Genomic DNA, 144,179 nt, shown 5'->3' with positions numbered 1-144,179 from the left:
CTGAAGTAGAGCCCTACCTTAACAAAGAGTTAAAAAAATCAAATAATAAACCAGGAAATTGAGCATATAATGGAAAATAAATTCTTAGCATAAAAAATTACTAGAGTGACAAGGAAGATCAAAATATATGCTCAAAAGATAACAAAATCAAAGCTTGTATCTCCAAAGCCTCCAAAAAATATGAATTTGTCTCAGGCCATGTAAGAACTTAAAAAGCTTTTTGAAAATCAAAAGGTAAAGGAAAAATTGAGAAGAGAAATGAGAGTGATGCAAGAAAATCATGAAAAATACTAATGAAAATTACAGCTTAAAAAGGAGACTAGGCCAAATGGTAAAGGAAGTACAAAAAGCCAATGAGGAGAAAAATGCCTTAAAAATCAGAATTGACCAAAAGGAAAGAGGGGTACAAAAATTCACTCAAGAAAATATCTACTTTAAAAGTAGAATGGGATAATGGAAAAGAAAGTACAAAAAGCTCATTGAAGAAAGTAAGTACTTATAAGTGAAAATTGACTGAAAGTAACAGGAGACTTCGTTATCCCTTTCTTGATTTTGAATAACTTTAAAAGAGAGGGAAGGTAAAAAGAAAAATATGGAACCAATAAATTTCTAGGATAATAAGAATTTTAAAATATAGCATGTTCTAAATTAGATAGGAAAATAGTATTTATCTACACACCTGGAACTTTTGCACACAAAATGATGATATACTGGGATACAGTGACAAAATAAGTAAATATAAAAAAAAAAAAAGATTCTCAACTGATAATGATTTAATAAAAAAGAGAAATTGACTTGGTGACTACAAACAAAAACTATAGACCCAAATGGAGACAATAATTAAATGAGAAATTATGAGTGACTCAATAAAAAAATTGTAGAATTAATAAGTATAGAAAAAAATGGTAATTAAATAATATACCAAAATTTCTGGAAGTCAGAGCAATCTTCAGAAAGAAAATCCCATCCATATAATCATATTAACAAAACAGAAAAAGGTTAATAAACTGAATATGCATGTAAAAATTAGAGAATTAACAGAGAAATAAATATAAAATTTTGCATTAAAAAGAAAATATTAAAATTTAAAGGGAAAATAGAAAACCAGGAAACAAAAAAACTGCATAGATATGATAAATAAAATCCGAAATGGGTTCTTTGAAAAGACTGATGAAATTAATAAGCACTGAAGTGATTTGATTAAAAAGAAGAAAATAGAAAAACAAATTAATAAACATCAAATGAACAAAGTAAAAACAAAGCAATACCAGAAGATAGAAAAGCAATCAGAATACATTAGGCAAGTTATATATTGACAAAACTGTAAGCTCTAGAGAAAAAAAGAGGACACTTTCAAAAATGTATAATAACCAGATTACCAGAAGACCTGAGAGAGATCTTAAATATCCTGATATACCTGTAAAAAAACTAACAAAGAAAATGAAAGCCCAGCAACTTATTGGGGATACAGAAGAGAATTCTATCAAATTTTAGAAGAATAATTAGCACCATACTTTGTAAATCATTATTAAAAAAAAAAAAAAAAAAACTTGAAGGAGATTTTGACCAGACTTATTTTGTGGGCAAATATAGTTCTAATACCTAAACCAGGGAAGATAAATACAGAAAGAAAAATATATGCCAAAATCATTAATGAACATTGACTCAAAAATTATAACAAAATCCTAGCAAACACAATATAGCAATTCATCCAAGAAGTTATTCAGTATAGTTAAGTAGGATTAATATCAGGACTAAAGGATGGTTCAGCATTAGAAAAAAGATCAACAAAATTATGTTAAAAACTAAAACATATGAATCCACATGATCTCTCAAAAGATGCAGAAAAAGCCTTTGACAAAATTTGACATTCTTTCATGCTGAAAAAGTTACAAGTACAGACATAGAGAAACCTTTTTAATGTCAAAAAAAGTATCTATATCCAAAAGTCAGTGTCACATATAATAAGGATAAACTGGAAACTTTTCCAAGAAATACAGAATCAAGAATGAACACTTTCCTTACTATTATTTGATATAGTTTGGAACTAGTAGCAGTAGCAGGAAGACAAGAGAAAAAAATTAAAAGAATAATTAATTATAGGTAAAAAGGATGTGAAATTCTTTCTTTGCTGATGGTATGATTTCTTATTTGGAAAACTCCAGAAAATCAGCACAAATAACAATAAAGCCTAATAAATTTAGTAAAGTTATAGGATATAAAATAAATCCTCAAAAATTCAACAGCATTTTATATAATAATAGAGAAAGAGAAGAAACAGTAATAGAAAAGGAAATACCATTCCTGATAATTGCAGAATACACAAAATTTCTAGGGATCAACTTCATATGAAACCCTTAAAAACAATTCTGAAGAGCTGAAGAAATATGTTCATGACTAAGCCATGCCATATATATATATATATATAATATATATATATATATATATATATATATATATATATATATATATATATATACATACATATTCCAAATTAGTTTTTGCTTTTAATGCTAGAGAAATCAAATTACCAAGGTGATATTTTGGAGCTCTGTAAAATAATAGCAAAATCAATTTGGAAAAGCAAGAGAACTGAATACCAAAGGAGATCATGAAAAGAAGGAAAAACAAAGATGGAATAGAACTTTCAGAACTCAAATTATATTATAAAATATTGGTTTAAAATAGAGAATAGATCAATGGAATAAACTAGGCAAGAGAAATTCAGAAACAATAGAATTTGATAACTCTTATCAAGTATTTGATAAAGTGGAAAACATTAGGCACCTATGGGAAAAACTCCATATTTGATTAAAAAAAAACACTAGGAATATTGGGAAACAGTTTTACAAAATTTAGGCTTAAACCAATACCTCACCTCATAGACCCTAATACATTCTAAAGAGATATACCATCTTAATATTAGATCATTGTTATGAGCCAGAACTTGAAACAAGGTGATCACTCAATGGAATTGATAGAAACAATGCTTAAGTTAACACCTTTGAGAGTTCACACATTAGCTCACACATTAGTTCACATGTTTGGGAGATTTCAGGGTTCAGTATGAGATATGCAAATTCACACCTCCCATAATCCCACTCTCAGAGGAGGAGTCAACCTTTGAGTTTACACTTTTAAAAGAGCATAAAAACAGCTGAGCTCAGTTAGGAGAATTCAGTTGAAAAGATTGAGAGGGAAGTGTCAGTTGGAGATTAAGAAGCCACAAGTCGGAGTTGAGCTAGAGGCAGAAGCTGGCAGAGAAGCTGCAAGAGCTCTTGGAACCAAGGCGGGTTTCCCTTGGCAGATAGATTCCTAAAAATTTTACACAATCAGTAGTTACTTTAAATGGAATTTCTTTTTGTAACTCTAACTGTTGGGCTTTGTTAGTCAGTTTTGTTAGTGATATATAAGAATGCTGATGACTTATGTGGGTTTATTTTATATCCTGCAACTTTGCTGAAGGTGTAGATTGTTTCTAATAACTTTTTGGTAGAATCTCTGGGGTTCTCTAAGTATACCATCATATCATCAGCAAAGAGTGATAATTTGGTTTCCTCATTGCCTATTCTTATTCCTTTAATCTCTTTTTCAACTCTTATTGCCAAAGCTAGCATTTCTAATACAATATTAAATAGTAACGGTGATAGTGGGCAACCTTGTTTTACTCCTGATGTTATTGGGAATGGTTGCAGTTTGTCCCCGTTACATATAATGCTTACTGCTGGTTTTAAATAGATGCTACTGATTATTTTAAGGAAAAGTCCATTTATTCCTATACTCTCAAGAGTTTTTAATAGGAATGGATGTTGGATTTTATCAAATGCTTTTTCTGCATCTATTGAGATGATCATATGGGTTTTGTTAATTTGATTATTAACATGGCCAATTATATTGATAGTTTTCCTAATATTGAACCAGCCCTGCATTTCTGGTATAAATCCTACTTGATCATGATGTATTATCCTGGGGATGATTTTCTGTAGTCTTTTTGCTAATATCTTATTTAAGATTTTAGCATCAATATTCATTAGGGAGATTGGTCTATAATTTTCTTTCTCTATTTTCAACCTACCTGGTTTAGGTATCAGTACCATGTCTGTGTCACAAAAGGAGTTTGGTAGGACTCCTTCATTCCCTATTTTTTCAAATAGTTTATAAAGTATTGGGGCTAATTGTTCTTTGAATGTTTGGTAGAATTCATATGTAAATCCATCTGGTCCCGGGGATTTTTTTTTTTTTAGGGAGTTGATTAATAGCTTGTTCTATTTCTTTTTCTGAAATGGGACTATTTAAGCAATTTACTTCCTCCTTTGATAATCTGGGAAGCCTATATTTTTGGAGGTAGTAATCCATTTCACTTAGGTTATCAAATTTATTGGCATAAAGTTGGGCAAAGTAACCCCTTATAATTTCTTTAATTTCCTCTTCATCAGTGGTAAGTTCTCCTTTTTCATTTTTAAGACTGTCAATTTGATTTCCCTCTCTCCTTTTTCTAATCAGATTTACCAAAGGTTTATCAATTTTATTGGTTTTTTCATAAAACCAACTCTTAGTTTTATTTATTAGTTCAATAGTTTTTTTACTTTCTATATTATTAATTTCTCCTTTTAATTTTAGAATTTCAAGTTTAGTAATTGATTGGGGGTTTTTAATTTGGTCTTTTTCTAACTTTTTAAGTTCCAGGCCCAATTCATTGATCTTCTCTTTTTCTATTTTATTCAAGTAAGCTTCTAAGGATATAAAATTTCCCCTTATTACTGTTTTGGCTGCATCCCATAAATTTTGATATGATGTCTCATTGTTGTCATTATCTTGGGTGAAATTATTAATTATGTCTATAATTTGCTGTTTCACCCAATCATTCTTTAAGATGAGATTATTTAGTTTCCAATTACTTTTTGGTCTATTTACACCTAACTTTTTGTTGAATGTAGTTTTTATTGCATTGTGGTCTGAAAAGAAAGCATTTACTATTTCTGCCTTCCTGCATTTAATTTTGAGGTCTTTATGTCCTAATATATGGTCAATTTTTGTGTAGGTTCCATGAACTGCTGAGAAGAAAGTATACTCCTTTCTGTCACCATTCAGTTTTCTCCAGAGATCTATCATACCTAATTTTTCTAATATTCTATTTACCTCTTTAATTTCTTTCTTATTTGTTTTGTGATTTGATTTATCTAAATCTGAGAGTGCAAGATTGAGATCTCCCACTATTATAGTTTTGTTGTCTATTTCTTCTCGCAACTCTCTTAGCTTCTCTTTAAGGAAGTTAGATGCTATACCACTTGGTGCATATATGTTTAATACTGATATTGCTTCATTGTCTATAGTACCCTTAAGCAAGATATAGTTTCCTTCCTTATCTCTTTTAATTAGATCAATCTTTGCTTTTGCTGGATCTGAAATAAGGATGGCTACCCTTGCTTTTTTGACTTCACCTGAAGCATAATAGATTCTTCTCCAGCCTTTTACCTTTAGTCTGTATGTATCTCCCTGTTTTAAATGTGTTGCCTGTAAACAGCAGATTGTAGGGTTCTGACTTTTGATCCAGTCTGCTATCTGCCTCCTCTTTATGGGAGAGTTCATCCCATTCACATTTGCAGTTAAAATAACCAATTCTGCATTTTCTACCATCCTAATATCCCCAGATTATACTTTTCTTTTTCTTGCCCTCCTTCCCTTCTTCCCTATTGATCCCACTAATGTCGCGCAGCTCTCCCTCTTTAGTATCCCTCCCTCCTCCCTTTGAATCCCTTCCCCTTTCTTGTACCCTTCCCTTATTACTCTTTTTCCTTCTCACTTTTCCTCTCCCACTTTTTAATGAAGTGAGAGAAGAATCTGTGTAAAACAAATATGTCAATTGTTTCCTCTTTGAGCCAACTCTGATGAGAGTAGGATTCACACAATGTTCCTCCCCCTTTCTAAGTTCCCTCATATATGATAGGTTTCCTTTGCCTCATTGTCGCATGTAGTTTCCCTCTTTTTATCTCCTTTCTTCCCTTTTTCTGACGCTATCCCCTTTCCATTTCTACTTCCCTTTTTTATGTCATATTGGTAAAATCAAATTATACATATGGTTTTTATGTATATTCACAACAGAAATACAGTTCTCAAGAGTTCCTTTTACCTTTTTCTACTTCTCTTGATTCCTGTTGTTGAAGATCAAATTTTTTAAGTATGGTTTTTTCCTTAGAAACAGATGGAATTCCTCTATTTCATTAAATGTCCATCTTCTTTCGTGGAAAAAAGTACTCAGCTTAGCTGGATAGTTTATTCTTGGCTGCATTCCAAACTCTTTTGCCTTTCGGATATCTGATTCCAGGCCCTTCGATCCTTTAATGTTGAGGCAGCCAGATCTTGCGTGACCCTTATTGTTGCATCTCGGTATTTGAACTGTTTTTTCCTGGCTGCTTGTAAAATTTTTTCTTTAGTCTGGAAATTCTGAAGTTTGGCCACAATATTCCTTGGAGTCTTTATTTAGGGTCTTTTTCTGAAGGTGTTCAATGAATTCTTTCAACGCCTATTTTCCCTTCAGGTTCTATTACTTCTGGGCAGTTCTCTTTGATGATTTCCTGTAAAATAGTATCTAGGCTCTTTTTTTCATCATAATTTTTTGGTAGTCCGATGATCCTCAGGTTATCTCTCCTAGATCTATTTTCCAGATCTGTTGTTTTTCCAAGTAAATATTTGACATTTTTTTTCCAATCTTTCTTTTTTTGGTTTTGCTTGACTGATTCTTGATGTCTCAATGAATCAGTCATTTCTATTTGTTCAGTTCTAATTTTAATGAGTTATTTTCTTCGTTAGCTTTTTTTTTTTACTTCTTTTTGTATATGTCCAATTGAGTTGTTTTGCTCTATGGAATTTTTTTCCATTTCACTAATTTTTTTCTTTTTTTTAGTGAGTCATTTTCTTTTTCCAATTTGCAAACTCTGTTTTTACCTTTTCCAATTCACATTTCAGGAAGTTGTTTTCTTTTTCCATTTTATCAAAATTTTCTTTTAGTGAGTTATGTGTCTTTCCCCATTTCTCTTCTAGCTCTCTTTTAAGGTTTTTAATAGTCTCTTCTAGGAGAGCCTTTTGTATTGGAGACCAACAATCGTCTGGAGACTGTCTGCTATTAGTCTCTGCAGGGTTGAAAAGCTGTTCTCTTTCTGTGTAGAAACTATCAATCGTTCTTTTGATTTTTTTTACTCATTTTGTTAAAGCCTGTAAGGTCTGCCTTCAGAGCCAGGAGGTTACTAGCTTCCTCTGCAGAGCAGTGAAAGGTATATGGATGGAGTAGCTGCCCTGCTGACCGGCTACAAAAAGCAGTGAGGTACTGGAGTGCTCTGGGAAGGAGTCCCCCACCAGAAAGTAACTCAGGCCTGCAGGGCTGGGCTGGGAAAGTGCCTTTCAAAGAACCTCAGCTGTGTGAGATAACGACTGCCCTGGGGCTAGAGGCTGAGGAGTGAGAGTTTCATTGCCCCAAGCCAAACCCTGCCCTGGGGCTATGGGTATTAGCAGCAGACCAGTGAATGGATTTGCAGGGACAGGAAATGTCTGCCCAGGGAGCGCAGTCAGCTGGGGAGGTTCTATTGCCCCAGGCCGAGCCCCCCACACTGCCGATTAGAGGCTGCCCAGGTTGTGCCCCACTGTTGTGCAGATTAGTAACTGCCCCCGCAAAAGCCCCGAACTGCCGGATGTGGCCATAGGGTTGTGGTAAAGTCTGCCTGAGTCACTTCCGGGTTTGAGGGATTACAGCCAGATCTCGCTAGGTTCTGGTGTTTTTTAGAGGACCCTCTGTTTTAGGCTTTAACTTCTCTGCCAGTTTACTGCTTTGTAATCAAGGCAGAGCAGTTAGCCTATACCAGAGTGTTCCCTATAACTTCTCTAGCCACAGAGATCACCCCAGCCCCTGGTCTGCTCAGGACGCCAGCCTCTTGCTGCCTGTGCTAGTCTGTTCCTGGCCCCTCAGGACAAACCTTTCCTGGTGAGCTTCTGGATGGGCTGGTAAGTTGTAGTGCTTCTTATCTTCATGAATTTAAGCAGTGAAGAGTTATTTTTGAGGCTGGATTAAATAGTTGGTTATGAGGGGAATGAGAGGAGCTTAGAGAGTCGTGTGCCTGCTCCGCCATCTTGGCTCCGCCCCCAATGGTTTGATTTCTTATAAATTAGACTCAATTCTCTATATATTTTGGAAATGAGGCCTTTATCAGAACCTTTGATTGTAAAAATGTTTTCCCAGTTTATTGTTTCCCTTCTAATCTTGTCTGCATTTGTTTTGTTTGTACAAAAACTTTTCAATTTGATATAATCAAAATTTTCTATTTTGTGGTCAATAGTGATCTCTAGTTCTTCTTTGGTCAAATATTCCTCCCTCTTCCACAGGTCTGAGAGGTAAACTATCCTATGCTCTTCCAATTTATTTATAATCTCATTCTTTATGCCTAGGTCATGAACCCATTTTGACCTTATCTTGGTGTACGGTGTTATAAAATACATTTTCTACATATATTTTAAAATATTTATTAACAGCACTTTTTATGATAGTTAAGAATTAATGAATGGCTACAAAAATTGTTTTAATTTATGCAATGAAATATTTCTATGTTATAAAAAATGATGTCTGGGATGAATACAGATGAAACCAATAATGTAAGTGGAAAGTACTATTTTACACCAAAAAAAATTAAAAATAAATGTAACAAACTTATAAAAATCAAATGGGAATTGAATAAAGAGATATGTTAAGATAGTCCCCAATCTACCTCTGTCCACTGGTATTACACTTTGCATATACTTTTGTACTTTTTCAATATGTCAGTCAGTTGTGCCGACATTTTTCCTCTCTAAAAATTACTATGTCATATGATATTGGAATGGAAAAGGGAAGGATACATAAGAAATGGTAATGATGCAAGAAACAGAGAACATCTATAAAAACATATAAACATAAAATAAAATAATCTATCCCTTTAAAAAAATTACCTGATGAATGGACCATTCCTTGAAGGATTATCAAGAAAAAATTAAATATGAATTGAAGCATCTGGGGAGCCACAGTAACTCAATAAGCTATGTATTAAAGTGTGGAGGGCTTATGTTCTACATGAGTAAGGAAATCACAGCTCCTTGAAGTATGGAAGCATATGAGCCAACAGACATATTCAATTCAAGTTAGATCTATCATGTTAATGTACACTGCAATGCAGCTTGGCATTTCTGCTGTGATATATTTTAAGATAGCATCTCCTAACAACATCACTTCTTGAGTTTTTAAATTCTTAGATTCTGAGACTTTAGTGGCATCTGTTTCAGAATCAATATTGAAGAATCAAAAAATTGTTTCTGAGCAGGCATGCATACTGGACGATCAGTGTGATCTTGATATTAATAAGAATTTGATTTAGGTCCCAAGCCTTGGAAATTGTGTTTGTAAATGACAAAAATCCTTTAGACCATTGTCCAAACATATGATAATAAGTATGCATTTATCTCGTCAATAAAATATTCATCAGTCTTTATTGGCTAAGTATGGCACATATGAATTGTGTTTGATTCATACTAACTAAAAGTTTGCATTTACTTGAAGATTTGAGAACTAAAGACTAGAAAGAGAAGACTATTTACAGGAGTCTAAGATAGTCCTTACTGTTGCAGTTTTAAAAGATATTCAGATACTTTCTTTGTCCTTATTGCCTATGCAACTAGACTCCATTGAGGAAAGAAGCAGCTAGTAAAATAAATAAATATTGATGTGCACAGTCCATTCACCATTAAATAGACTATTATGTGAAAGCAATATGAGGATGTGATATATAGAGTAAGTCATGATGTTGTTTTTAATAATTAGTTCATGCTCTTCATTCATGTTTTGAGCAATCTGCTTCCATATAGAAAGAACATTGAAGGCACAAGTGCAATAATTATAATGGAATTGAGAAGGATAAAGGTAAAGAAAGAGGTGTAGGGTAAAATTATAGTTAGGTGGTACAAAGGATAGAACACTGGACCTAGTGTGGGAAAGATTTAGATTGAAATCTGATCTGAGTAAATTGCTTAACTGTCTACTTCTGTTTACTTCGCTGTAAAATAGAGATAATAGCACCTACTTCAAGGGTTGCTTTAATACTCAGAGGAAATACATTTGCAAAGCATGTGTAAACTTTTAGGCATTATATAAAAAACAGGTATTATTATAATATTGAGAGAGAGGAAGTTTTTTTTTTTCCTTTTGCAAAGTTTATTTGTGTTCTATGGTTTGATTTTTTACTATGTATGAGGTGTGGGTGTGTGTGTGTGTGTGTGTGTGTGTGTGTGTGTGAATGTCAAAACATGCAAATACGAAATTTGTTCCTGTGATCACTCCCTAGAGTTTCTCTCATTCTATTCTCTTTGATTTCCAGGATTATCCATTTTTAATCTCCTTTTTTAAGAGCAAAAAGTTCAGTTACTCTTTTGTCTATATAGAACTAAAAGTGACCTTTCTGTGTGCTTCTCCTTCCAAAATACAATTCTTGCCCCTTCCAGTTCTGTCTGCATGATTGTAAATCCAGAAAATCCCTCAGTATTCTTCCACGGCAGAGTCTATGCACAATTTAATAGCCTTTTGGGCAACTTTCTCTCCAAAATGGTTGAATCATATCACAACTCCACCAACAATGTATTAGTGTTCCAGTTGTCCCACAATCCTTTCAACAGTTATCATTATCTTTTCCTCTCATCTTAGGCAACCTAACAGTCATGAGGTGGCATCTCAAAGTTATTTTAATTTGTAGTTCTCTAATCATTAGTGATTTAGAACATTTTTTTCACATGACTATAGATGGCTTTAATTTCTTTATCTGAAAATTGTTCATGTCCTTTGGCCATTTATCAGTTGGGGAATGACTTGTATTACAAATTTGACACAGTTCTTTACATAGTTGAGACATGAGAGCTTTATCAGAAACACTGCCACCATTCTTTGTATGTTTCTTTTTCATTAATTCCCTTGATAATCTTCCAGATGACTTTTGTCATTATTTTTTCTAGTTCTACAAAATAATTTTTGGCAGTTTTATTGGCATGGCACTAAACAAGTAGGCCAATGTTAGTATAATTGTTATTTTTATTATATGAGCTTCACCTACCTATGAGCATTTGGTATTTTCCCAATCCCTTAGATCTGACTTTATTTGTGTGAGAAGTATTTTGTAAATTGTGTTCATGTAGTTCCTAGATTTGTCTTGGCAGGTAGACACCCAAATATTTCATTTTATCTACAGTTTTTTAAATAGAATTTCTCTTTTCTAAATCCTGCTGTTGAATTTTGTCAGTAATATATAGAAATGATGATGATTTCTGTGGCTTTATTTTTTATATTGCAACTTTGCTAAAGCTATTGATTGTTTCAAATATGTTTTTGGATGTTTTTCTAGGATTCTCTAAATAGATCATCATATCATCTGCAGAGAGAGATAGTTTTATCTCTTTATTGCCTATTCTAATTCCTTTAATTTTTTTTCTTATTGCTAAAGTCAACACATCTAGTACAATAATGAATTATTGGGCATTCTTGTTTCACCTCAGATATTATTGGGAATGTGTCCAGCTTTTCTCTATTATAAATATTGCTTGCTGTTGGTTTTAGATAGACACTGTTTATTATTTTAAGGAAAACTCCCTTTATCCCTATTCTCTCTAGTATTTTTAATAGGAATGGGTGCTATATTTTGTCAAAAGTTTTTTCTGCATCTGTTAAGATTATACTATTTCTGTTGGCCTTTTAATTGACATAGTTGATTATGGCAATAATTTCCCTGATATTGAATCAGTTTTGCATTCCCACTTAGTCATAATTGATAAATTATCCTGTTGATAAACTGCTGTAATCTCTTTCACTTAACATTTTTTCCATCAATATTCATTAGGGAGATTACTCTGTTATGTTCTTTTTCTGTTTCAGCTCTTTATGGTTTAGGTATTAGTGCCATATTTGTGTGATAAAAGGAATTTGGCAGGATTCATTATTTTCCTATTTTTTCAAATAGTTTACATAATACTGGAATTAATTGTTCATTAAATGTTTGGTAGAATCCACTTATAAATCCATCTGACCCTGCTGAATTTCTTTTTCTAGAATGGGAATATTTAAGTAATTTATTTCCTCTTCTCTTCATCTGGACTACTTATAATTTTGTAATTATTCATCTATTTCAATTAGATTAACAGACTTACTGCCATACATTGGGCAAAAATAGTTCCTAGTGATTTCTTTAATTTCTTTTTCATTGATCATAAGTTCATTATTTTCATTTGTGATACTGGTAAATTAATTTTTTCTTTCCTTTTTCTAATTAAATTAACCAAAGGTTTATTTTGTTGTTTTTTTTTTTTCATAAAACCTTCTCAGTGTTATTTATTAATTCAATAGTTTTCTTAGTCTCTATTTTATTAATTAATTCCTTTAAATTCCAAAATTCCTAATTTGGTATTTAATTGGGAGTTTTTAATTTGTTTTTTTTCAAACTTTTTTAGTTGCATGCCCAATTCATTGATTTCCTCTTTCTCTATTTTATTTATATAGCTATTTAGAGGTATAAATATTTCCCTAAGATCTGCTTTGTCTGAATCCCATAAGTTTTGGTACATGGTCTCATTATTGTCATTTTCTTGGATGAAATTATGAATTGTTTCTGTGATTTTTTTGTTTGATCCATTCACTCTTTGGAATTAGATTATTTAATTCCGAATTGGTTTTTAGTCTATCTTTCCCTGGCCTTTTATTGAGTATAATTTTTTATTGCGTTGTAGTCTGACAAGGAAGCATTTAATATTGCTGCCTTTCAGCATTTGATTGTGAAGGTTTTGTGCCCTAATACATAGTCAATTTTTGTGTAGGTTCTATCTATTCCTGAGAAAAAGGTATATTTCTTTCTATCCTTATTGAGTTTTCTCCAGAGGTCTATCATATCTAAATTTTCTAGGTTTCTATTAACCAGTTTCTTTCTTATTTTATGGTTAGATTTATCTAATTCTGAGAGGGGAAGATGGAGGTCCCACACTCGTATAGTTTTGTTGTCTATTTCTTCCCATAACTGGATTAATATCTTCTCTAGGAATTTATATACTCTACCATTTGGTATGTATACATTTAATACTATTACTACTTCACTGTTTATGGTATCCTTTAACAAGATGTAGTTTCCTTCTTTATCTTTTAAAATTAGATTTATTTTTACTTTTTCTTGAGATCAGAATTGCTATTTTTTTCTTTTTTATTTAAGCTGAAGCATAATCGGATGACCTACAGCCTTTTACCTTTACTCTGTATGTATCTCTCTATTTCAAATATGTTTCTTGCAAACAATATGTTGTAGGATTCTGTTTTTTAATCCGCTCTGATATTTGTTTCTGTTTTATGTTTCATAGTTATGATTATCAGCTCTGTATTTTCCTCCATCATACTTTGTTCTCTGTATATTTTTTTGTTTTCTTTTTCCACTCTTTCCTTCCTTATTAGTGCTTTGTTTTTAACACCCCACCTACTATCTGCTCTACCTTCTATCACCCTCCTGAATTCTTTTACCCCTTTCTGCCCTTCCCTTTTCTTTCTTCTTTCTCCTCATGCTTCACTTAAAATTTTTTTTATTATAGTTTTTTATTTACAAGATATATGCATAGGTAATTTTTTAGCATTGATCCCTGCAAAACCTGTTCCAACTTTTCCTCTCCTTCCTCCCACCACCTCCCCTAAATGGCACATAGACCAATACATTTTAAATATGTTAAAGTATATGTTAAACACAACAAAAGTATACATATCCATACAGTTATTTTGCTGCACAAGAAAAATCAGACTCAGAAATAAGGTAAAATTAATCTGAGAAGGAAATAAAAAATGCAAGCAGACAAAAACAGAAGGAGTGGAAATGCTATGTTGTGGTTCTTTCACTGAGTATAGCTGGTTCTTTTCATTATTGAAAAAATGGAACTGATTTGGTTCATTTCATTGTTGAAGAGATCCACGTCCATCAGAATTGATCATCATATAGTATTGTTGTTGAAGTATATAATGATCTCCTGGTCCTGCTCATTTCACTCAGCATCAGTTCATATAAGTCTCTCCAGTCCTTCCTGAAATTATCCTGCTGGTCATTTCTTACAGAAAAATAATATTCTATGATATTCATATATCACAATTTATTCAGCCATTCTCCAATTGATGAGCATCCATTCAATTTCCAGTTTCTAGCCACTACAAAAAGAGCTGCCACAAACATTTTTGCACACACAGGTCCCTTTCCCTTCTTTAAGATCTCTTTGGGATATAAACCTAGTAGTAACACTGCTGGATCAAAGGGTATGTACCATTTGATAACTTTTTGAGCATAGTTCCAAATTGCTCTCCAGAATGATTGGATGCATTCACAATTCCACCAAAAATGTAACAGTGTCCCAGTTTTCCCACATCCCTTCCAACATTCAGCATTATCTTTTCCTGTCATTCTAGCCAATCTGAGAAGTGTAGTGGTATCTCAGAATTGTCTTAATTTGCATTTCTCTGATCAGTAATGATTTGGAACATTTTTCATATGACTAGAAATAGTTTCAATTTCATCATTTGAAAATTGTTCATATCCTTTGGTTATTTATCAATTGGAGAATGGCTTGATTTCTTATAAATTAGAGTCAATTCCCTATATATTTTGGAAATGAGGTCTTTATGAGAACCTTTGACTGTAACAATGTGTTCCCAGTTTATTTTTTCCCTTCTATTTTTGGCTGCATTAGTTTTGTTTGTAAAAAAGCTTTTTAATTTGATATAATCAAAATTTTCTATTTTGTGATCAATAATGATCTCTGGTTCTTCTTTGGACACAAATTTCTTCCTATCCACAGGTCTGAGAGGTAAACTGTCCTATGTTCTTTTTTTTTTTTTAATTTTTTATTTAATAATTACATTATATTGACACTCGTTTCTGTTCAGATTTTTTTCCCCCTCCCTCCCTCCATCCCCTCCCCTAGATGGCAAGCAGTCCTTTATTTGTTGGATATGTTGCAGTATATCCTAGATACAATATATGTTTGCAGAACCGAACAGTTCTCTTGTTGCGTAGGGAGAATTGGATTCAGAAGGTATAAATAATCCGGGAAGAAAAACAAAAATGCAGATAGTTTACATTCGTTTCCCAGTGTTCTTTCTTTGGGTGTAGCTGCTTTTGTCCGTCATTTATCAATTGAAACTCAGGTCTCTTTGTCAAAGAAATCCACTTCCATCAAAATATGTCCTCATACAATATCGTTGTCGAAGTATATAATGATCTCCTGGTTCTGCTCATTTCACTTAGCATCAGTTCATGTAAGTCTCGCCAGTCCTCTCTGTATTCATCCTGCTGGTCATTTCTTACAGAACAATAATATTCCATAACATTCATATACCACAATTTACCCAGCCATTCTCCAATTGATGGGCATCCTTTCATTTTCCAGTTTCTAGCCACTACAAACAGGGCTGCTACAAACATTTTGGCACATACAGGTCCCTTTCCCTTCTTTAGTATTTCTTTGGGATATAAGCCCAATAGAAACACTGCTGGATCAAAGGGTATGCACAATTTGATAATTTTTTGGGCATAATTCCAGATTGCTCTCCAGAATGGTTGGATTCGTTCACAACTCCACCAACAATGCATTCGTGTCCCAGTTTTCCCGCATCCCCTCCAACATTCATCATTATTTTTTCCTGTCATCTTAGCCAATCTGACAGGTGTGTAGTGGTATCTCAGAGTTGTCTTAATTTGCATTTCTCTGATCAATAATGATTTGGAACACTCTTTCATATGAGTGGTAATAGTTTCAATCTCATCCTCTGAAAATTGTCTGTTCATATCCTTTGACCATTTATCAATTGGAGAATGGCTTGATTTCTTATAAATTTGAGTCAGTTCTCTATATATTTTGGAAATGAGGCCTTTATCAGAACCTTTAACTGTGAAAATGTTTTCCCAGTTTGTTGCTTCCCTTCTAATCTTGTTTGCATTAGTTTTATTTGTACAAAAGCTTTTTAATTTGATGTAATCGAAATTTTCTATTCTGTGATCAGTAATGGTCTCTAGTTCATCTTTGGTCACAAATTTCTTTCTCCTCCACAAGTCTGAGAGATAAACTATTCTATTTTCCTCTAATTTATTTATAGTCTCGTTCTTTATGCCTAGGTCATAGACCCATTTTGATCTTATCTTGGTATATGGTGTTAAGTGTGGGTCCATGCCTAATTTCTGCCATACTAATTTCCAATTATCCCAGCAGTTTTTATCAAATAATGAATTCTTTTCCCAGAAGTTAGGGGCTTTGGGTTTGTCAAACACTAGATTGCTATAATTGACTATTCTGTCTTGTGAGCCTAGCCTTTTCCACTGATCCACTAATCTATTTCTTAGCCAATACCAAATGGTTTTGGTGACTGCTGCTTTATAATATAATTTTAGATCAGGTACAGCTAGGCCACCTTCATTTGATTTTTTTTTCATTAATTCCCTTGAGATTCTCGACTTTTTATTGTTCCATATGAATTTTGTTGTTATTTTTTCTAGATCAATAAAATATTTTCTTGGAAGTCTGATTGGTATAGCACTAAATAAATAGATTAGTTTAGGGAGTATTGTCATCTTTATTATGTTCGCTCGGCCGATCCAAGAGCACTTAATATTTTTCCAATTATTTAAGTCTGACTTTATTTGTGTGGAGACTTTTTTATAATTTTGCTCATATAATTCCTGACTTTCCTTTGGTAGATAGATTCCCAAATATTTTATGGTATCAACAGTTATTCTGAATGGAATTTCTCTTTGTATCTCTTGCTGTTGGGTTTTGTTGGTGATGTATAAAAATGCTGAGGATTTATGGGGATTTATTTTGTAGCCAGCTACTTTGCTAAAATTATGAATTATTTCCAATAGCTTTTTGGTAGAATCTCTGGGGTTCTCTAGGTATACCATCATATCATCTGCAAAGAGTGATAGTTTGGTTTCCTCGTTGCCTACTCTAATTCCTTTTATATCTTTCTCGACTCTTACTGCCGAGGCTAGTGTTTCTAATACGATATTAAATAATAATGGTGATAGTGGGCAACCTTGCTTCACTCCAGATCTTACTGGGAAAGGTTCCAGTTTTTCCCCATTGCATATGATGCTTACTGATGGTTTTAAATATATGCTCCTGACTATTTTAAGGAAAAGTCCATTTATTCCTATGCTCTCAAGTGTTTTTATTAGGAATGGATGTTGGATTTTATCAAATGCTTTTTCTGCATCTATTGAGATGATCATGTGGTTTTTGTTTGTTTGGTTATTGATATAGTCAATTATGCTAATAGTTTTCCTAATATTGAACCAGCCCTGCATTCCTGGTATAAATCCTACTTGGTCATAGTGTATTATCCTGGTGACAATTTTCTGTAATCTTTTTGCTAATATTTTATTTAAGATTTTAGCATCAATATTCATTAGGGAGATTGGTCTATAATTTTCTTTCTCTGTTTTCAGCCTACCTGGTTTAGGTATCAGTACCATATCTGTGTCATAAAAGGAGTTTGGTAGGACTCCTTCAATCCCTATTTTTTCAAATAGTTTATATAACATTGGAGTTAATTGTTCTTTAAAGGTTTGGTAGAATTCACATGTAAATCCATCTGGTCCTGGGGATTTTTTCTTAGGGAGTTGATTGATAGTTTGTTCTATTTCTTTTTCTGAGATGGGACTGTTTAGGATATTTACTTCTTCCTCTGTTAGTTTGGGCAAGCTGTATTTTTGGAGGTATTTTTCTATTTCATTTAAGTTGTCGAATTTATTGGCATAAAGTTGGGCAAAGTAACTCCTAATTATTGCTCTAATTTCCTCTTCGTTAGTGGTGAGTTCTCCCTTTTCATTTTTAAGACTAACAATTTGATTTTCCTCTTTCCTTTTTTTAATCAGATTTACTAAGGGTTTGTCTATTTTGTTGGTTTTTTCATAGAACCAACTCTTAGTTTTATTAATCAATTCAATAGTTTTTTTACTTTCAATTTTATTGATCTCACCTTTTACTTTTAGAATTTCAAGTTTAGTGTTTGACTGGGGGTTTTTAATTTGTTCCTTTTCTAGCATTTTTAATTGCAAACCCAGTTCATTGACCTACTCTTTCTCTATTTTATACAAATAGGCCTCTAGAGATATGAAATTTCCCCTTATTACTGCTTTGGCTGCATCCCATACTTTTTGGTATGATGTCTCATTATTATCGTTTTCTTGGGTATAGTTATTAATTATGTCTATGATTTGCTGTTTCACCCAATCATTCTTTAGTATGAAATTATTTAGTTTCCAATTATTTTTTGGTCTACTTCCCCCTGCTTTTTTGTTGAATGTAATTTTCATTGCATCGTGGTCTGAAAAGGATGCATTTACTATTTCTGCCTTACTACATTTGAGTTTGAGGTTTTTATGTCCTAATATATGGTCAATTTTTGTATAGGTTCCATGAACTGCTGAAAAGAAAGTGTATTCCTTTCTGTCTCCATTACATTTTCTCCAGAGATCTATCATATCTAACTTTTCTAGTATTCTATTTACCTCTTTGACTTCTTTCTTATTTATTTTGTGGTTTGATTTATCTAATTCTGAGAGTGCAAGGTTAAGATCTCCCACTATTATAGTTTTACTGTCTATTTCTTCTTGCAGCTCTCTTAGTTTCTCTTTTAAGAATTTAGATGCTACCCCACTTGGTGCATATATGTTTAATATAGATAGTGCTTCATTATCCATGCTACCCTTTAGCAAGATATAGTGTCCTTCCTTATCTCTTTTAATTAGGTCAATTTTTGCTTTAGCTTGATCTGAGATCAGGATGGTTACCCCTGCTTTTTTGACTTCACCTGAAGCATAGTAGATTTTGCTCCAACCTTTTACCTTTAACCTGCATGTATCTCCCCGCTTCAGGTGTGTTTCCTGTAAACAACATATTGTAGGATTCTGGCTTTTAATCCATTCTGCTAACCGCTTCCTCTTTATGGGGGAGTTTACCCCGTTCACGTTTATGGTTAGAATGACCAATTCTGTATTACTTACCATCTTGTTAACCCCGGTTTATGCTTTCCTCCCTTCTTTCCCCTTTCCCCCCCTTCCAAGTATTAAGCTTGTGAGCACCCCTTGCTTCTCACAGCCCTCCCTTTTTAGTGTCCCTCCCCCTGCCTTAGAGTTCCTCCCCCTATCTTACCCCTTTCCCTCCCAGTTCCCGTATTCCCTTCCGCTTAGCTTATTCCTTCCCTTTCCACTTTTCCCTTCTCACTTTTCAATGAGATGGGAGAAGTTTCACCATAGATTGAATATGTCTTAAGATTTTTCACTTAAAGCCAATTCTGAAGGCAGTAAGATACCCACTATATTCATCCCCCTCCATTCTTTCTCTCAGATATGATAGGTTTCCTATGCCTCTTCATGAGATGTACTACCCCCACTTTACCCTTTTTCTGGTACAATGTCCTTTCCACATCAATTTCTAGAACAAGGTATACATGTATTCTTTATACATCTATATAGTCAAAATATAGTTCCCAAGATTAATCTTTACCTTTTTAGATTTCTCTTGAGTTCTATATTTGTAGATCAAACTTTTTGTTAAGTTCTGGTTTTTTCATCAGAAATAGATGAAATTCGCTTACTTCGTTGAATGTCCATCTTCTTCCCTGGAAAAAGATGCTCATTCTCGCTGGGTAAGTTATTTTTGGTTGCATACCAAGTTCCTTAGCCTTTCGGAATATCATATTCCAGGCCCTTCGATCTTTTAATGTGGATGCTGCCAGATCCTGGGTGATCCTTATTGTGGCTCCTTGATACTTGAATTGGGTTTTTCTAGCTGCTTGCAATATTTTTTCTTTCATCTGAGGCTTCTGGCATTTGGCCACTATATTCCTTGGTGTTTTGATTTTAGGATCCCTTTCAATGGGTGATCGATGAATCCTTTCAATGTTTATTTTTTCCTCTGTTCCTATGACTTCTGGGCAGTTCTCTTTGATAATTTCCTGGAAGACAGTGTCCAGGCTCTTTTTTTCATCATGTTTTTCTGGGAGTCCAATGATTCTCAGATTGTCTCTCCTGGATCTGTTTTCCAGGTCTGTTGTCTTCCCCAGAAGGTATTTCACATTTTTCTCCATTGTTTGATTTTTTTGGATTTGCTTGACTGATTCTTCTTGTCTCCTCGAGTCATTCAATTCCACTTGTTCAATTCTGATTTTCAGTGAAGTATTCTCTTCACTCACTTTTTTAAAATCTTTCTCTAATTGTCCAATTGAGTTCTTTTGTTCTGTGGAATTTTTTTCCATTTTGCCAATTTTGTTTTTTAGAGAGCTGTTTTCTGTTTCCAGTTCACTAATCCTATTTTTCAAGGATTTTACTTCTTTATCCACTCTCTCTTTAACTTTCTCCAGGCTCTTTTGCCAAGCCTCCCTCTCCTTTTCCCAAGCCTCCCTCTCCTTTCCCCATTTTTCTTCTAGCTCCCTTGTGAGAGCCTTTTTAATCACTTCTATGAGGTTCATCTGTGCTGAGGAACAGACGATCTCCTCCTTTGGGGATTCACCTGGGGACTGCCTGTTTTTAGTCTCCTCAGGATTTAGAGTCTGCTCTCTATCTGTGTAGAAGCTGTCAAGGGTTAAAGTCCTCTTCAGCTTCTTGCTCATTCTGTCTATTAATCAGAGACAAACTACCAAAGAAAAACAGAAAAAACTGGAGTCTTTCTTTGGGGGGGGGGGGCTGGGTGTGTTATCGAGCTTCCTCTACAGACTGCAGGGGGCAGTAGTGAGGCACTAGCAGGACTGTGCTGCGCCTGCGCTCTGAGATCCCAAAGCGTGCTGAGTCACTGAGGGGGGGGAAGGGGGGGACGGCCAGGTCCTGAGAGACTCCAGCTGTTTGGGGTTGTATTCTTCAGCCCCGGTGTTTTTAGCTTCTCTGCTGGGCTGTTGACTTGCTGCCGGAGGAAAGTATCCAAACCTGTAGCGAAGCTCTCCCCGCAGAGACGGCTACGATCACTCTCCACCCCCTCTCCAGTCTGCTCCTGTGCCCTCACTGCCGCTGCCCGCCGCCTGCGCCCGATCTAAAACCGCCCCAGCCCTCCAGTAAAGACAGACCTTTCTTGGCGGATCTCAAGGATGGCTTCTCTTGGTAACTATTTGTGGGTTTTTTTCAGTCAAGCATTGATTCAGAGGCTTGTAATGAAATGGATAGTGAGAGAAAGCGTGGAGCTTATGCAGCTGTGAGCCTCCTCTCCGCCATCTTAACCGGAAGTCCCCCGTCCTATGTTCTTCTAAGTTATTTATAATCTCATTCTTTATGCCTAGATCATGAACCTATTTTGACCTTATCTTGGTGTACAGTGGCAAGTGTGGGTCAATGCCTAGTTTCTGCCATACTAATTTCCAATTTTCCCTGCAGATTTTGTCAAACAGTGAATTCTTATCCCAAAAGCTGGGGTCTTTGGGTTTGTCAAATACTAGATTATTATAGTTATTGACTATTTTGCTCTGTAAACCTAACCTATTCCACTGATCAGCTAGTCTATTTTGAAGCCAATACCAAATGATTTTGGTGACCATTACTTTATAATATAGTTTTAGATTTGGTACAGTTAGGTCATCTTCATTTGATTTTTTTTCCCATTAGTTCCCTTGAAAACTTGACCTTTTGTTCTTCCAGATGAATTTTATTGTTATTTTTTCTAGGTCATTAAAATAGTTTTTTGGGAGTCTGATTGGTATAGCATAAAATAAATAGATTAGTTTAGGTAGTATTGTCATCTTTATGATATTCACTCAACCCATCCAAGAGCACTTAATATTTTTCCAATTGGTTAGATCTGACTTTATTTTTGTGGAAAGTGTTTTGTAGCTTTGCTCATATAGTTCCTGATTTTCCCTTGGCAGATAGATTCCCAAATATTTTATACTATTGGCAGTTACTTTAAATGGAATTTCTCTTTGTATCTCTAGCTGTTGGATTTTGTTAGTGATGTATAAGAATGCTGATGACTTATGTGATTTTATTTTGTATCCTGCAACTTTGCTAAAGGTATGGATTATTTCTAATAGCTTTTTAGTAGAATCTCTGGGGTTCTCTAAGTATACCATCATATCATCTGCAAAGAGTGATATTTTGGTTTCTTCAGTACCCATTCTAATTCCTTTAATCTCTTTCTCAACGCTTATTGCCGAAGCTAGCATTTCTAATACCCCTCATACTTCTTTATACCCAACCAAATGATCAAATTATTCCCTTTTTGACCCACCCCACTTCTTTCTTTTGATTGTAATAGGATTTTTTGCCTCTTCATTTGATTTAATATGTCTTCTTTCCTCTTCTCCCAGTATAGTCCTTTTTCCATCCCTTAATTTCTTTTTTTTTTTTATGTCATCACATCAGAAACCATTCACAAGCACACCCTCTTTTCATTTGAGGCCCCCCTCTAACTACCCCAATAACAGATACAGTTCTCAAGAGTTACAGATATCCTTTTCTCATTTAGGGATATAACAGTTTAACCTTTAAATTATATATATATATATTTCTATATCTATTTCCTTTGTTCACCTTTCTATGCTTCTCTTAAGTTCTGTGTCTGAAGATCAATTTTTTTGTTTAGTTCTGGGTTTTTTTTTAAATAGAAATGATTGAAAGTCTCTTATTTTACTGAAGATTCATCACCTCCCCTGAAAAATGATGCTCTGTCTAATCAGGTAGTTAATTCTTGGTTGTAACCCCAGGTAATTTGCCTTCAGGAATATGGTGCTCCAGGCCCTCCAATCTTTTATTATAGAAGGTGCCAGACCTGGTAATCTTGATTGTTGCTCTTTGATGCTTGACTTGTTGCAGCTTGAAGTATTTCTTTTTCTTTTTCTTTTTTCACATCTCTACTTTTACTGTTCAGCCATATCTGACCTTTCATGACCCCATGGAACATAACCTACCAGGTCCTTCTATGTTCCATTACTTCTCTCTCTCTCTTTTATTATTATAGCTTTTTATTTACAAGATATATGCATTGGTAATTTTTCAGCATTGACCCTTACAAAAACTTCTGTTCCAACTTTTCCCCTCCTTCCTCCCACCTCCTCCCCCAGACAGCAGGTAAACCAATACATGTTAAATATGTTAAAGTATTTGTTAAGTACAATATATGTATACATATCTATACAGTTATTTTGCTGCACAAGAAAAATTGGACTTAGAAATAAGGTAAAATTAACCTAAGCAGGAAATAAAAAATGCAAGCAGACAAAAGCAGATGGATTGGAAATTCTATGTTGTGGTTCATACTCAATTCCCAGAGTTCTTTCACTGGGTATAGCTGGTTCTCTTCATTATTGAACAAATGGAACTGATTTGGTTTATCTCATTGCTGAAGATGGCCAGGTCCATCAGAATTGATCATCATATAATATTTTTGTTGAAGTATATAATGATTTCCTGGTCCTGCTCATTTCACTCAACAGCTGGTCATTTCTTACAGAGCAATAATATTGAAGTATTTTTTTTCTTCAAGATTTTAGCTCTGGAGAAATGCAAGTTAAGACAGCTTTGAGGTATCACTACATACCTCTCAGATTGGCTAAAATGACAGGAAAGAACAATGATGAATGTTGAAGAGGATGTGGGAAAACTGGGACAGTAATACATTGTTAGTGGAGCTGTGAACTGATCCAACGATTCTGGAGAGCAATTTGGAACTATAACCTAAAGAGTCATCAAACTGTGCATACCCTTTGATCCAGCAGTATTTCTATGAGGCTTATATCCCAAAGAGATTTTTAAGGAGGGAAAGAGACCCACATGTGCAAAAGTGTTTGTGGCGGCCCTTTTTGTAGTGGCAAGAAACTGGAAATTGAGTGCTTTTCCATCAGTTGGAGAATGGCTGAATAAGTTATGCTATATGAATGCTATGAAATATTATTGTTCTTATACACAGCAACAGCAAGATCATATGGCAATCAATTCTGATGGAGGTGGCACTTCTCAACAATGAGATGATTTAAACCAGTTCCCATGACCTTGTAATGAAGAGAGCCATCTGTACCCAGAGTTCTGTGGGACTGAGTGTGGACCATAAGAGCATTCTCTTTCTTTTTGTTGTTGCTTGCTTGCATTTTCTTTTCTTTTCTTTTCTTTTTTTTTTTTTTTGATTTTTTTTGATTTGATTTTTCTTGTGCAGCAAGATAATTGTAAACATATATGCATATATTGTACTCAACATATATTTTTACCATGTTTAACATATATTGGATTCCTTGCTGTCTAAGGATCACGGTAGGGAGAAGGAAGGGGAAAATTGGAACATAGGTTTTGCGAGGGTTTATGCTGAAAAATTATCCATGCATATCTTTTGAAAATTAAAATGATTTAATAAAAAAAGAGATTATAGCTCTGGAGTTTTACAATAATGTTCCTTGGGGTTTCCCTTGTAAATCCCTTTTCAGAGGTGATTGTTGGAATTTTTTCAATGATTACATCCCCCTCTGTTTCTAGAATATCAGGGCAGTTTTCCTTGATGATCTCTTGAAAAATGCTAATTTGAGCCTTTTTTTTTTTTTAATTTTGGTCATGGCTTTCAGGTAGATCAATGATTGAAATTGTTTTTCCTTTGGTTCTATTTTCTAAATTGGTTGTTTTTACAATGATGTATTTTACATTTTCTTCCATTTTTTTCATTCTTACTTTACTTACATTCTTACATTACTTACAAATCATACTTTGTTTGATTGATTCTTGATGTTTTATAGTGTCATTAGTTTCCATTTGCCCCATTTTAGTTTTAACATATGATTTTTTCAGTTAGCTTTTGAACCTCTTTTTTTTTTTTTATTTGAGTAATTCTATTTTTCAAGATGTTGTTTTCTTCAGTAGATTTTTTTTTTTTTTTTGGTATTTGGCCCGTTGTATTTTCCTTTCTTTTCTTAGCTGTTGACTCTCTCTTGCATACCTCTGATTTATTTTCTCATTTTTTCTTCTACCTTTCTCATTTGCTTTTTAAGATCTTTTATGAGTACTTCCAAGAAGTCTCTCTGGGCTTAAGACCAATTCATATTACTCTTTGACATTTCTTCTGTGGACACTTTGTCCTTGTCTGAGTTTGTATTTTTGCCTTCCGGTCACCATACTAGCTTCTTTCTGTATTCAAGGTTCTTTTGTTTCTTGCTCATTTTCTTTCATTTTCTGTTTATATATCCTTTTTTTTTTTTTTAACTTTTATGGTAGAGCTTTCCTCCTGGGATAAAGAAGGTATTATTACAAGTTTTCCATTCAGCTCTCAGTCTTGGCTTTAAAACAACAATAATAACAACAACAATTTGTATTTTCAGGGGGTAACTTTCCCTGCTCTTTCCAGAAAATAGACTGGTTTCCAAGAATTTGCCTTCATAGGTAGTACTGGAGGCTGCTCCACTAGTCTACTCCACTACTGAATCAGGATCGAGGGTCTCTGTTGCTGATCTGCTATGATCATTGGCTTTCATAGATTCTGTCTGAACTAGGCTGAACACCCCTTTTTACCCTAGTGAAACTAACCTTTCTTGAAGTTTTTTTCAATCTATCTTGAGCTGAGAATGGTTTCATTCTGTCAGACTCTGTTCAGAGGCTTGTTTTCATAGGGTTTTCAAGGAAAAGTGGGAGAACTTAAACAACTTCCTGGCTTCACTCCACCATCTTGGCTCTCCCTCTATATTTGAGAAATGAGACCCTTATCAGAACTGGAAATATTGTTTTCCAGATTTCTGCTTTCCTTCTAATCTTGGTTCCTTTGGTTTTATTTGTATAAACCCTTTTTAATTTAATAAAATAAAAATTGTCCATTTTACATTTTTTTAACATTCTATTTCTTAGGCAGTATCAGATAGTTTTGATGATTATTGCTTTAAAATATAGCTTAAGATCTGTTGATGCTAAGGCACTTTGTCTTATATTTTCCTCATTAATTCTCTCAATATTTTTAATCTTTTCTTCTCCCAAATGCATTTTCTTGCTATTTTTTCTAGTTCTATGAAATAACTTTATGGTAGATTAATTTATATGACACTAAATACATAAAAGAGTTTAAGCAAAATTGTCATTTTTGTTATATTAGCTCAGCCTACCCATAGAGTGATGATAAATTAGAGTAGTTAGGAGCATACAACACAGTAGTCAATGACCAAAAGAACAAAGTTTTTCATAAAGCCAACATTCCAGCTTGTGAAATAAAGACTCGTATTTGGAAAAAAAAAAAAAAAACTTGGTAAAACTGGAAAAGAATGACACAAATTAAGTATAGATCAATGTTTCACATTCTATACCAAGATAAAGTCATAATGTGTGCATGATTTAGATATAAATGGTGACACCATAAGCAAATTAGAAGAACAAAGAATAGTCTAGCTGTCAGATCTATGGGGAAGGGAAGAGTTCATGACAAAACAAGAGACAGAGAGCCTTTCAACATGAACTAGATTATGAAAGCTGATTCAAAAAATTTTGGTGTGAACATTTACACCTTAGATACTGATAGGCTAGAAATTCATTGTTTTGTTGATTTCTAGATTTAAGAAGATAATATAAAAATATTAATAATGAAGATTAAACTTAAAAATATCTTATTCTCTAGAGAACCTTAAATATTATTATCATCCTCATTATCATCATCACTAAAAACATAAAGGTTTTACAAAGCTTTGTGCATATTATTATCCCACTTGAGCTATGCGTCTGAATAATGTTTCTTCCTGCATTATCATGTGGTCTCCAATTAGACTTAAAGACATAAAAAGAGATAGATATATGTATGTGTGATGGTTGTTTCATAAAGAATAGTGAAAGAAGTGATAGATAATGAAAGACTAAAATTAGGAAGAGAGAGGGGATGGCTTAAGAGAAAATCTGGAAAAATAATTAGGAGGAGAGTTCTCCTCTGAGAGTAAAAAAAATGAGGAAATAGGTGATGACTTTGAGGTGATTTGGAATGTAGGATTAATAAGAAAGTGACTTACAATAAATAATCTATTTTTGTTTGTTGTTTAGGGGGAGGAGATTTTTGGTGATGTTTGTTTTGGAGGCATGAGTCAGAGGGCATAGGTTAGATGGTTTCATGAAAGATTAATAAAGTTTGGAACAACTGCTGAAGGAAGTAAGAGAAGGAAACAATTAGGAAAGGAGAAAATGATTGAAATACAATATTGACATTGCAGTTGAGTTCACATAATGTAAATGTATAACGCACCCTAAGTGTATGATTACCTTACCTCGTGATTTGGCAACATAAAAGTAGAAAAGGGTAAGGTGAATAATGGGAATAATTGGGGGGGGGGTGAAAAATAGAAAGAGGTGAATATGACAAAGGAAAAAAAGAATTTGAGGCAGAAAACTCTAAAAAGTTGAATTAATTAATGGTTGGCTCTAGATTTTGAAAGGAAATGATTAAGTCCAAAGCAAGGGTGATAGCAAATGATGGAATGGAGTGAAATGATAGTGAATGACAGAGTGCCTGAAGGTTGTGGCAAAAATTGCAGAATAACAGAATAAGAAAGAAACTTAGAGGTTATATCAGTGGCCATCTAGACTAATCTATATATGGGCTTCAACTCTTGTCTCCTTTAAATTTAATTCTTGTGCAAATTAAGACATCACCCCCATGACATTATTGGCCTTCTTTGAATAGGAAGGACAAGAAACAACAATTAGAGCTGCAAAGAACCTTAAAGATCAACTAGTCCAGACATTCTTAAACTGTTTTGTATCCTTGACCCCTTTGACTGTCTGGTGAAGCCCATGTAATCCTTATAATAATAGTTTTAAATGCATAATATAAAATACATTGGATTACCAAAAAAAAAAAAACCCAATAATAATGAAATAAAATATTTTCCCCAGGTTTAGAACTCACATTCTAGTCCAACTGTGTAATTTTGCAACTGTAGGAAACTGGGACTCTAAGAGGTTCAAGAATACACAAAAAATATGAAGATCTGGGATTTTAAAGTCAAATCTAATATTATTCTTATTGTTGTAAGATATCTCAAAGGTTTTTACAATATCATGTTTCCAAAGAAAATGATGTTTGGGATCATCTTTTTTTTTAATCAATTTTTCTTTTTTTCCCCCTATTTATCCACCTTTTCCCTTTTCCCCTCTTTCTCATCACCAGATGTAATGTAACTTGCAAACTTATAAGAATAAATAACTATTCTAAGAAATCTGTCATATTTGGTTCACTGTAGGAATGCATGATTGTTATCTACGCCATTTTCTAAAATGTTGGAAAATAGAAAATATTAGTCAATGCTTTGATCTTTCCTCCTCCATCCAAATGATAAACTCTTATTTGTTCCAAAATGGGCCTATTATTTTGCTGAGACTAGTTTTGGAAGGGGAAAGTGTTTACCTGATCATGTAATGCTTTTTACTACCTTTTGACTTCCTTTGTATTTTGCTACAGTTGAAAGAAAATACAGTTTCATTTAGTCTAGCAATTCTTTTTCATTTAGAATAGTGTGCCAGAGGAATTAACCCCCCCCCTTGTACTTTTTTTTTTTTTTGCCTTTTCTTGCCCCTAGGTACACAATGATTTATTTCAGTCCTCTTTCAGGCATGCAATTTAAAGATTCAATAGATAATATACACACTTCCATGTAATTTTTACTGTTTCATGACTGGTTGCACCAGCACCTTTGTGTTGTCCTAATCTTTCATAATCACTTTTCTAGTTTTAGCTCAGCAAATCCGGTCTAATCATTATTTTCAACTGTCTTTCTTGGGAAAAGAAATTTGAATGAAAATAGTTTAAGAGATTTCTTTTATGAGCTACTATTCTCTCTAAAGAATGAAAATTACATTTTTTTCAATAAAGAGAATTTTTTTTTTAGCTTTTCAATAATGCTTGTTGAAAGTTAAAGAGGGATGATGCTCAGATTCTTTACTTTCAAATCTACTAACATGTTGCCTAGAAATCAAAATAATTGTAATAACTTTAAACAACATATTACCAGTCATGCTACAGTTAAAAGAGCACTATCTCTAGACTTAGAAGTCATGAATTAAGTTCTGTTTCTGATACTACCTGTGTGAGAATAGAAAAGAAACTTTAAACTCCCTGACTTTTAATTTCCTCATCTGGAAAATGGGCAGGAATGAACCAGATAGTCTCTGATATTTTTTCTGGCAATAGACATGTGATCCTATCATCAGATATGACATTCTAAGGCACTGTTATATCTTCTTTTTATGTGTTACAGCAGCATCTATCAAATATTCTTCTTTATATAGCAAATATTAGTTATCTTTATTACATAAATATTTTGTTATATGTTATATAATATATAATTTATGTAAATAGGATTTAAATAGCAAATATCAAATTTTTTTATTGTCTAATCACAAACATGTGTGGATTTCTGAATGCTCAGTTCTAAGGTAAGCAAAACACATAAGAGGACACCTGACTCAATTTGTCCAACAATCTCCCCGACAATCTACCTGATGATTGACCATCCAGCAATTGCTTTAAAACCTCCAGTGAGAAAGAACTCACTGCTTCCCTTTTGAATTACTATAATAACTAAGAAGATCTTCTAATTATCAATTCTCTACAGCTTCCATTCTACATTCCAAATTCTGTTCTTTGGGTTAAAATAGAACAAACAATTCTATGAGTGCATGACAGTTTTTCATCTCTTTGAAAAAAGCTTTCATTCCTAAATCCATATATGAGTCCAAATCTCTTAGTATGAGTCCAAATCTCTTTTCCTATCACATGGCTGGGAGTGTTATATTGGTTGTATAGTCAGAAGAGGGCATGTCTTTAAAACTGACCAGGTGGAGATGGTATTTCATTTTCTTCTGTCCTTTATTCATCTGCTTCAAGAGCATGAAGATCACAGTTCACCTATGGTATGGTCACTATGAACTTCTTTACTTTTGCTATTTCAAAGAGAAATGGGCCTGTTGTTTCTATTTATGTGTTCTTTGTTTTTCTCAATTTCAGATGCCAGTGATAATTGCTCTATTAATTACAAGAATTTGAGTGATTAAAACCTTGAAATCAGAATTATAAGTAGTATGGTACAGTTTGCCAGCTCAACACAGTAGCCTAGAGAAGACAAAGTGTCTGGGACTAGCCTAAGGTAATCTTTAAACCTAGAACTAGAACTTTGTGCTATGTAAGAAGTGAGCTCAGTTATGAACCTAATCTCTTCTTCAAAGACTGAGATAGCACAAAGAGAGAGAGAATTAATTCTCATATACTGGAGAATAAATGTGAATATTTATTATTACCCCTTTGAAATACTTAGTGTTTTGTAAAAGCTAATCCTGCTACCAGTGGTAAATATATTTAGGGTATAGAAAACCACCTTCTATACTTGAGGGAATATCCTGGGTGGGAGGTGGAGCCAGTGGGAGAGCACCTAGAAATCTCTCCTATAATCTTTCTTAAGGATACTAGAAAATACTGGAAACAAGGAGAAATGTAATATTCTTGATCCTCAAGCAGTAGGGGTCAAGTGAAGCAGTATTATATAAATATCTGCAGTTCTTCAAATAATCTTCTTTTATCATGGTTTCCATTTATTTCTTCATTCTATGTGGTGTTTTTCTTTTTTAATATAAGATGATGGTTCTCTCTGGGAGAGAAGGTTTCTTGAGGAGATTTTCCGGAGGCAGCCTTAGTTTCAGTTAAGAGTAAATAATCACCCAAAACAGCCAGGTTTGTTCTTCAGCCTCTGCCTCTGCTTTCTTCAGCCTCCAGCCAGCACAAAGATAGAATGAATCTCTTGTCTCCTTCACTTGGGGCTCGGTTAGCTTTCTGGTGAGTCTTTCAGACCAGCTTGGTCTCAGTGGGGGAAGTACAGGAGCCCAGCCACCATAGTGGTGTGAGATGAAAATGAATCTGGTTGTGCCTCTGAGAGAGCCCTCTCAATCTTCAGCTCAACTCTCCCCAGAGCCTCTGTCTGTTTTATATGAGAGAGAGGAATTGTGGGATATGACAGAGAGGGATCATGGGTTTTCTCCCATAGTACTCTCTGGCCCTAAGAGCTTCAAGGGAGGTGTGAATTCACAAAGTTACACAGTTAACTTTGTGAATCTCCCATACTTGTGAATTCCAGTGAGTAAAGTTGTAAACACAAGCATTGTATCAATTAGTTCTACTTAATATCTTGTTTCAGGTTCTGGCCCAAAACCCATCTTCTTGTAAGATCAGATCAATAATCTATCAACTCTAATGAGTTAGCAATTTGTAAAGATTCCAACATCTCCCCCTTTCTTTTATTTTAGAACATAAAGTGGTCATGACCTCCCTGACTTCTCAAGGAGGTGAGAACCCCCCCAAAAAAGGTGATCATGCCTTCCCTGACACCTCAGGAAGAGAGATGAAAACACCAAAGGAAATAGGAAGTCAAATCAGATTAGCAGGTTTCTGAAGGGGCTCACTTGAAACAGATACACATAAATCCATCAATATGGGAGGCATTACACATAATTTACATAAGCACATAATCAATATAACACAGGCTAGTAGTAATGTAACAAATAACATGAATCAACATGAAAATTTAAGTACTGCAATAGTCTCATCAACAATTTTTCATCTCAAGAAATCTAATGATTCTTGCAATTACATAAAAGACATAAGCACATAGCAATATAACACAAGTTAGTAGTAATGTAACAAATAACATGAATCAACCTGAGAATTTACACATGTCCTTAAGTCCTAGAAATAATCCAAAAGGAATCCATTGTCCATTAGTTCATGTGCCAGGAATCCAATAGTTCCTGTAAGCTCTGAAGTATTGCAATAGTCTCATCAACAATTTTTCATCTCAAGGAATCCAATGATTCTTGCTGGTTTTTCAAGAACTAAAACAGTCTCATCTTGTGTTAGCAAATCCAATGATTCCTGAAAATTTTAAAAGTCCTTTTAACAGTCTCATTGTCAGCCATGCTCTTTTAGTGCCAGATGCTTCTTAAATCTACTTTGTTTTGAAGTTTTTTTCTCTTTTTCTATTTCATCTAAAGAAATCCAATGATTGTTGCTGGGTTTTCAGGAACTGAAGGCTGAAGATTTTAAAATTCTTTTAACAATCTCATTGTCTGCCATCTGATTCCTTCTCCACCTGTGGAAATATAAGCAGACCCTTTTCCCCAAGCAGTTAACCTATCTAATTCCCTTCTATTTACCACTTTTGGGATTTCTCCTCATCATATAGTAATTACATCGGAGCTGTTTGCACTGGATACTGACCTGTTAGTTTAAAAGGCCTGTATTCTCCCCAACTGTAATCCTGATTGCTTTTCTGTTGGTTAATGACATCAGAGTCCTGAATTTCTAGAGTCTTTCTGGGTGTAACCTCAGCTGCTATCATGCCCCACCTATCTTTTGATTGATACCTTGGAGCTGGGCCCTGCCTCTCATTTCTCTGGGTCACTCTCCATTCAGAGGCCAGTAAAAGCCTCAGTTACATTTTGGACATGGGGTTTGGCAAGGTTTTCTCTTAACCTGTCTTCTCATTCTATCTCCATTTCTACAATGAGCTCTAAGATGTCCAATTTTTCCACACTGAAAACATCGACAAGTTTCTCTAGAATTCCCTTGCCAAGAGGGACCCTGTCTTTCCATGTTCATCATAGTTTGGGCATAATAAGCATTTGTGCCCACTGTGGCACAGCATCTTATGATCTCCTCTAAAGGAGCATCTTTGTCTAGCTCCCATATAATTCTTTTGCAAACCTCATTGGCATTTTCCTTAGCCAAATGTCTAGTCATTATTTCTGTTGCTGCATTATCTCCAATGGTTCTTATTATAGCTGTTTGCAAATGTCCCACAAAATCTACAAAGGGTTCATTGGGACCTTGCTCTATTTTTGTAAAAGCTTTATTTCCATCTTGCTGTCCAGGGAGAGAGAATTCCAAGCTTTTATTGCAGCCTTAGAAACTTGCTCATACACTGTAATGGGATAATAAATCTGTTCTGAATTTTCTCTATACTGACCTTCACCAGCTAGTTGGTCAAAAGTGATTTGTCCAATAGTTCCTGTTTGTCTATTACATTGGGCTTGAATCCTACATAATTCATGAAACTCAAAAAGCCACAACAAATTTTATCCTGGTTCTAAGCATGTCCTCGCTATGGATTTCCAATCATTCGGGGTTAAGATTTCATAAGACAAATTATCTAGTAACATCTTAACATAAGAGGATGTAGCCCCATAAAGAGTGCAACCCTTTTTCAAATCCTTAATTTTTTTCCAAATTAAAAGGAGTATATTTTCTCTCTTTTTGACCTGAAGAGTCAAGCTTTTCAATCACAGGATATGCATTTATAAAATCAGATATATCTTCTCCTTCATTTTTTGTTCTAATTAATGCCTCTTCTAATCTTGTCATATTCTGCTTTACAGGAGAAGCTGACTGTGTTTCTGTCTCTCTTCCTCCCCCTTCTTCCTCTACCCATGAAGGGTTAATTGAGGGGGGAGGGTCATGAGATGTGGAATGATCTAATTCCTCCTGCTGCCAAGTATTATACTCAGAATTGTACTTAACTCCATTCTTATCACCTAGTTTAGTTGGCACTTCTCCTTCCTGCTGTTTCTTCTTTTTCCTTATTTTAATACTTATACAATTTCCTAAAGCCAATTGTATTAAATTGTATGTATTAATTATGTCTTTGGAAATTGAGTTAAGTCCATTTGTATTATAGAATTGACGAAGATCCTCTCCTACTAATTGCCATTCATCTAGATCCAATTCCTTTTCCAGAGAGAAACAAGGACATATGTGCTTTACAATTTGTAAAAGTTCAGTGATATGCTCCAAAATTATAATCAAACCTTGGCTTTCCATAACTTTGACAATGCTCTCTAAACATTTTCCTTGAACAGAAACAGAAGGCTGTTTTCTAAACATCTGTCCCATCTTAGCTGAAATTCTACTTTAACTATTTTAACAAAATTTCTTTTTTGTACTCACCCTAATTTCTAGATTGAGGAGTCCTTTCCACTGGATCAGGATCAGAGGCTTTTCCACTTGAATCAGGATCTGAATCAGTCCCACGATCAGAGAGCCAAAATGTGGTGTTTTTCTTCATTAATATAATATAAGATGATGGTTCTCTCTGGGAGAGAAGGTTTCTCGAGGAGATTTTCTGGAGGCAGCCTTAGTTTCAGTTAAGAGTAAATAATCACCCAAAACATAGCCAGGTTTGTTCTTCAGCCTCTGCCTCTGCTTTCTTCAGCCTCCAGCCAGTATAAAGATAGAATGGATCTCTTGTCTCCTTCACTTGGGGCTGGGCTAGCTTTCTGGCGAGTCTTTCAGACCAGCTTGGTCTCAGTTGGGGAAGAGCAGGAGCCCAGCCACCACAGTGGTGTGAGATGAAAATGAATCTGGTTGTGCCTCTGAGAGAGCCCTCTCAATCTTCAGCTCAACTCTCCCCAGAGCCTCTGTCTGTTTTATATGAGAGAGAGGAATTGTGGGATATGACAGAGAGGGATCATGGGTTTTCTCCCATAGTGTTCTCTGGCCCTAAGAGCTTCAAGGGAGGTGTGAATTCATAAAGTTACACAGTTAACTTTGTGAATCTCCCATACTTGCGAATTCCAATGAGTAAAGTTGTAAACACAAGCATTGTATCAATTAGTTCTACTTAATATCTTGTTTCAGGTTCTGGCCCAAAACATCTTCTTGTAAGATCAGATCAATAATCTATCAACTCTAATGAGTTAGCAATTTGTAAAGATTCCAACAATTCTACTCTATCTCCACCTCCCCAGGTACTCTCCTCTTGACTTCTCCATCATGTCCCAAGGACTTCCAGCTCCTGAAAGATTACTTCAGCTCTTGAACTAACCTCCCATCAGCACCCTCTACTCCTGGAATCCTTTCCTGGAGGATGGACAACTCCTCCTAGGCTTGTTTCTAAGAAAGGAAACCTCAGACCTCCATTTTTTTCATTTTCGACCTCGTTGTACTCCTTTTGACTTCTCCATCATTTTCTTTTCCCTTTCCAATCTCCTTTCAGTTTCCTTATGAATGTTTTCTTCCCTATTTTTCAGGACAATGGTTGTTTTTCTTCTGCATATTTATATTTAAAACACTGAATGCAGTACCAAGATCATAGTAGGTGCTTCATAAAAGTTTATTGGTGAACTAATTCCCTTACGTTTAGCTATTCTCTTCTTAAAGAATCAATCTTATTAATATCCTTCCTAAGCATTGGCACCCTGACCCCAACACAGCACTCCTAGTATGATATGGTTAGGAGACAATAGAGTAGAACTGTTATCTATCTTGTTGTAGACACTGGATTTTAATGAATTAGCATTTAGACATGTCAGATTACAAGTAATGTGTAACATTCTGTATGGTGGATAAGATCTGGCTATGTTCACACTAAGGAAAATTATTGATAAAGTGAAAGAACAGAAAAGAGAAAGAGAAAGTAAGAATATGTATGGATTATGTATTGTGAATGTGAAGAGGGTAAAGAATACTTGATGGATATAGAAAGAAAGGAAGATTCCCCAAAGGAAGAGTTCATTTTCATGAAAAAAGGACAACTTCCAAGAATGAACTCTTAAAGCCAATTATGTGGCAGGAGTATTGGAGTGTATTCTGTAGTTGGGCTAAATTAAAACTACTGGTTTTGAATGATTTTTCAGAGAGAGAAAGTATGTTCAACTTCTGGTTCTAGCATTTAAGATTTTCATAATTTTGGCAAGTATTAATTATTCTAGGTTTCAATTTACTTACCAGTAAGCTAATCAAAGCTGCCAGATCTCTACCAGGAACCAGTTTCAGTAGGTGAGCTATGATGAATAGCCCTAATCAGATTTGGTTTTGTATCACATATCTGAGTTAGCATGTCTAAATTCCTTATAGTATCTACAAGAATTAAGAGAATACTCAGGGAAAAGTTAATAAACAAAGAACTTGAAGAATATTTGAGATAAATGTGTAGCATCTAAATCCTTAAAAGAAAATTTTGCTACTGCTTTGTATTCATTTTTAATTACTTGCCTTTACTTAAGTCTTCTATATCTGTCTTTTAAAAATCTTAGTTGGTTGATGAATTCCTCCCGAAGTTTTAGTTATCTCATTAGATTTTTCATTTTTTTTATGTGCAAATTTTTTTTTTCTTAAGAATTTCATTCATTAACTTCACATGTGCCTTCTCAGTGTATGTGGGGGGTGGGGGGTGAGGAAGGGAGGAAGGGAGAAAATCTGGAACTCAAAATTTTAAAAATAAATATTAAAAATTGGTTTACATGTAACTGGGACAAAAATATTAAATAAATTGGGGAAAATTTTTTATTCTTATTGGACTGATTCCCCCATTATTATCTTTTACTCATTCTTTCTTTAAACCTTGAGCTGCCAAAATATAGGATGTATATTTGGAGTTTCTTTCTTTTTCAATCAGTAGTTTTCTAATGGAACTACTAAATGGCCCTCAAAGTTACCATCATTTCTATTTGATCAATCAATTTTTCTGCACTGGTTCAAATAAAGTCCAAATAGCTATTTCTTTTGTTACTTTTTTTCTGAAGAATGAGTGAACTTATCATTAAGGCAAATCAAGATTCCATCAGTCACTTTACTTTGAAAAGAAATAGAAGTTTGGATAGATGAAGTTGTTTCTTGCAATGAAGTCATACTTCCACAACAAATTTATGATTTATTTATTTTCTTTAAGGGCAAGATGAGAGATAAGTGAAAGGGACTTTAGAAATCATTTAGATTAAGCTTAAGACTTTACTTATTAGTAGATTGAAACCAAGAGAAAATAATTGATTTGTCCAAGGTCACATAAGTAATAAGTAATATAACCAAGGACTGAACCAAGGTTCTCTCACTCCAAATAAACACACTTTTCACTACATTGTAATGGTCCAAGCCTAATATTTTCTCAATTCTCATTTCTAAATTGAGGACAAAAATATTTTTTGATGAAAAAACTAATGAAAAATTTAGGAGGGAACAAATAACTTCTTCCATAATAAAAAAATCAGTAGTTCCTCTATAGATTTTTTTGGAGATTCCTAAAGATTTTTAAAAATCAAGTTATTTTATGTTTCATGTTCATGTCATATCCCTCTGTCCTATATTGGTTTTCTTTTTCTGATCAAGGAAAACCAAACCTTTAAGCATTTCCCAAAGCATTCTATGACCCTATTTTTAAAGTGTGAAACTAAATTAAATTCTGTTAGGCTTTGGGTTATTTTCACTTGTCGAAGTAAGAAATGTGATCATGAATCAAAAAATGTAATGATGCATGCTCCTCCATGGAACAGAGGTATGACTCTTCTGGTTTCAGTTTTTACTAAGTTCAAAGCATTTAACTCCCACATTAACTATCTATGATGGTTTTGGATCAATGTAATCTTGATAGAAGTGTCTTGTAAAAGAGAAATGTATCTAGGGATTTCAAGTCAAGTTGCTACACAGGTAGATGATATTTTTGCTCTAGGTTTTGCTGGTTAAATGAAAATAGTTTTTCTGTTAAACCTGGTACCATTTATTTTCACATATTTGGTTTATTGTTGTCCTTTTGCAAATATTTGCGCCAGAAAATTTTTAAAAAACCAAATGGGTGTATTTTGTTGCTTTACAAGGCTAAACTATGGAAGCAAAAGAATTACAACACAAGATTATTTGACTGTCTTGTAAATCTGCCCCACCAAAAATACATTTCTTTATTTCCTTATCTAAAATACCTGAAATACACATCACACAATAGTTTCACATTTTAATGGCAAAATTTTAAAAATGATTTCCTTATAACTCTTATAATTTGGTTAAGTTCATGGAACATATTTTCATAGAGTTGCTACATCAGACTTGTAACTTTTAGTTTTGAAAACATTTGATTATCACAGACTCACCCTTTCTACAAATAACTGAAAGTTAGTAAGTATAGTTACAAAACTCAAAAAATATAGAGAGAAGAGGAAACAGATATAATACATGGTGCCCATGATTTGCCTTTTCAAATACTGATACACCAGGAGAGAGAAAAAAAAAGTTCAATTCCGAGACAGCTTTTGGTGATCCTTGATAAGATAGCAGAGTAAGGATAGCAAACCAGCTAACATCTGTCAACATTTCCCTCTAAAACAAGTTGAAAATATTCCTTCAAATCCAATTCTGGAGTGGTAGAACCAACCAAAGAACAGTGTGAAATGCTTTTCTAGCCTAAGATAAATTAACAATAGGAGAGTTCTGTGGGAAGTATAAGGCAGCAGCACCATCAATGGGCTTTGGCAAAAGTAGTGAAGCCAACAACAGAAACAATGGCAGAAACTTTCAGGACAAAAACAAATTTAGAATGAATAGCTACTTGTTTGTCCTTCATTCTTGAATGAATAATGATGACATCATCGAGATGATGCTATGACATGCAAATGAATTGGATTTGACAGAGGGAGGGCTGTGCAAAGTTACATGCCTCACTTTCCCGTGAAGAGGCATCTGGGTCTAGTATAGATCAGGATGATTGGAGATGGCTCTCAATGCGGTAAGAAAACTTGACTTTTTAAATTAAGGTCTTTAATAAGTTTCAGTGTATAGGTAGGTTAGAAAGAAATGATGCAAAGGATGACCTTTATTACATAGTTTAAAACAAAAAGAATCCATCCTCAAGGGGAAGACTCTCAGAGGTTCTGGTCAAAACAGAAACAGTTGCTGCTTTCTACATTCTCCCTGAGACAATCAGAGCCAAAAACAAATACCAAGTGGGCTTGGATTGCTATATGATCCTAAAGAAATCTAGCCCAGAGACCCAAGATACTTGAGAGGTTTTAGTGATCAAAATTTATATTCCTCTAATATCGCTAATAGATATAATTTTGATCCATATCCCCCTTTGAAAATAAAGAGTAGTGAAACATGATCAATCAAATCTATTTTTCTACTCTCCAAAAATATGAAAATTCCAGTCTCCCTGCAGATATAGAGCAGGCTAGGTCCAATATATATGAATACATACATTCATACATAGGTGTCTAAATGTGAGTGTGTCTATGTGCATATATATTTTCCTGCTTTCCAGAAAGATGGAAATCATAATGCATATGCATATATAAATGCATACATAAACATATGTTATATATGCACATATATAAGTAGATAATATGTATATGTGTACATCAATATATATCAATATTTCAATCTCTCTCTCCATATATACATATATATATGCATATATATATATATATATATATATATATATATATATATATAATAGTGTATATGAATGAATGAATGAATGAATAGGGGTCACCCCCATGGGTCTTTTGAAAAACCAAATCAGGAAAGTTGTACTTTCTCTCGTTCTTTAAAAGGCCATCATCAAATGCTCAGCTATTATATCTGTTAGTTCTTTTTTAAATTGAAGCTACCATTATTAAGAGCTAAGTGACTTGAATTCATCAAGTTGTTATTCAATTATTTCAGTTAGGTATGATTGATTGTGACCACATTTGGGGGTTTCTTGGCAAAAACATTAGAATCTTTTTGCCATTTCTTTCTCCAGCTCATTTTATAGATGAGGGAATTGAGACAAACAGGATTATGTGACCTGCACAGGTTCACACAGTTATTAAGTATCTGAGTCTGGACTTGGACTCAGGTCTTCCTGACTCCAGCCCTAGTGTCCTATGTACTGTACCACTTAGGTACCCCTGAATTCAACAGTAATCCACTAATTACTTGCTGAAAGAGATACCAAACTGAAAACTCCTAGTAGTATTATAGACAAATTACAGAGCTCCAAGGTCAAGGGGAGATATGTAGTAAGAAGGAAGAAAAAAATTGTATTACATAGATTCACAGTCTACATTAAAGTACCAGAGACTTGGAATATGATATCCCAAAAATCAAAGGAATTCAAATTGCAACCAAGAATAACCTATCTTGTTAGCATTCTTACAAGGTGCGAAGTAAGTAGAATTGAGGAAACAGTGGTTAAATCTAGTTTAGCATTGATTTAATCCTACAACAAATAATAGTGGGATATATAAGGGGGAGCTGTCAGCGTCAGAAAGAAGCCTACTAGAAGCTCTCAGAGACGGAGACAGATTCATTCCATCTTTCACCTTTGTGCTGGCTGGAGGCTGAAGCTAGCAGAGGCAAAGGACTAGTGGCAGGAGCTTTTGGAACCAAGGAGAGAGATAGCCCTCTAAGAAAGCTAACCAGGCCCCAGGAAAAAAGACAAGACTTCAAAGGAAACAATAAAGGATTTGGACTTTAACAACTGGCTGAATTGGGGGTAATTACTGAACTGAAAGGAAGGCTGCTCCCAGAAGCCCTCCAAGAAACCTGAACCCAGAGAAAATTACATTTAAGAGAAGAATATCGCATTTTTGAGCCCGAACAGGGACCAAGAACCTTCATCTGTGACCCAGAAATTAGGGTGAGTATAACAAGGAAACTTTGTTAAGGGGCTAAAATAGTATTTCAGCTGAAATGGGACAGATATTTAGAAAACGACCTTCTTTTTCAACTCAAGAAAATGTGTAGAGAGCATTGTCAGACTTATGAAAAGCCAAGGTTTGATTATAATTTGGGAGCAGATCACTGAATTAAAAAAAAAAAAAAAACTGTACAGTACACATCTCCTTGGTTCTCTATGGAAAAACAATTGAATCCAGATGAGTAGAAATTAGTAGGAGAGCAACTATGTGAATACTACAATTCCAATCCAAACTCAATTTCCAAATTTTTTATACATATAGTTTAATACAACTGGCTTTAAGAAATTATATAAGTGTTAGAATAATAAAAAAGAAGAAAGAGCAGGAGAGGGGAGATCTAAATAAACTAAGTGAAAAGGATGAAGAATCAGGTAAGAATGGAGGTAAGTACTATTCTGAGTGTGGCACTTCACAACTGAAGCATTTCCCATCCCCTGACCTACTTCCCTCAATTAGTCCTTCATGGGTGGAGGGAGAAGGAAGAGGGGGAGAGGCAGAAACACATTCAGCACCACTTATGAAGCAGCCTGTGACAAGATTACAAAAACTACTGGTTAAAGCAAAAAATGAAGGACAGGATATATTTGATTTAAAAATAAATGTATATCCTGTGATTGAAGAGCTTGACTCTTCAGGTCAGAAAAGAAGAAGATACACTCCTTTTGATTTGAAAAAAAATCAAGGATTTGAAAAAAGGTATTTTATGGGGCCACATCATCTTATGTTAAGATGTTACTAAATAATTTGGTTTATGAAATCCTAACCCCTAGTGATTGGAAATCCATATCTAGGACATGTTTAGAACCTGGGCAAAACTTGCTGTGCTTTTGGAATATCATGAATTATGTAGGATTCAAGCCCAATGAAACAGGCAAACAGGAGTTAACATACAAATCATTTTTGACCAACTAGCAGGTAAAGGTCAGTATTCAAAGGATTCAGAACCGATTAATTACCCCCTAACAGCTCATGAATAAGTTGCTACTGCTTCAACAAAAACTTGGAGTTCCCTCCCGGGGAAAGATCGGGGGGTAGCCTTCATAAAAATGGAGCAAGGTCCCAGTGAACTCTTTGCAGATTTTGTGGGACATTTGCAAATAGCTGTAACAAGAACCTTTGGAGATAATACAGCTACAGAAATAATGACCAGACATTTGGCTAAGGAAAATGCCAATGAGGTTTGCAAAAGAATTATATGGGGACTGAACAAGGGAAGACAGGGTCCTTCTTGGCAAGGAACTTCTAGAGAAACTTGTCAATGTTTTCAGTGTGGAAAAGTTGGATATTTGAGAGCCCAATGCAGATATAGAGATAGAATGAGAAGACAGAGTGAGAAAAAACCCAAAACCCCATATCCAAAATGCAACTGAGGCTTTCACTGGGTCTCTGAATGTAGATTGACCCAGAGAAATGAGAGGCAGGGCCCAGCTCCAACATATCAATCAAAAGACAGGGGGGACATGACGAGGTTACACCCAGAGAGTTTTTTGAAGATGAGGACTCTGATGTGATCAATCAGCCTAAAAGTAATTAAATGGCACAAAGAAATCACAGTTGGAGAGAATACAGGCCTTTTAACACAACAGGGCAGTGTCCAGTGCAAACAGCTCCAATGTAATTACGAGATGGTGATGAGAAATCCCAAAAATGGTAAATAGAAGGGAATTAGACAGGTTAACTGCCTGGGAGAGAGGGTTTTCTTGTGTTCCTATGAATAGAGAAGGAATCAGATGGGTGCCAATGAGCCGTATTCACCTTGCCCATCAAAGAGAAACAGAAAAAGAGAAAAATCTCAAAACAAAGGAGAAGATTTAAGAAATATCTGACACTGAAAGAGCATGGCTGACAATGAGACTGTTAAAAGAACTTGAAAATCTTCAGGAATCATTGGATTCCCTAACACAAAATGAAGTTCTTGAAAACCAGCAGGAATCATTATATTCCTTGAGATGAAAAATTGTTGATGAGACTATTGCAGTACTTCAAAGCTTGCAGGAATTATTGGATTCCTGGCACATGAACTAATGAACAATAGATTTTTTTTGGACTATTATATGGATATGTATATATTCTCATGTTGATTCATGTTATTTGTTACTTTACTACTAGCCTGTGTTATATTTGCTATGTGCTTGTGTAATTTATGTAATTATGTGAAATAACTCCCATATTGATGGATTTATGTATACCTGTTTCAAATGAGCCTCTTTAGAAACCCATTAATCTGCTTTGATTTCCCATTTCCTTTGCTGTTTTCATCTCCCTTCCTGTGAAGTCAGGGAGGGTGTGACCACCTTCTTTTTATGGTGTTTTCACTTCTTTTTTGAGCAGTCAGGGAAGGTGTGATCACCTTCTTTTTTGGGATTCTCACCTTCTTGAGAAGTCAGGGAGGCCATAACCACCTATGTTCTAAATCAAAAGAAAGTGGGAGATGTTAGAATCCTAGTATTAACTCAATGGAATTGATAAAATAGAGTTCACAAGTCTGGGAGATTCACAAGTTACACCTCCCATAATACTACTCTCGAAGGAGGAGTCATTCTTTGAGTTTACACCTCTAAAAGAACATAAAAGGAGCTGAGTCAGTGGAGTCAGTCAGAGGAGGAGATTGAAATCAGGAGTTGGAGTTGAGCTAGAGGCAGAAGCTGGAAGAGCTAAAAGACAAGCTTCAAGAGCTCTTGGAATTAAGGAGAGAGATAGGCCTCTAAGAAAACTAACCAGGCTATTTTGGAAGAGACAATAAAAGATTGGATTTTAACTCCTGGCTGTATTTGAAGTGATTATTACTAGGAACTGAAACTAAGGCTGCCTCCAGAGACCCTCCCCAAGAAACCTGCTCCCCAAGAACCATCATTTTTTAGAAAAAGAAGAGAACACCACAAAAGGTGAAAGAAGTATTTTCATTATTACCATTATTATTCAACATTGTATTAGAAATGTTGGCTTCAGCAATAAGAAAAAAAAGAAATTAAAGAAATTGGAATAGGCAATGAGGAAATAAATCTACCACTCTTTGAAGATGATATGGTGATATACTTAGAGAATACTAGAAAATCATGCAAAAACCTACTAGAAAAAATTCACAGTTTTAGCAAAGTTAGAGAATATAAAATAAACCCACACAAATCATCAACATTTCTATATATTACTGACAAAATGCATCAGCAAGAGATAGAGAAGTTTCATTTAAAATTACTATACACAAAGTGAGTTATTTGGGGGTCTACTTGCCAAGATAAACCCAAGAACTATAGGAGCACAATGACAAAACACTTCTCACACAAATGAAATTGGATTTAAACAATTGGGAATATATTTTTTTCATGCCTAGGCTGGGTTAATATAATTAAAATAACAATTCTGCCTAAATTGGATCTACTTGTTTACTGCCATACCAATCAAACTGCAAAAGTGCTATTTTATAGAACTACAATAAATAATAACAAAATTCATCTGGAAGACCAAATGGTCAAAGGATATGAACAGACAATTTTCAGATGACAACATTGAAGGCATATGTAGTTATTTTTTTTTTAGTGCTCTAAATCAGTATTAATTAGAGAAATGCAAATCAAAACAACTCTGAGGTACCACCTTACACGTCTCAGATAATTGGCTAATATGACAGAAAAGATAATGATAAATGTTGAAGGGGATGTGAGAAAACTGGGACCCTACTGCATTATTGGTAGAGTTGTGGAATGATACAACTATTCTGGAAAACAATCTGGAACTATGTCCAAAGAGCTATAATGTAGTGTTCTTGGTTGGTTTTCTGGAGGTCTATGGACTAGCCTTCATTTCAGTATAGTAATCACCACAAGAATAGCCAGGTATTAAGTCCAAAATCCAAATTCTTTATTGTCTTCTTGCCTGAGGCTGGGCGGCTTTCTGGAGAACCTTTCAGACCCACCTCGGTCTCAGTGGAGGAAGTGCAGAAGACCAGCTCTGCCACCATGGTGGTGTGAGATGGGATGAATAACTCTAGCTCTGTGGCTCTCTCCTTGGCTCCAAGAGGTTGAGCTCCCACCTCCAGTCGCCAGTCCTCTCCTAGTCTCCAACTCTGGCTGAATTTGTCCCAGCTTTATATGCTCTATACTAAGTATAAACCAATCATTATATCACTAGGAAACCATTATTTGTTGTAAGATTAAATCAATCATACTGAACCATGCTAAACCAGATAACCATTGTCTTTATCAATTCCATTGACTTAGCACTTTGTAAGGATCCTTGTTTCATGTTCAGAATTCTGGTCCATAACATCTCCCGATTTCTTTTGTTTTAGAACATAGGTAAGTGAGAACCCTGCAAAAGGGGGTGATCACACCCTCCCTGACATCTCAGAAAGGGAGTTGAAAACCAAAGGAAAATGGTGAATTAAAACATATTAGCAGGTTTCTGAAGAGTTGCACTTGAAATAGGTATACATAAATCTATCATCATGGGAAGTATTACATAACAAACAATATGAACCAACAGGAGGAATTATACATGTCCATAAGTCCTAGAAATAGTCCAAAACCAATCTATTGTCCATTATTTCATGTGTCAGATAATCCAAAGATTCCTGCAAGTTTTGAAATTCTGCAATAGTCTCATCTTTCTAAACATTTGCCCCATTTCAGATGGAATACTACTTCAACCCTTTACAAAGTTTCTTTCTTGTCTATTTTTGTACTTACCCTAATTTCTGCATCACAGATGTAGGTTCTTAATCCTATGTTCAGACACTAAAATATAATGTTCTCGGTTTGATTTTCTGGAGGTCTTTGGGGCAGCCTTCTTTTCAGTTGCTATTACCATTAGAATAGCCAGGTGTTAAAGTCCAAAAATCTTTATTGTTTCCTTACCTATTGCTCAGCTAGCTTTCTTGTGGCCTTCAGAGGGGATTTGGTTTCAGTGGAAAAAATGCAGGAGGACAGGCCAGCCATCACAAGGCTGATGAAGATGGAAATGAATCTCTCTCTCCTTGGCTCTGAGAGCTTGAGCTCCCACCTCCAGTCCACTTGTGTTCTCTAGCTCTGAATTCCACCTGGCTTATATGTTCTATCTTAAGTATAAAACAATCATTATATCACTAGGAAACCATTATTTGTTGTAAGATTAAATCAATCATTCAATATTAATCACCATGCTAAACTAGATAACCATTGTATTTATCAATTCCATTGACTTAGCACAGTGTAAGAATCCTTGTATCAAGTTCAGAGTTCTGGCCAATAACACTATAAAATTGTGTATACTCTTTGATCCAGCAGTGTGTCTGTAACCCAAGGAAATCATAAAGAGGGGAAAGGATCCAAATGTGCAAAAATGTTTGTAGCAGCTTTTTGTGGTAGCAAAGAACTGGAAAAAGAATGGATGCCCAATTAATTGGGGAATGACTGAACAAGCTGTGGTGCATGAAGGTAATGGTATATTATTCTATAAAAATGGTGAACAAGCAAATTATAAAAAGAAAATATTTACAAGAATTGATGTTGAGCAAAACAAGCAGAACCAGGAATATATTGTATAGAATAACAGCAAGAATGTGCGATGATCAGTTATAAAAGGTTGGCTTCTTCTCAGTGGTTCAGTGATCTAAAGCAATCCCAATAGATCTTGGACAGAAAATGGCATCTGCATCCAGAAAAAGATCTAAGGAAACTAAATGTAAATCAGCACAAGCTATGTTCACTTCTTTTTTCTGTTTTTTTTTTTTCTTTTCCATGGTTTTTTTCTTTTCCTTTGATCTTTCTCTCCCACCATGTTTCATAAAGTAATTTGTATTAAAAATAAATATCCTTATTATAATAAAAAAAATCTCTACTTTGATTTTTTTTAAACTTTTTCAGTTGCATGCCCAATTCACTGATCTGTTTTTTCTCTATTTTATTGATGTAAGCCTTTAGAGGTATAAAATTTTCCCTAAGTACTGTTTTTCCTGCTTGTCTCATGATTGTTGTTGGCTTTGATGGAAATATTGATGAAATATATTGTTATTATTTAGTTATTTAGTTAACTATATTGTTAATATGCTTTGTTGTTTGACTCATTCATTCTTTAGGATTAGATATGTAGTTTTCAATTACTTTTTAGTCTATCTTTTAATCACTCTATATCAAATCTAATTTTTGTTGCCTGATGATCTGGAAAACATACATCTAATATTTCTCCTATTATTCATTTGATTGTGAGAGTTTCATACCATAATACATAGTCAATTTTTTATAGCTATCAAAAAGGAAAAAAAAAGATACATTCTTTTTTATCCCCACTTAATTATCTCCAGAGATCTATCATATCTAACTTTTCTAAAATTCTATTCACCTCCTTAAGTTATTTTATGCACATATATTTAGTACTGATATAACTTCATTGCCTATGATATCTTTTAGTATCTTTTAGTAACATATAGTTTCCTTCCTTGTCTCTTTCAATTAGACCTAGTTTTGTTTTTGCTTTGTCTGAGATCAGGACTGCTACTCTTGCTTTTTCTTTTTTTAACTTTTTTTTTTACTATGCATGATCTTATAGGCCTTTGGTCATTTATCAATTGGGGAATAGTTCATTTAAAAAAAATTGACTCAGTTCCCTATATGTTTGAGAAATGAAGATTTTACTCTTTGAGGATAAGAGTAAGAAGAAATAACATACAAGATGAGAGTAAGTTTCTCTGACTTCCCCTTCCTTCCCCTTCTTCCCCTTTACTGGAATAATTGTTTTCTTAATAGACATTCTTAACAATTATGTAAAATGCCTCCAGTGGTCATGGAATAAACTCAGAGACATTTATTAAACAAACAAATAAACAAGAACTAAATGATAACATTTTTCTTGCCCTTTTTTGTTTCAAAAAAACACAAACTCCCTCCACCACATCTTTAAATCTATGAGATGTAAATCTTGAGGAGAACTTTCATTTTTATTATTCAATTATAATTCCATCCATTAGAAGAATAATTAGTTTGGAAATTATTTCAACATCCAATTGTGGTATTGGTCTTTAATTAGTTGTTAAAAAAGAAAATTTAATTCTTCATCCTACCAGTGCATCATAACAGCAACAATATTCAGAATTCTTCAGTATACATTTCATATTAGCTTTCTTGTTTCTTTTTACCAGTCCTAAAAGTCAATCCCAAGTGTGTTTAACTAATTCTTCAGGAAAAAAAAAGATTTCTGATTCTGAGATTTCACTAATGTGGGGTGTCCCTATATGAAATTCCCTCCTCTGATGCTGATTGGCAACATGCTTATAATTTAGGTTTAGAGAGTTGCTAAGATAACAAAAGCTTAAATGATTTTTTCATACCTACAAATCCAATATGTGGTCTTAAAAGCCTTATTTGGCTGGTCCCAAGTTTTCCTGAGTCCAAGGCTAGCTTACTATCCATTCTACCACCCTACCTCCTAGTACTTTCATTTGTGTATATCTATATAGAACACACACTCCACTTTACACACATACACATTTGATTCTGTGAGCCATAAGCTGTACAAGTATTCTCCCCCACTTTAATGGCAACTGAGAACCTGAGGGGTTAAATTACTTTTCTGCAGCCATAATTCTAGAAGAGTTTGCTTTTGAACCTTGACCTCCTGATTACGTGACTTTTTAATATTGCTTCTCTTGCAAATAATACATTTCTTCTTCCTGCTTCTTTGGATTACATTCTATTATTTTAGTCATTCATGATTATTCTTTATCCTATAAGCTTTATGGAGATGTAAGGATGACCTTGAGTTCTCAAAGGTTCTAATTATAATTGCCAGTTAAATACATACATACATACATATATAGTTCTCTTAATTTCTCTTTCAAGAATTTAGATGCTACACCACTTGGAGCATATATGTTTAATATTGATATTGCTTCATTATCCATGCTACTCTTTAGCAAGATATAGTGCCCTTCCTTATCTCTTTTAATTAGATCAATTTTTGCTTTAGCTTGATCTGAGATCAGGATGACTACCCCTGCTTTTTTGACTTCACCTGAAGCATAGTAGATTTTGCTCCAACCTTTTACCTTTACTCTGCATGTATCTCCCTGCTTCAGGTGTGTTTCCTGTAAACAACATATTGTAGGATTCTGGCTTTTAATCCATTCTGCTAACCACTTCCTCTTTATGGGGGAGTTTGCCCCGGTCACATTTATGGTTAAAATGACCAATTCTGTATTACTTGCCATCTTGTTAACCCCTATTTATGCTTTTCTCCCTTCTTTCCTCCTTACCCCCCTTCCCAGTATTAAGCTTGTGAGCACCACTTGCTTCTCACAGCCCTCCCTTTTTAGTATCTCTCCCCCTGCCTTAGAGTTCCTCCCCATATCTAACCCCTTTCCCTCCCAGTTTCCGTATTCCCTTCAGCTTAGATTATTCCTTCCCTTTTCACTATTCCCTTCTCACTTTTCAATGAGGTGGGAGAAGTTTCACCATAAATTGAATATGTCTAGAATTTTTCTCTTAAAGCCAATTCTGAAGGCAGTAAGATACCCACTATATTCATCCCCCTCCATTCTTTCTCTCAGATATAATAGGTTTCCTTTGCCTCTTCATGAGATGTAGTACCCCCAATTTACCCTTCTTCTGGTACAATGTCCTTTCCACATCTAGTTTCTAGAACAAGGTATACGTGTATTCTTTATACATCTTTATAACAGAAATATAGTTCCCAAGATTAATCTTTACCTTTTTAGATTTCTCTTGAGTTCTATATTTGCAGATCAAACTTTTTGTTAAATTCTGGCTTTTTCATCAAAAATAGGTGAAATTCGCTTACTTTGTTGAATGTCCATCTTCTTTCCTGGAAAAAGATGCTCATTCTAGCTGGGTAAGTTATTTTTTGTTGCATACCAAGTTCCTTAGCCTTTCAGGATATCATATTCCAGGCCCTTTGATCTTTTAATGTGGATGCTGCTAGATCCTGGGTGATCCTTATTGTGTCTCCTCGATACTTGAATTGGGTTTTTCTAGCTGCTTGCAGTATTTTTTCCTTCATCTGAGGGTTCTGGCATTTGACCACTATATTTCTTGGTGTTTTGATTTTAGGATCCCTTTCAGTAGGGGATTGATGAATTCTTTCAATGTCAATTTTACCCTCTGTTTCTATGACTTCTGCGCAGTTCTCTTTGATAATTTCCTGAAAAATAGTGTCCATTCTCTTTTTTTCATCATACTTTTCTGGGAGTCCAATGATTCTCAGATTGTCTCTCCTGGATCTGTTTTCCAGGTCTGTTGTTTTCCCTAGAAGGTATTTCACATTCTTTTCCATTGTTTGATTTTTTTGGATTTGCTTGACTGATTGTTCTTGTCTCCTTGAGTCATTCAATTCCAATTATTCAATTCTGATTTTCAGTAAAGTATTTTCTTCACTCACTTTTTTAATATTGTTTGCTAATTGTCCAATTGAATTCTTTTGTTCTATGGAATTTTTTTTTCCATTTCGCCAATTTTATTTTTTAGAGAGCTATTTTCTGTTTCCAGTTCACTAATCCTATTTTTCAAGGATTTGATTTCTTTATCCCCTCTGTCTTTAAATGAGTGCGATGATTTCTCCACACTCTCTTGCCAAGCCTCCCTCTCCTTTTCCCATTTTTCTTTTAGCTCTCTTGTGAGAGTTTTTTAAATTTCTTCTATGAGGTTCATCTGTGCTGAGGAACAGATGATCTCCTCCTTTGGGGATTCACCTGGGGACTGTCTGTTTTTAGTCTCCTCAGGGTTTAGAGTCTGCTCTCTATCCATATCGAAGCCGTCAAGGGTTAAGGTCCTTTTCAATTTTTTGATCATTTTGTCAGAGAAGAATCAAAGACAAACTAGCAAAAAGAAAAAAAGAAAAAAACCCTAAATGGAGTCTGCTTTTTTTTGGGGGGGAGGGGCTGGGTGGTGTTACTGAGCTTCCTCTACAGACTACGGGGGCAGCAGCGAGGCACTAGCAGGACTGTGCTGTGCCTCTGCTCTGAGACTCCAAGAGCATGCTGAGACACTGTGGGGAAGGGGTGGCTGAGACACTGTGGGAGAGGGGTGGCCAGGTCCTGAGAGACTCCAGCTGTTTGGGGTTGTATTCTTCACCCCCCACCCCCCCCCACCCCCCCCCCCCCCCCCCCCCCCCCCGGTGTTTTTAGCTTCTCTCCTGGGCTGCTGGCTTGCTGCCGGAGCAAAGTATCCAATCCTGTAGCAAAGCTCCCCCACAGAGACGGCTGAGATCACACCCTACCCTCTCTCCAGTCTGCTTGGCTGTGAGCTGCTTCCCATGCTCTCGCTTCCTCTGCCTGCCCTCAGCCTGTGTCTAATCTAAAACCATCCCTGCCCTTGAGCAAAAACAGACCTTTCCTGGCAAATTTCAATGATGTCTTCTCTTGGTAACTATTTGTGGGGTTTTTTTCAGTCAAGCCATTAATTCAGAGGCTTGTAATGAAATGGATTCTGAGAGAAAAACGTGGAGCTTACACAGCTGTGTGCCTCCTCTCTGCCATCTTGGCCGAAAGTCCTCTGTTTACTTTTCAAAGTTTCTTTGAGTCCTGTGATATAGATCAAATATTCTGGGTTTTTTTTTTCCTGGTCTTTTCAATAGAAACAATTGAAAGTCCCTTACTTCATTTTAGATCCATCTTTTCCCCTGAAAGATGATGTTCAGTCTTACTTCATAGTTGATTCTTGCTTGTAATCCCAGGTCCTTTATCTTCCAGATATCATATTCCAGGCTCTTTAATCCTTTGTTGTAGAAACTGCTAAATACTGGGTAATCCTGACTGTGACTTCTTGACACTTGAATTCATTTTTATTCTGGCATCCTGAAATATTTTTTCCTTCAGATTATAATTCTGGAGTTTTATAACAAGATTTCTTTGGGTTTTTCTTGTGGGATTTTTTTCTAGAGATGATCAATGAATTTTTTCAATGACTATTTTACCTTTTGGTTCTAGTAAATCAGAGCAGTTTTCCTTGATAATCTCTTGAAGAATGCTATCCATGCTTTATTTTATTTTATTTTATTTTTGGTTGTGGCCTTCAGGTAGAGCAGTAATTTTTAAATTATCTCCCTTGCATTTATTTTCCAGGTCTGCTGTTTTTCCGATGAGATATTTTACATTTTCTTCTGTTTTTCTTCATTCCTTTTATTTTGACTGATTTTTGTTGACTCATAGTTCCATTTGCCCAGTTCTATTTTTTAATAGATATTTTTCTTCAGTTAGTTTTTGTATATTTCTCTTTTTTCTCTTTCTTCCTTCTTCCTTTCCTTTCTTCCCCTCTTCTCTCTTCTCCTTTTCTCTCCTCTTTTTTCCTTTCCTCTCCTTTCCTCATCTCTCCTCTCCTCTCATCTTCTCTCCTTTCCTCTCTTCTCCTTCTGTCTCATTGTTCTTGTGAAGCTTTGAGTCTTGACTTTGATGAAAGGGACCCTTTGTGTTTATTTCTTCCTAACAGCAAGAGGTAGCCCATACTAGTCTTGTCTATTGTTATCTGATTTCTCAGGCTGGCAATTTGTCTTCTGTGCTGCAACTGGAAGCTGCCCCTGGTCAGCTCTTCTACTGAGCCAGGATTGCTGATTTGTTGTGATTAAGACTCTCTAACTGGCTTTTTCAGTCTCTGTTTGAGCTGCACTGAGCAATCCTTTCATCTCAGTAAAAATGACCTTTCTTGATATCCTTCCAATCTGTCTTGAGCTAGAAAGTTGTTTCATTCCATCTTTTTTCAAGTTATATCATTTCACACTGTGTTTTGATGCTTGGTTTCATGTGGGAGGTTTCATTTTGAGGAAAACTGGGAAAGCTTAAGCAGTTTCCTGGTTGCCCCTCCATTTTGGCTCTGCCCATGAAAGAACTTTGCTAAACCAGGAAGAAACAAGGAATAATAGAGATTAGATCTATTTCCTTTCCAGGGATGACAAAACCCCAGAGCTTAAGCCCTAATAAAGTAAAAAAAAAAAAAAAAAAAAAAAAAAAAAAAAGCTTCTGCTTAAAGAACTCCAAATCTGAGAAGTACAGTTACACTGAGTTGAGCCATGGGTTGAAAGTGATGCATCTTTCAGCTTCCTATCAAAAAGTGAGTAGATCAGTTCATCCAGCAAAGATGGATTATCCTATGAAAATTCAAATTACCAACTAATATAGCCGTCCTAGCCCAGCAAGTTTTAGCCCAGTGGTTGAGTTATTTTCCTGGCCAAACCTGGAAACATGATCTACTCAGCATCAGCCAAGCAATTAAGTGACCTACCTGCCCTTATGACCAAATAATTTGTTGAGTAAAATCTAGAAACCAGCTTAGCAGCCAAGGTACCTACATAGCCCAGGTCACTAATGGATCAAAATAATTTTTCAAGACATCTCATGCACTATGCTAGGAGAGAGAGGTGAGATGCTTTGCTTTACAAGGTGGCAGCCTGCCATTTAAGTATTAAGAGAAGGAAGAAGATATTAAGGCACAATGTCAGGAGTCACCTTTAGTACTATTTTCCCTTAAAACCTGAGGTTGTAGTTATTTTTCTGGGAACCCCAAAGTAGATGAAGTGAGACCCACCAACTCAATCACTGGTATGGGATTATATTCATGGGAATCTTTTCCTTTATCTTCCTTTCAATTCTGAATATTCTGCTCCTTGAGTTTTCTTAAACCAGGGCTTTCATATCTATTAATTCATTCTGGGTTCTCTCTAGCTCCTTTCCTTTTCTTCTCAGTTCTATTGTTGCTTATAATGCTTTTTTTCAAGTGAGTTAATAATTTTAGTTCCTCATCTCTGGTTCAGTTAGTTCCTCATCTCTGGTTCAGTTCACTTTGGATAACAATTCTCTCAAATTAAATTTTCTCTAAAAGTTCTTCCCATGATATAGTCCCTCTTCCCACATCACTAGTACCTCTAGTCTCATACAGAACTCTCATTACTCCAATAAAAATCACTTCCAACACTGCCTACTTTCACTTCTTCCCAATATGATGTACAGATCAATTCACCAGATGCATAATTAGCATGTTAAAGAAATTTTCATTTAATCCACTTATTTGTAATTATTTTTCAACTCCCCTGGTATAACCTGGCTGATTATAGGGAAATTTGCGACCACTCTTTTGGGGAAACAAGAGGATTTCATGATAATGAATCTCTTTTTACTCAAAGCAAACACTATCTGTCTTGAGCTAGTGGCTAAGTAAACTGTTGTGTTTAGTCCTTTGGTTTCATCAGTTAAATGTTACACAAGACAACTGCCACCTTCATCACTATTAGTGTTAAAGTGCAGAAATGATGAACTCATTGTAGAAGTTTTTATGCATTACCTTTTACTTTAGCTGTTAGCCATATATGTAATCCACCTTGGAATTATATTGTGATTTTATATACCAGATTCTTCAAATCTTAGAACTTAAATTATTTCTTTGTTTTCCCATTGTTTCTCCATGTGTTTTTTTCTAGTCTCAAATTTTCTTTCTGTACTACTCATGACATCTTAATTCAATTTTTGTTTCTTTTCAAACTGTTACAATTTTTCTTTGGGTATTTTAATTGCTTCTTTCATCCACAGAACTGTTGATTATGCAATGTGGATAAAATATCAAAGTTTTTGAAAATCTTATATAATATAAAAACATTGTAAAAGCCGAGTGAGGTTTATTTAGTCAGTGGGTAGTTATCATATTATTAATACTTATACATTGTACTCAGGGAAAAGTTGAATCCTTCTATTAAAGAAATCTGAATATTAGTACTTGTTCTTTCTTAGTTCTTTAATTCCTCCATTCCTTCACTAAGGAATATGAAATGTTCAGTTTAAATACATTATATTAGTTTTAAATAGTTCAAGCTTTTGGCTTCACATACTGAAAAATGTTCTGTGATAAAGGTGCTGATGCCTTATGGAAAATTTTGGGATATAGTCCCTCCAGAGACTCTTCTGCACTAACCTGTGTCATTGGGAGAGAAATGTCATTGTCATTAGCTACTATTATGGGCCTTCATATGTATGGCCTTAGTCTGACACAAACTAACAAAGATTTTGAAAACTGGATACTTATCACATAAAACACAAAATGATGATCTTGTTTGGACTCACTTTTAATATAATAGTTCTTTTCCCAACTATGTAGTCAGAATTGACTTATAACTTCTCTAATTCCTTTTTCTTCTAATTTCCATCTAACACTTTCCTTCAAGTGTACTTTTGACAGAGGGCCACTCAACGAGAGTCCAGAAGACTTTTGCCTTATATAGCACCTAAATTTTCATTATTGATATCCTTGATCCATTCTTTCTGACTACCTTGGTAGCTAGCTAGTATGGTGGATCAAGTGCTAAACATTAAAGGCAAGGAGATCTGAGTCCAATCTGGCTTCAGATACCTATTAGCTGTATGAGTTAAAGAAGTTACTTTACTTGTCTCAGTTTCTTCATCTATAAAATAGGGATAATAATAACAAATAATAATTGTAAAGAATTTAGCACAGTAGAATATAAAAAGGAATATAACTGGAATATAGTAGGTATTGTAAAAATGCTATCTATTGTTTATTATTATTGCGTTTGCTTTCAGAACCTTTGCCCATTCTTCAGCTCTCTTCATTCATTCACTCATTTATTTGTTTGTTTGTTTATTTATTTGTTTTGCTGAGGCAATTGGAGTTAAGTGACTTGCCCAGGGTCACACAGCTAGGAAGTGTTAAGTGTCTGAGATCAGATTTGAACTCAGGTCCTCCTGATTTCATGGCTCTAGCCACTGTGCCATCTATCTGCCCTCATTCTTCAACTCTTAAATATGATATGCTTTTTCAAACTTTAGCTGACCTTCTAAATCCCTAAGACACTGAGAGCAGGGTAGTTTTTCACCACTAATAATGGTTTTTTGGCTTCCCAAATTTTATGTTGCACATTTGTCTTGTTCTAACTTATTGCCATAATGCTTTTACATAAGTATTCATAATTACCTGAATTTCTTGGCCCTTATCTCTACATGTCTCTCTTAACCTTGCTATCATATACAAGTAATTTAACAACATTAATAACAGGAATAACAATAGCTAATGTTTATTTGTTACTTACTGTGTGCCAGACCCTGTGATAAGTGCTTTACAGATATTATCTCACTGGATCTTCACATCAACATTTTGAGATAACTGCCATTTTACAGATGAGGAAACTGAAGCAGAGATTAAGTAACTTTTCTAGAGTCACAAAGCTAGTAAGTATATGTGGCCATATTTGAACTTAGGTCTTCCTGATTCCATGCCTAGTGCTCTATTTCACCTAATTGATCCTTTAGTCCAGATCTCAGTGTTTGATATCATACATATGTATATTTAGATTGAATGAATACACATATGTATAGCTGAACTGAAAATAATATTTGGTCTTTTGTGATTTGCTTCCTTATTTGAAATTTACTTCAAAATTTAAAAATATGAGTTCTATGTTGATCAAAATAAATCAATCATGCAAGAAATACAATTAGTCACATACATTTCTTATTTTAATAAGGTAAAGTATATATTTTTGGTTCATTCCAATTTAGTTCCTAACATATGATTAAAATTTTTAAAAAGAAATATTTTTATTTTATATTTTTATATATTTTTAATTTTAAAGTTTCTATTACCAGTCTTATAAAAATAGGCTTCCTTAAATGAAATTAGTCTATGCAACAATGATTTTGAGAATTATCTCAGAAGTTCACAATAGAAGCAATATCCTTTTTGTACTTGTCCCCTTTTTTTACTAGTAGCTTTATTAAAGAATTTTGTATACATTTTTTGCTGCAGATTTTCAATTTCGACTTTTGCTTTCAAGATAATATCTATTGAATAAGTACAGCATATAGCAGGATTGTTAAAGTTTTCAAGACTGAACCTTGATAGACATTTAAGGAAATGCATGGTTTATTCGATTTATTTTACTATTTTTATATGATAATTAAATAAAGCTCCTAGCGAAATCCTTGTCATGTATAAGTCATGAAGTGACAGAATTCAAAATAGATTGTCTTATGCTTTTCTCAGATGGAATGTGATGAAATTTATAAATGTTCCATTATTGATCCCTTGAAGGCTAAACTTGATGAAAATGCTAGATTTGTCTACCTAAACCCATGGGAAAAAACACACTGTCTGAGTTCATTATAGAGTACTGGATTATTTACTTACTGACTATGTCATATAGAAAACATGTTAGACTCAAAAACTTACATTGAAAGGGAAAGAAAAGAACTAAGACCAATGTGTAATAATTATTGGCAAACACATTTCAAATAGTAGTGAGTTTCTTTTTACTTAGTTCTTAAAGAAAAGATTGCATGTCAAAAACCCTAGTCAGGAATGATTCCATATTATTGTTTGATAAGAAATGACCAACAGGATGATTTCAGAAAGGCCTTGGAGAGACTTACACGAACTGATGCTGAGTGAAATGAGCAGGGCCAGGAGATCATTATACTTCAACAACAATACTATATGATGATCAATTCTGATGGACCTGGCCATCTTCAGCAATAAGATGAACCAAATCAGTTCCAATGGAGCAGTAATGAACTGCGCCAGCTACACCCAGCCAAAGAACTTTGGGAGATGACTAAGAACCATTACATTGAATTCCCAGTCCCTATATTTTTGCCTGCCTGCATTTTGGATTTCTTTCACAGGCTAATTGTACAATATTTCAGAGTCAGATTCTTTTTGTACAGCAAAATAACGGTTTGATCATGTATACTTATTGTATATTTAATTTATACTTTAATATAGTTAACATCTATTGGTCATCCTGCCTTCTAGGGGAGGGGGTGGGGAGAAGAAGGGGGAAAATTGGAACAAAAGGTTTGGCAATTGTCAATGCTGTAAAATTACCCATGCATATAACTTGTAAATAAAAAGCTATTGGAATTAAAAAAAAAAAAAAAAAAGAATGATTCCAGAGATAAAATGATGAAGAATGCTATTAGTGATGTATTTTTAAATGTTTAACAAGTCCTCTGAAAAAATATGTATGACACATTTTTAAGTTTAGTCTGTACAATTAATATTCTCTCCAACACTTTCTTAAATTTAGATGATCAACAAAGCAATAAATCAAGTGTTGATCTGTAATGTTGCCTACTTTCAATGTGTAAATGCTTACACTGAAAATTTAAACAATGGAGGGGGATCCAGTCCTAGCATATCCAAGAATGGTATACACCTTCTCATAGTAAGGTGATTAATTGGATATGGAGATTAATACACATTTTTTTTTGGCAAGGCAATTGGCATAAAGTGACTTGCCCTATAGTCATAAAGCTAGGAAGTGTTAAGTGTCTGAGGTGGATTTGATATCAGGTACTCCTGACTACAGGGTTAGTGTTCTATTCACTGAACTTTGTAGTTTCCCCAAAAACACATTTTTGAACAAGATCACTGAAGAAATTTATTTTGCTTCATTATGTATTTTTGTTACAAAAAGCTTGTTTTTCTTCTCTCCCCCTTGGTCCCAGTATAATGGGAAAGTGGAGGGAGATAAAGTGAATGGTTAGTAATAGAAAGGGGGAAAAAAAAGAAAAAAACTTGGATAGCTATTTGTTGTGAATATTATATATATGGGGGAGGGGAGGTTCATGCTTGGGCAAGTTGGTATTAGGCAATCTCTTGGATCTCTTTCTCTTCAGAAATTTTTATGATTCTCTATCAAATGGTCTTCTTTTAGTGGTTATATTGGAATGAAATAAGTCCCTTTTTTCTGTTTATGCCTTTTAGAAATTTAGTATTAGAAAAATATACCATTATATAGTTGAACTAAAACTTGATTAAGTTTTTCAGATAATCTCTGCATTGAATGTATCTCTAGTTATTCATGCTTCTTTGCAGGAAAAATAACTAAAAACATCAGCAGCAAAGTTGTCTATCCTAGAGATGCTTAAATTACTTTGTAGCCTTTGCTACTATGACACAAGTGATTCATTTAAATGCTTTGAAATAAGGATGCACAATGTTAACCTCAGTGGCCTGGTAAAATTCCAATACAGGTAATTACACTTAAGTTTTATACCTACCAAATCCCTTGTAGGTGGTATGCAAATAAATTTCTTTTGTACTTTTCCCTGATTCATAGAAATAATATTATAGAAGGCTGGGGAAATGCTGTTCAATCTAATTTATCAAGTGAAATGTTTCAGATGGGTACATTAAATTTTGAAAAATTCCCACTATTGTCTTCTGATATTAATAAAGAATGCATTGTATTCTGAGGGAATTAGGTGGCACTAACAAGGAAAGGTAAAAGACGCTATGACAAAAAGACAAGAAATAAAATCTCTTGAATTTTGGTTAGTTCCTTTGGTGAAAGTGAAGAAATGTGGGAATTTGGTAGGCTCTTCTTTATGCCCTGATTTTTCTATGGACATCAATAGGTTTTTCTGCCAAACTCCTAAAGATGTAAGAACAGATTTATAAACAATAAATCATATTGCTCTGACTTTTGAGTTATATGACCAACAGGACAGAGGATAAGATACTTTCTTCAATCCCAAAATTTGTCAAATCTCTTTAAAAGAGAAATTCTGCTCAAGAGATAAAGAAAAGTTTAGTTCTCCCAATAGTCTAAGACAAGGCTTTTTAACCTTTTTCTAGTCATAACCCTTTTTGCTTGAGAAATTTTTAAATAATCCCATGTATATAGGTTTATAAAATAGCTACACAAAGCAAACATTTACTGACAATAAATCATAATTTCATGACCCCTACATTCAGTTTAAGAAGCTTTACAAAGTGACCCATAGTTTAAGATTTGATCTAAAATGTTAAGAAACCTGATGAGGGAACAATTCATTGACTAATAATATAGGACCTAATCCCTAATTCCTAAAAGGTATTTAGATGGTACTATGGACAACCCTATGAAATATTAGAAAAAGGATAATATCCTCTCCATCCTTTGGCAGGGTTGAAAAAACTTACTCATGAGCTTATGAGAGTATTCAATTAGTTCTTTGTCTCCATTTCTACTTATTTAACTCCCCCAACCCTCGCACCAGGTAAAACCTAATTATAATGGGCTGAGGCTTGAGTTGATGCACTGAGGTCCCAAGCATGTGAGGCTAAATAGTAATTGGACTATACTCTATTAATATATATGCTTGGAGAAAGAATGGCCTCTGCCCACTCTTTGTGCAAGTCCTGATGTGTTGTATAGGAAATGACAGTTTTGATAGGTGGAGGCAGGGGAGTGGAAAGGGAAGTGGAAAGAGAGACTGCTGGCTGGTTTCTTGGCACAGCTGCTCGCATTGCTATCATGACCCCCTTTCACTGCAATTCCCCCCACCTCTGCTGGCTAGCTTCCTGTCACGTCTGCCCATATTGCTATTGCAATCCCCCTTCACCTCAAAAAGAATAAAGATTGAAGATTTTTCCCTTAACCTGAATTCCTGACTCCGGCTGATTTTAAATACATGGTCATCACATTTGGTGCCCAAGCATGGGAACCAAGGATCCTACTTTCACTGAAGAAGTCTCCAATGACCAGGAACTGAGGTGAGTATAATAGACAAACAGGGAACTTATATTCATAATGACTAAACCAGTAACCTTTTTTGGCTGAAATTGGACAGATGCTAACTAAAGATTCTCCATCCCCCACGCCAACTCTCTCACCCCTACCCAGGAGTTGCGCTATACAAAGCATGCTGAAGCTGATATAGAATCAAGAACTACTTATAACTTGGGAACAGATAGCTAGACTTCTGGATACATTAAAACGCACCTCCCCTTGGTTCTTAGAAGAAGAGCAAATCTCTCCAGATAATTGGACATTAATTGGGCAACAGGTCTCCACATATTACAACGAAAATGGTCCTAATTCAATTTCCATCAAGGCATTCTATTTATACAATATAATACAGTTGGCCTTAAGAAATCATATAAGTTATAGAAGAAAGGAAAAAAAGCCCTAGGAATAGCCAAATGGGAAAGACTGAGATAAAGGAGGAAGATAATGAACAGATTAATGACCATAATCTCACAGGGCATGGAGACTTAAGTGAGGCTCAAGTCGGGGAGACTTTCCACCACAGGAGGCAGCTTCAGCCCCACCTAAGGAGCAGGTAATTGACTCTCCTCTGTCAACTCCACCCTCCGGAATGAGGGGAGGAGAGGTAGTAGGAAGGAAAGGGGGGGCAGTGACAGCACCAGCACCTCCCCCGCAGCATCCAGCCGCTCCTATGACTAGATTGCAAAAGGGACTAATTAAGGCCAAATCGGAAGGAAGAGATGTAATGGAACTCCAACATCACATTTTTCCTGTAATTCAACAGTTTAATTCTTCAGGTCAAGAAAGTAGAAAATATGTTCCTTTTAATACAGAAATCCTCAAAGACCTGAAAAAGCCTTACACTCTTTATGGAGCTACATCAGCTTATGTTAAGATGTTATTGCAGAATTTGGCTTTTGAAATCTTAACCCCTAATGACTGAAAATCTATAGCAAGGATATGCCTAGAACCTGGACAAAACTACTTGTGGCTTTCTGAATATAGTGAGCTCTGTAGGATACAAGCCCAACAAAATAGTCAAAGTGGAGTTCATGCTGCAATCATCTATGACCTACTAACAGGTGTAGGTTCCTGTGCAGACATTGCAGTACAGATTAATTATTCTAGAGCAGCATATGAGCAAATTGCTGCTAATGCTATCAAAGCATGGGCTTCTCTCCACAATGAAGACGACAAGGGTGAGGCCTTCACAAAAATAACACAAGGGCCAAATGAACTCTTTGCTGACTTTGTGGGATGTTTGCAGATAGCTATCACAAGAACAAATGGGGGAAATGCAGTGACAGACATTTTGATAAGGCAAATTGCTAAGGAAAATGCTAATGAGGTTTGCAAAAGAATTGTACTAGGACTGCACAAGGATGCTCCTTTAGAGGAGCTCATAAGATGCTATGCCACAGTGGGCACAAATGACTTTTTTTTTTAGCCAGGCTATGATGCAGACTTGCCAAGATCCCAACATGGGAAGGTAGGGTCCCTTCTGGCAAGGGACTTCCAGAGAGACTCTTCAATGCTTTCAGTGTGGTAAAGTAGGGCATCTGAAAGCTCAATATTGGTATAGAGACAGAATGAGAAAACAGGATGGGAGAACAAGCCCAATACCCCATGTCCAAAATGCAACAGAGGCTTCCTTTGGGCCTCAGAATGTAGACTGATTCAGGGAAATGGGATGAGGGGCCCAGCAAGAGGGTCCCAGGAAAAAAAACACCTGGGGCATGATGGCAGCCAATGGTGCACCCAGAGAGTGCCTACAAGTCCAGTACCCAGACATGACCAATCAGCCAGGAAGCCATATGATGGGAGAGAGGGATTACACAATCAACCAGCCAGGAAGCAACCTGATGGGAGAAAGGAATTACATTGGGGAGAATAGAGCTGTATGCAGCTGGGACAACTGAGATACCCCCTGGAGAGGTGAAATCTGTTCCTCTCCAGCCTGTGAATCCCTTGCCTCCAGGCACAGTAAGCTTGATCATTTCACCTCCTTTTTGTACGTACAAAACAGTGTCCATCCACACACTGATGTGGGAAAATGGGGAATGTGTAGATAATATCCCAGTCACTAATACAGGTAGACAATGTGTGACTTATCACCCAAGAGAAGTAGTAGCATCAGGTTTACTCATACAGAATCTTAATAAGCAATCTGGTGATAGTCACCCAAATTCTGACTCCAGACCACAAAATCCAGGAATATACTGGACAGCAGCTGTAACAGCTGACCGACCTATGCTCACGATCTATATAAATGGCCTACCTTAGAAGGATTGGTAGACACAGGTGCAGATCATACAGTCAGTAGAGGTGCCAATTGGCCCAGTCACTGGCCAATGATTAAAGCAGACATCTGCATGTCTGGAGTAGGAGGAACAATAGCAGCTGAAGTTAGTGCTGCCCCTATGAGATGGACTTTTGAAGGCAAAACAGGAGTTTTTACTCCTTTCATAATTGAAAAAAATCCCTATCAATCTGTGGGGAAGAGACGTTTTACAGCAATTAGGGTTAAAAATGAGTACTTCAGTTTTTTAAGCAGGGATGCTGTTGAAGGCCTGCCAACACTTTCACCTGTTCCTATCCAATGCAAAACTGATACACCAGTGTGGATAAAACAGTCGCCCTTAGGTAGCGATAAAATTCAGGCCTTATTAGATATAGTACAGAAGCAGCTTGAACAAGGCCACTTACAACCTTCTCTAAGTCCTTGGAATTCCCCAGTGTTCATTGTAAAAAAGGAATCTGGAAAATGGAGGATGCTCACTGATTTAAGAAAAGTGAATGACTAGATGGAAACTATAGGAGCTCTTCAGCCTGGACTTCCATCTCTTACTCATTTGCCTAGAGAATGGCTTTTTTGGGTCATAGGTATTAAGGATTGTTAACATAGAAACACTAAGGAATTACAAATTGTACATAGCTGAAGATAAAATTCAAAGACATGCTCCTTTTCAATATTTAGGATATGAAGTATACCCTAAGGTGCTTATAGTACAAAAACTGTCCTTAAGAACAGAGGAGCTAAACACCTTAAATGATTTTCAAAAATTGATAGGAGATATCCAATGGATGCAACCAGTGTTAGGCTTGACTACTTATCAGTTGCAACCATTATATGACATTTTAAGAGGAGACAGTGCTTTAAGTTCACCACACCAGCTTACAAAAGAAGCTCAAGAGGCTTTGGGAAAAGTTGAACTGGCTTTATCCAATGTGGTTGAAAGAGACACTCAAAAACCCTTGGAAATATTAGTTTTTGCCACACAAGAGGCACCCACAGCAGTCCTTCATCAAGGAGACAGTGTGATAGAGTGGATGAACCTTCTGGCACAACCAGAACAAAGCCTTACTCCTTACCCAGTGCTTGTGGCTAGAATTTTATTAAAGGCCATTACGCGAGCAATACAATTATCTGGGACAAGACCTGACAAGATATATACCTTTTAGACCAATACACAAATTAATGTGTGCTATGAGACCATCCCAGAGTGGCAAATTTTATTAGCCATGGCTCCGAATTTTACACATGGGTCTCCATTAAAAATAACCAGACTTTTACATAATTGGCAATGGATTCTTGAAGAAGAAGTTTCTAAAGTTCCTCTTAAAGGACTAACTATCTTTACAGATGCATCCAAACATAATATTTGTGCTGTATACTCTTATGACTTAACTATAAACAGAGTAGTCAGAACTCCTTTTCAGGCTATTCAGCAGAATGAATTGTATGCGATCCATTCTAGCTCTTACTTATTATCCAGGAGACATAAATATAATATCTGATTTGGCCTATTCAGTAGGTGTGGTACAAAGAATTGCCACAGCCCAAATAAAATTTGTAGCTTCTAATATATATCAGCTCTTTAAGAAACTTCAAGAGTAAGTGAGAAAGCATCCAGGTAAGATTTATATTTTGCATGTCCACTCTCATAGTGGACTTCCAGGTCCCATTTTTGATGGTAATTCAAAGGCAGATAGCCTTCTAACTATGTTGGTCAATACTCCTTTATTCCAAAAAGCCCAGGCATCTCATTATAAATATCATCAAGGTGCGCAAGTTTTACATTTACAATTTGGAATAACAAGAGAGGGAGCTAGAAGCATAGTAAAAGCCTGTGTGGCTTGCCTTCCTTTCCATGTTCCTACACTGCCTCCAGGGAAGAACCCTCGTGGTTTGAGACCCAGTGAAATCTGGCAAATGGATGTGACCCATTATAAATCTTTTGGTCGTCTGTCTTTTATCCATGTTGTGGTAGACACCTTTTCAGGATTCACTTTTGCAATACCAGCAGCAAAAGAGACAGCCTGAGTGGTCACTGAATTCCTCACGCAAGCATTTGCCATTATGGGTGTGCCACAAGCAATAAAAACGAACAATGGTCCTGCATATACCTCCAAATATTTTGTACACTTTTGTGCACAGTATAAGATTTTACACACCACTGGCATACTTTTTAATCCTCAAGGACAGGCAATAGTAGAGAGGAGAAACAGAAACATTAAGACACTGCTCCAAAAACAAAAGAAAGGGGGAGCCACAGGTAACCCTAGAGAGCTTCTAAATCTAGCCCTTTATACTATTAACGTCTTGATTTTTGACAAAGATGCACTGGCTCCGGCAGACAGGTTTTATAACCCACCGGAAGGGCAGTGTCCAGTGCGAGCAGCTCCACTATCTTTAAATAATCGCCAGGTGATGTGGAGAGACCCAGAAAGTGGTGAATGGAAGGGACCAGATAGGCTAACTGCTTGGGGGAGAGGGTTTGCTTGTATCTGTACAGGTGGAGAAGGAATCAGATGGGTGCCTACGAACTGTATTCGCCTTGTCCATTGCAGAGAGATGGAGCAGACCCTTGAAATGAAGGAGAAAACCTAAGAAATATCGGGTGGTACTGTTGTTGATTGTGCTCACCATTGAAAGAGCATGGCAGTTATGGTGTTTGTTCTATGGACATAGAAAATTGTTGGACTTCAAAACCCTCAGGAATCACTGGATTCTCTGAGACATGATAAGATTGTTGTAGGTTTTGAAAACCCTCAGGAATCATTGGATTCTTTGAGACATAAGATTGTTGTAGGACTTGAAAACCCTCAAGAATCATTGCATTCTCTGAGACATAAGATTGTTGTAGGACTTGAAAACCCTCAGGAATCATTGGATTTTCTGAGAAATGATAAGATTCTTACAGGACTTCAAAATCTGCTGGAATCATTGGATTCCCTAACATATAAAAAGACTTTTGCAGGACTTCAAAAACTTGGGGGGGGATCATTGGATTCCCAGATATGTGAAGCAATGGACAATAGATTGGTTTTGGACTATCTCTTGCCTGCTGAAGAAGGCATATGTGTGATTGCTGTTTACATACTCTCCTTCTAGGACTTCTGGCAATCTTTTACAACACCATCTTGATTTATATTGTTTGTTATACCGTTACTTGTGTGTACAATTCATGTTTGTTACACCACATCAAATCCACACTGACTGTGGGAAGGGTCATCACTAATAGCCTCTGCCTTATTCGTGTGTGTTTGTGTAATACTTGCCATGCTGATGGGTTTGTGCACAATAAGACCCTTCAGCCCAGAATCCTGCTAGCAACCCCCACTTCCCTTTGGTGCTTTTCATCTCCCTTCGTGAGATGTCAGGGAGGGCATGATCACCTCCTTTTTGGTGCTTTCACTTCCTTTTCTGAGAAGTCAGGGAGGGTGTGATCACCTCCCCTTGGGGGCTCTGACCTCCCTGAGGACTCAGGGATGGCATGACCACCTGTGTTCTAAAACAAAAGAAAGTGGGAGATGTAATGGGTTGAAGCTTGAGTTGATGCACTGAGGTCCCAAGCACATGAGGCTAAATAGTAATTGGATCATACTCTATTAATATATATACTTGGAGAAAGAATGGCCCCTGCCCACTCTTTGTGCAAGTCCTGATGTGTTGTATAGGAAATGATGATTTTGGTAGGTGGAGGCAGGGGAGTGGAAAGGGAAGCAGAAAGAGAGACTGCTGGCTGGTTTCTTGACACAGCTGCTTGCATTACTATCGCAACCCCCTTTCACCTGCAATCCCCCTTCACCTCTGTTGGCTGACTTCCTGTCACAGCTGCCCATGTTGTTATTGCAATACCCCTTCACCTCAAAAAGAATAAAGATTGAAGATTTTCCCCTTAACCTGAATTCCTGACTCCGTCTGATTTTAAATATGCAGTCATCACACCTAATGCCAGATGCTTACCCTGTTTGAAAAAGTAGTGTGTGAGAGCACATTGTGTTGCAAATATGCTTAGCCAAAGAAATGAGGGACAAAAGGAATACCAGCTTTGTTCCCTTCAGAAGTCACTGAGACTACAGTTGGTGAAATGCCCATCAGGAGAAAAAAAAATGAGGGAACTTTTGAGATCTAGCCCTCAAGAAACTGAGGGCTCAAATACTCAAAGAGAAAGAAGTCAGAATGTGAGAAATAGAGGAAAACAAGGAGAAAAAGATTGAAATGATCAAAGATCTTAGATGGAAGAAAATATAATTAAAGAATAAGAAATCTAAAGGGAATCTAATTAACAGGACAGATTGTGACCTCCAAATCATTTAGGTGAGTCCAGACATCTATAAACAAATAACTGCAAGTCAAAGGAAAGTGAATGAATACCCCTGATGAGGCAGAAGAATTTGTGGATTTCCACGAAAGCATGGAACAAAATGGATCTAGAGAGAAATAAAAATTATGAAAACAGAATTTAAAGCTTTCATATCAGTAAAAACTGAGGAAAATTTTTCAAATGGAATCAGTGTTCACAAATCCCACAAAAGACACAAAAGAAAGAATAACTGATTAGTAATGCAAACATACAGAGATGAAGACTATTTTAAAAGAATAGAAAACAAAAAGGCAATAATGTTAAGAGAAAATTTGGTCTTTATACAAGCAAAATATCTTCTTAAAGACAAATTATGTATCAATAGCTTCTGCTGGATTTGACTGAAGATTACAAATAAAAAAATAAATAAAAATTTAAAAACCTGAAAGCCATAAATCAAAACAAGAAAACTTCTTAGAACTTCTGACACAGTAAACAAAATGCCAATTGAAAACAAAACAAGCACAGTTTATGTCCAGCAGAAAAAATTAATAATGCACAATGTTCCAAAAAACATAGTAGTTAAAATAAAAAATTCCAATGATAAGCTCTGCAAATGACTAGGGAAAAATTAGCAAATAAAATAAAAGAAAGAAAATTAATATAATATAAAGTTATTCTGAACCAAGCAAAAACTACAAAAGAGAATTAAATATGTAATGTATTCTGAAGAATAAAAGAACTGAAGTTACAACCCAAGATTATGTGCTCTACAAATCTGTGTCTAACGATCAATGAAAAAAGATGAATGTTCAATGAACAGAGATATTTAAAGCATTTCTACAAAGAAAAGTAGACTGAATGAACTGTTTGCTTTACAAATATCACAGACAATTAAAGTACAAAAAAGATAAACAGTAGGTAACAATTAAAGATGATACAAGTAATGAAATAAAAGTGCAAAAGACAAGGTGAAAGCTGAAATCAAATAGAAGAAATGGAGGAACATATGATATGATACATTTTTATACATATGTATGTGTTATATAAATATGATAAAATCTCACATAATCCTATTTTTAAAAGTGCTAAACTACAGAGTGGGAGGTTACATAAAAGAACAAAAGAATATACAATGGAAATATGGAACTATTTTTTGTGTAACTTCACATGTATAATTGATATCATATTGCTTGATGCTACCCATATCATGATGCTACCCATCAAAGGATGGGTAAGAATTAGGAGGGAGAAAATTTGGGATTCAAAAATTTCTTTAAAATAAATATTGCATTAAAAATGTAATTGAGGAAAGTTTTTTTTTTTAATTTAAAAATTCTTTTGAAATTGTTATAAGTGGTGGAGAATATATAATATAGTAAGTTAAAAGCTAACATTGAAAATAAAGTAACTAAAGCTAACATTGAAAATAAAGCAACTTCCATAGAATTTCAAATAAGAAGTGGGCTAACAAGAGATTGAGTTAGGTAGCAAAAGGAGAAACCTCAATTTAATGAAGGAAGTGAATCTACTGAAAAGTGCTTCCTTTGAAGTTGGAGAGAAATTTTAAAATGGGAGACTGAAATCTTATCAGAGTATAATCTAAAAGGCTTTAGTGCTAAAGGAGATGTTAACCTCTGAGAGAGATCTATGCCTTGATGAATAGCAATTTTCCTCAGGAGAAGGGGAAGAGGAGCTCCAAGGGACAATTAAGATTCAGAAGAAAGTTTGGGAAGTAGTAGAGTATGTGATCAGAGAGGAGATTTTTGTACCAAATGAGTAGAAAAAAATTATCAGAAGGCAAGGGAAAGTATTGAACTGTACTATTAGAACATGTGAAAATTCTTACCATTGGAGTTGTGAATGAATCCAACCATTCTGGAGAGCAATCTGGAATTATGCCCAAAAAGTTATCAAACTGTGCATACCCTTTGATCCAGCAGTGTTACTTCTGGGATTATATCCCAAAAAAATACTAAAGAAAGGAAAGGGACCTATATGTGCCAAAATGTTTGTGGCAGCCCTGTTTGTAGTGACTAGAAACTGGAAATTGAATGGATGCCCATCAATTGGAGAATGGCTGAGTAAATTGTGGTATATGAACGTTATGGAATATAATATGACCAGCAGGATGAATACAGAGAGGCTTGGAGAGACTTACATGAACTGATGCTAAGTGAAATGAGCAGAACCAAGAGATCATTATATACTTCAACAACGATACTGTATGAAGATGTATTCTGATGGAAGTGGATTTCTTTGACCAAGAGACTTAACTCAGTTTCAATTGATCAATGATGGACAGAAGCAGCTATACCCAAAGAAAGAACACTGGGAAATGAATGTAAAAATAAAATTCTCACCATTATATAATATGGAATTGAAAATTTTAAGAGTGAGGCAGGAAAGAAAAAAAGAGCCTTCACAGGGAAAAGCCTGCAAGATAAAATATGTAAGGGTTGAGATTCAAATAAATATCTTAGTTTTAATTTAATGAGGAATACAAACATTTAAAAAAGGAATAAATAAATGCCAAGATTATGCTTCAAAGAATAAAAGTTCAGAATATAAACAGTAGTAAAATGAAATAAAGAACAAGGTAAAGAATAGAAAATGAAATGAAAATATAATCAACCAAACAAGTTCAAGTGAAAAAAAAGATTTTATTTAATTACTTAACTGAAAGAGGAAAAGAGGGATTAAACAACTAGAGAAGACAAAGAAATTAAAAGGATTTGATCAATTAAGCAAAACTAGGAAAGGGGGTAACAAAACAATATAGTGGGACTCGAGTGAAAGAGGAAGAAAGCTGGGGGTTGTAACATTAAGCTAAAATAAAAGAAAAGGCAAAGTATCATCTTTACAAAGTGGTAGAAGAATTCAGAAGCAAAACAAAACAGTATATAAATGGAGGAAAGCATAAACCTACCTCTGATAACTTTAAATGCTAATATCTTAAACAATCCAATAAAAAAGTCACATATTGAATAAAAAAACAAAATCCCTCCTGTTGCTTAAAAGAGACATGCTTTAAAAGCAAAGGCATACAAAGAATAAAAATAAGGCCTGGAAAAAATCATTCTGCACCATATCAATAAAAAAGCAGGAATCACAATTATATTATTGGACAAAGCATAACAAAAACAACAACAATAACATAAAAGGAGATAAAAAAGAATATTATATTATGTTAAAAGGAATCCTAGGTAAGAAACTAGAATTAATATTAAAGTTGTGTATATCAAATGCCTTCACATTTAAATTCATGCCAGAAAGATTAATTAAATTCAAAAATGCATAAAGAGTAATATAATAATTGTAGGAGACTTTATTGTTCTTTCTCAGTTTTGGTCAGATATGAATATAAACAAATAAGAAAATATAGAATCAAGTGAATTTCTGGGAGGCAGGTGAAATCTATAAATCCAAGACTTATGGTATTATCTAAATGGTATCTCAAAGAATATGTTAAAAATTGATCATGTGTTGGGACACAAATATATTTGCAAATATATATTAAAAAGCTAGAAATATTAAACACATTCTTTCTAGATCATAAATCAATAAAAATAGTAATTAGTTTAGGAAGTATAACAACTAAAGACCCAAATGGAGGTTAATAAAAGGAATTTTAAGGAATAAGTGGGTCAAAGAACAAATTATAGTAGCAATGAAAAATTATGTGGAAGAAAATAATAAATAAAAATGGAAAATAAATTTGAAAAACTTTTAACAGATGAGAGAGAGAAACAGTGTGTCTGTGTGTGTGTGTGTGTGTGTGTGTGTGTTTGAGAGAGAGAGAGAGAGAGAGAGAGAAAGAGAAAGAGAGAGAAAGGAGGGCAGAAAATTTATTTTTTAAATATTAAATGAACAAGGCAAAATCTTGATGAAAAGATACATTAGAAGCTACCATGAACAACTGCATTCAGGATTTACTCTAGGTGATAATTCATTTTTTTAAAATAATTTTTTATTGATAGAATGCATGCCAGGGTAATTTTTTACAGCACTATCCCTTGCATTCATTTCTGTTCCGATTTTACCCCTTCCTCTCCTCCCCTTCCCCGAGATGGCAAGAGTCCTTTACATGTTGAATGGGTTGCAGTATATCCTAGATACAATATATGTGTGCAGAACCAAACAGTTTTCTTGTTGCACAGGGAGAATTGGATTCAGAAGGTATAAATAACCCGGGAGGAAAAACATCAATGCAAGCAGTTTATATTCATTTCCAGTGTTCTTTCTCTGGGTGTAGCTGCTTCTGTCCATCTTTGATCAATTAAGGCTCTCTTTATCAAAGAGATCCACTTCCATCAGAATACATCCTCAAACAGTATCATTGTTGAGGTATATAATGATCTCCTGGTTCTGCTGATTTCACTCAGCATCAGTTCATATAAGTCTCGCCAGTCCTCTCTGTATTCATCCTGCTGGTCGTTCCTTACAGAACAATAATATTCCATAACGTTCATATACCACAATTTACCCAACCATTCTCCAATTGATGGACATCCTTTCATTTTTCAGCTTCTAGCCACTACAAACAGGGCTGCCACAAACATTTTGGCACATACGGGTCCCTTTCCTTTCTTTAGTATCTCTTTGGGGTATAAGCCCAGTAGAAACACTGCTGGATCAAAGGGTATGCACAGCTTGATAACTTTTTGAGCATAGTTCCAAATTGCTCTCCAGAATGGCTGGATGTGTTCACAATTCCACCAACAATGTATCAGTGTCCCTGTTTTCCCACATCGCTTCCAACATTCCCCATTATCTTTCCCTGTCATTCTAGTCAATCTGACAGGTGTGTAGTGGTATCTCAGAGTTGTCTTAATTTGCATTTCTTTGATTAATAATGATTTGGAGCATATTTTCATATGTCTATAAATAGTTTCAATTTCTTAGTCTGAGAATTGTCTGTTCATATCCTTTGACCATTTATCAATTGGAGGATGGTTTGATTTCTTATAGATTAGGGTCAGTTCTCTATATATTTTGGAAATGAGGCCTTTATCAGAACCTTTGTTTGTAAAAATGTTTTCCCAGTTTACTTTTTCCCTTCTAATCTTGTTTGCATTTGTTTTGTTTGTACAAAAACTTTTCAGTTTGATATAATCAAAATTTTCTATGTTGTGGTCAATAGTGATCTCTAGTTCTTCTTTGGTCATAAATTCCTCCCTCTTCCACAGGTCTGACAGGTAAACTATCCTATGCTCTTCCAATTTATTTATCATCTCATTCTTTATGCCTAGATCATGAACCCATTTTGACCTTATCTTGGTGTACGGTGTTAAGTGTGGGTCAATGCCTAGTTTCTGTCCTACTGATTTCCAATTTTCCCAGCAATTTTTGTCAAATGATGCATTCTTATCCCAGAAACTGGTGTCTTTGGGTTTGTCGAACACTATATTATTAAAGTTATTGGCTGTTTTGTCCTTTGAACCTAACCTATTCCATTGATCAACTAGTCTATTTCTTAGCCAATACCAGATGGTTTTAGTAACTGCTGCTTTATAATATAATTTTAGATCTGGTACAGCTAAGCCACCTTCATTTGATTTTTTTTTTCATAAATTCCCTTGAAATTCTTGACCTTTTGTTTTTCCATATGAATTTTGTTGTTATTTTTTCTAATTCATCAAAGTAGTTTTTTGGGAGTCTTATTGGTATAGCGCTAAATAAGTAGATTAATTTAGGTAGTATTGTCATCTTTATTATATTTGCTCGCCCAATCCAAGAGCATTTAATATTTTTCCAGTTGGTTAGATTAGACTTAATTTGTGTGGAAAGTGTTTTGTAGTTTTGCTCATAAAGTTTCTGATTTTCCTTTGGCAGATAGATTCCTAAATATTTTATACAATCAGTAGTTACTTTAAATGGGATTTCTTTTTGTATCTCTAACTGTTGGGTTTTGTTAGTGATATATAAGAATGCTGATGACTTATGTGGGTTTATTTTATATCCTGCAACTTTGCTGAAGGTGTAGATTGTTTCTAATAACTTTTTGGTAGAATCTCTGGGGTTTTCTAAGTATACCATCATATCATCAGCAAAGAGTAATAATTTGGTTTCCTCATTGCCTATTCTTATTCCTTTAATCTCTTTCTCAACTCTTATTGCCAAAGCTAGCATTTCTAATACAATATTAAATAGTAATAGTGAGAGTGGGCAACCTTGTTTTACTCCTGATCTTATTGGGAATGGTTGCAGTTTGTCCCCGTTACATATAATGCTTACTGCTGGTTTTAAATAGATGCTACTGATTATTTTAAGGAAAAGTCCATTTATTCCTATACTCTCAAGAGTTTTTAATAGGAATGGATGTTGGATTTTATCAAATGCTTTTTCTGCATCTATTGAGATGATCATATGGTTTTTGTTAATTTGATTATTAATATGGCCAATTATATTGACAGTTTTCCTAATATTGAACCAGCCCTGCATTCCTGGTATAAATCCTACTTGATCATGATGTATTATCCTGGGGATGATTTTCTGTAGTCTTTTTGCTAATATCTCATTTAAGATTTTAGCATCAATATTCATTAGGGAGATTGGTCTATAATTTTTTTTCTCTGTTTTCAACCTACCTGGTTTAGGTATCAGTACCATGTCTGTGTCATAAAAGGAGTTTGGTAGGACTCCTTCATTCCCTATTTTTTCAAATAGTTTATAAAGCATTGGGGCTAATTGTTCTTTGAATGTTTGGTAGAATTCACATGTAAATCCATCTGGTCCCGGGGATTTTTTTTTTAGGGAGTTGATTAATAGCTTGTTCTATTTCTTTTTCTGAAATGGGACTATTTAAGCAATTTACTTCCTCCTCTGATAATCTGGGAAGCCTATATTTTTGGAAGTAGTCATCCATTTCACTTAGGTTATCAAATTTATTGGCATAAAGTTGGGCAAAGTAATCCCTTATTATTTCTTTAATTTCCTCTTCATCAGTGGTAAGTTCTCCTTTTTCATTTTTAAGACTGCCAATTTGATTTCCCTCTCTCCTTTTTCTAATCAGATTTACCAAAGGTTTATCAATTTTATTGGTTTTTTCATAAAACCAACTCTTAGTTTTATTTATTAGTTCAATAGTTTTTTTTACTTTCTATATTATTAATTTCTCCTTTTAATTTTAGAATTTCAAGTTTAGTAACTGATTGGGGGTTTTAAATTTGGTCTTTTTCTAACTTTTTAAGTTGCAGGCCCAATTCATTGATCTTCTCTTTTTCTATTTTATTCAAATAAGCCTCTAAGGATATAAAATTTCCCCTTATTACTGCTTTGGCTGCATCCCATAAATTTTGATATGATGTCTCATTGTTGTCATTATCTTGAGTGAAATTATTAATTGTGTCTATAATTTGCTGTTTCACCCAATCATTCTTTAAGATGAGATTATTTAATTTCCAATTACTTTTTGGTCTGTTTAGACCTAACTTTTTGTTAAATGTAGTTTTTATTGCGTTGTGATCTGAAAAAAAAAGCATTTACTATTTCTGCTTTCCTGCATTTAATTTTGAGGTCTTTATGTCCTAATATATGGTCAATTTTTGTGTAGGTTCCATGAACTGCTGAGAAGAAAGTAGACTCCTTTCTGTCACCATTCAGTTTTCTCCAGAGATCTATCATACCTAATTTTTCTAATATTCTATTTACCTCTTTAATTTCTTTCTTATTTGTTTTGTGATTTGATTTATCTAAATCTGAGAGTGCAAGATTGAGATCTCCCACTATTATAGTTTTGCTGTCTATTTCTTCTCGCAACTCTCTTAGCTTCTCTTTAAGGAAGTTAGATGCTATACCACTTGGTGCATATATGTTTAATACTGATATTGCTTCATTCTCTATAGTACCCTTAAGCAAGATATAGTTTCCTTCCTTATCTCTTTTAATTAGATCAATCTTTGCTTTTGCTTGATCTGAGATGAGGATGGCTACCCCTGCTTTTTTGACTTCACCTGAAGCACAATAGATTCTGCTCCAGCCTTTTACCTTTTGTCTATATGTATCTCCCTGTTTTAAATGTGTTTCCTGTAAACAACAGATTGTAGGGTTCTGACTTTTGATCCAGTCTGCTATCCGCCTCCTCTTTATGGGAGAGTTCATCCCATTCACATTTGCGGTTAAAATAACCAATTCTGCATTTCCTGCCATCCTAATATCCCCAGATTATACTTTTCTTTTTCTTGCCCTCCTTCCCTTCTTCCCTATTGGTCCCACTAACGTCGCACAGCTCTCCCTCTTTAGTATCCCTCCCTCCTCCCTTGGAATCCCTTCCCCTTTCTTGTACCCTTCCGTTATTACTCTTTTTCCTTCTCCCTTTTCCTCTCCCACTTTTTAATGAAGTGGGAGAAGAATCTGTGTAAAACAAATATGTCAATTGTTTCCTCTTTGAGCCAACTCTGATGAGAGTAGGATTCACACAATGTTCCTCCCCCTCTCTAAGTTCCCTCATATATGATAGGTTTCCTCTGCCTCATTGTCGCATGTAGTTTCCCTCTTTTTATCTCCCTTCTTCCCTTTTTTTGGCACTATCCCCTTTGCATTTCTACTTCCCTTTTTTATATTATCTCAGTAAAATCAAATTATACATATGATTTTTATGTATATTCACAACAGAAATACAGTTCTCATGAGTTCCTTTTACCTTTTTCTACTTCTCTTGATTCCTGTTGTTGAAGATCAAATTTTTTGTTTAAGTCTGTTTTTTTTTCCTTAGAAACAGATGGAATTCCTCTATTTCATTAAATATCCATCTTCTTCCATGGAAAAAAATACTCAGCTTAGCTGGATAGTTTATTCTTGGCTGCATTCCAAGTTCTTTTGCCTTTCAGAATATCTGATTCCAGGCCCTTCGATCTTTTAATGTTGAGGCAGCCAGATCTTGCGTGACCCTTATTGTGGCATCTCGGTATTTGAACTGTTTTTTTCCTGGCTGCTTGTAAAATTTTTTCTTTAGTCTGGAAATTCTGAAGTTTGGCCACAATATTCCTTGGAGTCTTTATTTTAGGGTCTTTTTCCGAAGGTGTTCGATGAATTATTTCAACACCTATTTTCCCTTCTGGTTCTATTACTTCTGGGCAGTTCTCTTTGATGATTTCCTGTAAAACAGTATCTAGGCTCTTTTTTTCATCATAATTTTCGGGTAGTCCGATGATCCTCAGGTTATCTCTCCTAGATCTATTTTCCAGATCTGTTGTTTTTCTCAGTAAATATTTGACATTTTTTTCCAATCTTTCATTTTTTTGGTTTTGCTTGACTTATTCTTGATGTCTCAATGAATCAGTCATTTCTATTTGTTCAGTTCTAATTTTTAGTGAGTTATTTTCTTCATTAGCTTTTTTTTACTTCTTTTTGTATATGTCCAATTGAGTTGTTTTGCTCTATGGAATTTTTTTCCATTTCGCTAATTTTTTTTTTTTAGTGAGTCATTTTCTTTTTCCAATTCGCAAACTCTGTTTTTTACCTTTTCCAATTCACATTTCAGGAAGTTGTTTTCTTTTTCCACTTTATCTAATTTTTCTTTTAATGAGTTATGTGCCTTTTCTGTACTCTTTTGCATAGCTTCTCTTTCCTTTCCCCATTTTTCTTCTAGCTCTCTTTTAAGGTTTTGAATAGTCTCTTCTAGGAGAGCCTTTTGTATTGGAGACCAACAATCGTCTGGAGACTGTCTGCTATTAGTCTCTTTAGGGTTGAAAAGCTGTTCTCTTTCTGAGTAGAAACCATCAATCGTTCTTTTGATTTTTTTACTCATTTTGTTAAAGCCTGTAAGGTTTGCTTTCAGAGCCAGGAAGTTACCAGCTTCCTCTGCAGAGCAGTGAAAGGTATATGGATGGGGTAGCTGTCCTGTCGACCTGCTACAAAAAGCAGCGAGGTATTGGAGTGCTCTGGGAAAGAGTTCCCCACCAGAAAGTAACTCAGGCCTGCAGGGTTGGGCTGGGAAAGTGCCTTTCAAAGAACCTCAGCTGTGTGAGATAATGACTGCCCTGGGGCTAGACACTTAGCAGTGAGAGTTTCACTTCCCAAGCCAAACCCTGCCCTGGGGCTGTGGGTATTAGCAGCTGAGTAGTGAATGGATTTGCAGGGACAGGAAGTGTCTGCCCGGGGAAGAGCAGTCAGCTGGGGAAGTTCTATTGCCCCAGGCCGAGCCCCCCATACTGCCGATTATAGCTGCCCAGGCTGTGCCCCACTGTCGTGCAGATTAGTAACTGCCCCCCGCAAAGGCCCCGAACTGCCGGATATGGCCATAGGGCTGCAGTAAAGTCTGCCTGAGTCACTTCCAGGTTTGAGGGGTTACAGCCAGATCTCGTTAGGTTCTGGCGTTTTTTAGAGGACCCTCTGTTTTAGGCTTTAACTTCTCTGCCAGTTTACTGCTTTGTAATCAAGGTAGAGCAGTTAGCCTATAGCAGAGTGGTCCCTATAACTTCTCTAGCCACAGAGATCACCCCAGCCCCTGGTCTGCTCAGGACGCCAGCCTCTCACTGCCTGTGCTAGTCTGTTCCTGGCCCCTCAGGACAAACCTTTCCTGGTGAGCTTCTGGATGGGCTGGTAAGTTGTAGTGCTTCTTATCTTCATGAATTTAAGCAGTGAAGAGTTATTTTTGAGGCTGGATTAAATATTTGGTTATGAGGGTAGTGAGAGGAGCTTAGAGAGTCGTGTGTGCCTGCTCCGCCATCTTGGCTCCGCCCCGGAAGTCCTAGGTGATAATTCATTAAGAAAAGGTCTTAAGAGGGATGTATTTAGAAAATAAAAGTTAGAAAATAAGCCAATAAATGTTAGATAAATATTAATTGGTGATATTATATTGTTATACTCTTTTAATGCAATATTTTGACTCAATGTTAGTGATAAAAAGGTCCTATCATTTTAAACATGTAAAAACATAGGAAGATGTTTTTCAAAACTTTTGTTACGGGCAGGTTTACAATGTACAGTATTAAGTGACCATAATAATTTAGTGTTTGATAACCCAAAGATTCAGCTTTGGAAGCAATAACTCAATATTAAACAAAAATTATCTAGAAAAATGGAAAACAATTTGGCAGAAAATATGCAAACATCTCACATAGCTTACCAAAATAATGTCAAAATTGGTTCATGATTTAGATATAAAGGATCATATCATAAGAATATTAGGGAAGCATGGGAAATTTTACCTGTCAGAACTGAATCCAAAGAATGAATTTATAACCAAATAAGAGACAGAACAGATTATAGGAAGTAAAATGAATAATCATAAACAAAATTAATGCAATTAAATTAGAAGAAAAGAGACAGCTAGTTGATGTAGTAGATAGAGCCCCAGGCCTGAAGTCAGGAGGACCTGAGTTCAAATCTGGTCTTAGACACTTAGCACCTCCTGGCTTTGTGACCCTGAGCAAGTCATTTAACCCCACTTGCCTCAGGAAAAAAAATAGAAAGAAATCCAGGAAACGAGAAATTTTTATAGCAAGTGTCTCTGATAATATATAGGGAACTAAGCCAAATTTATAAAAACATGAGCAATTTCCCAATTGATAAATGGTTAGAAGATATATGTACTCTAAATAATAATGAGAAAAATGCAAATTAAAACAATTCTATGGCATCACCTCACATCTATCAGATTGGTTAATATTACAGGGAAAAAATGACAAGTGTTGAAGGCGATATAGAAAAGATGCATAGTTTTTTCATTTTATTTTTCTTGCTTTTTATTTCAAAGTGGCTAAATGGAAATATGTTTTAAATAAGTTCATATTTATAATTGATATCAAATTGCTTGCCTTCTTAATGGGTACAAATGAGCTGATGGAGGAAAGAAATTTGGATAAAATGAATGTAAAAACAAACTCAATGAAAGTATGAAGAAATAAACAAATGATATAACCCCAAAGCAGTCATCTAGCCTGTGTGACTCTGATAAGAGAAAACTCAACCCTACATATGTTTCACTTTTGTACATTTTTAATTGATAGAAAATTTTTTCTACATATACTCTATAGTCAATCAACAACCAACTTCTATTCATTGTTTCTTCTTTAGTTTTCTCTGTGAGGCCAAATAGAATCAAATATAATCCCTTTTCAAAATGATAGCCAAAAGTTGCCTTGTTGTCAGTTATCGTTTTTCCCCCTAGATCTTCTTTTTTCTAGACTAACATCTCTAGCTCCTCAACTGATTTCTACTACATGAAGTCAAAGTCTTTTACCATGCAAAGACTTCCCTCTTCTGAAATCTTTCCAGTTTATCCAGTTTTAAAATTTTTTTATACTCAGAAATGATACAGCTCTCAAAAGTAGGATTGCACATTACTAACAATCATATGCAACATTTCTAGAATTCACTAATAGCTAAAGAAATGGAAATTTAAGCAGTTTTAAGATGTTGCCTCACAAATAAAATGAGAAAAATAACAAAACTAAAATATTCAATATAAGGGTAGTATGAAAATGTGTTGAGCTTCAAACTGTTGTAACCATTCTAAAAATTTTTGGAATTATATGGAAATAGTAACATCAAGTCACTTGGAAAAGCATGTCTTGATGAAAATGTACCCTATTCAATATAGTATGCTTCACAAATGCAATAAAGAAATTAGAAATTACCTCAATGAACCCCTGCTGTGTGTCTAACCCAAGAAGATTCATCACCTTAAGGTCCTATATGCAACACAAATATGAACATATACATTCAAGTAATCAGAAAGATAAAAATAACCTGGGAAGATGTAAGTAGTCCACATTCATTTCTCAGTGTTCTTTCTCTGGGTGTAATTGATTCTTATAAACATTGATCAATTGGAACTGAATTGGATCTTCTCATTGCCGAAGATATCCACTTCCATCAGAATTGATCCTCATACAGTGTTGTTGAAGTATATAATGATCTCCTGGTTCTGCTCATTTCACTCAGCATCAGTTCATGTAAGTCTCTCCACACCTCTCTGTATTCATTCTGCTGGTCATTTCTTACAGAACAATAATATTCCATAACATTCATATACCACAATTTACCCAACCATTCTCCAATTGATGGGCATCCATTCATTTTTCAGTTTCTAGACATTACCAACAGGGCTGCCACAAAGATTTTGGCACATACAGGTCTCCTTCCCTTCTTTAGTATCTCTTTGGGGTATAAGCCCAGTGGTAGCACTGCTGGATCAAAGGGTATGCACAGTTTGATAACTTTTTGAGCATAGTTTCAAACTGCTCTCCAGAATGGCTGGATGTGTTCACAATTCCATCAACAGTGTATTATTGTCCCTGTTTTCTCATATCCCCTCCAACATTCCGCATTATCTTTCTCTGTCATTCTAGCCAATCTGACAAGTGTGTAGTGGTATCTCAGAGTTGTCTTAATTTGCATTCTCTATATATTTTAGAAATGAGGCCTTTATCAGAAATACAGACTGGAAAAATCATTTTCCCACTTTGTTGCAAAACCTTTTCAATTAATTAAGGAGCTTGCTCAAGGTAAAAGGAGAAAGAAACTTTATTATGATTGCATGAGAAAGGATGTCTCCCTCCCTACAAACAGTTGGGCAAGGAGAGATGAGGTACAGTTAACAGACAAGAGTTATGTAGGAGTCTGGGGTAACACTCTCTATAGGCTGGATCTTTGCTCTGATTATCCAGGACAAATGACCTCACATTCTAAGTAATAAATAAGGAAAAACTTTCAACCCAATCATATCTTTAGGATTACTAAATTACCTTATATGGGAATTTCAGTGCCAAGGTGGCCCAACTTAATCTCCCACAGAAAGGGTTCTACTCCTTGTAACCCACATGATTTCTGGAGAAAGAAACCAGGCCCTGGCACACAGCTAACCTTCACTCAATTTTCACAACACTGTGTCCTTCTTGTGAGACAGCTTTCACAGTTCACTTCATTCACTATTTTTAGTTCTTCCAGCAGTTTTTGTCACACAGTGAATTTTTATTTCAGAAACTGGAGTCTTTAGATTTGTCAAACAGTAGATTACTATCGTCTTTGACTACTATATCTGTGTCCCTAACCACTTTTGCTGATCCACTTTGTTTTTTAGCCAGTACTAGATAGTTATGATGCATGTCGCTTTATAATTTCATTTTAGATGTAGTACAGGTAGGCACCCATCTTTCACTTTTTTCTTTTCATTACTTCCCTGGATATTCTTGACTTTTTATTTTTCCATATGAATTTTGTTATTTTTTTCTAGACTTATAAAATAATTTTTGGTGTTTTGATTGGGATAGCCCTGGATAAATAAATTAATTTAGGTATGATTTTCAGTTGGTCCAACTATTAACAATTAATCTTTTCCCAGTTGTCTAGATCTGACTCTATTTGTGTAAAAGTGTTTTGTAATTGTGTCCCTAGAATTCCTGGATTTGTATTGGCAGGTAGACTTTCAAATATTTTATTTTGTCTACAATTGTTTTAAATGGAATTTCTCTATCTCTTATTGCTGTACTTTCTTGATAATATGGAAATGATGATTTATATGAGTTTATTTTATATCCTGCAACTTTGCTATGTAAATTATTTCCAGTAAATTTTTAATTAATTCTCTAGGATTCTCTAAGTATACCATCATATTATCTGCAAATCATCTGCAAATTAGATAGTTTTGCTTCCTTATTGCCTATTCTATTTTTTTCCATTTCTTTTTTTTTCTTTTTGCTTATTGCTAAAGCTAATATTATTCATGTAATGTAGAATAATAGTGGTGATGATGAGCATTTTTGTTTCACCCCTGATCTTTTGGGAAAGCTTCTTGCTTATCCCCATTACATAAAATGCTTTCTAATGGTTTTAGATAGATACTACTTATCATTTTAAGGAAAATTCCATTTATTCCAATATTCTCTAGTAATTTTAATAGGAATGAGTACTGTATTTTATAAAAGACTTTTTATTCATCCATGGAGATCATCATATGTTTTCTGTTAGTTTTGTTATTAATATAGTCCTTTATATTAATAGTTTTCTTAATATCGAATCAGCACTGCATTCCTGGCATATCATCTGGTCATAATGTATTATCCTGGTGATAAATTGCTGCAATTTCTCTGAAATTTTTATTTAAAATTTTTTCTCACCAACATTCATTAGAGAAGTCAATCTGTAATTTTCTTTCTCTGATTTGTCTCTTCTTGATTTTAGGTATCAGTGCAATAGTTGTGTCATAAAAAGAACGTGGCAGGATTCTTTCTTCACCTATTTTTCCAAATAGTTTATATAGTATTAGAATATTTCTTTAAATATTGGCTAGAATTTGCTTGTAAATCCATCTGGCCCTGGAATTTTTTTCTTAGGAAGCTCATTAATGGTTTATTTCATTTTCATTTTCTAAAATTGGGTTATTTGCACATTTGTTTCATCTGTTAATCAGGGCAATTTTTATTTTTATAAATATTTATCCATTTCACTTAGATTGTAAAATTTATTTGCACACAATTGGGCAAAATAACAGCTAATTATTGCTTTAATTTCCTCTTCATTGCTGGTGATTTCAGATTTTTCCTTTTTGATACTTGTGCTTTCTTCTTTCTTTTTTGTAAATCAAATTAACAAAGTTTGTCTACATATTGTGTTTTTAAATATAGAACCAGTTTAGGGGCAGCTACTTTGTGTAGTGAAGAGAGCACCAGTTCCTGAAGTCAGGAGGAGCTGAATTCAAATCCACTCATCCTTTAGGATCATATTGTTTAGTTTCCAATTAATGTTTATTGTAACATGTTTTAAGAGGTAAACCTTTAATATTTAATAATTAATGTTTTAAGAGGTAAATCCACTCATCCTTTAGGATCATATTATTTAGTTTCCAATTAATGTTTATTGTAACATGTTTTAAGAGGTAAAACCTTTAATATTTAATATTAATTAATAATATTAAAGGTAAACCTTTAATAATGTAATAAACCTTTATTTTATAGTGATGTTTTTATGCTCTGTGTTCAATTTTTATGTTGCTACCATGTGCAATGAGAAAAAAAGTATATTTCTTTCTATCCCCATTCAATTTTCTTCAGAGGTCCATCATATCTAACTTTTCTAAAATTTTATTCACCTCATTAATTTATTTCTAATTTATTTTGTGGCTATATTGTCTAGTTCTGAGAGGGGAATGTTGAGGTCCCTCAGGTTGGGTATCTATTTCTTATTATAACTCACTTAACTTCTTGGGGGTGAATGGGTTGAGAGGAAAAGGAGTCTTTCTACTTGTTTGTTGTTATGCCAGGACCTTTGAGGGGAAAGAAGAGGAAGAAAGAGAACAGCAGAGAATATGGATTTGTCCACTTGCGTATTACTATAGTAGGACTGTGGATCCTTAGTCAGTGACCTTTTTTAGGGCTTTATTTCCCATCATTTTATCTGTAACCTCTTCCCTAATTAAACCTGCCTTTTCTTAAAGAGATGGTCATTGTGAATTCTTCACATGACCAAAACCCAAGATTTAGTGCTTATCATCACCTGGTATCTACACCAACCACATTAGTTTGCAATGCTATACCTCTTATGGTTGCCACATAATTATGACTTGTGTATATAATCATTATAATTGGCAATCATTATAATTCAATCATTATAACTCTTATTCCATGGAAATTCGAGGATTATAAGCCAAAATGATATATCCTATATATTCTTACTGTAAATGCATAGTTATCTTGGAAAAGTGAGGGAAATGAGAGTTCCTTATTTGCACTTAGGAAAAAAAAAAAACTGAGATGAATTTGTCGTGTTCTCAAATTCTTTGAGATTTCAGTTGGAAATATATTCCTTTAAGGGAAAGAATGAACTCATTTTAAAAGAAAAATGTTTTTATTTATCCCACTAAAACATGTTTGCCACTGACATGATTATTGACTCCAGTCAGGTTCTGCCACAAGCCTCAGAGAGAGAACTTTTAGGAGATTCCGAGTCTCTTGGTTTTACATTATTTATTCTCTACCTAACATCTATCAGAGTTGTGATAGCCTCTGCCCTACTCATTAGTTAAATCTTTTCAGGAAAAGAAATCACTAAGATTCCCAGTCCAAATATATTTTCATTATTTTCATTCTTAACAATAATAAGAAAAGCATTAAGTCTCAATTGAGTTTGGGGCTCAACACATACTGTATCTTGCTACCTGCTTAGGAGAGCCTATAATCTGAATTTAGCAAATAATACATTAACATGACAAGACTGTGATCTCTGAGAGAGAAAGTAGATTGTTATTTGGAATGAGGTCTTGGAATGTACAGTTATGTTGCGTCCTTCCCACTGTCGGGAACAACTAATAGGAACTGTTCTCCACTCTGCAGGCCCAATGTGATTAGAAAAGCATATTCAAATCACACCATCAGTCACTTATTGGTGCATTCTCAAGTATAATAATAACTTAAATGCTATGACTATAGATCCCTATTAAGCAAATATTATGTATTTGGCTCCAACTTTTGTCCAGTGATAAGCCTTAAGCCCAAATCCTGCCCATCATGTCACTAGGTGTGTGTATCAACTCAGTAAATATTCTACTGTCACTCACTCATATTACTCATTCCTGCAGCTGCTGCAATTCTGTTGCCTGTTCAGCTATCAATTCTTGGGCTTGGATGGAGGTGGAAAGAATAGTTTGAGACCAGAAGATCCTGTCAAAACCTGGTGCTTCATGTTAATGTAATTAGTGTCATCTGGGCATCAAACCCTCCAGCAGCCTTTAGGACAAGTGATTACTAGGTTTGGGAAAGTGCGGAGGCATCAGTGTATGAACTGAAATTATTAGTGTTTCCTAGTAGCAATGTGTGAGTGAGCATGGTAACTTGTGAGTGCTCTTAAAAACATAGATTTCTATCCTGCAGCTTCTGGCACCTAAAAACACAGCCAAAAAAGCAAATGTGATTTTAAGTTGTATTAACAGAAGAAATGAGACAGGCTATGGTCTGCCCATTCAAACCACTGCTATACTACCATGTTCTACATCACAAAGTGGAAGGAAGATGACCAGGAAAAACCAGTCAAGATAACATGCATCAACTGACAAAGGAAAATTGATTGAAGAAACCAAGGATGTTCAGCAGCAAGTGGATATGTTTGGAGGAAATGGGGGGTGGTATGAGAAGGACATAGTATAGTAAATATAACTCTTGGTACTTAGAGTTAGGAAGATCTAAATACAAATCCAATCTCAAACATTTACTTGCTCTTATGAACCTGGGCTTAATGAGAATAATAATGGTAACTACTTGAGAGGATTGTTGTGAGGATGAATGAACAAACATACAGCACTTTTCAAACCTTAAAGCTATATAAATAATAGATATTATTACTTTGTTTTGTTTTGGGGGGAGGAGAGAAAGGAGAGATAATAATCTTTGAATACTTGAGGACACTTTTATCCAAGAGCTACTGAATTTGTTTATTTTACTCTAAGGGCTAGAAGTTGAAACAATGAGCTTAAATTATAAAGAATAAATTTGGGAAGACCCTCCTACCAATTAGAGCTGTGCGAAATTGAAATTAACTGTCTTGGAGGTGACATTTCTGTCCTTAGAGATCTAATGGAGCCTGAATGGGAGAGAAGGTGAAGGGAGGTGACAGTGGTAGAGAGAGATATCAAAGAAGGAATAGGTTGCACCATGTTACCTCTGATATTCTGTGATTCTATGATCAAATCTAACTCAGTTATGCTCATAATACTTTCTGTATAATTTTCTGAAGAAACTGACTGTTCTTCATTAATGATTACACCCCTGGATATAAAATGCAATAAAAATCTTTTACTAATATTTTTTTAAACCATCAGTTTAATAAGCCCTTTATCCTATTTGTAGATTGTGGGGCAAGTTGAACAAGCAATCTCATTAAATTAATCAGGAAACTTTGTTTTAACAATGTTAAAGGGCTATTTTCACAAGTTAAATGAGATAATTTTGTAAAGAAAGCAGGTCACCTTGGACACTTACTTCAGCAAAACCTCCTGCCAAACACATGTGAGAAGCAGAAAGAAGGGACCAAAAAACAAAGTAACAAACAAACCTTAGGGCTATTTTTTGAATTAAAGTTCAGAACTTTGTTATTTGGAAGCTTGTTATTAGGCTACAATTATATATTTAAAATCATTCATTGTGACTATCTCTATTTAACTTTTTGAATCTCCAAAGCATCTGTTTGTAATCTCTCCAACTTCTTTCAAAATGCTTAGGGAAGTGGTCTGTTTATTACTTTATTATTATTATTATTATTATTGATGTGAAGTCTAAACTCTTAATAAGTTCTTCTGGACTCCATTGTCTGTATCTCTAATCCATCCATCCTGTAGCCATCTTAATTAGCATATCCTTATACAAGTCTGGGGCCTGGTCTGTCCTCAAGTAGACTCCACCTAGCTCCTCCTTGATTCCTCCCTGGTCTCTCCCTAGCTCTTCCCCAGTTGCTCCCTGGTTTCTCTCCTTACTCCCCAGATTCTCCTTTCTCCTTCTCTCCCCTGAGACTTTAAAGGTTCCTGAACTCTGGAAGAATGATACATAATCATCTATGATGCTGTCTTGCTCAGTATATTTAATTGAGCCTGTGAACTATTTCACAAAATGGCAATCTTTATCCTGTGATGAATGTCTTGCATGATTGTTTCACTGTCAAATTGAACCAATATATTTTCCCATAAAATAACTTGGTATTCTTTTAATATTATACTACTTCATTATTATAGTTTGGACCCAAAAATCTATAATAGCACAATACTTGAAGGAGGCTTTATCTATGAATATTCATCACATGGTATTTCAAAGCATTCTTCTCTTTCTAATATTATTATAAGGCAACCTCAACCTACTTTGCTTTCCCCCCCACAATTTAGTGCCTAAACATTCTTTTTTTCTTATTATACATCTTCTGATAGGTCTTAAAAAAATACATTCTGATATGACATTTTTAGGTGTTGAAGACAAAAAATACTATGTATTCTTAAATCTATTCCAAGTAAAACATTCATTTATTCCTTTCCTGTAGCCATTTTCTGTGCCATCTTTTCCCTCTTCTCAGCCTCATTTTCTGACTTGATGACCAAAGCAGGTTGGTTGGTCTACACTAATTGACACCAAGTGAGTCTATTCTAAGGATCATTATTTCCTTTTCTTCAAAACACATTCTTCAGCCAACATATCAAAATGATTAATTTTGCCTTTTCCTATAAGTACGGTACACTGATACCAGATATTCTCTATATTCTGCTAGATAGTGGCCCCATTTTTCACCTGTCCTCAAAATGCTGATCCAAGACCCCATGACAATCCTGTCATTAATGAGCTTAGGCCAACTTTTTATCAGCTCCAGGGAAGGTTAACTTGCCTGAGCCCAGACACTATCAATTACTCTACTGAACAGGGATAGCAAAGCTAACTTTGGGGCTGCCAGAATGCTTAATAAGTTCTCTAATAAAAAGCCACTTAAAGGAAGAGGCCATTTCTTCTGATTAATTTTATTTAGAAAGATAGCTATCCCAGTTATAGATAAAAGAACAAGCAATTCTCACCTTTGCTTTTAACCTCCAAAAATTTGTATTCAAAATACCTCATAATTATGATCAAATTTACTGAATTTGTGGGTGTTGATGTAGGTGCTATGTGTGAGAGGGAAAGAGACAAAGAGAAACAATGACAGGGATAGAAACATAGACAGACAAAGGATATGAACAGACAATTTTCAGGTGAAGAAATTAAAGCCATTTCTAGTCATATGAAAAAATGTTCTAAATCACTATTGATTAGAGAAGTGCAAATTAAGAACTCTGAGGTTTCACATCACATCACTCAGATAGACTAAAATAACAGGAAAAGATAATGATAAATGTTGGAGGGGTTGTGGGAAAACTGGGACACTAATATATTGCTGGTGGAGTTGTAAAATGATCCTACCATTCTGGAGAGCGGTTTGGAACTATGCCCAAAAGGGCATACCCTTTGGTCCAGCAGTGTCTCCACTGAGTCTCTATACCAAAGAAATCATAAAAGAGGGAAAAGGCCAACATGTAGCAGCTCTTTCTGTAGTGGAAAGGAACTGAAAATTGAGTGAATGTCCTTCGGTTGGGGAATGGCTGAATAAATTATGGTATAAGAAGGTAATGGAATATTACTTTTCTACAAGAAATGATGAGCAGGCTGATTTAAGAAAACTCTGTAAAGACTTACACGAACTGATACTAAATGAAGTTAGCAGAACCAAGAGAACATTCTACACAGAAACAAGATTTTGTGATGATCAACTTTCATGGACTTGGCTCTTTTAACAAGGAGATGAGTCAAGGCAATTCCAATAGACTTTTGATGGAAAGTACCATTCGCATCCAGAAAGAGAACTATGGAGACTGAATGTGGATCAAAACATAGTATTTTCAGTGTGTGTGTGTGTGTGTGTGTGTGTGTGTGTGTGTGTATTGTTTATTTGTTTGAGTTATTTTTCTTTCTCAGTTTTTTTTTCACTTTTGATCTGATTTTTCTTTCACTGAATGATGAATATGGAAATATGTTTAGAGTAATTGCACATGTTTAACTTATTTTGGATTGTTTGCTGTCTTGAGGAGGGGAAAGGAGGAACAGAGGGAGAAAAAAATTGGAACACAATGTTTTGCAATGATAAATGTTGACAACTATCTTTGCATGTATACAAAGTGCTATTTACAAAAAGAAATAGACACAGCCATAGAAATATACACAGAGAAAAACAGAGGCAGAGAAAGAGGGAGGAAAGATAGAAGAAGAAACACAGGCAAAGATAGAGAGGGATGAAGGGAGAGAAGCATAGCTACAGAGACAGAGAAACACAGAAGGACACACACAGAGAGAAAGGGAATGGAAATAGAGCCAAAAGTACAGATAGAAAAAATAGCAAGGAAAGAGAGAGAGGGCTAGAGAGAGAGAGAAAAAAAAAACAGATATACCCATTTTGAAAATATACAATGAAGTTTCAGATAATTTTTACTCAATTCTTGCTATTACATTATGTATCGAGTAGATTTTGAGAAGCCATAGTACTGATTCTTTAGGATAAGAAAGAATCCCTGTTCTCATATTTATTTCTCAAAATGGAGAACTGTAACTATAGCCCATGCTTATCTGTCATGCATTTATGTCAACTGTAAAGTTCAGATTAAGTTAGAACCTTGAGAATCTAAGAATCTTGATTTCAAAGTCTTCCATCATACCACATTTGTATCCTTGCTATGGTTCTAGTAATGTTACTCAGACATTTACCAGTCAAGTTTTTAGTCTTCTCCCCAGAACTCTATTCTCTATTATCCATAAAATACTCTGACCTTTTCCAAGGTTCTTCACATAGCTTTCAACAAATTCTATGGCATGTGTTCACAGGGGAAAATTCCAAGGAATTTATGGCTTTACAATCTTCAGAATTGATACTGGAAGTAAATATCTTCTTTAGTTTTTTTATTTGTTTGTTTGTTTTACAGTATAAAACACAAATATAAATAACAAAAATAAATTAACCCCTCATCCTCAAAATGGAAAATATTCAAGAGCACAGTACTAAGCAGTAATCTTTTTTTTTTTTTTACATGATATGTACAGATGATGGAACTGCTTTTTTTGCTTGCTGATTGATGACTTCTAGGACCATGTTTACCACATCTTTAATGATCTGTGGACACTGAATATATTAAACATAACCTAAGTAATATATTTCTCTCACCCCAGATTAGGGAAAATGTATGTTATTATTCTTTATCGATTTTTTTTTGGCAGGTCAGGCAATAAGCACTTAATTAAGTGCTTGCTATTTGCTAGGCACAAACCTGGAAATACCAATAAAATAAAGTAAAAAATAGCCCCAGTGTTCAAGAATCTTTCTTTTAGCAGAGAAAGATATAAGAAAAAATAAAACTTCATTTGCTTGCTTATCCTGGTTGTGTGGCCCTGAGAAAGCCACTCAGTCAGTGCCCTGGACATCTCTTTTGAGACTATAAACGGCAGAAAAGCCATTAGCTTGGATTGGTAGAGGAAGTTTACTCACCTGAGTTTTTTTTTTTTTTTTTTTTTATAATTAAACTACTTCTTAACATTTTGATTGACAGTAGGTTGATATTAATAGTCTACATGATTTTGTACAAGATTACATATATGACAGAACATAGATCGCGACTCAGTTCTTTTGACTCCAAAGTCAATCTATACTCTTGCCATTGCATTACTTTGCCTCTTAGAAATAAGTCATATTACTTAGCTAGCAAGATAGTTTATCACCACTTTCTTTTCCTATTCCCTTCCCTCTGAATATTTCATCATCCATTTTAGAAAGACCTGGAAAGATTTACATGAACTGATGCGGAATGAAAAAAAAAAAAAAAAACAGAACAAGAAAAAACAGAAGTACACAATAAGAGCAAGAATGTGCCATGCTGAACTATGAATCTTCTCAGTGGTTCAGTGATCCAATGAAATCCCAGTAGACTTTGGACAGAAAAAGTCATCTGCATCCGGGGGAGTGGGGGAGGGGAGAGGGAAAAACTATGGAGATTGAATATAAATCAACACATGCTATGTTCACTTCTTTTTTCTTTTTTTTTTCCTCTCCCATGGTTTGTCCCTTTTGCTCTGCTTTTTCTCTCCCAATATGATTTATACAGCAATAAGTATTAAAAATAAATAAAATTTTAAAAAATAATAAAAAAATAAAACAAATAGCAAGTTTGTATATAAAAAAAATTTTATGAGCCATATTCTATCACATTTAACTCATTTTTTAACCCAGAGGAATCACATAGTCTCTTAGTTCCACAAAATCTCCTCTATTGCTTTGTGAAATTTATATTAAATGAAAAGTTAGAAATGTAATCACAATGGTCCAGAGGCCCCAGTTAGAAAAAAGTAGAAACATTTTAGGTAAATGATTGAAATAAAATTTAGTTATGAGAAATGTTTGTGTAAAAACATGAACAGAATATGTTATAGTATCTATTAATAGATAGATACCAAAGAGAGGAACTGGAAAAGGAGCACATATTTTCTTGGGAGTAAACTTATTCTTTGAAGAGGTGAGTATGAAAGAGACTTTAGACCAAGGATAGTGCTCTGAGATGGTCCTTGTGGATCTCTCTCTCTCTCTCTCTCTCTCTTTCTCTCTTTCTCTCTCTCCCCCTTTCTCTCTGTGTGTCTCTCTGTGTCTCTCTGTCTCTCGGTCTCTCTCTCTCGCTCTCTCTGTCTCTCTCTGTGTGTCTGTCTCGCTCTCCCTCTCTCCCTCCCTTTCTCTCTCTCTCTCTCTCTCTCTCTCACCCCGTCCCCTTCTCTCCTAGGCTACCTGTCAAGCCTACTTTTCCTTGTCATAGTGCCCATTACTCCAATGCATTGATTCCTATTTCATGTGATTCTTTTGGATCAGCTTTTGAAGTCCCTATTCCTCTCTCCCTCACTCTGTCTCTGTCTCTCTATTTCTGTCTCTCTTTCTTTCTTTCTCTTTTTCTCTCTCTCTATCTTTCTTTTTCCCTCACTTTCTCTTTTTTCCTCTCCTTCTCCCCTCATCCCTCATATAATTCTCTCCAGAGGAATTTAAAACTCCTATTGTAGGGGAAAAAAACCAACAAGAACTCATTTTTGACATTCAGATCTGATCCCACAATAACTTATTTTTTTCTTCCAGAACTGAGAAATAACTATAACTCCTTGGGTTTTTAGAGACATAGCCCCCTTGCCAAAAGATAGTCCATTTCTTGCTGAAATGACTGTTATGTTTCTCAAAGTATTTCTCATCACTAGGAAGAGAGGACAATGACAAAATCCAATGCTTTCATGACTTGCAAGTGGAAAGAAGTGGGGAGTTGTAACAAGCCTGATGATTTCCCAAAAGGAACCTGAGCCAGGAATATATCACAAAAGAGTAAACCTACTGGCAAATTTTTTATCACCACAAGCCAAAGCTGTCATATGGAAAGTTTTAAACCTACTTTTTAAACTATAGAACCTGCTTGTAGTCTAATGTACCAAAGACAGAGCATTGTCCACCTTCCCAGAAGAGATATAGAGATACAAACATAAAAGCAAAACCGCAGGACAGATAGACCCTATTTTAGGATTCTGGAACTGTTTAAGTTTATAGTAATAGCTAGTCCTGGGAATAGGCATTTTCTTTCTAGTGCTGATGGATCAGCTTTAGTAGGTCCATTGCCATTAAATTGCTATAAAATTTATGATCATCAGAAGTCTGTTGCAATGAGAATCATTGTGACACATAGTAATGGCATAGCCAATTTCATAGTCCGCATTGTATAAATGAGGAAACTAAGGCTGAGAGAAATGATGACTTGTTCAAAGTAACATAGCTAGTAAGCATCTGAGGTATGATTTTAAACTCAGTTCTTCCTGACTACTAGCTATTGTGCCATCTACATGCCTCTTAATAAAATGAAAAAATATGCAAGAACCCTTGAGGTGGGATATATTTCTTTAGCCTGAGCAATTCTCAGTGCATGTGTGTGTCTATTGTATTCATGCATTTGTGAATATATGCATGTGTGTGTGTGTTTGTGTGTGTGTGTGTAGAAATAGAGATTGTTGTTCCGTTATTTCAGTCTTATTCAACTCTTCATGACTCCATTTGGAATTTTTTTGGCAAAGATACCAGATTGTCTTGACATTTTCTTCCCCAACTCATTTTATAAATCAGGATAAAGAGGCAGAGTGGGGTGACTTGCCCAGATTCACACAACTAATAAGTGTCTGAGGTCAAATTTAAAATTAGGAAGATGAATGTTCCTAACTTCTATCCACCTCACCCCCTACTTTCATAGATCCAAATAGAAAAGCTCGGGGCAGGTGACAAGAAATTTATTTCTATCTTTCCAAGTTAGATTCTATACAAAGAAAATGTGCTCTGGTGTTTCTCTAATCTCCCTAGATTCCACAGAAACAGATTTACAACTATTATTTTTATCTCATTTGCACCAGAAATGGAATATTTCCTCTGTACATCTACAGCCAAATACTTGAGATAAAATGTTTCATGGAAATTATAGTGCATAGGTTACTTCAATCAAAGATACAAAAGAAAATATCATTTTATGCATTAATATGACTCCTAGTTTTAAATATCTAGAACTCAAGGTTTTGATATTGTCCTAGTACTTGTTTGTCTATTAATAGCATCTACATTTTAAGGAAAGGAAAGTAACAGTTTTCTTAGGAGGTTACATTCTTCTTTCCTTTCCTCAGAAATCACTTATATTTGGATTAAATGATGCTTACAGCATTCTTGAAATAATTCACTGGAAAAATGTAGAGCCTGAATATGAAGAAAATTCACTTGAAACCAGTCTTGCACCAATTACTTACTAGGAAGTTAGTAACCTGTGCCAACAGAGGGCAGGGTTAGAAATAATGATTCTACTTGTGAAATTCTTAGGAATAAGAGAAAATGAGGAAATTTTTTTGATGACTTATTATAGCAGGCTGGCAGTCAATAAACATTTATCAAGTGCCTACTATATGCTAAGCATTCAGGATATCAAAAAAGGCAAAAGACCATTCTTTCCCTCAAGCATCTTCCAATCTAATGGCACAAATGACTTATAAAAAGAAGATGAAGGAAAGAGGGCAACAAAAGCAAAATGAAATCCAGAAGAGGTGAGCCACACGGGAAAGAAAAGATTGCCTGGACAACCTCCTTAAATGGAGCAGGATCTTAGAGGAACCCTTTTGTCTCTATCCTCCTACCTCTTCCTTCTCCCAGTAGAGGGAAATAAGGCAGTTTGTGTTATACTGAGCCAAGATTTTCTACTGTAAGTTTTCTTTGAATTCATGACAGCAGAAGCTTCTTAAAGCCTCAAATAACAAAATGTACTTTTGCATTAACACCTGGAGTAATCAATCAATAAGCATTTATTATAGGTTTTTTTGCATTCTTTTAGCATGTACCAGACATTATGCTGGGGAAGACAATTATACACACACACACACACACACACACACACACACACAGAGGAGTATTTTAAATAAACTCATATTTGAGTAAATTAATACACATTCATATACACATATTTGTGTATGTATATTTGTATATTTGCATGTGTGATTATGAGAAAGACTAGCAAATGGGAAGCATAGAAAGAATCGCTGGTGGAGAGAATTTCCTTACTGTAGAGAAACATTCTAGGGGCAGAGATAGCAAACACATATGCACGTTAAAAAATATGGAGATATACATAGTGGGAGAGAGAAAGAAACAGAAATTAATATATCATAAGAAGGAAAAACATTAGTAACAGTGAAGATCAGGAAAGCACTCATTTATGAGGTAGTAGTTGAGTTGAATTTTAAAGGAAATTAGGAATTTTGAGAAACAAAAACTGAAGAAAAAGAGTATTTTAAGATTAGGGGATAACCTATAAAAAGACAGTGGAAAATGGAATGCCATGAGTGAATCAGAGGTCATTTTGACTGAACTACAGAAAGTTTAAAGGGAGAATAATGTATAAATCTAGAAAGCTAATTTATGTTGAGGTTTGAGTGACAAAAAAAAAAATGAATTTGTACTTTTTCCTTTAGATAATAGATTGCCATTGATTATTATTGAGTTGGGGAGTGACATGATCACATTTGTATTTTAGCAAGATCACATTGGTAGCCATATGGAAGAGGAATTGACCAGGGAGAGACTTGAGGCAGGAAGACCAATTTTGAAACTATTGCAATAATCCAGGCAAGAAGTGATTAAGTTCTGAATTAGGTGAGTGAAGATAAAAGGATGCATGCAAAAGATATCATTAAGATTTTATTGATGTAAAACTGACAATACATGGCAATTAATTGAAAATGCAGAATAAGGGAGAATGATGAGTTAAGTTCACTTCAAAATTATGTACCTGAATGATTAGAAGAATGCTGTTACCTTCAAACGAATGTGCATTTTGGAATATATAGGTGTGTATATATGTATATATGTATACATGCATATGTGTAGATAGCTTGAGCTAAAAGTAAGTTTATTTAATTCAACTTGCTAATAGTTTTTTTTATTGCCTATTTGGACAAACTATAAGTGTTTTGAGGTGTGTATGTGTGTATGTGTATTGTGTAACATTAACTAAACCAAGAAATGCATATTATGTTAAGAAACATAGAATCTGCTCTTTTAAATATATGGTGAAGAAGCTTTAACTTTTGTATATACTGTAATTAAAATGGCTTTATTGAAATCAGGATAGACCTGGGACAGGAATTGAACAGGAGAGAAAAGTAGAGTTGAACATCTTTGGGCAATTGTCCAGAGTTTTAACTAAGTCACACTTTCCTGAATAAAGTATTTTAACAATATTCTTCTAGTAATGCTATAAAGCAGCAAGCTATGGGATAACAGTTTACAAAAAAAAAAAAAAAAGTAAAGTTATATGAAACTCAAAGGGCAATGGAAAGAACTACATTGTAAGTATGAATAAAATATAACACATCATCAGAATTCCAGAAAAGATGTAGTGTAAAGGATATCATTATAGAAATATGATTGGAGAAGAATATGGGCTAGGTATATATCCAGAGTCAAAGATGGATTTTATTGAGAAGAATGAGTAAATATATATCAGTTATTACTGATGTCCTCTCAATGACCATCTTTTGATAATACTTTTATTTTTAAAAATCATTTATCTTCTCTTTCATATAGCTTGAAATTTAAAATTCTTCAGCAAACAAAGGATAGAAACAGTTATAAAAGATTAAAATAGATAATTCTTATATGAAATTGAAAGGATTTTGTACAAAGGAAATATAAAAAATGTAATAAAGGAAACTTTCAAAATTGTGAAAAGAAAATCCTTTCATCAAATACCTTTGATAAGATCTTACTATCATAGATATTTATAGAACTGAAAATATGTAAGAGCATTTAGGGGACTGAAAATACATTAGAGCAATAGCCATTTCCTAGGGGACAAAAGGTCAAATAATATGAAGGGAGAAATAGCTACCAAAAAAATTGCAAACTACTAACAATCATGTGAAAAAATTGCTTCAAATCACTAGGAATAAGAAAAATGAATAACCTGTGGATTTATCTAACACCCCCAAAATTAGCAAATATGAAAAAAGATTTTTTAAAATAGTGCTAAAGGATTTGGAGACAGATAGGCACAAATATATTGTTACTAGAGCTGTTAATTGGTCTAACCATTCCTGAAAACATAATTTGAGATTAGAGTATGATAGTGACTAAAGTGTTCAGAGATCCACATGACCTTTAAAATAAATAAATAAATAAAAGATAAAAAGAAAAGTTCCATATACACCAAAATGTTGTAGTAGGAAAAATAATGGAAACAAAATATAAAGATTATCAATTGGGAATTGGCTCAATAGAATGTATTACATAATGGTCATAGAATATAATTGCATCAAACTAAATATTTAATATAAAGACTCCAGAGTAGCATGGAAAAACTTTTATGAAATGATGTAAAGTAAAATAATCAGAATATAGAAAAAAAAAGATACACAATGATCACAAAATAATGTAATTAGAGGAAAACAATAGCATACAAAAACTAAACATTGTGCAACTATAGTGAGTAAACATTACTAGAAAAAGAGATGAGAAAATGTATCTGCCTCTTTTCTTTGAAGAATTTGTAGACTATGGATGTGAAAGATTGCATATATTAGGGGGGGAGGTTGTTTCTTTGACTGAAAAAAAATTGTTTTAGAAATGTTGTTAAATTAGTTCCATTTTTATATGTTATCTTTCTACCAATACCAATTGTTCTGGTAATAATGTACTGTAATTGCCACAAATTTCAAATTCATCCTTTCCTCTTTACTTCTCTTTCTTGTTTTAATATTATTGTTTTGTGTATTCGAAATCACCATTTCCTTTGGCTGCCGTAGTTCTTCCTCTGGTAAAGGGATTGAGTATTTTCTGCTTAAGGTAAATTCTGAATTCTTTGGTTTCGTTATTTTGCTTTATATCAGTTAAATTTTTGGAGCTAGCAAATAGCATTTGTCATTATCTTTTCATTTATCCATTTCTATTAATGTCTTATTTAAAAATAGGTTCAGAGTTAAATGGGACTATATGGCATTTTCCTTAGTTTCATGGGTTGTAATAGACATTTCATCCATCATCAGCTGATAATCACCCATCAACTGATAATATACCTCCATATATAGATGCTGATCTGACAATGAAAACTTCCAGTCATGGCAAAATCTTTGGAAATCCAGATTCACCTTTCCAAAACTTTGAATAAAGTGATAATGATAATAATAATAATAGACAAAAAAGAACAAGAACTTTTTTTCCTTAATATGGAAATATGTTTTACATGATAACACATGTATAAACTAGATGAAACTGCTTACCTTTGGAGGAGGGGAGGGTAAGGAGGAAGAGAGGGAAGAAGAAAATTTTGGAACTCAAAATCTTGTAAAAATGAATGTTAAGAATTTTTTTAACCAACTGGAAAAATATTAAATGCTCTTGGATTGGGCGAGCAAATATAATAAAGATGACAATACTACCTAAATTAATCTATTTATTTAGCGCTATACCAATCAGACTCCCAAAAAACTACTTTGATGAACTAGAAAAAATAACAACAAAGTTAATATGGAAAAACAAAAGGTCAAGAATTTCAAGGGAATTAATGAAAAAAAAAATCAAATGAAGGTGGCCTAGCTGTACCAGATCTAAAATTATATTATAAAGCAGCAGTTACTAAAAACATCTGGTATTGGCTAAGAAATAGACTAGTTGATCAATGGAATAGGTTAGGTTCAAAGGACAAAACAGCCAATAACTTTAATAATATAGAGTTTGACAAACCCAAAGACCCCAGTTTCTGGGATAAGAATGCATTATTTGACAAAAATTGCTGGGAAAGTTGGAAATTAGTATGGCAGAAACTAGGCAGTGACCCACACTTAACACCGTACACCAAGATGAGGTCAAAATGGGTTCATGACCTAGGCATAAAGAATGAGATTATAAATAAATTGGAAGAACATAGGATAGTTTACCTCTCAGACCTGTGGAAGAGGGAGGAATTTATGACCAAAGAAGAACTAGAGATCACTATTGACCACAAAATAGAAAATTTTGATTATATCAAATTGAAAAGTTTTTGTACAAACAAAACAAATGCAGACAAAATTAGAAGGGAAACAATAAACTGGGAAAACATTTTTACAATCAAAGGTTCTGATAAAGGCCTCATTTCCAAAATATATAGAGAATTGACTCTAATTTATAAGAAATCAAGCCATTCTCCAATTGATAAATGGTCAAAGGATATGAACAGACAATTCTCAGACGACGAAATTGAAACTATTTATAGACATATGAAAATATGCTCCAAATCATTATTAATCAGAGAAATGCAAATTAAGACAACTCTGAGATACCACTACATACCTGTCAGATTGGCTAGAGTGATAGGGAAAGATAGTGTGGAATGTTGGAGGGGATGTGGGAAAACAGGAACACTGATACATTGTTGGTGGTGTTGGTGAACACATCCAGCCATTCTGGAGAGCAATTTGGAACTATGCTCAAAAAGTTATCAAACTGTGCATACCCTTTGATCCAGCAGTGTTTCTACTGGGCTTATACCTCAAAGAGATACTAAAGAAGGGAAAGGGACCTGTATGTGCCAAAATGTTTGTGGCAGCCCTGTTTGTAGTGACTAGAAGCTGGAAAATGAATGGATGCCCATCAATTGGAGAATAGTTGAGTAAATTGTGGTATATGATCATTATGGTTCTGTAAGGAATGACCAGCAGGATGAATACTGAGAGGACTGGTGAGACTTGCATGAACTGATGCTAAGTGAAATGAGCAGAACCAGAAGATCATTATATACTTCAACAACGATACTGTTTGAGGATGTATTCTGATGGAAGTGGTTCTCTTCGGTAAAGAGAGTTAATTCAGTTTCAATTGATCAAAGATGGACAGAAGCAGCTACACCCAAAAAAAGAACCCTGGGAAATGAATATAAACTGCTTGCATTTTTTTTTTTCCGGGTTATTTATACTTTTTGAATTCAATTCTCCCTGTGCAACAAGAAAACTGTTCGGTTCTGCACATATATATTGTATCTAGGATATACTGTAACCTATTCAACATGTAAAGGACTGCTTGCCATCTGGGGGAGGGGGTGGAGGGAGAGGGGAAAAATTGGAACAGAAGTAAATGCAAGGGATAATGATGTAAAAAATTACCCTGGCATGAGTTCTATCAATAAAAAGTTATTTAAAAAAAAAAGAATTTTTTTGTCATGTATCTGGGGGAAAATAAAATATTATTTGATAAAAGAACAAGAATGACCATAAAAAAATGAAAGATTTTCAAGGTGCTTTTCAAATACTATCTCAGTTTCTCTTCATAACAATACTAGAAGGTATCTTCTATAATTGTCTTTTTACAGACAAGAAAAGAGGCTAAAGGAGATTAAATAGCTTGCTTAGAGTTACAAAACAGTGGCTGTCTGAAGCTGGATTTGATCTCAGGTATTTATGATCAGATTCAGCACACAGACACTATCCCCATCTAAGTAGAGGTGAAAGTTTAACTTATTTACTTAATGACAATAGTATCAGCATTTGTTTTAATGCAGATTTAGTTCTGAGAATTATTTTAACTCTGGATACTTTGATGTTAACAGAATTTTCAAAATTCAGGATAGTCATTATTTAAACAAAGACTTGATATATACTTACTGGCTCCATTGTAGAAGGCATTCTTGTTCAGGTATAGGTTGACCTTGTTTAGATCTATCAGTCACACATATTTATTCTTTGCATAATAAAGGATGTAAGTTTATCAATTGATAGCCTAAATACTACAAATTACTTTAATAAATGTAATAATAATAATACTTTGTAATAATAAATGTAATTAATAAATTATCTACATTAATGATCTTTACATTTAAATGTTATTTTAACACAAAGACCTTATATATTCTAAAGATGCATTCATAGATCAAAGGGAAAAGATTAACACCCCTTCTCTTTTTCCTTTGCAATGCTTACAATGCAGTATATCAGTGCTGCTTTCATACATGTGAAACAGAAATATTTTTTTACTAAAATGATCTAAGTTTAAATCCCAGCTCTGCTACTTACTATTTGTGTGAGCTTGAGGAAGCTATTTCATTTTATCATGTCTTGGATTTGTAATAAGTTCTAAATACTGTGATTATATTATGGATTCCATAGAAACATATGTTTGCATGCACACATACATACAAACAGGAAAATATTTTTGGAACAAGATGATTTCAAATAGACTTGTAATGTCTTCCAAGAAATGGAAAGCAACACACCAAACTTCAACTTCTATTTATTAGCTTATTGCCTTCATTCTACTTATGTCCATGCAGCATTGTAGACACTTAATTCTCCAAGGAGTGAGAATGACAATAAAGAGAAAGAAGGAAGGTAGGGCCAAGATAACAGAGTACTAGGAAAAGTACAGCAAACTGTCTCCTTTTCCAACTCTGAGAAAAAATAATATCATATACATAACATTACAATAACATAACATCTCAATAAATCTGAGAAAAAAATAACAAAGTCTTTTTTTTCCAATCCAAGTTGCCATAGGGAAACACACAAGAATATCTGTGAACTCTAGGGAGAGGTTCAGACTAATAGTGCACAAGAGAGCATTCTAGCACAAAGAAAGAATATACACCAGGATGAAAAGACTAGCTTCCAGATCTTGCATAGTGGTCCTTAAATTTATATTAATTGCAGGAACAGGTGACAACTGGCAGTTCTGTCACTCACTATCTAATTCTAGTCACAAATACAGAGCAGACAGAGGAAGGGATCTGTACCTCGTTATGATATTCCAGTGTGAAAAGCTGCAGTAGGTTCTAGGTTGTGTACTAAACAAGTACTAAGTTCAAAAGCAAGCATAAACTGTGTGGCTTAGATGCCAAGAGCATATCAGAGTCTCGATTCCAGCTTCCAGACAGAGCTGAAGCCTTTAGAGGAATAAACAGAACAAAAATCTTGGACCAAAGGAAATCATGTAATTGCTGTAGTGAACCAGCAGAACTTTCCAAATGGTTGATAATGTCCAAGGCCAGCAGCAGTGGGAAAAAGTAGAGAGAAAACCTAAAAGGACATTATCTAGTCCCAAATTCAAGTAAAGAATTTGTAGAGCTAACACAAGGGGCCAAAAATCAGATTTTATGATTGTGGAATCACTTTGAGAGCACTGAAAGTTTACAGGCCCCTAACCTGAGCTGTCCTTGAGATCCTGGAATAACAAAATTCTTATTACCCCCAAAAAAGTAGCATTAGGACCAAGATACATATTTCCTCCAGAAATACATAGAACTTTACCCTAACAGAAAATCTGATGTTAGGAAATACACTGGAAGAACAAGCAAACAAACATATCCCACCAAAAAAAAGCTATTATAGTGACAAGGACATTCTAAATTCTTGCCCAGAGGAAGAGAATGACTGTAGAAAATTCATAACAAAGCCTCAAATAAAAACACAACTTGTATATAAATCCAATCAGATTTCTTGGAAGAGATAAAACATAACTTTTATTAAAAAGAGTTAAAATATTTATATAAATTTATATAAAGAGGAAAAATAGAAAGTAAATGAGAGCTATGGAAAAAAGAATAGGAAAAAAGAATTAATAAATGTAAGAATATGAGGTATAAAACCATGCCTGAGCAACATACTCTCCAAAAATTATGACTAAAAAAATATATAAAGTAATGACTCTGTGGCATAATAAGATATATTTCTGTCAATCAAAAGGCAAGAAAAATATAAAATATAGCAAAAAAAAATTAACTGACCTATAAAACAGATTCAGGAGAGAAAATTTAAAAACAAATGAATCACAAAAAGTCATGACCAAAACAAAAAAAAAAAAAGAGCACTCAAGAATATTATATTCAAAACCAGGGGTTTTATTTATTTTTATGGGTTTGTTAAGGTTAAGACAGAAATAAATTTTTATCTAGGCAACAGAGAAGAGGCTCAGATATAGAAAAAGATTAAAGATAAAAACAAGGGAAGATTATGGTGGGAGATATCTTGCAGAGAAACTGATAGAATATAGAAACAAGGATGTATATACAGAGATTAACTTTGGTTAAAAAAAAAAGGGGGGGGGGTCACGTCTTTAACTGAGACCAAAGTAAATTAAGTTTCTGGGGAAGTTTACAAATAATGTGAATTGAAAAGGAGATGAGGAGGGTATTTGTGAGTGGCCTCAATTTTTTTTCCATTAAAATGAGAGACAACCTTCAACTGAAAGAGTAGAAGTAAGAAAATATTATAGAAGGCTTGAAAAGAGATACAATTTGAAAGTTATTGTAGGGAGTGGAATAGTTAATCAGTTAGGAAAGAATAGAATGTTCTGATGCAGTGAAAGCACAGCTGAAATGGCAAATTAATCAGTATAGTTTCATTATTTTTGTCTACCGCTGTTTAACAACAAATAAGTAGGAACAAAATTTTAAAAAAATTGTAGAGATAATCTAGGGTTGAGATTTAGAAAGGCATGATAAAAAATAGTACAAAGGATGAAGAGATTTGAAACTCAAAAATAGCATTGAATTGGTTCTCCAAAAAGTCAAGAGGTTTAAGGGAGGAGGATATAGCCAGTGAGGGGGAAATAACCTGAGAGGGACCTAAGAGGTTTGCTAATAAAAACTAAGGAGAACAAAGACGAGTGTCTGAAGCCATAAAACACAGAGAAAAATGAAATTAAAAATATATATATATTATCAGGACAAATTCAGAGTTCATCAAAATAAAAGCGCAACACTTAAAAGTGGTGACAAAATTAAGGGTATAGTGATTTCTTGTGTGTGTAGAGTAAGTGGGGTAAGCATTTTGGAGATAATATGAGTCAGGCAGATCTGGAGTGGGACATTGAAAGCATAGAATTGAGAGTAATATTTGTGAGAGCTGGTGAATTGGTGATTGGAAATGAAGTTTATACATTAGCAAAAATCACTGGAATATGATAGGCAAAATGAGATGGGAATTTGCTAATCATTTGGGAATGAGTCCAGACAGAATATCAATTATCAGAGAAAAAAACTATTGAACGAGACAGGAGGCTTAACTGTACAGGTTCTTCTTGTTCAACTGGTGGCAGATGGTTGTGAATCTTTTGAGGTCCCATAAGGCCTGCCACTGAGTGATAAGGAGGAAGAGGTGATATGGTAGCCTGATTAGAAGGCCAAGGTACTTGTTAAGGTACAAGACCTAGAAAAAATCTTGGGGGACAGAAGATGGAATAGCATTTTTCCTTTGTATATGATAGAACATAGTACTGATGTAAGAGATGAGTAGTGAACTACTGGGTACTCCAATCCAGAGCAGATCCTTATGGGAAGCATATAGGTATAGTTTACCTAGGTTTTTGTAGTGAGCATGAATGCACTCTTTTGGAACTGACAGTCATGAGAGGTGAGATTTAATAGAGTGACAGTTTTGTCTTTTATCTTTTTATCTACCCCCACCCCTCCCCAGAACACACATTACCACACCAGAGCTTATTTCCTCTGGTTCTTCTTGGGCTTATAACAATAGGGTCATATAAAAGATTAATATTCTGAAAAGCAACAAGCAATTTTAAAGTTATATATTACTATTCATAATAAAAATGACCTTTAAAATCTTTTCCCCAGGTTATTTAACTCATAGGGAAATAGAAACAAGAATTTGCAATAAAACTTTAAACCCACAAGGTAGAGGCTATGTTTGCCCCAATTCTGGATACTGCCTCTTGGCCAGTAATGCTAAATAAATGTCAAATTAGCATTGAAACCTTGCCTAGAAGAAAGCTATTTAAAAAGAAAAAATAGATATTTTGACCACTCCTAGAAAGGCTCATGAATTAGATGAAATATAAGAATAAGAAAAAGAAATACATCGGAGAATATGTCCCTCCCTGCTCTAGAACTAACCTTTCCATGTTTCTTATGTGACTTAGAACATGAATATAGGAATTCCTCATCATTTGGCATTCCATTTCATCTAAGTTCTATTAGTGAACAATGATACAACCCTTCAAGGTATTTGAATCTACACCATTTAAAGTTATAATTATGAAAAATCTGCCAACTGTTTGTAATCCAATCAAAATATATTTTGCACACTTGAACTCCATTTCTAACTCTGATTCTGTTTCTAACCCTAATTCCACCTCCAAACCTAAACTCTTAACATCAAATATGGAAATAGGGTGTGTCAACCAGAGAAGAATATTTCATGGGGACCCAGGGTAAGGGAAAAAATACAGAAAGTTCATATTTATATGCCTTTAAAATTGACCAAGAAACTTTCCTTACAATCATATACCATATTAGACAAATACATATTTGAAATTTAAATATAACCCCTGTGGTTTATATTGCTAAAGGAAAGTAGCTTCTATGTTCATTTTTCAAACCTTTTCCTAGGTTTTACTCTGATAACACTAGAATTTTATTCATGTCTAAGATCCCTTGTCCAAGCACTCAGACTGATGAAACATTGAAAATAACTGACTTAATTTAACTCAACCCCAAAACATACAAAAACATTTGTGCCCATGAGTGATGATCAACAGAAACAGATTCTACTGCTCCATGATAGCTGTAGTAGACATTACTAACAAGGGCAAAACTTGTGTCTAATATGTACATTAAAAAGTACTACTAATTCATATAATATATTTGGAGAATAAAAGCACTGATTTTTTTTTTTTTACCCTCTAGAAAAATATAGTAAGAGCATAAATTGTATTTTAATAGTTCCTGGTCATTTCACCAGATATGCACAAACTTACCTTACCAGAATCTAGAAAGCATCCATAATTGATCAAAAAGTGTGAGAAAGTATTTTTTAATGTGTGGATTGTCTGCAATAATCCAGTCTGACCAAGAGGAAATGTTGGGGGCAAATTACTCAAGAAATTATAGTTTTGGCAATAAATTTACAACTATTGCTACCATCTAAAAGAAGCCTAAAATACCAAACATCTCATCATTATGCCATTAAACGTGTTGGGAACTTTAGAACAAAAACAATTATTTTAGTGGAGTTAACTGGTGCCTAGTAGGTTCTACACATCCAAATCCATATAAATGAAGAACCAGACACATCATATTTACTACCTTTAGACTTATACTTTGAAATATCTAAAGACAGAGATTATCTATATCTATCTATATCTATCTATCTATAGATAGATAGATATAGATAGATAGATATTTTTTCCCAAATAGTTTATCTCTCAGCTGTTAAAAAAGATACCAAACAACTACAATTTTAGTTTTGAAGAGCTCTGACAAAAATGATTACTATGATACTTAAACATAAATGAAATAAACTCAAGTCTCATCTTGTCATCAGCAATGAGTAAGAAATAACCTTCTACACATAGATCACAAATCTACTAAACCTATGACATCTATTCATGGGCATAGAAAGAAATATAAAACCTATAAATTGAAACCATTCCTACATGCCTTACACCCTTAGATGGGTGATTAAACTTGTTGCATGTCTTACAAGTTGGGGATGATATATGTAGGAGCTATGATCCCATTCTCACTGGACATTCCTTTTAAATATCTCCATTTTGAGCTTAACGATCTTCAACAAACACAAACATTTAAATATACACTATCATTGTATTGTATTGTATTGTATTGTATTGTAATACAATAAATATCATATTTAAAATCATGAACTTCTTTTTATATAATAATAACTTTATTTTTCAAAATACATACAAAGCTAATTTTCAACATTCACCTTTGCAAAGCCTTGTGTTCCAATTTTTTCCCTTCCTTCCTCCAACTCATGTCTCCCTGAGACAAGTAATCCAGCATGTGCAATTCTTCTAAACATATTTCCACATTTATTATGCTACACAAGAAAAATCAAGCAAAAAATGAGAGAGAAAAAATAAGCAAGGAAAAAAAACAACAAAGGTGAAAATACTGTGTTGTGATCCACATTCAGTCTCTATATTCCTTTGTCTGCAGATGAGTCTCTCCATTATAAGTCTATTATAATTGCCCTGAATCACCTTCTTGTTGAAAAGAGCCAACTTCATTGCAATTGATCATCACATGATCTTCTTGTTGCTGTGTAAAATATTCTCTTGGTTCTATTCACTTCACTTGGCATCAGTTCATGTTAGTCACTCCAGGACTTTCTGAAATCAGACTGATCATCATTTATTGTAGAACAATAATATTCCATTATATTCATATACCATAATTTATTTAACTATTCCCCAACTAATGACCATTCACTCAGTTTCCAGTTCCCTGACACTACAAAAAGGGCTATTACAAACATTTTTGTATATGCAGGTTCTTTTCCTTTTTTTATGATCTTTTCAGGATAGACCCAGTAGGGACACTGCTATATCAAAGGGTATATACAGTTTGATAGCTCTTTAGACACAGTTCCAAATTGCTCTCTAGAATGGTTGGTTCAGTTCATAACTCCACTAAAAATGTATCAGTGTCCCAGTTTTCCCATATCCCCTTCAACATTTATCATTATCTTTTTTCTTTAATCTTAAACAATCTGAGATGTGTGAAGTGATACCTTAATGTTTTATTTTTTTTCTTGTGCAGCATGATAAATGTGGAAATATGTTTAGAAGAATTGAATATGTTTAACATATTAAAATTTTATGTTGTTTTAATTTGTATTTAATCAACAGTGATTTTGAAAATATTATCATATGACTAAAAATGGCTTTAATTTCTTCATTTGATAATTGCCTTTTGATTATTTATCTATTGGGTAAGTATATATTTTATTCTACAACTTTAACCTATCACCTTAATGCCAAGAATCAAGAAGCATTAGTATTATTAGTATTCTGATGTCATGGTTGGTCATTGGATTTATCAGAATTCTGAAGTCTTTCATTGTTTTCCTTTACATTATTGTGTCCTTCAGATTAACCTTCTGATTCTGCTCATTTCACCATGTGGTCATTTCTATGAGGTCGTTGCTACTTATATTCTATTCCTCTTTGCTTCCACATATACACACAACCAGATAGAGATTTTGAAAAATAGATGACTGCAATATATAATAATAGCTGTTTTACATCACACTTTAACAACCAGAGACTAGATTTCAGAGGTGCCCAAAGCAAATCCTCAAGCTAGAAACTAGCACTGATGCTGAAGTTATAACTAGAAAAACGCCATTAGATTTCATTGAGATGAGGGAAGCTGGTCTTTATCTTCTATTTGTTCTATTTTTGATAGATGGTGGTAGAAACTAGACAGAGAAATTAGATTGATACCACAGATGGCTTTAAATCACAATTATTTCCTTCACTTATCAGTCTAATATTTAGAATATAAAGAAAAAATAGAAAAATCAACTAAAGAAGCATAAATTAGCCATTAATGGGAATTTAGAATCATTAGTACAGTTATCCTTGGTCCATTTTTTTCAGATGATAATAACTAAGCTCCAATACTTTACATATAGATGTAGTTAATGAAACAATAATATAAAAAATAGTCAATCATTTTATATTAGTTTTATATTTTATATTTATATTTTGTATTATATATTACATATTATTTATTGTATTATTTTATATATTTATGAATATTTTATTTTTATATTATTTGTAATAGAAAAACCTCTTATCGTTAATAACTAGATTCAAGTAATAGAATTTAAGTAAATTTAGTAAGATTTTAGTAAGAAATTAAGTAAATAAGAATTTTTTTAAAAATTTAAGTATGATGATACATGTACCCAAATATATCTGGACTACTTTCCATTCCACATTTATATATGAATTTTTCTATCCCCCTACCTTTGCTTAAGTCATTTCCTATTCCTGAACTGGATTCCTTCTTTAACCCTCCATCTCTATGTAAGCTCTTTCTTCTCTTAAAGGCAAACTCACATTCTACCTACTTCATGATGTCTTCCCTGATCCTGATTCTATTCTTTATTCAATATATTCTCTATTCCAAATTTCTCACATTTTCTCTGCACTTTTGTATCTCTCATAGTCTCCCTTAAATCATAATCATTTATGTCTTTCTCCATGTAAATACTTTGAGAACAAGACCTTTGTCCTATTCCAGTTGTATCCCCAAAACCTAACACTGTGCCTTGTACATAGCAGTTGTTGAATTAAATTAGCTGAAACTGGCTCTTGTAGCTGTCTTGATTTCAGTGTTACCAATGAATTCTCCAAAGCAAAACAAACCATTGAAAAGACAATTTAACTGTCACACAACGTAGGAGGGAAAGCCCTTAATGGCTTTGGTGAAAGATTCATGGGTGCAGCTGCAGGGAGAATTGAGGCCTAACATATTATTCCAGTATCTGAAAACAGAATTACATCCATCAGTAGCCCTGAAAGTGGAGGTTAATTAAGGTAGGACAATTTTGGAATTATTCATTTTTCATTCTATTGGAGTTTTTTTTTCCAAACTTAGCATTTTGGCATTCAGTTAAACAATTCATTAGTGTGTAATAGCTAGGGGTTGTGACCCTGAGTAAGTCATTTAACCTTATAATTTCCACAGCAATTCTTGAAAACCATATGTTGCAGAAAAGGTACTCATCTGCATTAGCAAAAGAAGTTTCTCACTGGGAAAGTTTCCTTTTGCCAATGAAATTTTAGCTCCTTTTTGAAAAGTTAATGTATTTGCTTCAATATCTCAAAGGATAATAAAGGTCTCCCTCCTCAATGTCATTCATTCAAGCTTTATCATAGGAAAATGGAAGTATGTTATGCTATATATTGATTAAATGAGGTTTTGTGTAAATGCTTGGTAATTGGAATGTTAGTTCATTATGTTTCACTGAGAATGGACTACCTGCTGGAAGAGGTGAAACCCCATACTTTCTTTGCTTGAGATGACTTTCCCAATTTTCCCCTGTTTGTAGTACCTTCACTCCAGCACTTATCTCCAATTTATATTATTTGTAGCTTGTGAGTACATAATTGTTTTCATGGTGTCTTCTCATTAGACTGTGAGCTGCTGGAAAGAAGCAGCTGTCTTCTGTCTTTCTTTGTATCCCCAGAAATCAGCATAGTTCCTTGAACATGGTGCTTTATAAATGCTTTTTAACAATTAATTCCAAGTAAGTGAGACAAATAATTATTAATTATCAATTAGCACTATTATAGGAATACAGTTCCCCTCCCCTCCATCTACTTCCTTCTTTAAAAACTAGATCAAGGCTAACTTTGAAAGACAGGACTGATGAGATTATATTAACATTCTCAATCTTGCCAAGACCCACCCATCTAGGAGAATTTACTGCTGATTAAAGTGTAAAGAAAATCTAATCTAGGATAATTCTGACCAATTGTTCAACTATATAAGTGGTCTGAGTGGAAATAACTCTTTTTTTTCAAGGTCAGAATCATGGTCTCAGCTTCTCATTATAATATTCATTCTCATATTAATTGTTAACCAATTAGAATTTAATTCTGTCAGAAATACCCATTCTTTCAAGAGTATAAAAACACTGAATGTTCTCCAGAGAGCCTCTTTGCTTATGAGAGAAGATACAGGTATTATCTGTTAGCCATTTATTAATTAAATAAATTGATTATTAATTACCCAGGAACGTTTTTCAAATTTTTGTTTTTATCATAAGGAAGTTAAAAGTAAAGAGAAATATCTTATACTATGTAGATTAAAGAAATATAAACAAAAAGCATTTTGGAATCATTTTCTGAGTGGTCTTAAATTAAAAAGCAATGTCGCTTTAGAAGCCTCTAATGCAAAATTGAAAGACGACTTTGTGGTCTACCAGATATCTAAACTTTGCTTCAGGAGCCCAAAAATAATGATGTTCTATCATATGGCCTCCTTCCAATCTCTCTGTTATAAATATGATTTTATAAAAGCATATCCATGCGTATAAAAGCATTTTGTAAAAGTAAAATTTTATAAAAGCATGAGTCATTAGATTCTTCACAGTATAAGTTCAACAATTTTTCTAAGTGAAAAGTACCTCTCAGCAAATATGCTTTAGTAGATAAAGGCTGAATAAAGTTTGTTCTTCTGAGCTATTATCAAGTTGGCAGCAAAAGTTACCATGGCTTGTGGAAAATTCCTCTCAGCTGTTTAGTCAGTCAACAAACATTTATTAAGCACTTACTGTGTCTGGCACTATACTAAAAGCTGGGAAGAAAAAGAAAAGAAAAAAAAAAAAAAAACACTGCTCTTAAGGAGTAAACATTTTAATGGAGGAGAAAACACATAAATAACTAAGTATATACAAGATATATGCACAAAATACATCAAAGTAATCTAAAAAGGGAAGGCATTCACATAGGGAAAGAATGGAAAAGACTCCCCTACACAAAGTTAGATTTGAAGTAAGTCTTTAAGGAAGTCAAGGAAATTAAAGGCAGAGATCAGAACTAGAGAATTTCAGGCAGGAGTGACAACTAATACAAAGACCTGGAAGAGATGAGGATCATGTTTAAGAAACAGCAAGTAAATAAATATAGTTGTAGAGTATATGGATAGGGAATAAAATATAAGAAAATATTTGCGAGAGAGAAGTGGTAAACTCTGTGTACAGGTTGAAGCATATTTTCTTCCCTTATTCTATTCCCTTATTCCCGTATTTTTCTTGGGTTTTTTGCAACATGATTATTGTGAAAATATTTGTATATGTTATGTATACTGAATAGTGTATTTTTTCCCTTCTCAGTACATGAAAGGGATTTAGAGGAGAGAATTTAAAACAAAAATTTAATTTAAAAAATTTAAAAATGAAATTAAAATTTAAATTAATTAAAAATTTTAAAATAAAGAAAATATGTAGGAAAATAATATTTAAGGTATCTAAATGGATCACAAATGCTCTACTTTTATTTCATTATATACTCTTTCTAAAGATGGAAGGCAGAATAGAAACTTAGATTACATTGGTCAAATGAAGTCATAAGATAAAGTAAATAGTTTACAATTTAATCTAAGGTATATTTTATACCACTTATAAGTGTATTTTGTAATATACAACATCACAAACAACTTAGCCAAAGATTCCCAATTTTAATAGCAATTCTCACCTTCTTCAGGCTGTATTGATTTATTATTGTCATATATACAAGGAAATGTCTGAGGAAAAAAATGTTGATGTGTTCTTGTGTTGGCCATATCCAAAAAATCTGTCTCAATCTGCTAATCTATTACTGAGCTATAGAATTTTCTAATCATCTCTTCCTCATTGTTCAGCCCTAGTTACATTGTAAAACATAACCAAGGAATGTCATGATACATGATACAGATCTTTTATTTTCTGAATCCCTGTCTTAGTCCTTCACTTTTTATGTCTCTCCTCGTGTTTAATTTCTGCCTAATCATGAACTATTTCACATCTCTCTCAGTCTCTGGGCCTACCATAATTTTCCTTTATGATTGGAGCCATCCTAAGGATAAAATTGTGACTGTCTGAAGATAGAAAAATATTTAAACAAGAAATTGAGGCCACTTTTATGCTGCAACAAAATGAAAAAATTTTGGTAGAGGGAAGAGATGGGGGAGAATGTAACCAATTTCAAGCAATTCTTGTGGATAGATAAAACTTTAGTCAAAATTAGGTTCTTCCTTTTCAGTCTCCCAGTTTATTAGTCATTGATACTTAGAAATTGGACTTCCAGTTGAACTGGAATATTGTAAATGAAAGATTAAATCTGAAAAAAAAAAAAAAGACTACTCTTAAGGAGTAAACATTTTAATGGAGGAGAAAACACATAAATAACTAAGTATATACAAGATATATGCACAAAATACATCAAAGTAATCTAAAAAGGGAAGGCATTCACATAGGGAAAGAATGGAAAAGACTCCCCTACACAAAGTTAGATTTGAAGTAAGTCTTTAAGGAAGTCAAGGAAATTAAAGGCAGAGATCAGAACTAGAGAATTTCAGGCAGGAGTGACAACTAATACAAAGACCTGGAAGAGATGAGGATCATGTTTAAGAAACAGCAAGTAAATAAATATAGTTGTAGAGTATATGGATAGGGAATAAAATATAAGAAAATATTTGCGAGAGAGAAGTGGTAAACTCTGTGTACAGGTTGAAGCATATTTTCTTCCCTTATTCTATTCCCTTATTCCCGTATTTTTCTTGGGTTTTTTGCAACATGATTATTGTGAAAATATTTGTATATGTTATGTATACTGAATAGTGTATTTTTTCCCTTCTCAGTACATGAAAGGGATTTAGAGGAGAGAATTTAAAACAAAAATTTAATTTAAAAAATTTAAAAATGAAATTAAAATTTAAATTAATTAAAAATTTTAAAATAAAGAAAATATGTAGGAAAATAATATTTAAGGTATCTAAATGGATCACAAATGCTCTACTTTTATTTCATTATATACTCTTTCTAAAGATGGAAGGCAGAATAGAAACTTAGATTACATTGGTCAAATGAAGTCATAAGATAAAGTAAATAGTTTACAATTTAATCTAAGGTATATTTTATACCACTTATAAGTGTATTTTGTAATATACAACATCACAAACAACTTAGCCAAAGATTCCCAATTTTAATAGCAATTCTCACCTTCTTCAGGCTGTATTGATTTATTATTGTCATATATACAAGGAAATGTCTGAGGAAAAAAATGTTGATGTGTTCTTGTGTTGGCCATATCCAAAAAATCTGTCTCAATCTGCTAATCTATTACTGAGCTATAGAATTTTCTAATCATCTCTTCCTCATTGTTCAGCCCTAGTTACATTGTAAAACATAACCAAGGAATGTCATGATACATGATACAGATCTTTTATTTTCTGAATCCCTGTCTTAGTCCTTCACTTTTTATGTCTCTCCTCGTGTTTAATTTCTGCCTAATCATGAACTATTTCACATCTCTCTCAGTCTCTGGGCCTACCATAATTTTCCTTTATGATTGGAGCCATCCTAAGGATAAAATTGTGACTGTCTGAAGATAGAAAAATATTTAAACAAGAAATTGAGGCCACTTTTATGCTGCAACAAAATGAAAAAATTTTGGTAGAGGGAAGAGATGGGGGAGAATGTAACCAATTTCAAGCAATTCTTGTGGATAGATAAAACTTTAGTCAAAATTAGGTTCTTCCTTTTCAGTCTCCCAGTTTATTAGTCATTGATACTTAGAAATTGGACTTCCAGTTGAACTGGAATATTGTAAATGAAAGATTAAATCTGAAAAAAAAAAAAAAGAAACGTTCTAAAACTGAGAGCCATAAACATAGTGTTCAGATGGTTGAAACAAATAATCTACAAAGTAATGCAAATAATGATGTAGGAAAAACATTCATGGGTAATAACAAAAATGTACAACTTGTAATCAAAGAATTTTGTGAAATATTGTTTATAAGGTAAGGAGTTCCTAAGAATTTTCCATGTTGCTTAGGTTTTACTGGGTAAAGATTTTATATCAGCATACTTTTCCCCAAATATATTCTTTCTGGTGTCACAAACTCTATTAAAGTCAACATATATAACCTTTTACTGTTTTTATTTTTGTTTTCTTTTGTAAAGATGAATCACTTTGCTGTTTTCTTACTATTGATTTTAATTTGGATATTAGGCTAAAGTGGCTTCTTAAATAAAATCAAGGCTCATTTTAATACCTCAAATTTTCAAGAATTTATAAAATCACAATATCCTTAAGGGTATAGTGGGAAAGCTCAACAATATTACCCCGATTTCTGCCAATCTACTGTTGGAAAGCAATGGTTTTTTCAAGTCTTTTCAATCACAAAAATCTAAGCTCTCTCTTTTTAATATTGAGTCAGTATTTATATATTTGAACAGCAGTTGTTTAATCAAAACCAGATTTTTTTAGCTTCTACTATGTGCCATAAGGGAAAAAAAATTCAAGTCCAGGCCAAAGTGAAACTTATATTGTTGAGAGTAGCACCATTCTTCCAAATTAACCACCTCAGTGTCTTCCTTGATTTTCAATGCATGGTAGGGGTAAAGAGAAGGAGAGAATTTGAAATGACTTCTTGCATGCCTTAATTATGTAAAATGTTTCCCAATTTTTCTTCTCCCCAGACTTCTCTTTTCCTCTTTTCTTCACTTTCCATACTTCTTTTAAGATGATCACATCATAACAAAATCACTCCTGTGCTCTCTATCTAATACCTGATGAGAAAAGAGTTATAAGATACATTTATCATCTCCTCATATTAGAATTTAAAAATTTACCCTCATTTAATTGCTTATGATTATTTTTTCATGTTTACCTTGTTGTTTCCCTTGATTCCTATGGCAACTAAACTAGCTAGAAAAAGAACAAATTAAAAACCCCAAATTAAATACCAAATTGGAAATTCTGAAAATAAAAGGGGAGATTAATAAAATTGATAGTAAGAAAACTATTGAATTAATAAACAAAACTAAGAGTCAATTTTATGAAAAAAATAGATAAATCTTTAATTGATTTGATTAGAAAAAGGAAAGAAAAAAATCAAATTGTTAATCTCAAAAATGAAAAAGGAGAACTTTCCACAAATGAAGAGGAAATTGGAGCAATAATTAGGAATTATTTTGCTCAACCATATGTCGATAAATCTGATGATCTAAGTGAAATTGATGAATACTTACAAAAATATAGATTGCCTAAAATAACAAAAGAGGAAATAAATTACTTAAACAGTCCCATTTTAGAAAAAGAAATTGGACAAGCTATTAATCAATTCCCTAAGAAAAAATCTCCAAGTCAAATGGATTTACATGTGAATTCTACCAAACATTTAATAAACAATTAATTTCAATACTGTGCAAATTATTTGGAAAAATAGGGAAAGAAGGATCCTACCAAATTCCTGTTATGACACAGATATGATGCTGATACTTAAACCAGTAGGGTCAAAACAGAAAAAGGAAATTATAAACCAATTTCTCTAATGAATATTGATGGAAAAATCTTAAATAAAATATTAGCAAAGAGATTGTAGTAAGTTATCACCAGGATAATACTCTATGATCAAGTAGGATTTATATCAGGAATGCAGGATGGGTTTAATATCAGGAAAACTATTAATTAATTAACTATATCAATAATGAAACTAACACAAATCACATGATTATTTCAATAGATGCAGAAAAAGCATTTGACAAAATTCAACACTCATTCCTATAAAAATACTAGAGATATAGTAATAAATGGACTTTTCCTTAAAATGACCAGTATCATCTATTTAAAAGCATCAGTAAGCATCATATATAAAGGGAATAAACTAGACTCATTCCCAATAAGATATGGGCTGAAAAAAGGTTGTCCACTATCACCATCATCAATATTCAACATTGCATTAGAAATATTAGCTTTGCAGAAGTTACCAAAACCATTTGGTATTGGCTAAGAAGTAGATCAGTTGATCAGTGGAACAGGTTAGGTTCAAAGGACAAAACAGTCAATAACTTTAATACTCTAGTGTTTGACAAACCCAAAGGCCCCAGCTTTGGGGATAAGAACTCACTGTTTGACAAAAATTGCTGGGGAAATTGGAAACTAATATGGCAGAAACTAGGCATTGACCCACACTTAATACTGTACACAGAGTTAAGGTCCAAATGGGTTCATGACCTAGGCATAAAGAATGAGATTATAAATAAATTAGAGGAACACAGGATAGTTTACCTCTCAGACCTGTGGAAGAGGAAGGAATTTATGATCAAAGAAGAACTAGAGATCATTATTGATCACAAAAATAGAAAATTTTGATTATATCAAATTGAAAAGTTTTTGTACAAACAAAACCAATGCAGACAAGATTAGAAGGAAAGCAATAAACTGGGAAAACATTTTTACAGTCAAAGGTTCTGATAAAGGCCTCATTTCCAAAATATATAGAGAATTGACTCTAATTTATAAGAAATCAAGCCATTCTCCAATTGATAAATGGTCAAAGGATATGAACAGACAATTCTCAGATGAAGAAATTGAAACTATTTCTAGCCATATGAAAAGATGCTCCAAATCATTATTAATCAGAGAAATGCAAATTAAGACAACTCTGAGATACCACTATACACCTATCGGACTGGTTAGAATGCCAGGGAAAAGTAATGTAGAATGTTGGAGGGGATGTGGGAAAACAGGGACATTAATACATTGTTAATGGAATTGTGAATACATCCAACCATTCTGGAGAGCAATTTGGAATTATGCTCAAAAAGTTATCAAACTGTGCATACCCTTTGATCCAGCAGTGTTACTACTGGGCTCATATCACAAAGAGATCTTAAAGAAGGGAAAGGGACCTATATGTGCACGAATGTTTGTGGCAACCCTCTTTGTAGTGGCCAGAAACTGGAAACTGAGTACAGGCCCATCAGTTGGAGAATGGCTGAATAAATTGTGGTATATGAATATTATGGAATATTATTGTTTGGTAAGAAATGACCAACAGGCTGATTTCAGAAAGGCCTGGAGAAATGTACATGAACTGATGTTGAGTGAAATGAGCAGGACCAGAAGATCACTATATACTTCAACAACAATACTATATGATGATCAATTCTGATGCACCTGGACATCTTCAGCAATGAGATGAACCAAATCAATTCTAATGGAGCAGTAATGAACAGAACCAGCTACACCCAGTGAAAAAACTCTGGGAGAGGACTAAGAACCATTACATTGAATTCCCAATCCCTACATTTTTGCCTGCCTGCATTTTTTGATTTCCTTCACAGGCTAATTGTATAATATTTCAGAGTCCGATTCTTTTTGTACAGCAAAATAACTGTATGGACATGTATACTTATTTTGTATTTAATTTATACTTTAATATATTTAACATGTTTTAGTCATCCTGCCATCTAGGGGAGGGGGTGGGGAGGAGGGGAAAATTGGAACAAAAGGTTTGGCAATTGTCAGTGCTGTAAAATTATTCAAGCATATAACTTGTAAATAAAAAGCTATTAAAATTTTTTTAAAAATTTTAGCTTTGGTAATAAGAGGAGAAAAGGAGATTTCAGGAATTAGGTTAGGTAATGAGGAAACCAAATTATCTCTCTTTGCAGATGGTATAATGGCATACTTAGAAATCCAAGAAAATCAACTAAAAAAACTACTAGAAACAATTTATAACTTTAGCAAAGTTGCAGGATACAAAATAAATCCATATAAATCATCAGCATTTTTATATGCTATCAACGAAGTCCAGCAACAAGATATATAAAGAGAACTTCCAGTTAAAATAATTGTAAATAATATAAAATATTTGGGGAACTACCTGCCAAGGCAAAGTCAGGAACTATATCAACACAATTACAAAACACTTTCCACACAAATAAAGTCAGATCTAATAATTTGGGAAAATACCAAGTGCCAATAGGTAAGCCAACCTAATATAATAAAAATGACAATACTACCTAGATTAATCTACTTACTCAGTGGCATATCAATCAAACTCCCAAGAAATAATTTTACAGAGCTAGGAAAAAATGATAACAAAGTTTATCTGGAAAAAACAAAAGGTTAAGAATTTCAAGGGAATTAATGAAAAAATACAAATGAAGGTGCTCTAGCTATACCAGATCTAAAACTACATTATAAAACAGTGGTTCTTAAAATCATTTGATACTGGCTAACAAATAGAGTAATGGATCAGTGCAATAGATTAGGTTCACAGAACAAAATAGTTAATGATTTTAATAATCTAGAATCTAGTAATCTAGTTTGACAAACCCAGAGACTCCAGCTTTTGGTATAAGAACTTGCTATTTGACAAAAATTGCTAGAAAAATTAGAAATTAGTATATCAGAAACTAGGTATTAACCCACACCTAATACCTTATAAGGGACAAAAAAGAACTGGAGTATATTATTGAATACAAAATGGATAATTTAAATTATATTAAGTTTAAAAGTTAATTATATTAAGTTTAAAATTTTACATTCAAGGGTTCTGATAAAACACGCATTTCTAAAATACATAGAGAATTGACTCAAATTTATAAGAATTCGAGCCATTCTCCAATTGATAGTTAAAGGATATGAACAGACAGTTTTCAGATGAAGAAATTGAAACCACATCTAGTCACATGAAAAAGTGCTCTAAATCACTATTGATCAGAGAAATTAAAATTAAGACAACTCTGAGGTACCACTACACATCTCTGAGATTGGCTAAGATGATAGGAAAAGATAATGATGACTATTGGAAATGCTATGAGAAAACTTAGATGCTAACACATTGTTAGTGGAGTTGTGAATTGATTCAAACATTTTGGAGAGCAATTTAGAACTATGCCCTATCAAATTGTGTATACACATCCAACAATGTCTCTATTGGGCCTGTATCCCACAAAGGTTACAAAAGAGGGAAAGGAAGATCCCACATGTGCAAAAAATGTTTGTGGCAGCCCTTTTTGTAGTGGCAAGAAACGAAACTGAGTGGACTCCCATCATTTGGAGAATGGCTGAATAAGTTGTGGTATATGAATGTTATGAAATATTATTATTTTATAACAAACAATCAGCAGAATGATTTCAGAGAGGCCTGGAGATATTTACATGAACTGTTGCTAAGTGAAGATCATTATACATGGCAACAGCAAGATAGATGATCAATTCTGATTGATGTGGCTCTTCAGCAATGAGATGATTCAGACTGAATCCATGGTCTTGTGATGAAGAGAGCCAGTGAGAAGATTACGGAAACTGAGGATGTATCACAACATAGTATTTTTGTTCTTTTTGTTGTTGTCTGCTTGCATTTTGTTTTATTTCTCTTTTTGTTTTCCTTTTTGATCTGATTTTTCTTGTGCAGCATGATAATTGTTGCAAGGATGAATATTGAAAATTTTCAATGCATATGCTTTGAAATTAAAAAACTTTAATAAAAAAATAAAGTTGTCTTTCTCTGTCATTATAGCCACCAACTCTTGTTTAAAGCTGACTTCTTAGAACTTTAATTTCCTCTTTATGGTTTCTTGCAGTACTTTTTCTTTAATTGGTAAGTTCTGAATTTTTTCAATAATGTTCATGGGAATTTTCATTGTGGATTTCTTTCAGGAAGTGACTAGTGAAGGCTTTCTATTTCTCAGGTTTTAAAAGAATTATGTAGTATTGTTATTTGTTGTTATTGTTTAAAATTTTTTGAAATATGTCTAGTGACTTGTTTTTGTCATGATTCTTACTGTGTTTTCTAGGTTAATTGTTCTTGATATAAAATACTTTATATTTTCTTCTATTGTGGAGTCAATCACTTCTATTTAGTAAATTCTAATTTTCAGACAGTTTGTTACTTGGGCAAAATTTTATACCTCGTATGCCATTAATTCCTTAGAAGTAAAACAATTGCTTCATCTTTTCCAAGAATTCTAACTGACTTTATATGCAAGCTACATTTTGTTTTAAGCCTTTTCTTGTAAACAATTCTCTTCTGTGCCTATGTTTTTAATGTTTCTGTCAATAGAATATTGTTGGGTTGAGATTTTTCTTTCCATTTTCTTCATTTTTAAAGAAGACTTCCAGACCTTAGAATTTATAATAGAGCAAGGCTCTGTGTATTTCTAGGAGAAAAAATGTTTTGGAATGAGTTTATGTTCTTTTACTACTTTCTTAGAAGAATTTTCTGTGTTTTTATTCCATAACAACAGCATAGCTTAAGCATGCAATATATAAGCTTTCAATGATCTCAAAGCCATTTGATACAGGACAAAGTATATTTACCTTCCTGGTTGAGCTCTTCAAGTTTCTGATGTGGATTTGGGTCTTAGCAACAGGCCTCTTGGCTCACCCTAGTTGAATTTCAGGAGAGTTCTACTACATTCAGCTATCAGAATGTTATGAAATTTTTAAGTTGTCAGAACTACAGCTTCCTCTTTGCTCTGAGATTCATGTCATAGTGATTCTGCTACAAACTTGCTTACAGACTAGAACAGTTCTGCTTCTGGGATTTGAGTCCACAACTATTGCTTGCTTCTGTATTTGAAGTATATTTGTACACTTTCCAGTATGACTATTGTCCTTTTACTACTGTGATGTAAAGAGTCTCCCTGAACTGAAATGTTCCATGTTGCTGCGTCTAATTAGACTTCTTCACCTGGATTCTTAGACTTTTCTGTCACTGTATGTCAATCGGGGCAGGCAAATTGTCTCACAGTGATATTTTTTCTCGTATTTCTTAGTCATGACTCCATCTAATTCATTTTTTAGATCTCTGTGGAGAATTTGTGGTAGCAGCAGGATGAGGAACTCACCTATTCCCTTTTGTGATACTCTGGCATTTTCACTCCATTTACTATCATACTCCTTATGTATCTGTGCAATGGCTTAAGTAAAGTAACATATTGAACATACTAGCATTCTAAATGCTTTTTTGTCTCTGAAAAAAAAAGAGATTGAAATCTATGCTTAGAACATTAGAGAAGCACAGGAAGATAAAGATAAAAAAAATTAGTTTAGGGCCAGATTGTATACAACATTAAATAAAGGTATTCATAAGAGAGTTCAGGGGATCAGAGTAAATTTTCCTGGGCAATCAACCCAATTCTTCCACTTCTAATATTTTTACACAGTATATTCTGATAAAATTAAAATCAGCATTCTGGATAAAATCAAAAAAAGAAAAGAAACAACAAAAGAGAAACTTGATTTTTTTACCACTAATTTGCTCAACCTCCTCTTTTTTCCCAAATATTCATTTGAGTCACTGCCCAGCTAACAGCAATATGGAGCACCTCAAATTACAAAGGAAAAGATAAATTTCCATTAAAACAGATTGTTTTTAGGAAAAAGCTATTCAAAACTCAAAGAAGTATGTATACAAATTGCTATACTGTCTTATCATCCTCATAAACATTCTTCATCTACTTTGTTTTTATTGTGTGATTTATTAGCCCTATCTTTATTGAATAGGCCTATATTTTATTAAAGAGATCTTGCAGTGTTTTGGAGATCAAGATAATGAGCACAATGGCTTCCATAAATAGATTCAACTAGAGAACATTACCATGGAGTGTGTATTAGTTGGTGTTTATATGCATGGATTTTTATATGCAGAGATATAGACAAAAATAAATATCTGTATAAATATAATTGAAATACAGTTATCAAAATATTTTTAGGAATAAGTTCATGACTCCCAGGTTAAGAATCCCTAAGAGAAAATACTTCTTCCACATCTTCCAAATCTTCCACTTGTGTTTAGCTCATGACATTCTCCAACACACTGAGATCAGTCAATTAGCATTTACTATGAATTTCATTTTATGCTTACAATTATAGCTATTAATATATTTTTGCAGTTGTGTCTATTAAAGAAAATCTTGTATAATTTTAACAATGAGGGTAGCTTATTGGAGAGTTTTTACCATTATGCACACACAAATGAGGTAAAAAAAAAAAGTTGATTGAACATTACTAATGTGTAATATAATGGAACTCGCAAAGGCTCAGTCATCCTTACATTTGCTTGTTTAGTATAAGCATCAAAACCAATTAGAATAAGTCATTTTTCTCATTGATGGGGATCAATGTGCTGTGCTTGTGTGAAGAATAGAGTTGGTGAGAGTTTAAGCAAAGAGAGATTCTCATCCTCTGGCTTCAAGTTTTGAGAAGGTAAACATTCCTTATTTGGAATATATTTTGAATATAAATATTCCAAATGTCTTTGGATTATGAAGAGAGAAAGACTCTGGGAAGGATTCAACATGTGAAGGAGCTGGTACCTTGACAACATTTCTACATTGTTTGCTAGACAAAAACTTCAGGGAATTTTCCCTTCAGTGAGAACTGACATTCTCTTTTTTGATGGATTCAAGTTATCTCACTCTCAAAGGAAGAACTCATTAGTTTATTGCCTGGCATGTAGTATCATATGTAGACTTGCTCTGATTTTTGTTCACTTTTTTTGGACAAATGATTTTATTTATTATTTACTCTGTATGTTCATTGTGGAATTGGCATTTGGTAAAATGGGGATTGTGCTTTAGATATAAAGCTTGGTACCCTCATTCCACAACAAAGGGGAGTGATTAAGAGTTCAGTTTGAACCTTAAAATGATGTCTCTTAAAATTATAAGATTTAAGGAAGCAGATATATGTAATTCTCTATTTCTCTGTCTCCCTTTGTGTCTCTCTGTGTGTCTATCTGTCTGTCTCTGTCTCTGTTTCACTGTTTGTCTCTGTGGGGCTTTCTGCCTCTCTCTGTATCTCTTGTCTCTGTGTGTCTATCTCTGTATGTGTGTATGTATGTGTGTCTTTATCTCCAAGTGACTAGCCTCTGGCCCAACCTCTTGCTTCCCTTACTAAAAAAAAAAAAAAAATCACATTTTTCTTAGAGAAAAATGGGGAAGAAAACTATAGAGATATCCATCCTTGTCTCCCTTTGAGTCATATCTAGATAGATTTATAGGGACACACATAATTCATATGTGCAAAATAGAATACATACACTTGTAATACAATCCCTTAGATGTTACACATAGTTTTTACTCTTTTTTTAAGGAATCACAATAACTTCAGTGTCGTAGGCCTTCTAATTATTTGCATCTGCATCCAATATAGTGAATTTGTTGTTGGCTAGTGATATTACTTAGTTTTGGCAACTGCATTTAATTTGTCATCAGTTAGAATATGTTAGTAGAATATTATAAGTCCACACTTACAGCTTCACTCTATATATATGGTCTTTGAATTCCTCAGTGACAAGTCATTTCAAACATAGGATCTCTAATATATAAATGGTATCATGAATTTTACTATCACTAAAGCTTCTGCTAGAAAATGTAACTTTTCTCTCGTTAGCAAATTTTTCTTAGTTCAATATTGATCCTACATCCTCCAAGCTGGCATATGTGAAGCAATTGACCAAGACTTTGAGAGCTTTTCTCTATCTATCTATCTGTCTGTCTGTCTCTAGAGGGCTTTTGTGAAATTTTAATTGTCTTTTGTTCCTTTACTAGTTCCTGGGACTCTTCACTTAAGTACAATGCAGTTAAGTTATTCAGTATTTTATCAATAATAACAGTTTCTAACATTTATGAAAATAACCACCAAATACTAAAAAAATTCTTTAGAACTTTTTTTAGTTTGTGTGGGCAAATCAGGATATTTTCTATCTTCTCTGAATCAGGACTCCCTTTATTGTGAGATATAACGTGATTAACAAATCTGAGAGATTTAACAAAATTTTACAAAATATTCATTGAACAGCTAACCATTAGACCATTTTCTTCTTAAAAATACTGTATTTTTCATTGATCTTTTCTCATGGTCTCTCACTATCCTTCCAAAGATAGTGGTGTCATCAGAGCATATGATACTTATCTGTAGTTCATGTCTCCAACTACTTTTTCTACTAATCTTTGGAAAGTTAGAAATGCCTTCAGTATGCTTTGGGGCATGAACTCAAACTAGTAAAAAATCAGCTGGGAAGATGAAAACAATCTTCTCCTTATTGTTTTCCACCTTAAGAATCTAATAATTAGTCACTGACTACTATGGGAAATTACTGACTGCCTTATAGATAATCCAAGGAATTTTGAACTCTAGACATGGCACACTGGTACATCTTTGTCTTTTTATTCAAAATTCAGTAATCTATATATGTACATCTTTTCATTCTCTTTTGGATAATGCATATCATCTGTTGGATTTTGATAATGCCATTAACCATTAGGTTACTGAGATAATCTCTGAGGAAATCAATCAAAATTACTAAATCTTTGTAGAAATTTCCCTGAAGGGAATTTGCTGAGTTAGAGCTTTTGAATTGCTCCTCTTACACATACCACATTCACTCACCCAATGCAAACAGGAATGCTTTTCTGCTTAGCTCTTTCTTCTAATGCTCCTTCCACTTCTTTGATATTGAGGATTGCCTAAAATTAAATTTCTCTTTATCCATTTTAGTGGTTGAAGAGTCAGTGTTCTTGTGGTAATTGCTGTCACAGTTTTAACCTATAATTAAAAGATAGTTTACCAACTATTCCTCCCCCAAAATAGTCAAATGTCCAACAATACAGCTAATCAGTTCTCTCTCTTCTTTCTGTCTTTGTCCCTGTTTCTCTCTGTGTGTTTCTCTGTCTCTGTCTCTCCCTTACACAAATGGTATATACATTATATATGTATAGATGTATAGATAAAGATAGTATTCTACTTGTACTTTCATAGACAATTATGTAAAAATACTGCATTGGCCATCAAATAAAAAGTATTAACATTAAAGTAAAATAAAGCAGTGCATGGGTTCAGTGCAGGGGAAGATGAATCTCAGATAAGCAGAATTAAAAAACTAAAAGATTAAAAAGGAATAAAAAACAAGATAGCATTAAACTTCATAACAAGAAAAAAATTTCCTTTGAAAGGGAAATCCAAACTGGGGTAGGTGGGAAAATCCAGTAAAATGTACAATTATGTTTTTTTAATATTCAATAATTATTTTTAATTAGCCAATACTGAACTACATGCAATTTTACAGGTATAAAAGGAAAAAATAGTAATTAACACATTATTTTCCAAAATTTAGAAATAATCAAAATTAGAATTCTTCTGATATATGTATTTACATGTATAATTGTATGAGAAGTAATACAGATAATTATGCTTATAAAACAAACAAGCAAAGAATTAGAACAGTGTTTAAATTCACAAAGACAAGAAAAGGGAAGGAAAATGTTCCCAAGATGACTTTCTTGCTTACAATGTTTTTATGAAATATGATTTGACTGAGGAAGGCTTTCTTTCTTACACAAAAGGATTATCATTGATTATCCTAGAGTTCTTGTATCTTGATCCAGAAGGTTTGCTTTAGGTGGAGCCTTCACTTTGGCTACTTCCCTCTCTTTACCATTGTCCCATCCCCTTGAGGATGTACTCCCAAAGAATTTTTTTTATGTAGGTTATGTCTATCGATACTCACTGAATTAGAAATTAAAATGTCTCCTTTGAGCCAAGAAGGGAGGTTCTTTTCTCATTTTCCCATGTTCTCTCAAACACTCCTAACCACAATATATTTTTTTCTATATTCCCAGAACAAAGAAAATACACTTAAACTCTGATTTTGGGGAAGATTACATAGTTATTTTTTTCCTTTACTTAGGACACACATATTCTCTGTCATGCCCATTTGTAATGTACTTCACCTTTAATTTAATAATGCTATAGGAGAATTGGTGTGTGTGTGTGTGTGTGTGTGTGTGTGTGTGTGTGTGTGTATTACAAGTATAAATTCAGTATGGTCTGCATTATATCTAGAAAAATGCACAGTTCCATTGGTATATCATAGTATATCCTTTGAGAAACATTGGCCCACACAATTATGTAATTATGTAATCACCAGGTGGCAGTCATAGCCACTCACCTGATCCTATTCAGATTTTTAAAAAAAGAAATCAGGACTGAGAAATCCCCTGTGTGACTCTTGGTAATACAGTTAGCCTTCTGGAGCTGGAGTTTCCTCATTTATAAAATGAAGGGATTAGATTAGATAGTCCCTGAGATCCCTTCTAGCTCTACATTTTTATATCCAAATTATGCTATGGATAGGCTAGCTTTCAACATCCATCTTCTAGCCAGACTCCACCATATTTTTGAAATTCCTATTGAACAATTTCAGTGAGTCCTACTTCAGTGACTTTGGCATAATGAAATCAATTTTCCCAAAGATGCAGTTGTTTTTATTCTTGGCATGTAATCAATAAACAAACAAATGGATGCAAAATGCATGGGGAAATAAACAACAAACAGCTGCATACCAATTGCTATTATTAGATATTGAGAGTTCTCCAAAAAAAGTCTGGAAAGTTCTAGGAAATAAGCAATTCAAACCTCTTTAAAATAAAGAAATCAATACTATACAATTCAATTTTTTTTCCAATTCACATATCCAGCAGGATCAGCTGCCAAATGAAAATACAGAAACTGGAGGAACTTTAATGAACAGTCATATGTAATAGAACATTTCTTGCAAGATCTTGGTAGACTTATAAGAACACAGAACCTTATATAGCTAAAATTAATCTCAATCTTGGCTGTCTTGTCCTGATATTAGGAGGGTCTTCTGACTTATATGTGCTAGTGCATTGCTTTGTTTTTGGAGGGTTGTGGTTATGTCACTTGCCCAGGGTCACACAACTAGTAAGTATTAAATGTCTGAGTCTGGATTTGAACTCATTTTCCTGACTCCAGGGCTGCATCATCTACCTGCCCCTGAGGATCTTCCTTTCCCAGATTTATTCATTCTTTTTTTAATTTAGCTAATTTTTTTTATCTAGGTGGAAGAGGAGATTCTTTGCCTCCATTGCTAACTGGCTTTAATCAGTGAATGTATGTAGTCTCAGTCAAACAGAGATCTATTAAAAACCTTATCATGAAAAATCCCAGTTCTTCCATTTCATCCAGCACCATCAAGATCTCCTTGATCTATATCTTGCCACTGGACCTAGATGGCTCTGGGGGCAAAAGTAAGGCAAGTGACCTCACTTAAATACAACTTGCATGTCATAACATTACCCTCCTAATACTATGGTTCTCTTCCAGAATGAAGGACAAACAGCAAAACAATAACAACAGTTGTTGTAGGAGCACCAGAATCAAGAAGTTTGCCTCCATCATGCCATATGTTTCTCTATCTCTGTCTATCTGAATCTCTCCATATCTCTATCTGTATCTCTGTCAGTCTCTCTCTTTGTGTCTCTTTGTCTGTATCAATTTCTTTCTCTCCCTGTGACTCTATTGTTTGGGGGCAGCAGTTGTAAAGCTTTTTTTGAAATTTCAAGACTGTTTTCAGACTCTTAAAAATTGAGGATGTACCCCCAAAGAGTTTTTGTTTATGCAGGTTATGTCTATCAATACTCACTAAATTACAAATTAAAATAGCTTGTATTAATGCATCTTTTGGACTCATTGAAAGAGTATTAAGTACTCCCAAGAGTTTCTGAATAATGCTTTGAGAACTTCAAAAAGTGAGTAAACTTCCTCCACCAATACAAATCGAAAACTGTTCCATAGTTTTAAAGAGTTTCCTGGAAAACTGCGAGATTAAATGACTTGAACAAGATCACAAAGTCATTATTAATCTTCCTGACACTGAAATTACGTCTCTAACCACACAATTGACAAAATAATCTACCTAAAGTACATTTGTGATGTCATTGCCCTGCTTGAAAACCATCAATGGCTCTTTTTATCTTAAGATCAATATCTAAGATATAGTTTAACATGGATTTTAAATCCTTCCATAATCTAACTTCAATTTAACTTTCTAGCATCATGTCATCATATTTCCCATTATACACTTTGTTTTCAAACCAAGGTACACTAGTAGCAGTATTACCTTCCTTATATTTCCACGCATTTAGATAAAACACATTCCATTTCTAGAACTTTTAAAATCTTTGTCATCTTTCAAGACTCAACTCAAACTGCCTCCATTTTTATGAAACCTGATCATCTCAGCTAAAATGTTCTCTTTCTCTAAATTTTCCTAGAACACATTCTCTGAAACTCATCTTTGCCCCATCTTGGATTATATTTACTACATGCTTCTTGAACCTATTTTCCCTCCTCCCATTCTGAAAAAAAAAAAATGCAAGTTTTTTTGAAACCAGTTACTTTTTTTTAAAGAGCTGTGTGTGTGTGTGTGTGTGTGTGTGTGTGTGTGTTTTCTTAGAATCTAGCATGGCATCTTTCACGTTTAAGCTTCTAAATATATAGTTTTTGCAAAATATTGTAAAAAATATTCATTTTAAGGAAAGATGGAAAAAATTGATTGGACAGTCTTTTAATTCGATGATTCTGCTACATGCCCAAGTTCTCATAAACAGTAAATAGCAATCTCTTAAGTCAATGAAAAAAGCAGTGAATTTATGAAAAATGAAGAAGAGTAAATGATTTCTAAAGACACTTTTACTGCTAGGACCTATGGATGACAGTTTCCACAAGTTCTTTCTTTCTTGTACCTTTCTGCCAGTGTCTCTTCCCCCCCACACACAATATGCATGCTTAATTCAGTCACCAGCTTGTATCACTTGATGTACATAAGTTTCAGGTCTTATTTTAGCACCAATTTATAGAGCAATCTTCTTCCGAGCTACCTCCCATACAAGTATCCCCTCTTGCTCCCTGGAGCAGCAGTTTGCCTTCTGCTAGGGAGGGAGGGATAGTTTTGCCTGCCTTCAAGCTATCCATTTCTTTATGATAATGAGTAAGACCATAGGAGATGATCGGTGAACTCTAAAATTACTTCCTTTCATATTTACCCATTTAATTAAATGGATATGAAAAATTAATCCCCCAACACTAGAGGAGTCTGAGAATGAAAAGTATCAAGAGTTTTATAATCATATCTCCCACCAGGCAAGTTGGCCCTTTGCTTTATTCTACAACAGCAGATTATTGTAGCTGGTCTGACAAATGTGATTAGTATTACTCAGCCAAAGTCTTTGTACTCAATATATCATGTGACAAAAATGGCAGAAATCAAAGGATAAGGAGCATTTCAGTGACAATTATTTCCCTGTCACATGAGCAGTTCTTTGTAATTAAAAAACAAGCTCAATTACATGGAGAAAATTCAATGACATAAGCTTTTCCATTTTCTCTCTCTTTCCCCTTCATTGCTAGTCTTCAGACTAAATAGTTTTCAAAGTGAATGCTCCCCATACTGAAAGAAGATATGTAATCCCACTAAATGCATTTTCCCATTGTTTACATTCTTGAAATTCACAAACCCTTTCTGATTGATCCTTTTTTGCTATTTATATAAAAAAACCCCACAATCCTAAATGCCTCTGGTTGTTGGCAAGGAAATAATAAATAAATACATGGTCTAAAGTCACTAGGGCAAAAATGCCTATGAGAAAGAAGTTGAAAAATTATGGATCTATGTGAACATAAGAGTAAATGCTGTAATTTTTAAAAATGTATGACTGAAAAAGAAAAATGATAATGTAGGGAATGAAGGATCATCAAGGGACTACCCATTTGCTTCATTGATAGCCTCATTAAGACAAGAGAAAGAGAAGGAAGGTTTTAATACAATGAGTGTATCCAAAAGTGGTGAATATATGTCAGGACATGGACAAGAATATTTAAGATTTGACTAGAATTGATCAGTTTTGATTAAATTCATTAAAGGGAAAATATTTATAGCATTATATCAATTATATTATAGATCCATTTGGGGAGAGAGGGAGGGAGAACAGGGACGGAGGGAGGGGGAGAGAGAGAGAGAGAGGAAGGGAAGAAGGGAGGAAAAGAGAGAGAGGGAGGAAAGAGAGAGAGAGAGAGAGAGAGAGAGAGAGAGAGAGAGAGAGAGAGACAAAGACAGAGACAGAGAGACAGAGAAACAGAGACAGAGAGACAGAGATGGAGCGAGATTTGAGTAAGGAGTGATAAAGCTATAAGAAGCTATGAGGTGGATCTTCTTGACAAGACAAGGAGTAGGCTTATTGGGGGTACAGAAGTAACCTCTTTCATCAGATTCATTGCTTCAGCTTCCTGAAACTAACTATAGCTATCAACTATCTTCCTTTCTAGTACGGTTTGTTCCCTGTGGAGACAACATCCACGTAGCAGCTGTGCTGCCACCCACCAACATCCCAATATTGTCAGCAAGTTTAAGTAAACAGGTTGTGTACAATTTGACCCCCTTCTCCCACACATAAGTGCAGGAAAGTGCTACCCAGTGCAGATTTTAGAAACTGTGATTGGGAACGCCTCTTAGGAAACAGCATATTTACAGAAGGAAGGGAGGTTAAATCCAGCCCACACAGATTTTGAGGGAATAATTGGTTTACTTATAAAACTCCCCTCTTCCCATGGCCCTAGAAAGCAGTCACAATACTGACTGAATAAAAATGCTAATTAAGATATCATAACCTAACCCAGAGGGACTAAAAATAAAGAAGGAATTCTAGAAAAGGGATCCTTTTGAAATGTTGCCTAAATTGAGTAGGAAACTCATATGTTCAAGAACAAATGTAACATTGAAGAAAAGTCCACAGCTTCAACTTAGTAGCTTCAATTTGTACAGATGATATTAATTAAACTCCAATTATGAGTAAGAATCCATGTAAGGCACTGGTGATAAAAGTTAGGTAGATTTAACAGTGGACAGATTGCTACACCCAGAGTCAAGAAGACAAGAAGTTAAAAATCAAGCCTCAGATATAACTGATGTATGACCTTTGACAAATTATTCAGCTTTTATCTGCCTTATTTTCTTCAACTGCAAAAGGGGAGTAATAATAGTACTTCCTCCCTGGAGTTTTACGTGGATCAAGTGAGAAAACATTTATAATGTGCTTGGCATATATTAGTTCAATAAATACTTGAAGTTTTGCTTTAAAAAAAAAAAGTGAAAATTGACACTATCTTCAAAGAGCTTGGAATCTAGAAGGAAAGATCAAAATATGTAAATAATACATTGGTTCAACAAATATACTCCATTCATTCAACAGATATCTATGCATTATATTTATTGTAGTTCTCCTTCGGGTAGTTCTCTCCAAATATACATGCATGAACACAAGCATGCACACATATGTACATAGAGGCATACATTTTAGAGGAGGTGCAGATATCTTCTGACTGATTGTTTTTTTTTTTGACACAGAGCTCTTTGAATATGTGAAAGTCCATTTCCTCTGAGATTACCTCCAATTTACTATATGTTTATCTTGCACACTTATGATATGATTTATGTGTTGTCTCTCCCATTAGAATGTGAGTTCCTTGAGGTCAAGAGCAGTTTTTGCCTTTCTCTGTATTTTCAGTACTTAACACAATGTCTTACAAATGGTAAATGTTTAATGTTTAATTTAAGTGTTTGTTGATTCTACACCCTCAAAACTTTCTTCCTAGCCTAGAAGTAAAGGATGTGTGTGAAAGGGATTATAGAAGTGAGAAGGCAGGGGGTCCTAAACCCTAAACCCTGGTACCAATCTCAAAAATAAGTGACCTCTTAAGCAAGTCTATGTCTGTATTGTCACTGCCTCCTGTTTATGTCTTCTTTCCTTCTGTATAGGGCTCCTGAAACTTTGGGAAGAAAGAGATGTCTCTTTCTCACCCTGCTTTCTAATTATTCAAGCATCAGAGGAATTGACTGGAAGACTGCATAGAGCATTTGATGATATAGCAGGCGCACAGGCAACAGCAGAATTATACAATCTTAGTTAGAATGGGACTCACAAAGGCATGTCTCCACAAAGAATCATCATTATAACATATGCAAGAGTTTTTCTTAAAAGCTTTCAAAGAATAGAAATCCACTTTCTTTTGAGATACCCCACTCTACTTTTGGATAGTCCTAATGTTTACAAAATTTTCCTGATATCAAAACTCAATTTTTTTTCGCAGTTTCATCCATTGTCCTTCATTTTCCTCTATGGTATCAAATAAGACAAGCTTAATATCTTTGCCACACAGCAGCCTCCCACCAATTCTTAGAAAAGTTGTCATATTCCTCCTGAGTCTTGTCCAGATTGAATATCAATATTATCTTCAAGTAATTCCTGTATGCTATCTTTGTTATCTTCTTTTAGATGTTCTCCAGTTTATAAATGATCTTCTTAACATGTTTTACCTAGTTCAAGTTGAAAAATATGAATTTCCAGCATATCCAGTTAGCAGAATTATATGGCTTCTAGAACTGTCCAAAAACTCCTAAATAGAAGTAAAGGAGACAGATAATATGAGCAATACTGGAATTGAGTTTGACACATAATCACAAAGGACAAGGAATTCAAGAGTTAGAGGATAATGTGACATTGAATTGCTTAAACTATAGCGTCAATGTTACCTTTTTTTGCATAATCAGAAAAGAAAAGGTAGTAAAAACAAAACATTGCATCCTTTGATATTAACTATCAGAGTTTTTCATACTAATTGGACTAAAAACTTTACTTTCTGTTTTGCTCCCAGGAAATATATTCCATCTAGGTTAACAAGGAGTTTTAGATTAACAACACTGGTGTTCTAATCTCTCTTTTTGGAATATCATAAACCACATCATCACATTGAATGTTTGATGACTTTGAATAGGCATTATAGTGATCTTTAGAAAGGAATAATTTTTTTTGTTTATTTGCCAATTTATTGAACATAATAGAACTAGTAGGAGAATTATCTTCACCTAAATTAGTAACAAGGGAATTGAAGGCATTTATACTGTTGTGAACATATTTGTTATAATTCAGTTAGTTTTTTTTTGTGTTTTAATCATGAATTGATGTATATTTCAAAATTAAAGGAGTAGAAAATGATTGAGTTAAAATTTAAAGCCACTGGCTAATCATGCTATTTTATTTTATTTGTTTTAGAAGAGTATATGCAACAGAAATTACAAAGGACACCCTGCTCTGGGCATGTCTGAAATAGCCACTTATATAAGCCAAGGTAGCTTTCAAGTGGCATTTTCTAGAGGAAGTTTTAATCGTTATGTGATGCTACAGTATTGGAGATACATATTGTAGATGAATGTAGAAATAAGTATGAAATCAAGGCTGTAAACCTGAGTGTCTGGAAGGATGGTGGTATCTTTAACAAAGACAGGGAAAATAGGAAGAGATGTGGGTTGTAGAGAGAGAATAATAGATGCCAAAGTTCTATTTTAGATGTTTATGATGTTTGTGTTTATTGAAATGATGTTTATGAAATATTGAGGAATGTCCAGCAGACAGCTAGAACCAGCAGAATTGGGTACTGAGAGATAAGATGAAGGTATTATATTTAGACATAGGAGCCATCTGAAGATAAATGATAATAAAAACTGGGCATTGAAAAAATTCACAGAAAAATTATATTAGAAGAAGAGAGGATTTAAAACCATAGCCCTGTGGTACTCATGAAAAAGGGATGTACATGGATGAAGATCAGCAAAGGTGAGTGAGTAGGAATGGTAGGTAGGGAGGAAAGTATCAAGAGGCAGCTATGCCTTGAAAATTCAGCAAGGAGTGAGTTTCCTGAAGAAGTACTTGATTCACTTGCTGAGAGGTCAAGAAAAATAAGGGCTTAGAAAAAGGCAACTGTAATAAGCAATTACAGAACACCAGAATCTTGGAGAGTACAGTTGCAAGTCAGCAGGAAAACATAGTAAATTGTTTCTCTGAGGTGTTGAATGTAGCAGTGTAGTAGATCACTGTAAGAAAAGATTGGAAAGGAAGGGAGGCATTGTTTTGTGGGAAGCCTTAAATGTCAAACAAAGACCTTGAACTTTACTCAGTAGGCAAATAGCACTGAGCAGAGTAGAAATGTATTTTGTCTGATAACAGTATGAAGTATGAGTTTGAAGGAGGAGAGAGAGCAGAGGGAAAAAAATTAGAAGACTATTACAGCATTTCAGGTAGAAGTCAGAAAAGCACCTTACAAGACCAGTGGACAGGAATAGAGAGAAGAGTATACATGCATTTTATAATTAACAATTACTTAGAATGTAAAAATATTTCAGATAAGGAGAAAAAATGTTATAGATAATACCCAAATTTTAGAAGATGAAATCCCAAAGGAATGGCTGTGTCACTGGTAGAACTAGTAAAGCGAATGAACAGGATTTAAGAAAATGATAAGTATGAATTCTGTCCAACCCCTCACTTTTCCTTGAGGCTTCTGATTCAAACCACATAAAACTGATCTTACATTTTACTCAAACCTTTGAAAACACCAAAGTTTTAAAAAGTAAGAAGGTTGGTAAACCAAGAAACCTTCTTCACCATTGAAATCCAATCTCAGTGGCAAAGAGTGGAGTAGATAGAGAACAGGGTCTGGAGTCAGGAAGAGTTGAGTTCAAATCTAACCACAAATACTTACTAGTGTGTGACCTTGGACAGGTCATTAATGTTCATGGCCACTAAAAACAAATTAAATCCCTTCTACAAGTTAATGAATTGTTCTCATTGCTTGGAATCTATTTTGGTTGTTGTCTTTTTTTTTTTCTTAGAGAATTGGAGTTCAGTGACTTGGCCAGGGTAACAGAGCTAAGAAGTACTAAGTGTCTGAGGTCAGATTTGAACTCAGTTCCTCCTGACTTCAAGGCCAGTCCACTTCACCATCTGGCTGCCCTGAAATCTGGTTTTTTTTTTCATTGTTTATAGATATATGCCTGCCTATTTAATTATAGAAAAAAATTTAAAATTGTCCAGGATGTTTTTTTGATAAAAAGTCTGAGTTTGTGCTTTACCTACTCTCGCTGAACCTGACAATAAGATAATATAAGTTTTGTTTGGTTTACTACTGTAATAACTGCTGTAACTTCATCTGGATCTGGAGAAATCCACATGTGGAAATTCTTCCTAATGATACAATTTGGTTATCACTATAATAAAGTATATGACATAGACTTGAGGCAGCAATTGTCAAAGTAAGATTTAAAAACCCCAAGGTGTCCCTAAAATCCTTTAAAAGGTTTTTAAGGTTAAATCTATTTTCATAATAATACTGAGTTTACTTACATAAGAACCTACTTCTTCCTTGTATAAAGCTAGATTTTCTTTATATACTTTAATCAAAACAACATAGTTCAAGAACTTAAATGTAGAAAATATGAGAATGCCACTGTTTTCTATTAGAGGAAACCTTAGATTTGCAAAAAATAATTTCTAAATAGTGCAGTGCTTCTCACTATTTTCAAAAATATAATTATTTTTCATAAAGTGTTTTTATATTAGAGTTTATTATAATAAATTAATAATATTTTGAAATTTTTGCCCATTTTAACTTTAACACAAGCAATGGCATGTTGCCAAATTATTAAAAGCCAGCTTTTCAGAGAAAGACATGCATGGAGGACACAATTTTTAGAAAATTTTCTCCCTTTTTATTTTTTTTGATTTTTTTAACATAAAATCCAATATACATATTTAAACAATTATCTTGCTGCATATACACACAAAAATCAGATCAAAAGAGAGGAAAATGAGGGGAAAAAAACTAAATGCAAACAAGCAACAATAAAAAGAATGAAAATACTATGTTATGATCTGGACTCAGTTCCCATAGTCTTCTCTCTGGCTATAGATGGGTCTCTTCATCCCAAGGCCAATGGAACTGGCTTCAGTCATCTCATTGTTGAAAAGAGCCATGTCCATCAGAATTTTCATAGTATATAATCTTGTTGCCATGTACAATGATCTCCTGGTTCTGCTCATTTCACTCAGAATCAGTTCATATAAATCTCTCCAGGTCTCTCTGAAATCATCCTGCTGATCATTTCTTATAGAACAATAATATCCCATAACATTCATATGTCATAACTTATTCAGCCATTTCCCAGCTGATGAGCATCCACTCAGTTTCCAGTTTCTTGCAAACAGGACTGCCACAACATTTTTGCACATATAAGTCTCTTTCCCTCCTTTAGATCCCTTTGGGATATCCAATAGAAACATTGCTGGATCAAAGGGTATTCACAGTTTGATAATCCTTTGGGCATATTGCTCTCCAGAATGGTTGGATCAGTTCACAAGGGAGGACACAATTTTAACTTAATCTGCATTAGCAATTTCTCCATCACTTTATTAAGACTAGTCAATCAATAAAATAATAAATTGAACCTTCATTTGTGGCACTTGCCAATTTCCAAGATATAATTTATCTTGTATAATAATAAATTCTCATGCTGAAAATACTACAATTGGCTTTCAAAAGCTTGTTTGAGGTATTGCATCACTAGATATAACTCACATAAGGAAAATTCTTGGGGATCTTTCAACAACTTTTAAAAATTGAAGGAAAATAAAGAATTCATAAAATTTGAAACCAAAAAATATATATATATATGAGAACTGAAGACTTACAGCTCCTATCCATTTTTACAACCCACCACTAGGTATTCATCATCTTTGTCTCTGTCTCTGTCTTCCCCCCTCCTACCCCCTCCTCTCCCCTTCTTTCCTCCTTCCTCCCTCTCCCTCTCTCTCTCTTTCTTCCTCTCCCTCTCTTTCTTTCTCCCTCTCCCTCTCTCTCTCCCTCATTCCCTGACTCCAATACCATTTCTCTGTGCTTCTGCCTCTCTCTCTCCCCCTCATTCCCTGATTCCAAAGTCATACTAAAAATGCTAACTTTGTGATATCATAGAAATATTTAACAATATACTTTGAACTCTTTGAAATAAAGTATAATATATGAATTGAGGATTAAAATTAATGACAGGATTAATAAAAACAACAAGAACATTAAAATGGGTATCTAAGTGGAAAATTTTCTTCTTCAGCTATATGATTTTTGTTTTATTGCTTCAGGATCTGTAAATCAATAAAACTTCATCTCTATTTGTTAATGCCACTTTGCTACCAACAGAGCCTGTTTTTGTTCTGCCATCCATGATATTTGCTGTGCACAGGTGCAAGGAGATCTGAAATTCAATTCAATTGGTAAAAAAGGCTGCTGTATTCTATCCAATTGTTGGTTAACAGGCACATCCATGAGTATTTTGTATCCCTGGTAATTTCTCCTTAGAAATACACTGGAAATACAATACCTGGCAGTCTACATATTTTGCAAATTTTTAGCAGGAAATCACTAATATCTCAAAAATAAATTTTCAGTTTAATATTTTCTGTCTCTGGCAAGATATTTGGAAACAAATCCCCAAATGTAAAGCAAAATATTGATGTTAATGACTCTATTTTAATTGACTAATTTGACTAGTTAAGGTGTTGGTTGAAGAGAAGTAGAAAAACAAAGCAAACAGTGGTTATTTGAGAATGGGCTCTGGATTAGTGTTAAAAGCACTTTAGTGTATTCCCTCTCCCCTTTAAATTAGAAAACAAACAGATTCTTCAAAATATTATCAGAGAAAGAAGATGCTAAATATGAAATCTAATCAGAACATTTTTTCTCAGAACTCAGGAGATTGTATTTAATAAGCATAGTGCTTAAAATGAAGAGTTTCACATAAACAGGTGTAATGGATCCAAATAGACAGGTATGGTCAGTACAATTTTTAAAACTGGTGAGGCAAAGATGGGTACTATGAAAGAATAAAAAATTCATGTTTATTTGTAATGCTTTTCCTTTTGAAGTTTTCATAGAAACATACATTTAGAGCAAGAAGTGACATTGGGATTTGTAGTTCTGTGATAAGCATTATATTATCCAAACCCATTTTAAAAATGAAGAAAATCATGTCCATAAAGAAGTGCTTTTCACAAGGTTATATGGGATTTTTTTTAAAGAAATGGGATTTGAATCCAAAACTTTTTCTTCAAATCCATTGCACTATACTGCATTTTCTATTGATAAGTTTTTAAAAGAGATAACTCCTGGGGATGGAGCTAAGATAGTCAAGTAGAGGAAGCATCTCTCCCCAAAATGAAAAAGAAAACACTTGAAATTGAATTCAGGAGTGGCAAAACCAACAAAAGGTCAGAATGAGATATTATTCCAGCCTAAGATAAGTTAGGAGGCTGGAAAGGGAGGTCTGTGCCATGGACATGCAGACTGGTCTGGAATCCACAAGGATGAAATAATAGTGATGAAACTAGGTAGTGCCAATAGCCACCACAGTTGCATCTTTGGGAGCTCTCAAGCCAGATGGTAAGGGGACCTGGCAACTGGTCAGAAAAAGATTACCAAGACTTCCTATCCTAGCACTGAATACAGGATCAGACACTGTTTGGTAAATCCATTACTTATACAACTTCTGGGTCATAATTCAAGGGCAGAGTAGAGCACTTTTGGTCAAAACATAATGGGAATCATGAAGTGCAGTACTGTTTTTGATCATGAGAGATCAAAGTCCTGAGGAACAGTATAGTTACTGATCTCAAAGGAGCAGGGACCTGAGGAACAAAGTCATTTCTTGTCCCCAGTGATCAGGAATCCTGACAACCAGTAGCCTCTCCAGCTTCAAGGGAGCAGGGACCCTGAAGAACAGTATTGATTGCAATCCCAAGGGATCAAGGACAATTCCTGGGTAAGAACCACAGTGAAGACCAGAAGAGTAATGACCATAGCTCTCCCCAGATCACTGCCTTAGAAACACTATAAACTTCCAAACTCCTAGAAGTAGCTCTACATATAGCAGTCTGTAAAAGTCTGAGGCTTGAGACAATGCCATTTCTCAACCCCTCTAACTTTTGAAACAGAGCTCAATTTTAATATGAAGTTTAAAATTTAAAATAACCTGATTATAAAAATCTACTATTGTGATAGTGAAGATCAAAAAAAAAAAAAAACTCAGAAGACAATTAAGTCAAAATAGCAACAAGCAAAAACCTCAAAGAGAAAAAGGTGAATTGGACACAAGTCTAACAAGAATTCTGGTAGAGATTTAAAAATGATTTTGAAAATCAAATAAGAGTGGTAGGGGAAAATTAGGTCAAGAAATGATATCAAAGGAAGAAAATAATAAAGAGGTAATAGTTTTGGTAAAAAGAAGCACAAAAATACGAAGAAAATAATTCCTTAAAAAGTAGAATTGACCAAATGGGGAAAGAAGCATAAAAATTCACTGAAGAAAATAAGTTCTTAAAAATTAGAATTATTTAAATGAAAATTAATGCCAGTTTAAGACATTAGAAGGCAATAACACAAAATCAAAAGAATGGGGAAAAGGAAGGAAATGGGAAATAACTCACTGAAAAAACAGCTGACATGGAAAATAGATTGAGGACCTGATATCAATTAGGGAATAGCTTATGATTCAATACTATTGTGCTATAAAAATGATGATCAGAATGCTTTCAAAAAAAACCTTGGAAAACTTACATGAGTTGATATAAAGTGAAATGAGCAGAACCAGAATGATATAGATATTGTAAGGATACCAAGGGAAATGGTCCCAATATTGTAGAAACAGAGGGTAAAATGAAATTGAAAGAATCCATTGATCACCATCTGAAAGAGATCCCAAAATGAAAACTCTCAGGAATAATATAACCAAATTCCACAGCTCCAAAATAAAAGAGAAAATACTTTAAGTAGTCAGAAAGAAACGGAGAAGCCACAGTCAGGATAACATAAAATTTAACAATTATCTCATTAAAGGAATGGAAAATTTAGAATATAATATTCCAGAAGTTGGGATTACAACAGTAATAATCTATTCAGGAAAACAGTATAATCCTTCAGGGAGAAATAGATAATTAAATAGAGTATTTTCAAGCATTTCTGATGAAAAGACCAAAGTTGAATAGAAAATCTCAAGACTCAAGAGAAGCATAAAAAGGTAAACACAAAAGAGAAATCCTAAGAGGCTTAATAAGGTTAAATTATTTACCTTTCTTTATAAGAATATAATACATGTAACTTCTGAGAACCTTTACCAACATTAGGATAGTTAGAGGAATTCTTCATATATAGAGGGCATAGGAGTGAACTGATTATGTTGGAATGATGTAAGAAATGGATAGGTGAGAAATACGGATGCCCTGAGAGAAGAGGGAAAAGAGAGGAAAAATGAGTGAAATTATCTCACATAAAAGAGGTGCAAAAGGAAGAACTTTTACAGTGGAGGGGAAATAATAGGGAGAGTACTTGAACCTTTTATCTAAATTGTTTTAAAGAAAGAACATATACACATACCTATTTATGTGTGTATATTCAATTTATTATAATCTATTTTATCCAACAAAGAAGTAGGAGAGGAAAGTGATAAAAAAAAAAGGGGTGGGGGGAGAATGACAAAAGTTAGGGCAAGAAGTCAGTAGCTAAAGCAAAACTATTTGAATGCAGTGTAATATTACTGTTATTAAAAAATGATGGAATATGATGAAACAAAAAATAAATTTACATGAACCATGTAGAATAAATAAGCAGATCCAAGAAAATAGTATACAGTAGAAATAGAAATAACAACAATCATAAAAAATAACAATAATCATAAAATTAGAATGAACATGGTAGTCTCCAAAGAAGTGATATGAGAAAGCACTTCTCCCTACTCTTTTGGAGTGATCCATTGTTGTGAAACATTGTATATACTTTCAAATTTTTCAGTATATTTATCAATTTTGCTCATTTTTTTCTCCTTTTTTTGTTTAAAAATATTTGCTATATGGGATGAATCTCTGAGAATGGGAAGAAATGGAAGGAAAATTTAGGTAATATAAAAACAATATCCATAAAATTCCATACTACCTTGGAAGAATTAAAAACTTATAGAAAATTATCTCACATAAAAGAGATGAGAAGGAGCTTTTACAGTGAAAGGAAATATAAGAGAGATGGCAAAGCATGCCTGAACCTTGCTATCATTAGAATTAGCTGGTTGAGGGAATAATATCCACATTCATTTGAGCATAGAAAGCTATCTTACTCTATAGGAAAGTAAGAAGAGAATGGGATGAGAAAGAGGAAATCCAACTGATAGAAGGGAGAGCAGATTGGGAAAGGCTGTAGTCAGAAGTAAAAAAACTTTTGCAGAAGGACAGGTGAAAGAAGAAAGACTATAAGATAAACAGATGAAAAGGATAGCGGAAAATATATTTCACAATCATAACTGAAAAACTTTTTGAAGCAAGTTTCACTAATAAAGACTTCATTTCTCAAGAATATAGAGAATTGAATCAAATTTATAAAAATAAAAGCCATTGCCCAATTGATAAATGGTCAAAAAATATGAAGTCAGTTTTTAGCTGATACTTTAAAGGTAACTAGAATATATGAAAAAAAATGCTTTAAATCACTATTGGTTGGAGAAACCCAAATTATAACAATTCTGAGGTATCATCTCATATCTATCAGACTAGCTAATATAACAAAAAAGGAAAATGACAAATATTGGAAGGAATGTGAGAAAATTGAGACACCAATGCATTGTTGATGAAGTTAAGAACCAACTCAACCATTATATAGAATAATTAAGAGCTATGGCTGTCCATCAATTGGAGAATGGCTGGGTAAATTGTGGTATATGAATGTTATGGAATATTATTGTTCTGTAAGAAATGACCAGCAGGATGAATACAGAGAGGACTGGCGAGACTTACATGAACTGATGCTAAGTGAAATGAGCAGAACCAGGAGATCATTATACACTTCGACAACGATATTGTATGAGGACATATTTTGATGGAAGTGGATTTCTTTGACAAAGAGACCTGAGTTTCAATTGATAAATGATGGACAAAAGCAGCTATACCCAAAGAAAGAACACTGGGAAACGAATGTAAACTATCTGCATTTTTGTTTTTCTTCCCGGATTATTTATACCTTCTGAATCTAATTCTCCCTACGCAACAAGAGAACTGTTCGGTTCTGCAAACATATATTGTATCTAGGATATACTGCAACATATCCAACATATAAAGGACTGCTTGCCATCTAGGGGAGGGGGTGGAGGGAGGGAGGGGAAAAAAAAATCGGAACAGAAACGAGTGTCAATATAATGTAATTATTAAATAAAAAATTAAAAAAAAAAAAAAAAAAAAAAAGAGCTATGGCTGTAAAACCATGTATATCCTCTGACCTAGCAATACCACTACTGTGTCTATATCCCCAAAGAGATTTTTTTTTAAAAAGGGGAAAATATCCATATATACTGTTTACAGAATTTTATTGTATTGGTCACTAAGCCATGAATAACTAGCTGGAGCTACACAAATCACATCTAGAGACAGTTTTTAATTTTTATTTTTTATTATAGCTTTTTATTGATAGAACATATGTAAGTAATTTTCCACATTGTCCCTTGAAATCACTTCTGCTCCAATTTTTCCCTTCCTTCCCTCCACCCTCTCCCCAGATGGCAGGCAGTCACATATATATTAAACATGTTAAAGTATATCTTAAATACAATAATGTGTACATATTTTTACAGTTCTCTTGTTGCACAAGAAAAATCAGACTTACAAAGGTAAAAATAACCTGGGAAGAAAAACAAAAATTCAAGCTGTCCACATTCATTTTCCAGTGTTCTTTCTCTGGGTGTAGCTGGTTCTGTTCATCACTGAACAATTGGAACTGAATTGGATTCTCTTATTGCCAAAGATAGCCACTTCCATCAGAACTGATCCTCATATAGTATTGTTGTAGAAATGTATAATGATCTGCTTCTGCTCATTTCATTTAGCATCAGTTCATGTACATCTCTCCAAGCCTCCCTGTATTCATCCTGCTGGTCATTTTTTACAGAACAATAATATTCCATAACATTCATATACCAGAATTTATTCAGCCATTCTCCAATAGATGGGCATCTATTCAATTTCCAGTTTCTAGCCACTATGAAAAGGGCTGCCACAAACAGTTTTGCACATACAGGTCCCTTTCCCTTCTTTATCGGAGACAGTTTTTAAAAGAAATCAAGCAGCAGTTTAATTAATCACTTTCAGAGAAAGGAATGCAGTTTGCAAACTGGAAGCTCTTCTGGGCAAGAGACCTTTTATTTTATATACAAATCAATCTGTAAGGGAAAGGAGGGGGAAGGTGGATTACAATACAATCATTTTCAAGACCTGTTTGAGTTATCCCATAACAGGCCCACAAAAGCAGGAAAATATAAGGTTCTCTAGTCTTCCGGGAACAGTCCTTAAATGATTGTTTCAAATCCCAGAGGATTGTTACTACTTGATGGAGAATAGAACCAGAATTATGTGATGGGAACAAGTTATGCCATCTAAAGATTCACTTCACTTACCATATACAGGAGAACATTGTCAAGAAGTGATTGATCAAAAAGATAATGATATATTGGAGGGGAAGTGGAAAAACTGGGTCACTGATACATTGTTAGTGGAGTTGTGAAACAATCCAACCATTCTGGAGAGCAATCTGGAACTATGTCCAAAGGGCTATAAAACTGCATACCCTTTGATCCAGTATTGCCATTACTGGGTCTGTATTCCAAAGAAATCATAAAGGAGGGAAAAGGACTCACATGGGCAAAAATGTTTGTAGCAGCTCTTTTTTATGGTATCAAAAAATTGGAAAAGGAATGGATGTCCATCAATTGGAGAATGGCTGAATAAGTTGTGGTACATGAAGGTAATGAAATATTGTTTTATAAAAAACTGATGAACAAACTGATTATAGAAAGACATGGAAAGATTTACATGAACTGATGCTGAGCAAAACAAGCAGAAAGAGGACTACATTGTATACAGTAACAGAAAGAATGTGCAATGATCAACTATTGAAAGGATTGATTCTTCTCAGTTGTTTAGTGATCCAAAGCAATCCCAATAGACTTTGGACAGAAAATGCCATCTAGAAAAAGATCTAAGGAGACTGAATGTAAATCAAAATGCTATATTCACTACTTTGGGTTTTTTTATCTCACCCATAGTTCTCTCCCAATGTGATTCATAAAACAATGTGTATTAAAAATAAGCTTACTACAATAAAAAAGAAATGATTGATCATTTTGAGCTACATTGTGAGACTGGTTCCACATTAAGAAAAAACAGCTCTGAGAAATCTAACTTATTAGTTTTCCATTACACATATCATATCATTTAATATGAAAATGATAACTTCCTTTCACAGTACAAACATATTTATAACAACTCTTTTAGAGATAACAAAAATTGGAAATTGAGAAGATGTCATCAACTGGGAAATGGCTAAACAGTGGTGGTATATGATGTGATAAAATACCATTATGGTATAAGAAATGATGAGCAAAATGCTCTCAGAAAAAACTTAAAAAGATTTATATACCTGATTCAAAGTGAAGTGAGCAGAATGAGGAGAACATTTCACACAGTAACAGCAATATTACATGATGATCAACTGTATGAATAATGATCCAACACAACTATGAAAGACCTATTATGAAAAATGTTATCTCTCACTAGAGAAGGAACTGATGGAATCTGAATACAGATCAAGGCCCACTTTTTAAACTTTATTTCTCTTTGTTGCTGTTGTTGATGTTGTTCTGGGGGAAGTGTTTTCTATGTTTTCTCTTACAAAATGATTAATATGAAAATTTATTTTCTATGACTGCACATATATAACCCTTAAAAAATTGCTTACTTTTTCAGTGAAAGAGGCAGCAAAGTAGAGAGAGAATTTGGAACTCAATATTTCATAATCAAATGTCAAACAATTTTTTGGATCTAACGAGGGAAAAATAAAATATTAAATTAATAGATAAAAAACAATTATTTTCAAAAATATATTAAATTTTAGACTTCAAAGACTTGGAAATGTTTAACATCAGAGCTTGACTTATTGTTTTACTGACTATATATACTGAAGACAATGCTGTTAAAAAATGTTCTTCACGGGGCAACTAGGTGGTGTAGTGAATAGAGTACCAGCCCAGAAGTCAGGAGAACACCTAACACTTCCTAGGTGTGTGATCCTGGGCAAGTCACTTAATCCCAATTGTCTCAGCAAAGGGAAAAAAAAAATTCATCATGCAAATTAAGTTTAAAAGTTCATCAAATATGTGATTTTTTTTCTCCAGAGTCAAATTTTAAACATTTGCCTGTGTACTTTTGCCTCTACCATGCCCATAGTCCATGACACTGCAATTTCTCCCAAATACTTACTTAAGGAAGAATATTGTATGATAAATTACCTCAAAGCAATAATGACTCATTATCTGGGTTTAAAACTAATAGGATCAGTTATCTCAAACATTTCACAATTCTGAAAAAAGAATGCACATTGGCCAAAAAAGTCAGTGAATCAATTGTGTAAACATCTCTAGAGAAATCCCTTCTTTTGTTCTCAGTTTCTTCATATGTAAAGTGGGAATAATAATGTACTTCATTATTATTATACTACTGTGAAAATCAAATGAGACTATATACATACACATATTTTACAAACCTTGAAGTAC

The sequence above is a fragment of the Antechinus flavipes genome, chromosome 2, assembly GCF_016432865.1.
Source record: "Antechinus flavipes isolate AdamAnt ecotype Samford, QLD, Australia chromosome 2, AdamAnt_v2, whole genome shotgun sequence".
In the NCBI taxonomy this organism is placed as follows: Eukaryota; Metazoa; Chordata; class Mammalia; order Dasyuromorphia; family Dasyuridae; genus Antechinus; species Antechinus flavipes.
This window is presented reverse-complemented; position numbering follows the sequence as displayed.